The 144,179-nt window shown below is 45.0% G+C and overlaps 3 long non-coding RNA genes and 1 pseudogene across 6 annotated transcripts; 3 read left to right on the top strand and 1 right to left on the bottom strand.

The window, feature by feature from the left end:
• Nucleotides 1–11,071: 11,071 nt before the first annotated feature.
• Nucleotides 11,072–17,178, top strand: Gm41029. Its single transcript, XR_873825.2, has 2 exons — nt 11,072–11,234; nt 13,384–17,178. It is a non-coding gene; the product is annotated as a predicted gene, 41029 (long non-coding RNA).
• Nucleotides 17,179–22,498: 5,320 nt separating this feature from the next.
• Nucleotides 22,499–28,897, top strand: Gm41030. 2 transcript variants are annotated; one of them, XR_001781023.2, is made up of 3 exons: nt 22,499–22,821; nt 24,321–24,478; nt 28,814–28,897. It is a non-coding gene; the product is annotated as a predicted gene, 41030 (long non-coding RNA). The 2 variants fall into 2 exon arrangements; XR_873826.3 differs by lacking the exon at nt 28,814–28,897 and adding an exon at nt 25,837–26,552.
• A 23,185-nt stretch (nt 28,898–52,082) lies between these two features.
• Lncenc1 (long non-coding RNA, embryonic stem cells expressed 1) lies at nt 52,083–114,777 on the bottom strand. Of its 3 annotated transcripts, NR_110430.1 has the most exons (3): nt 66,970–67,046; nt 66,715–66,798; nt 52,083–55,342 (listed from the first exon to the last, which is right to left on the bottom strand). It is a non-coding gene; the product is annotated as a long non-coding RNA, embryonic stem cells expressed 1 (long non-coding RNA). The 3 variants fall into 3 exon arrangements; NR_110432.1 differs by lacking the exons at nt 66,715–66,798; nt 66,970–67,046 and adding an exon at nt 114,655–114,777; NR_110431.1 differs by lacking the exon at nt 66,715–66,798.
• Nucleotides 90,673–91,800, top strand: Gm8756 (predicted gene 8756; annotated as a pseudogene).
• Nucleotides 114,778–144,179: the final 29,402 nt, after the last annotated feature.

Below are 144,179 nucleotides of genomic sequence, written 5' to 3'. Positions count from 1 at the left end.
AAAGGGACTTTGATTTCCCCTGTACCTACGTGCTGGCTCCTGTGGAACTCACTGAAATTCCAGTCAACAGTGACAACAGGTGAGATTGCCGTCGGCCCCAAAGGTACTTTTCCAATGAGCACTGACGATACCCTGCTGACAGTATTTAGCTTTTCTGGCAGTCTTTCATTTTTCTGTCACTTAGGACTGGCACAGAGCCCTGAGAGACACCCACTTTGCCACTAAACTGCAAAAATGATCATGTCTACTAGGGAGTTTGAGAAGGGGCTACTTGGGCGTAGGGTGGGGCTGTTCATGCTGATGTTGGAAAAGAGTGCAGCCTGGGAACCGGAAGCCAAGAGCAATGGCTTCCAGTTGAGTGTGTTTTCCTTTTCCACACACGTTGTCTTCTGTGAGCAATAGTCATTAAGAGTAGCCATCTACTCTGTGAGTGCCTTAACAGTGCAACTGGGCCAGAGGAGCTTGCGAATGAGTCACCTGCCAGGGAGTGTGCTGAGGGGCCATCTTCAAAGCCACTGAGAAGGCCTCTCCTAAAAGACGGAGGGTAGACCAGGCAGCTGTGGCAGAGTTGCCAGCAACTGGCAGGACCATGGCAGCTATAGAACATTCTAGTCACGCATAGTCTTTCCACAGAAGATATGGCGGCAGTGAAGAGAGACTATGCCTCCTCCAGATTCAAAGATGGATTTATTTCCAGAAGTATCTGCCCTTGCTGGATTTGGGTAACGCGGTTTCATCACTAGGTTCCATCAATGCATTGTCCAGACTGGGGTGGGGAGTAATTCCGAGTAGAGAAAATGCTTAGCATTCTTAACACACTAGGTTATGTTCCCAGGACTGTAGAAAAATGAAATGCCAGTGGGCTGTGCCCATTGCTTAGTGAGTGTCTCTGATATTGTTAACTTGAAGAAACTTGAAGTATGGGCCTCTGCTCTGGTCTCTTCCTCCAATGTTGATGTTTTTCTCAACTAAAAATAGTAGCTTCCTGCTTCCCTGCGATCAGGCGCCTTCAACATCAATGTTGAAATATTTACTTCAGCTGCAGGAAAACGAGTCTGTTATGTCTCCACGGCTCGGCTGGCGGAAGCAAAGTTTTCTTGGCAACACCCCTGCAGCAGCCTGCAGGAAAGGGTCACCCGAATCTACAAAGGGGCAATCGGCAAAGACTGCCTTTCTTCTCTCTTCTTTTTCCCATTTAGCTCTGAGCTATGAACATGCTTAAAAGCACAAGTGAGGGGGCCAGCTCTGAATGCTCTTTGTTCTCAGAGATAAGTTCAAAGATATCAAAAGTCACCCTCTAAGGCTGCAGGGAAAATGCTTTCTTTCTACTTAGCTTTTTTTTTTTTTTTTTTTTTCAAAAAAGTTGAAAGTCTACAGGCTTCCCAGAAATTCAAAGGTAAGAACCAAGAAGGTAGCTGAAGATTGTTTCCTGACATTGGAAAAATAGTTTTCCTTTTCTTCTTCTTCTTCGTTTTTTTTTCCTTTTTTCTCCCACTGCCCCCCAACCCCCACAGGCAAATCATATTCATGCAGCTGTGCCTTCAGAACAATTAGACACACCTAGACAACCAAAAGGCCATGCCAAGAAACTGTCCCCAGGACAGAGACAGTGAGTGTTCTGACATCCTATGCACCGGTCGGCTTTTTACAATCTGAGGCCCTTCCACGTATGTTTCCCACACATAAAAAAAAAATAATAATGCAAGCATCTGACCCATATGCCAGAGTGTCTTTTTCTCTCTGTTGCTGGCCAGAGCAGCTGGGAAAACATAACCTAGGACTGAGGAACCCTCTGACACATCAGTCCACCGAGGTCCTTGGGACATGGTCAAAAAGATGTCTGGATCTTTAAAAGACACTGATTGTTTAAAGAATGAAATCATTCCTCTGAAACCTTAACTCAGCATCATAATTGGACCCAGAAAGACACTGCGAGAGTCTCACCGAAAAAGACCCGTGTGTGTGTGTGTGTGTGTGTGTGTGTGTGTGTGTGTGTGTGTGTGTGTTGGGGGGTCGTGTATGGAGGCCAAAGATCAACTTTGGATACCCTCCCTCACATGGTCTCCACTATTTGATACAGGGTTTCTCATTAGCCTGGAGTCCCCATGTCATCTAGACCTCATGGCCATTGAGCCCCTAGGAAATCTGTCTGCTCTATTGACCCCGGTACAGGAATCACAAGTATGCACTACCATGTAGCTCTTTAACATGGGTACTAAGAGTCAAACTCAGATATTCAAGCGTGTACCCTACTGACTGAGCGGCTGTCCCAGCCCACCTCCTTTTTTGTTTTGCTTTGACTCCTATTCACAGAAAAGAAAAGCCTGACGCCAGAATAGGGTGATGCTGGTGGGGTACTGGAAGAGGACCCAGATGAGGACTCATGAGTCCTGATGCATACCCAAACTTGATGTTAGCACCTATACAAAAAACAAGGCAGGAAAAGTCTATTATTAAAAGGGCTACTGGGCATGAGGCCATGGGTCAGTCTCCAAGCAAGCCTCTGCTGTTTATCATCCCAGGCCACGAATTAGAAAGTGTGATAAAACCCTTTGTTACCAGGCAGAGAGGCTAGGCAAGGACGGAAATAATCAGTTGCCATCTGGGCCTGTCATGACCTAGGGACTTTGATCCCAATCAGTGTGTTTTCTACAGCTTGTGGTGTCTCCACATAGTAAGGCTCACAAAGATTATGAACTCACCGGTGTTCGTCTCTATTTCATATAAAAGCACAACACAATTCAGTAGCTAACCCCCACTCCCCAGTCCCAGTCAGTTGCTTTGCTTTTGTCTTTTAGACAGTGTCTCGAGATCTAACGGTGGCTGGCATGGGATTCATTATCTAAACTGAAACTCAGGGAGACCGAGCTGCCTCTGCCTCCTGAGTTCTGGGATTAAAGGTGTGTTTCACCACACCCAGACCAACATCGGCCACCCCACCCCACCCTCCCTAGCACCAATCTCACAAGTGCATGGATTTCAAACACTGCCACCACACTTGGTTTTCTTCCTATTTCAAAACAGCGTTTGGGTCAAGCATAGATGAATCAAATCAAAGAAAGAATAATAGTTTCAGGCTAGTTACTCCATGTCCCCAAATGAACAACTAATATTGCTACTGTCTGCAAAAACATGATCTAAACAAATAACAACAGTTTTTTAAAATCCCCACGGTTATCCAGTATGCACACAGAACACATTAGTTTCTGGCAATATCTCCAGGAATTAATTGAGTATAAAATACCATGCAGAAATGGGGGTACTCTAGTGGAAATGAAGAAGGGTAATGGTTTTACAGAATACAGAGTCAAGCCTTACATCTCATGCCCTTCCCTTGGTTCCCTCCCTCCCATGCCTCCTCCTTCCACAGAGACAGCAGGGCACAAGGAGGAAGTTGCCAAGATTTTTAAACAGAGAGCATGATTTACAGATGAATCACGGCCATGTGGCCTACTGCTCTGTCAGAACTCAGGAGGGAGTCGCTCTCGGGTGGTAATGGCCTCATTACGAATGTTATGGAGGCGGCAGTGCGTCTTCTCTGAAAGATAAAGCAGTATTACCCACACTTCACAGGGCAAATTAAATTCCTTTGAGTTATTTACCAACTTGAAGTCGGTGTTGTTCTCTATGAGCAGAAGTTTCAAAGGAAGATTATGCTAATACCTCAACAGAGTGGCTCTCTCGTCTAGCAGGGTGTCTCCTAATAAGATGCCCATCTGCTGCCATACCTTCTGCTTGGCTGGCCGGTTGATCTGATGGCCTTTGGTTTTGTGTGCTCTCTTTGGGAAGAAGAAAGCATTATTGTCAGCTTTAGACCTACCAAACTGTACAAAATCTTGGAATTTCTGGCCCAGATCTTATTAACTGAGTACCTACTATGTGCCTGGCTCTATCTTTAGTCAATCTATATATGATAACCTCATTTGAAGCCAAAAACCATCTCATGAGGTAGAAATAGTCCACACTATATAAGCAGCTATACCACAAAATGAGAATTCCTACCCAGGTCAAGTGATAGTAAATGATAAAAAAATGTGAGCCAGATGTGGTACTGCAGACCCATAATCCCAGTACCCAAAAGGCTGAGGCAAGAGGATAGTAAGACCAATCTGAGCTATAAATCAAGAGTTCATCCAGTGGAATGGGTGAGATGCAGGGGAAAGAAAAGGGGAGACTATGAACCCAGCTTTCCTCAATAGCGTCAGAACCAGGAAGGAGCAGCCATACCGTCTGTGATCTGTAGCCACATAAACTTGTCTTCAAATATGCAAAGTGTGAAGCCAGCATCTGCTCAGGATGCTCACAGAGCCGTTGTTGTCCTTCCCATCACTGCTCCTCTCAGAAGCCTCCTTTCCTTCTCCGCACATGACAAAACCTACAACTGAACATCAGGTCATATACAATGGCCAGTAGTCAAGGTCCAGTTGGCCTTCTGTATCTGCAGATTCAACCAGCAGTGGATCAAAAATGCACAGAAAAAAAAAATGGCTTGTGCTGGCCGTGTTCAGACTCTATTATTCCCTAAGTTATGCAGCAGTTATTTACATAACCTTTATGTTGTACTTGGTTTTATATGTAATCTAGATGTGATTTACAGTGTGTGAGAGGGAATATATGGATGATATGCAAATGCTAGATCATATACTCACCTAAAGCACCTGAGCGTTTTGGTATCTGCAGGGGTCCTAGAACCAATCCTAAACCCATTACTAAAGAATGACTGCTGTCTTAGTTAGGGTTTCTATCACTGTGGTAAAACACCACGGCCAAAAGGAATTAGCGGAGTTCATTTCAGCTTACAGCTCTACATCACAGTCTATCACCTAAGGAACTCAGGGCAGGAATGAAAGGCAGGAACCTGTGGGCAGGAACTGATGCAGAGGTCACGGAGGATTGCTGCTTACTACCTTATTACACTTAGCCAGCTTTCTCACCACAACTCAGGACCACTTGCCCAGGGATGGCACCACTCATAGAGCTGGTCTACCTACATCAATCAATTAAGGAAATGCCCCACAGGCTTGCCCACAGGCCTTTTCTCAGCTGAGGTTCTCTCTTCCCAAATGACTCTATATTATATCAAGTTGACAAAAGAGGAGGAGGAGAAGGAAGAGGAGGAGGAGGAGGAGGAGGAGGAGGAGGAGGAGGAGGAGGAGGAGGAGGAGGAGGAAGAAGAGGAGGAGGAGGAAACAAAAAAATAATCCTAGCCAGAACATCTAATGTTTAACAAGCAAGTCAACTGCCCAGTGTCACCAACTGTCTAGTACACACTTCCTCTTTTCCTACTTGGTCTCTTGGTCAAGAGATAATGATCAAGAAAGTAATACGTAAATAAATAATAAAAACAAAGTGCAGAGTGATAGAAGGATCCTGCATCAACCTCTGGCTCTGTATGGGCACCACCTGCATGCATACACATACACACATATGTGCCCCCTACTCACATAAGAAGCATACAAGCTTCCATTTAAAACCCAATTGTTTATATATATTGCTTATGACTTAGAGAGGAAGTGTCAGCAAGATACAAATAAGATGTTGAATGTCCTTGGCTCTTACAAATACAGTAAGAAGTGAGGGAACGCATCGAGGCCACTGAGAGTGAAGTGATTGCCAATAAATGAAAGAGCAGGGTGCTGAGGAGGTGGCTTCAAGAGTAAAGTGCTTTCTGCACAAGCATGAGGACAGCACCCAAGTAAAGGCTGGGCATGGCCGTGTACATTAGTGACCCCAGCTCTGAGGGCCAGAGACAGGTGGATTCTGGCGGTTACAGTCCAGCCCAAATCGTCACCACCAGATTCACAAGAATCCCTGTATCAGAAAAGTAAAGTGGAGAAGTGGTTGAGGAAGACACTCTGATGATGGTTGACCTCTGACCTCTATTATGAGCCCATAAGTTCACTAGGAGAGAGAGAGAGAGACAGAGAGAGAGAGAGACAGAGAGAGACAGAGACAGAGACAGAGACAGAGACAGAGACAGAGACAGAGAGAAAGACAGAGAGAAAGACAGAGAGAGAGAGAAAGACAGAGAGAGAGAGAAAGACAGAGAGAGAGAGAAAGACAGGGAGAGAGAGAGAGACATGCACTCACACACACATATACACACATATATACACACACTTATGCACATATATACATACACACACAGACATACACACTTATATACATACATACATATACACACATATGTATATACATACATACACACACTTCAATTTAAACAAAAGTTTATGTATGTATGTATGTACATGTGTATGTAAGTAGTATGTATGTATGTACATACAAATATGTATGTCTTGTGTCTTGGCTGTGTGGACACCAGAGCCATCACAGACAGCAGCCCTTCCCACAGGACTGTGGTCTATCGAGCATAGGGTTGACTCACTGGAGTCTTTTTAGGTACTTACTTTCTCTTGTCTTTGTCTCCCCTGCAGCCCTGAACCATGGCAGATGGATTTTAACTGGATGTCTGTGAAGAATCGCCTTTAAACTGAAAACTCAACTCAAGGGGCAATGGCTCTCAGTTCTGGAGTCAAGGACAAATCAACATGTCTCAAGAACTTAGAGGAACTGTGTAAAATCAGGTTTTGCTCATAAGGGACTGTCCAAGCACAAGAATGAGAATAGTTTCCTTTAATTACATTCCTGGTACATTAGAGCCAGGTCAAAATTCTTACCATTTCACAGCCATTTATAAACTAATTGTGTCAGCCAGCTTTTTATTACTACAACAAAGAGCCACTTAAAAGGAAGAAAGGCGCACGTAGGCTCCCAGTCTCAGAGACTCCAGTTCATGACTGCTTAGCCATGTGATTCTATGAGGCAGTATATAATCCCATGCAGGGGTCTCACGGTGGAGGAAATCTCACCTCACAGTTGCTGGAAAGGGCAGAAGGACTAGGGTATTCCAGAGTCTCTTTTGAGAGTATGTCCACAGTAAACGGGCAGCTCCACTCCACCCTACTGCTTCAAGGTTCGACCATTTTCTAGGATCACAAAGCTGAGGACCAAGCTTTTAATATGCAGGCCCTGGAGAACAATTCAGATCCGAATTTGTTCCAAAGACAGACTTACAGCCAGTCAGTGAAATTGCTGGTTATCCATATACACCCAAGAGCCAACTTACACCCATTGGCTTGATGACCATGATGTCAAGTTTCTTTGTCAACTTGCCTGGATTTGGAGTGACCTAGCTGACACATGTCCTGGTTTATCTGAGACTGTTTGCAGAGATTCTTAAATGAGGATGGGAGACCCACTCTGAGTGCGAGCGGAACTATCACATGACCAGAGTGCCAGACTGAGTAAAAGGAAAAGAGCGGGGATAGTGACTGGGCCCGAGCACACATCCCTCTCTGCTTCCTGACTGCAGATGCCGTGTGATCAACTGCCTAGTTCCCACACCTTCCCTGCCAGCACGGACTGTATATATCCACAAACTATGAGCTCTTGCTTCATGTTGGGCATTTGCCACAGGGATAAGAGAGTAGTAAGGAATACAGCAACTAGTGAACAACAACAAAGCAAAACAGAAAATTACGTCAAAGCTATGGATAAACTGGAGTGCCTGCATGACACTGGTGGAAATCCAAAAATGTGTAGATGTCGTGGTAAACAGTATGGAGATTACTCACAAGAGGAAAGTATAATTACCCATGATCATGCAGTTCCATTTCTTGGAATATAACCAAAAGACTGGAAAGTGAGGTCCTGAAGAGACACTTCCACACCTGTGCTTATAAAGGGACCCAAATATCTCTATATTAAAGAAATAGTTAATACCTGGTTCCACACCAATGAGCCTTGAGCCTTGAGAATATGACGCTGAGTGAAACAAACCAGTCACAAAAACTCAACTTTCAACGAGAGTCATCACTGAGAACGTGCAGTCCATGGTGATGGAGTGATTGATGGGAGTTAGAAGGAATGGGTAGTGTTTAGTGACTACAGAATTTCAGTTTTGCAAGACGAAGACAGCTCTGGAGGTGGGTTACACAACAATGCCCATGAATGAAGCACTGTCGTGGAGACAGCGAGTACCTTTTGTGTTGTGCATATTTTATCATCATTAAGGTCCTTATGAAAGATGCTATGGGCCATGGACATAGGAGGACATGAAACCTCACCCAGAACACACATTCCGCAGAAAAACCACTTCAGGTGATGGAATATTGAGAAGCCATAGGCCATTGTGAATCCCAATTTCTCCTCCATTTCCCCTCCTGATGCGCCTCCTCTCTGCTTTTGTTCCACTCTTTCCTTACTAGTATAGTTTATTAGGCATGCTACTGATACAGGAAAGCAAGCAGGTGTTGATGTTGCTGTTTGTTTTCTTTTTAGAAATACCCATATAGAAGTAGAATATGAAAGGACTGGAGGGAGGATGAAGCTTGAGAGAGGGAGACAAGTGAGCCTGCTCCACAGATGACGTTCCATGCCTGATATGAGAAGGCAAAAACCCATGTCTAGGGAACTCATAGACTGTAGGGGAGACACAATTGATGCTATTTTTCTAAATGGTCTTGTCAAACCTCCTTCTAAATATTTATGTTTATAGCCATAGGCTTGTGCTGCTCCCAGCCTCTGTCAAAAGATCTTGCTTTGGTTTGTTTTGCAGTGGTAACAGTTATTGTGGGAATACATAATTGTTACTGTTCAAAGTGCTTAGAATAGGCAATTGTGAGTACCTGACCATACAGGGAACATCTTTATCACCTCCCCTCCACTCCCCCTCCCGTTCTATGGCTCAGGGAGTTTTGTCAGAAAGAATGTAAGAGCTAGAATAGGCAGGATTTCTGTGGCTGTAACATTGCTGTTGTACATATGAACTCATAGAAACAGTAGTTACCCACATAGTAGCTGCACGATATCAAGCCAGCTAAAAATCCTACCATGTAAGAGGGAGGAGCTGCCAACCTGTGGGCTGTTGTGGGGAGGAGAATTCACTTTTCTTTAAGAGTGTGGCCACTAGTAGGTTCTCCATGCTTCAGTGGATGGCCCTAATGCCTGTGTGCACATAAGCAGCACTAACTGTATACAGTGGGCTGAATAACCGAAGAGAGAGAGAGAGAGAGAGAGAGAGAGAGAGAGAGTTTGAAGTGAGGGCAGCAGAAGAGCAGATGATCAACATACATGTTACACACATGTGAAAATTTCGAAGAATACATAACACCTTAAGTACACACATATATAATAACTCCTCCTTAATTACTATGCTGGGTATAACATCAGTAGTCTTTCTGTGCTGGCTAGTTTTATGTCAACTTGACACAGCTTGAGTCATCTGGGAAAAGGGAATTTCAACTGAGAAAACACCCCCACGATATTGGCCTGTGGGCAAGCTCCCAGGGCATTTTCTTGATTAATGATTGGTGTCTGGTGGGCTCTGCTCACTGTGTGTGTGTGGCAGAGCTTCCCCTGGGTTGGCTGGTGGTCCTGGGAGCTATGAGGAAGCAGGCCGAGAAAACCATGAAGTGCAAACCAGCAAATAGCATTCCTCTGTGGTCTCTACTTCAGTCCCTGCCTCCAGGTTTGTGCCCCAACTCCCTGAGATGACAGATTGCAGTGCGAAATGGCAAACTGAAATAAATGCCTTCCCTCCTGAGTTCCTTTTGTCATGGCAATAAACGCCCAACAAAGATAATTTCTCAGCAAGCCTTGTCTTCTTTTCCTTTCTCCCCTGAGTTTCAGCTCGATGGGACTCTCTACCAGTCTCGCCTCTGTGCCTCAGGCCAAACCTCCCTACCCTGAAACAGAGCAGAATCCTGATTTTTATCTACCTAAGAGGAGCTGGAGGGCCCACGGGCTGTGCCTGTCTGCCATAAATCTGAGTCCTGTACCTTGGGGTAAAGGGTGAGTCACGTAGCTGAGAGGAAGCTTGACCCTGTCAGGGAGCTCTCGCTGCAGCCTGCGGTTCTTTTGTCACCACTGAAGCAAAAAAAAAAAGTGATGCTCACTGTGGTTTATGAGAGAGATGAAGTAGCATCATGGTGTTGACGAAACTCGGAGCTCACAAATGTCTGGCTGGCGCCTGGTAGACCTTTTTCTTCTCTGCAATTAAACTATTCTCAGTTCCAGAGGCTTCTCCACAGTGGCCCTGAAGCTTGATACCTTGCCTTCCCTCTCCCTAAACAAGAGAAGAAGCTCTGACCTACAAACACGGAGCGCGGCCTGGTGTGCAGCTGGATAACATTCCTGAGTGTGCTCACTGGCTCTCTCCAAGCAGGCTGAAAATTTGATGAAGGCTTAGAAACCAGACTGCCTGTATCCTCTGCCTTTGCCACATCTCTATGTAGAAAAGATGGACACAAACACTCAGGAAACGCCATGAATTCTCTACCTGGAGTCAGGACCCTACAGTTTCAAAGATAGCATGACACTAAGACACTGCCTGATATTACCCTCTAGGGCACACAGGGGACTCCAAGAAGAAATGGCCCACCCCAAGGAGCCATCTCTATTTTCCATTCACAACCATATTATTTCCCCCAAGGTTTCTCTCTCCAACTTTAAGAAATAACTGACATAAGGTCACAATCATTCTGGAACTTTCAGTACTGAAGCATTAGTGGGAAAATTGAAAGAGAAAAAATCACTCCGCTTTCTTGCTATATCTTCTTGTTCCAGAGTAGACTAAAGTGAGGTTCCCTAGCAACTGAGATCTCCATAAAGATCCTATAACGAATTCTAAGTCCCATTATCATGAGTCACATCACTTCATGCGCATAGTATCTTACATAGCTGCCCGGTTACTCTAAAACAGAAAGGTTACAGAAGTCAAGTCTAGTGAGTTCCAAACTCCATAAAAATCATGTGTTAATCTTGAGATTTGCCAGAAAGAAAAAACAAAACAAAACTTCACCATTTTGGGCAAAATTTGAACCAAGCTTTATTAAATATTAAATACTGACCAAGCGATGGACTTTGGTCAGGATCATTTCCTGAATTTCCCATCTGGAATGGCCTCAAGCCACTTTTTGCAGGGGCTTATAAGGACAAACCTATAGGCCACCATACTTTCCCATAAGGCTTTGATATTTCCCAAGAACTACATTTCCCAGCATTCCAGGAAGCTACCTAGTTCCTGGGCAGATGGGACTTACAGGTTAATTTTGAACATTACACATTACCCAGGAAGGAACTAGACACGCGTTCTCTCCTGAACGGGAAGAATCTCCCTGCTGTCCCTACATCTTGACACAAGAGAATGACTGGCTAGTCAAGAACTCATCCAGGTATGCTCACACCCTGATAGGGCTCTCCGGATGATGACTCCCGGTTGCTCATAGGCCTTACGGAACTTTACATATCTACGTCTGTTCCACAGAGGGGAACAAGAAACAGCTGAAAAGCACACTTCTTCCTCCCCTGACACAATATCCCTTTGTTTTGTATATTCTTTATGCGTGAGCATGACAATTCTTTTCTGAGCTAACATGTTTGAGCGGTAAAGAGTTGCATGGGAAAATGCAGAGATATAATTAGAATATCAAGGCCAATGAAACTAATCATTTCAAATTAAGCCCATACACAACTGTGGCTCCACAAAACCGCCTTTTCTTTTTTGCTTGTGGGGGAACATTCCAGAGGCATGGAGGAAAATCAACTGTTTTTTTCCGGGGAGTTGTGATGGTAAACTACCTCCTGCCCAGAATATACTTTACAAACCCTAAGTGAGCTAAACAACGCTTTTATTCTCTGTCAACACCCTTTCCTAAGGCAAATGACTATCCTTAACGTGAACAGGAAGTGTTGCTGGCACTCTGAACACAAGGAATATGAAACACCCTTTCCTATTCATGTTTCATTGGATCTAGCCACATGCTCCCTTTTGCAATGCCTTTGTCTCTTAAGAAACCATGGCAACAACAGGGTTCGGGAACATAGTGACTTCCTGATAGACAATGTGGCTTTAAGCCTGTTATCTAATTTTGTAAGTATGATTTGGGAAAATATCTACAATCAATCGTATTCGAAGAAACCAGGAGACGGCTGGGATAATGCGCTAGGTGGTAAATAACTATCAGTAACTACAGCACTGATTTGATAAAAAACCCCAGCAAGTCTGGACTTTGGACAAAACGAAGTATGTGATCAATGGATCACATTCCCAGATTTGAAGAAACTGGTCAGTAAGATGCAGTAGCCATCACGGATTGCCTGGCTGAGGTAGCAGAGCCTAGGATAAAGTCCTAGGTGTCTTTTTAAATGACCTTTTTTGCCTAGCATTTTGTCCTCACTTTTGTTGAACTACCACGCACAGTCTGTTGCCTTCATCTGCCTGTGGAACAATTATACCGACCACATGCTTAGACAGAAGGAACACAACGCCTTGCTTACTTTGCATCCACAAAGCTCAGCGAGGTGGAAAAAAAACAGGCATGCGCAGTGTCTTTCATGAGGATTAATGACGATGCTTCAAAGCAACGTTGGAACAAACACGAATCAATTTATTATCCGATGGCATTGAGAAAAATGAGAGATGTGGACCTGAATCTTAGGATGAATGCTTCTAGAGATGGCGCATTAGCAGTCTCTGAGCCGAAGTAGTGGCAGCCCCGGTCTCACCAGCACTCCACGTGATGGAGGGAGCAGCAGCCTTCAGCAGCTCCGCAGAAAGATGGGCTTGGTGCAGCTTCCAACCCAGCCCATATCCAGCTTCCAGTCTCTGGGAACACCTGCCACTTCCTGCGTTTCTCCGGCCTGTCTGACACTCCTGTGACCTTCTCTTAGGAATCCATTCTGCTTTAATAGACACACAGTAGTTTCTGCTGTGCAGTCTGGATATCCCTAGATATCCGCAAGTCCCCATGTCTTACCTCTCTCCAGGGAAGACTCAGAAAGCGAAGGGACACAGCCTGCTCTGTCAAGAGCATGGGTACCGAGAAATGAACGGAGTGACACACACAGTCAAATTCAACTCAAACTGAATGTGACAATCCGCAGTTAAATTGAAAAGCAACAAGAACAAAGAGTTGTGATGGCGTGTACTCATGACAGGTGTCACCGTGTGCCTTCAATAGCCATCTCTTCCAAGGAAAAGGAACTCTTACTACCCTGGTTTCTGGGATTTCCCCCAACGGCCACCCCCTATCACCCCCACTATCTCCCCATCCCTCTGTCTTCAGAATCTGAAACAAATTGACACCCCAGGAGTCACACCTCCTTCTACAAGCAGTTCACCACCTAGGGAGTGGTTGACTGACAGAAGGGTATAAAAACCCAAACTGCATCTTACCTATGAGGGGACTTGTGGCTTCTGGAGCCTTTGTTGGGTGCCCAGCACAGCTCAGCTTTGCCCTGGACCCAGGATCCCTTCTTCTCCTGAGAGTCCATTCCATGAGCAGGCCCTCACTCACATCCTTTCTGCTCTCTTCCTCATAGTTGAATGCACAAAGAACACAGTGACGGTTGATCCTATTTGACTACAGAATACCAAGAAAGCCAGCAAAACATTATTTATTCCCCACACTTTCGCTAAAAGGAAAGAAGACATGGCCGATGTGGTATCTGATGAGTGTGCAGAAGGGTCTCTCCAGTGTGGAGGTGGTGCATTAAGCAGACTGTGGAGAAAGAAGCTGCCTTCAATATGAACACCTGATCTACTTTGTCCTGTGTGGGACAAAAACTCAGAGGAAAGGCAAACTCAATGTTTTACATCAGACATAGTCTCTTCCTGCATGTCGATGTCAGACCTTCAGGCTCTCTGTTGTGGGCTCCCTAATGCACACCAATCAACACATGAATCCCAAGCTCTATGCTCTTCTGACTGTTTTCTTGTTCTGAGGCGTTAGGACTTGAACTGAGTGAGCCTCGCTGTTGTTACCTTCCACCATGAAGAAACAGAATCTGCTTAACCCTGTGAGAAACATGACAATGCTTGTCACCTCAGAAAGCAGAGCACAGATCTCATTAGATAGCCAAGTCTCCCTGGGCCTTGCTTGACTTTGAACTCCTAGCTAGACCCTGAATTCTATTCTTTATAAATTACCAAAAATTGGGTATTTTGTTGTAGAGACACAAACAGACTAAGGCAGGCCTATAGTCATTTGAAAATAGCATAGTCAGTGACTTACACAACAGAAATGTGTTTGCTAAGACTTCTAAAGGTTGGAAGTCTAAATCAAAGTATAGGCAGAGTCCAGCCCTTTCTGAAGGACTGAGGAGTGAGAAAAGATCTGCCTCTGGCTTTCTGCTTGACCTGAAGATATCTGTCTTCATGTTCTTATCCATTCTCCCTTTGTGAAAGATCTGTTTCTAAATACCCTCTTTAAATGTTTAAAAATTCATTTATTTACTTATGTGAGTGTGTGTGTGTGTGTGTGTGTGTGTGTGTGTGTGTGCGCACATCACATCACTAATACACATACTGCTACAAGCTTATAGAACTCACAGGACAATTTGCAGGAGTCTCTTCTCTCCTTCCATCATGTGGGTCCCAGGGATAGAACTTAGGTATCCAGGCTCTGCATAGAAAACTTTTACCTGCTGAGCCATCTCACCTCCCCTCAAATTCCCACTTTTTAAGACGATGCCCACTGTGTTAGATTAGGGCTCAGCTAATGGCCTCACTGTAGTCTGGTTATCTTTGTAAACAGCTTGTCACGTCCCTAGACCATCTGGGGTACCAAAAGCTAGAAAGCCAGTATATGAACTTGGGGGCAAAGCGGAAGACACAGTCTAGCCCATAACAGAGCCCACCCTGCAGCCATACTCAATTATGCTTTGAGTCTTCCCTGAGACTCAGTTCAGTCAAGATATTTTATTAAGCATGGAGAGAAGGAAGGATGCTCAGGAAGGCTTCCTTATGAGGTCCCCAACACCAGTTGACAAGATTTAAATCAGGGAAAACTCAGGTTCCCAGGCTAGGAGGGAAAACATAAAGTGGAGAGCCCATTGGGCAATCTGCATTTACAAGGAAGCTATTTATTACACATAGTTGCTTGATGAGGAATGTGGCTGATAGCCCAACCTGTCTCTGGAAGGGTGTCTGGGAATCCAACATAATTAACCTTCTATGCTTCATAGAAGTTGTAATTAATATAACTCAAAATTAATAGCAGTATGATGATGGGGAGATGCGGAAGGAAAAAGGCACAGGCAAACAGGTGCTGGCATTTTTACTAGAAATGGATGGGTTTTATTTGTGTGCGTCTGTATTCTTTGGTTGACTGGTACAGTGGCTTTCCTCTACACGCACACATACAATGCTTTAATTGGAAGCTGTAAAGGTGAGGGTGTAGCACTGTGTACACAGAACCATTGTTTGAGCAAAGCCTGACTGGTCAACATTTTGTGTCGGGGGACAGGACAACAGGACATGTGTGCTACAGAGAAACCTATACGTAAGTGCTCAACGGCCGCTCACAGCCTGCCAGCCAGCATCTGAGAACACAGGTTGGTGTTATAGTCTGTATCTTGAGTCATCAAAACCCTGTTGGGATAAAGCATTTGAAGGAGCACAAACAGGCAGGATTACAATTTGGCCCCAGGCCCTCAGTCCCAAGAACACCGCCTTGAAAACATCAGAAAGCTACAGGGGCCTGAGAATCCAGCGCAAATGTTCTCATGTGCCAAGAGAACCTAAGACAGCTATTTTCACAGCATACTGGGACTTGGCCAAGTTCCAGAAACCATCAACCAAGTAGCCTGCCCCGATACTTCAAAGGAGGAACTTGCACTGATAAATCCTGTCCCACACTTTCTACAGCGCTCACTTAATCTTGAGGTATATGATACCACAAGAGTGAGTCACCAGACTGGAGCCTCAGGCATATCCACAGGATGGGGAGAAAAAGAAAAGAAAAAAAAAAAAAAGCTCTCACATCTGTTGTCTAGGATAGTTCTCCTCTCCCCACTCCTTGAAGCTGTGCAAAAAATTAAAAAAAAAAAAAAAGTCATAGGATACATGAGTTAAGGCCTAGTTTACCTACACAGAGCCCTCAATTGTAACAAACTCGGCCCACCATTTTTAGTCACCACAGTTTGATAAAAAAAAAAATAATAATAATCACCAGAAAGTGGGTAAGTGAGGGCGTACAGAGCCTGTACATTCTCAGGTTCTGTCGAGTGACTCAGGACACCTCTCAGCCATGTGACAAGGCCAACTCTTTCTTTGACAGGTTCACACCTTTCTCAAGACATATGAAAACTTGAAAAGCCTACATACTTGAAAATCAATTAAAGTTCAAAAACTACTCGCAGAATCTCCTAAAAAGGGGGTTGTTGGGAGAGCAGTAAATTGCTTGTCGAGAATACCCAAGGCCCTCCGTTAGACAATGATAACAAAAGCAACAACAGAAAGACAAATGTATGTAAAAGGAGACTGAGGTAGCAACCGGGGAGTGCCGAGGCTAACAGTGGAAGGAAGCCTTCGCTTTCCTCGGGAGGATGTGATAATGATGGTGATGGCAATGGCTTTGCTATAAATTCTGCACAGCTAGAAGTGTTCATGGTGCTGTCTGTTCAGTCAGCAAACTTCCCTCCATCTTATCATTTCTCTGTGGAAAGATAATGAGAAAGGTCTTGACTCTCTGTTGGGTCAGACAAGCAGGTCAGCAAATTCAGAATGGGTAGGAAGTAGCCAACGTAGTGGGAGACAGTTTTTGTGGATGTGAGCGCACACGTGTGTTTTCATTTGGCTACATTCTGTGCAAACACATACCTCCCCCGACAGCACTCGCTTCTTGAAGCGCCTATGCATGCGTCCCAGAGTGTACACTGTCCAGATGAAGTGTACATCTTGTATGAAGATTCAATGTGTATGAAGATCCTTTTCCAACAACTCTGACTGGTTTTGTTTAAAAACCTTTGCTTTCACTCACAATTTCATTTATCTCTCCTTGGTCCCCAGTTCCATCCAATTAGATACTGGGGGCACCCCTCCCTCCCTCCCTCTCCCTCTCTCTGCCACTACATCTCCCAACATGAAAGAAATGAGAAGTCACCAATTACAAGTTCCAACATAGCTCTTCTCAGAGCTGATGAGTGGGATTATTTCAGAATGGATGGCCAACAGTGTGGCCTTCCACTGACCAGGGCCACCTTGATCATCATCTAAGAAATAAAACCTGTTAAGTTTTAATCCAGGTGGTCAATTAACCATAATGACTAATCTCTCAAACATTTGAAATGTAAATAAATAAAATAACCAATAAAAATGGAAAAAAGGTTTATTTAGTTCACAAGGTTTTTTGTTTTTGTTTTTTAACATTTTTATTTAATTTTATTTATATGAGTACACTGTAACTGTATTCAGACACACCAGAAGAGGGCATCAGATCCCATTACAGATGGTTGTGAGCCACCATGTAGTTGCTGGGAATTGAACTCAAGACCTTTGGAAGAGAAGTCAGTGCTCTTAACCACTGAGCCATCTCTCCAGCCCTAGTTCACAGCTTTGAAGGTTTATGATCACAAACCATACTGACCAGGAAGTGTCCTGCCTTCTGACTCGCCTTCAGAGCTGCTGGGGACTGGAGTAAGGCGGAGGTCATCAGCAGTCTGACCTAGCTGTCAACCCTGTGAACCCAATAATGGTCCCTGTGGCAAGATGTGTTCATGCTGCACACCAGTAAATGCAGGGAAGAGCACCGCAATCGGCTGTCCAGAGTCTCACGGCCATGCCAGAAAATGTGTGCGCACAGAACATTAAATGGGCTCAACTGGATAGTTTTAGGAATATGTATATACATATATGCCTGCAGTTGCAATTGATTTTTTTAAAAAAAAAGAAGCCATAATTTTGAAGGAGAGCAGGAGGGAGTGTATAAGAGAGTTTGAAGGGAAGAGAGGGAAGGGAGAAATGTAATCAAATTACAATCTCAAAGATAAAAAACAAAGAAAAAAAAGACATGAAGTTGATGGGGAAAGTAGGGAGGTGGGGTCAGATCTGAAAGGAGTTTCGATAAATGGAGGGAGGGAGGAAATGATCAAAGGACATTGTGTGAAATTCTCAAATAAAAGATTTTTAACAAGATCATGGCACCCGAATACGATGCACTTTGGTTGAGGGCTTGAAAGGTTTCAATACTCTCTCTCTCTCTCTCTCTCTCTCTCTCTCTCACACACACACACACACACACACACACACACACACACACACACACACACGAGCTTGCAAGCCAATCTGAAATGCCTATTAACATAAAACATCGGACACTGGCCACCAGGTTCTCCCAGCATCCCTCAGTCTCTACCTGTTACAGAGTCCTCCTGCTTCTCATACTCTACCCCCTACTCCAAACTTCTCCAGCCCAGGAACTAGTCTGGGCTGCCCTTCTCTGTGCAGCTCTTCCCTATACAACGCAGCCATGTGACTATGCCAGTCCTTTTTGGCCCTTTGGCCTCTTGTCCTCTTGGCCACTGTTCTTGGCACCCTTCTCTCTTCACAGTCTCGTTCAGTTGGCTGGTCATGTTCACTCTAGAACCTTCCAGATGCCTCTGCCTCTGCTATCCCTCAAATCTACAGCAGCCCTTCTCCTCCATCACATCTAGGAGCATTATGGCTTCCTTCTATATCTACTTATTCATTTATTTATTTTCTTCCAGTGAAAATGAGAAGCATATGTGAGAAGGAAAGCTAACAGGACCTGACAGGAAACAAGACTGGCCTTTGCTCTTTTGTTTGGTTTTGGTTTGTTGTTGTTCTTGTTCTTGCTGTTCTTGTTTCCAAGACAGGGTCTCCCTAGGTTGCCCAGGCTAGCCTTAACCTTGAATTCCTGTTGCCTCAGCTTCCTAATTGCTGAGAGTAGAGGAACACTCCGCCATCCCTGTCAGGGTCTTGCACTTTTGTGACAGCTTTTCTTGCAAGGACTGAGGTATCATGAGAACTACCTTATTCTCACCCAAGACAACACCTCCAATGGCCTCCCCCTGGATGTACCTCCTGAAAGTCCTACAGGGTTTAATGTTGCAACATTGGGAATCAAACTCCTCCCACATAAGCCCTTAGGGGAAGGGAGAGGACACCCAAGCCACACATATGCCGCAGCTAAGCCAGATAGCACACTGAAGTCAACATCCTAGTTGCTAAGCAACAGAGATTGCTCATGAGAACACTAAAGGGTAGAAACTAACTTCCCAGGGCACACAGGGCAGAGCTGGTATCTAAGACACGTTTTGACTATTTTATCACTGTAGAGTCAGGAAAACCTTGACTATTGCTATCTACATGACTTGTGGGGATTTTGTTGTTTGTTTATTTGTTTGTTTGCTTGTTTGTTATCTAAAGCCCTATATTAAGTGGTATTAATTCAGCACATGAACCTATTTCTATCTGGCCATTTTTCTTGAAAAAGACATGTCACAGGACCCACAACCTAAGGCAAAGTCTTGCTTACTATGAGGTTTTTTTTTTAAATAATGTTTTATTATTCTTTGATAATTTCATAGTGGTTTTGATTATATTTATTCCTGTCCCCCAACACCTTTCAGGTACCCTCATCCTCTACCTCCCTACCCACCCAGCTTCACCCCACACCCTCTTTCTCTGGAGTCCAGTTTTTATTGCCCCACAACTCCTGCTGGGGGCCTGCCCTGGAGTGTTATTGATATGCAGGTGTGTAACTGTCCCACCTTTAAAGAAAGCTGACATTAACAGAGACTTGGTTTATACTGTTTTCTTTTATTACCAAGAAGTTGATAGTTTCAGAGTTTCAGAGCTACCAAGCCTGCTATAAATACGTTATACACTTCAGCTTGTCGGACAGAATGTTAAGATCATCTTGGGTTGAGAGAGGGGAAAAAAGAAACTCAAAATATAAATTGTTCTTTTTTCCCCCCGTAATGAATATGCTTGTCTTAATGACAGCACAGGAAACTGGTTGTTTTGTTGCTTCTAAGACAAGAAGCTAACATTCGCCACCTCATCTCCCTGTCACTTCAAAACCAGAGGAGTTTAAACGTTGTTTGACCTGGTAGCTGTCCCTCCTGGGCACACAGATGGCTGCGGCAGTTTCTAATAACTCTGGTACTGGAGCAGTGTTGCTCACGAAGGGAAGTAAACAATAGGAGAAACACGATGTCTTGAATTTGGGGGTAGGGGGTGCTCCATTGTGGTGTCTGAGCAACTGCACAGAGAGCACTTTAGAAGAAGGTATGACTCTCCAGCCCCTGGACACCACATTATTTGCCACTCACTCCCAACCCTGCCACCTCCAGGTACAGTGGCTGTGTTATTTTGGTTATGCACCTCACAGAGGCAACTTAGGGTGGAAGGGTTTATTTTACCATACAGCTTCAGGTATAGCCCATCACAGTGGAGAAGTCATGACAGCGGGAATAATGAATGAGGCGGCTGGTCACGTGGCATCCACAATCAGGAAGCAGGAGTATATGCCCAGATCCCATCCTCCTGCTCATTCAGCCCAGGATCCCAGCCCATGCAACAATACTCTATGTCTCTTATGCCTCCGAATCTAACCTAGAAACTTCCTCAGAGATGCGCTCAGAGGTTTGACTCCTAGGTGAGTCTAGAGTTGGTCAGGTTGACAACATTTGCCAGCATGGTAGGCCAGTCCTTTCTGGGCTAACAAAACATTTATCCAATTCCTCTTTGTTCATTTATCAGATTCCTGTCACTACTCTTGCTGCTGTGTCTCAGTAAACCATGAGCCCCTTTAAATCAGGACAACTGTCTAATTTATCCTAGCATGCACTCAGCAAAACTCAGATATATGATAAATATGTATAGACTGATAATTATTAATAAGAAGTAGAGACAGAATAAAAGGCAAATGTGGTCCCCATGTTTAAGTCATTCAATGACAGCATTTCTAGCCCTTTAAATAATACGTTCTGTACAGGTCACTTTGGGCCACCTTTAGTGCATTAGTTAGTAGTACATTTGGCTACAAAACAAATATCTGACCAACCATCTTAACCAAGTGGGGATTTATTTCCTGACATGAGAAATGTGGGAAAAGTGGTATTGATGTTGAAGATTAAAGATGCATTATTTTCAGCCAGGCGGTGGTGGTGCACACCTTTAATCCCAGCACTCGGGAGGCAGAGGCAGGCGGATTTCTGAGTTCGAGGCCAGCCTGGTCTACAGAGTGAGTTCCAGGACAGCCAGGGCTACACAGAGAAACCCTGTCTTGAAAAACCAAAAACCAAAAACCAAAAAAAAAAAAAAAAAAAAAAAAGCATTATTTCCAGGACTTGAATACTGTGTTGAATTGTCACCCCAAAAATAGTTCCTAAACCTCCATGCCCTCGCTACCATATTGACTTGAGTGCTCTGAAACCATGAGCCAAGATAAATCCTCTGATGTTAGGTCCAGCTTCTGAGATAGTCATAAGTGTTGGGAAGACAGGTTCTAGCCACATCTGTCTCTCTTCTAGATTTCTGCTCATATCTGTGTTGCCAAAACTGTCCCACAGTCAGTAATATATCCAGTTACACAGATGGATGACACAGGGTAGGGAAGCCAGAACAAATTGTCATGGTTGGTTTAAGCCAAGCATGAGCCCTCGCTGGGGCCCCATGGATGGTTTCACAATGCCAGACTTCTGTAGGTAAAGAAGAGGGAAGGACAAGATATTTGGCAGCCAACTGAGGCATTGGCAAGATAGAAAATGGCTCTGCTCTCAAAGCAGAACGTCATACCAGAATGAGAATCAATAACAGCAGTAATGGGAATCTTACCTAGTTCATTTCAAAACCTGGTGAAATTTCAATCTAGAGGCCATCTGACCCACTGCCAGGGGAAGGCTGGGACCATGCCTATGCAGCAATGACAATGCCACTATGCAATTAGTTCAGATCTCTTCAACAGGAATTCTCCCCAGAGTCACTCAAAATCTGATTACATGATACCCTGTCCACTTAAGAACAACCTCTAGAACAGCAGTTCCCAACCTCTGGGTTGTGATCCCTTTGGGGGTCAAACAATCTTTCTACAGGGGTTGCATATCAAATGCCCTGCAAATCAGGTACTTGCATTATGATTCCTTACAGCAGCAATATTATAGTTATGAAGTAGCAATGAAATACTTTTATAGTTGGGGGTCACTATGACATGAGGAACTGTATTAAAGGATAACAACATTAGAAGGCTGAGAACCACTGCCCTAGATGGCCACAGGCACTAGTCCTGGGAGTCAAAATCGACACCATCATTTTTGAAAGGCAGTTTAACATTAATTAATTGTTCCAGAAACATACTCAATATATCATTTAGGGAGGCACTACTGGGCCAGGTAGTACTGAAGCAAGATAGCATTGTTCTGTCACATGTGAACCCATGAGAAAGCATCACAAAGGCAAAGAGCCTTCAGGACAGAAGGGAGGGCAAAGACAGTCTCCTGGGGGCATTCTGGGGAGTCCCAGGGTGTCCTGGGGAGACCTGAGGAGCCATGGGGGTCCTGGGGAGTCCTAGGGTGTCCTGGGGAGTCCTGAGGGGCCATGGGAGTCCTGGGGAGTCCTGAGGGGCCATGGGTTTCCTGGGGAGTCCTAGGGTGTCCTGGGGTTTTCTGGGGATCCTGGGGGTTCTGAGGGATCCTGGGGGGTTCTGAGGGGTCCTGGGAGTTCCTGGAGGGTCCTGGGAAAGGAACCAGCAGTCTACAATCTGCCAATGCAGAGGCACAGTGAGATGCTGGCTGGGGGTGGGTTGGAACTCAGCTCAGGGATGATTTAGGGTAAGGAGAATATTGCCTCTGTGTGGGAGAGTTTGATAAGGAGTGATTGCGGGCATGAACTCTAGAGGGGTTCATTTGTACGAGAAAAGCAGTGAAAGCAAAAAGTGAAAAGCACGCTCCCAGCTAAGCCTTTGCAATCTCAAAGAAGGAACAGCTCTGGAAAGGCTGAATCGCTATGAGCCTGTAAGTGTTCGAATGCCCAGACACCAGAAATGCAGAAAATAGGACGAGTCATAGCCCTGGGTGAGCAAAGCCTCCTATGTAAACCCTGAGGAACACAGAACCCCCTCCCGTTAAGGGTGTGCATCCTTCTGATGCAGCCATTTGATTTCAAGAGCCAGGGAGATGCTCGGCGGGTAAAAGGTGCTTGCTGCCAAGCCTGATCACCTACATTTGATTCCTAGGACCTGAACGGTGAAAGGAGAGAACCGACTTTTGCAAGTCATCATTTGACCTGCACATGTGAACTGGGGGATGTGTATGCATGGGCATGAATGCGCGTGCGTGTGTGTGTGTGTGTGTGTGTGTGTGTGTGTGTACATGCTCACGCATGCACTCATAAAATAAACACATTAATATATTTTCTAAAAATGTAAAAGCTGCAGAGAAATAAGTGTGAGCGGAAACATACCCAAATGTTTCTACCAGAGGGTAAATAAACACTCAGTTGGGGGGTGAGCAAACAAATTGTGGTCCATTCATATCCTGGGACATGAATGGGAATCAAAGCAAGCAAGCTGTGATGCGGTAAACGTTAATGAAACTCATAAACCACAACGCTTGAACGAGACAAGGATGAAAATGACTCCTGTGTTGGGATGTTCCTTAGAGAAAGCTCCCGCACTGGGAAGGGGAGTTAGAGTGTTGGGGTATGCAGGTGCTCCAGTTCTCTTGCAAAGGGAAGCTGTGCCCACTACAAGATGCAAGCAGAACCAGCCTCTCTGGGAGGAGGGTCTCTTGGGTAAGATGAGGGTTTCTTGGGCACTTGGCATAGTCTGGTCCTTCAAAGGCAGTGGTTCTCAACCTTCCCAATGCTGCAACCGTTTAATACGATTCCTTGTGTTGTGGTGACCCCCTCCCAACCATAAAATTATTGTGTTGCTACTTCCTAACTGTAATTTTGCTACTGGTGTGAATCACAGTGAAAAGTCTAATATTTGGGATATCTGATGTGTGACCCTCCAAAGGGGTCATGACCCACACAGGTCGAGAGCCACCGTTCAAAGAGATCAGTGTAAACTTGATGTTCATTTTGTTATACTGTGATTTCTGTATGCATACCATATTTGAGGACTTTTAAAGAGGAATAAGAAAGATGGAAAAGAAAAATATTCTAAACAGAATGTCTGGCCTCCACGGGCATATAGCAAGTACTTACACATAAAAGATACACACGTAGACATGAATAAAAGGAAAAACTAGATCTTAAAGCTAATAGCAGCAAAAGAATCCATTTCAGTAACCAAGAAGGTTCCTCTACATATGGAGGGGCTTAGGGCGCTACCTTTACATGACTGATGGCCACAAATCTATGGAGAGCTGTGGCTAGAGACAGGGGCCCACCATCCCTTCAGGGTTTTCCGGGTTTCAAGCCTTAGCTCAACTGGGAACTCAGCTGCCTTTCACAGTCCCACACAGCACTGACTGGCACTGTGATCCTAATTTCCTTTTTTTTTTTCAAGTGAGGAAGAATTATAGACTTCCTTGAGGATGGGAAGCAAAGAAATGCACCAGGGGTAATTACATCCTGCCTCCTTCAGCGTCGCTCAGGGTTGCAAACTGGATGCAGACTCTTTTTCTCCCAGCATGCCCCTCTGCTCCGTGCATTCAACACCTGCAGGTAGGGGGGCCCTCCACCAGCAGCATCTTTGGAGGCCCTGTGAAATGATTCCCATACCCTGCCCCCCAGCACCTCAGCTTGGAGTCTAGGGTGTGCTCTGATAACAGCGGAAAGTTATTTCCTCCGAGTTGAATATTTACTTTGTGTTGATTTTTCCTAAACACTTAAGAACAGCATCTGACAGGAAAGCCCAGGTTCTCAGAATCAGAAGGGCAGGGGCATTTCTGATCACCTCAGTAATGTGTATTCCTCTACCCCACCTCCACCCCCACCCCACCCCCAGTGACGAGACTGCTCAGAAATCTGATGGGCGGGGCTGGAAATTGGGACAATGAAGTAAACACTTGCTCTATTTGTTAATATTTCTACAAGAATTTACTTAATGTTAAATTAAGAATTTAGAGGGGGGCTGGTGAGATGGCTCAGTGGGTTAGAGCACCCGACTGCTCTTCCGAAGGTCCAGAGTTCAAATCCCAGCAACCACATGGTGGCTCACAACCATCCTTAACGAGATCTGACTCCCTCTTCTGGTGTGTCTGAAGACAGCTACAATGTACTTACATATAATAAATAAATAAATCTTTAAAAAAAAAAAAAAAAGAATTTAGAGGGATCGACAACTGACAGACTGACTGACAGACAGACAGACAGACAGACAGACAGACAAGCACAGAGTGTGGAGGAAAAGAAACATGCTGATACTAAAAGAGAAGAGAAGCGGGAAAGGCAGGAACACCCCGCCATTGTTCATCTATTCCTAGGTTAGGTTGTCTTCGCCCCCTCCAGCTCGATACTGTTCTTCCACACCTTTAATTACATGGATGGATTGCATACGAACCACCAGTGGCCTTGTTCTCACTGGCCCTAACTGCTAATGGGCTGTAAATATGGCCTTTAAAAACTAACCGGGGCTTGATGTGGATTTGTGTTCACCTATGTTAATGGCATGCCAGGGAAATAGATTAGCTGCCTGTCTGCCTGCCTGTGACTCGCTACACTGAGCATTTTAGCCCTGACCTGGTTTGGCCTCCTCCAGCATGGTAGAGAACAGTGCCATGGCTATATGCAAATCTAGGCTTTTATGATCCAAAGACAGACTGCCAAGTAAACAAAGCATTTGTGAAAGAGCTCCAGTTACCGTGTGGTAAGCAGCTACAGCCCTAAGGACTCTTTCTAGCCCTCCGTGAACAACTTCGGAGGGAAAAAAGGTAGACTTTTTTAAAGGGAAGGAAAGAACAGAAGGGGAACTCCAGGCTCCGGGCAACAAAGGCGTTACAATGTAATTAACTCCCAGACTGGGCTCAGTGATGGGGCGACATGGCTTCTGACTGCCCAAAGCTTCCTCTTGTCTTCGGCAGGAATTAAAGTCTACATCTGTGTCAGGAGGGCACTCAGACTATTCGCTGCCTGAGACAACCGGGGAAATCAACCCGCTTCAAGGAGGAAGGCTTGTGACATAGCTGCTCTCTCCAGCATGGCTTGCAGGCTGAGCGGAGTTTACAGGACGACTGTTGGATGTCTGAAGTAGACTGAAGGAAGTCTGAGTCTGGGCCATTTGGGAGGGAACGTGATGGAAATATTTGCCCTGGGCTTGGAGAACCTATTTGTTTTGACGACTGCTGCTGCTGCTGCTATTTTCCTTAAAGTGGAAGATAGCAGGACTGGAAGAATGGGAGGCCCTGTCCTTTGGGTCCCGCCTTCTTGCACATGTGCAAGAGAAGAGACGCACGTTGTATATTAGCTGTGCCTCGGACAATAGAAAAGCCATCCTCAGTGCCCTTCCTCCACTCAGCTAAAGAAAGCGTTCATCTCCATAACTCTCAATCAAATTCTTAAAAACTGTGGAGCTAGAAAAGACATTTTCCCTTATTCCACTGGATATGTTTAATATTGACAAAGAGAAAGACAAGACACTTGTGACTTAACAAAGTTCTACATAAACGTGTACAACTGTATCTACTAGATTTTCACCTTAGTTTGAATTTTGATCTTCCTCATTACAATACAGACTTTTCTGCGAAGAATTGTCTACAAAACCCTAGTAAATTCTAATAAAACAAAATGCCTATAAAATTATAAATCAGGCTATTATTAATTTACGCCACTGTGGTAATATTATATTTACTAGATTTATTTTTAGTTTTTAAACAACTATAATTGTAATGCAAGAACGTGTTCAATGTTAAAGATTCTATTTCAAATTCAGTAAAATACTTCCTATGTGGATTAGCTCACACTTAACAAATGTGTCATACTCCATAAATACACCACATAATTAACCCATAGATACACCACACTTAGCAGAAAAGGTCATCTAGTCAGCGAGAATGTAATTAACAACCTGAAAGTTGTTTCCCCATTTTTTAACTCAAACCAGCAGCTCACACAGGACAATAAAAACGGAGGCACTTCCAGTTCTGTTTCTTTGTCCTTCGGGGTCATTGTTTCAAATCTACTGCTGTAACACAGGCAAACACAGGCAAGGGGCAGTGTGAACTCCGAGGCTTCCAAACCATCATGAGCAGACTTTCCAAATGAAAGCAAGCTTATTTCGACACAAGCAGGCACCCTTTGGATTAGCATCCACGAAAAATATACTTTCCAAAAGACTTATAGTAAAACGTGCTGATTTGATACATTTATGTATAGCCACATAGGCATCATTCGATCCTAGTAGTAATGACCTCTATTATGCACTAGTTAAATTGCTAAATTTTTCTCCAAGACAATAATATTTTCTTCCTTTAAAAAATACTTATCTACATTTTGTGTGTAGGAGTGTTTTTCTTCAATGTATGTATGTGCTCCACAGGCATACCTGATGCCTAAAAAGGCCGAAAGAGCATGACTGATGCCCTGGGACTCAAAGCACGGTTATGAGCACCCACGTAGGTGCTGGGACCTAGATACAAGTCCTCCGCAAGAGCAGCAAGTGTTCTTAACCACTGAGCCATCTCTCCAGGCCCCCCAAATATTTCCTTATTACACTATTTAGAGTTGGTGATAAGCAGATCCCACGTCACATGATCTTGTCATTATTTTAACATTCGATGATTTGTTCCTCTGCTGGTATTGGGCAGCCCACTCCAGCTGCCCCGCCCTTGCTGTGAATCCGGTAAACCCAGACCCATGGTAAGCTTAGCATGAGCAGCCTAGGCAGCCTCTGGAGACCTGAGCTGGGTGAGGAGGGCAAAAAGACCTGGCCAGAAGTCACCCATGCTGGTATCAGGATCTCCCAACCCAGTGATATCACATCTAGGTGACAGGGAGACCCTCACACCTGTTGCCAAGGCAACAGTCACCATATTCCCAGAATCCACTTGGCTTACCTCCCACCTTTACCTGTGGTTATGGCACTATCCATATAAAAGGAAGATCTCTCTCTCTCTCTCTCTCTCTCTCTCTCTCTCTCTCTCTCTCTCTCCCCCCTCCCATATGTTCTCAAGTCTGGGTGGGAGGGGCTATAAAGCTTATATTTGTAAACAAGAAAAAATAGGCTTCAAGGCCAAAGTGACTTATCCAGTGGCCCACTGATTTGTCCAGTGGTAGAATCCAGATTAAAACCCAGATGTGACGGCAAATCATGATCATAAAATTGATGGCATCTAAATCAGCTAAGAGACGTATCTTTGAGGAGGTCTGTATCGTTTCCAGGAAGGACTGTCTGAGGGTAGCAGACTGTTCCCCAGAGTGAGGGGTATCAAATGCAAAGTAGCCCAAACACAAAGAAATCACAGGGCGCAGCCCTTTACTGCTTGCTTGCGCCCCTTCATTTCTGGCCGTTGTATGGATCTGTTGCTGTTGTAGCTGCCCCAGCTGCCTCCGCCATCCAGCTACACAGGGCTAGGCTACTACTGAAATTCTAGCCTCTTCAGCATTCAGGCCATTGTGGGCTACCCAACCTATACAGCTGGAAGTCATATTAACAGATCCCTCTTGATAACATCTACGTCTATTTGTTTATTCACTCCAGACCTCGGCTTATTCACTCCAGAGCGCCACTGAACTAGGTCTGAACTCTGACCTGAAGGGGGCGTAGCAGAGCCTGTGGCCGGCACGGGAGCAGGCGCCATGTTAAGGGCCCCACTGCTCTCCGATGAACAGATACATACATCCCCAGGAATCCTTCAAGTCAGCCACACCTTAGAAACCAACTCAGCCTCAACAGAGGCCTGTCATGTGACCTAGGAGCTAAACCGAGTTTCACTCTCTAGTGATTTCTGGATGGCTCCTCCCTCTTTCCCACATCTATCCTCCATATTCTGTCTTCTCAATTCTCCTGTCTTGCTTAATTTTTAAAATGTGTATTTATTCATTCCTTTATTTGTGTGTCAGGTGTGCACCTGATGGCCATGGAGTTCAGAAGAAGACATCAACTACCCTGGAACTGGAGTTAGAGAATGTTGGGAACCTACGGGTGGATGCTGGGAATTGAACTCAGGTCCTCTAGAAGAACAGCCAGTGTTTTTGTTTGTTTGTTTATTTTTTTTGTTTGTTTTTGTTTTTGTTTTTTTGGCTTTGGCTTTTTCGAGACAGGGTTTCTCTGTATAGCCCTGGCTGTCCTGAACTCACTTTGTAGACCAGGCTGGCCTCGAACTCAGAAATCTGCCTGCCTCTGCCTCCCAAGTGCTGGGATTAAAGGCGTGCACCACCACGGCCCAGCACAGTTGGTGTTCTTAACCACCGAGCCATCTCTCTAGCCTGTTACTTCCTTTTTAACCTACTTCTTTAACAAAGTATCAGTATTTTCAGTGAGCGTGTTGGAGCTATCACATTAAGTTCCAAATAATTTCTCATTTGAGACCTTGCATACAACATGCACCTCTAAAGGGCTTGAGAGTCCCTTTACATCCTCTCTTTACTGCAAGCCCGGGAACATCTTGTGTTTCTCTGACTCCTCCCTGGGACATTAAAAAATGATAATCTACCCCTCCATATGGCCAGAACTTGAGTGAGGTTATGCTTACTGATTAGTATTGATCAGTTACTCGTTTATACCTGTTTATAATGGTTTCCCTGCAGTGTGCTCATTACGGTTTCCAGCATCAGACCGCAGAAAGCTTTGGGTTGTATAATAAGTGGAAGATCTTGCAAAGAAAGCAAGTCTGTCTTCAGCCTCTTCTCTCTCCAGTGACAGGAAAAGCCATTTATTTTGTCTCTTTGTGTAGTCTGGCCTTTGCATATGGTCACGGGCTGAAAGTACAGGGCCAGCCTTATCAAAGTCTAGGAGAAGGCTTCCCACCGCTTACCAACAGGACATGAAAATCACCATGGAAGGCAAAGACAGCCCAGGGCTGTGCAAGTGCTGGTATACAGCAAAGCTTGGAGTGCTTCCCTGGAATCCACATGATCAAGACAGCACAGAGCTAAGAGGGAGCTTCCGCCCATCTCAGAGTGGGGGGACAGATGTCATCTGTACCCTTTCGTCTTTAATAGCTGATCTGTTTCAAACAGATCAGGGGACAAAGTGTCTTTACAGTAGCAAAAAAAAAAAAAAAAGTGAAGATTAAGTTCAGGTCCATATATTATTATATATTATATATTAGCTCAACCAATGGACTTCAAAATATACAAACTTTTCCCTCATTCAAAAGATGTGTTAAGGTTGTCATGGCGATTCCAGTCACCAAGAAGCCAGAAGAATTGCATCTTTTTTTGTGACTGTTCGGCACATGCCTTGTATCTTTAAGTTCACCCTGTGGCCTGAGATGACACATTTAACACCAGGTAGATAATTTAAAATTATGTTCATTTACCATTGAGAATTTCTTGTTTTAATTGCCTTTTTCTGTTCTGTTCTCTATTATCTAATATGTATTTTCTTTTCCTTTATGCATGTGGCCATATGGAGATGGTTTACTCAATATAGTCAAATGTCCGAGTCCTTTTTTTTCCCAGCATATACTTTTTGCTACTTCAAAGAAAGCCTTCTCATTCCTGAGGTAGAGGAAAGTCTAAATAATGGTGTTGAAAAAAAAATCTACATTTTGTTCTCATTGTTTTGAATTTTCTTTCTTGTGTTTATTTTCGTATATGATGTTAGGAACATTTTCCAGTTGAAAATTGCTTTAGCACTATAAATTTAATAACTTATCTTTTCTACTCTGATGTTTCTATGCGTGTATAGATGCACATATGAGAAGTGCACGTATGTTCATGTGCACGCATATGAGAAGTGCACATATGTTCATGTGCACGCATATGAGAAGTACACATATGTTCATGTGCACGCATATGAGAAGTACACATATGTTCATGTGTACGTAAAGACCAGAGACCATTGTGGCTGATGCCCCCTAGGTACCTTGTATTCTTGAGACAGTCTCTCATTGACTTGGGACTTTGAAGGGAGCTAGGATGACAGGCCAGGGAACCCCGGGATCAGCTGACCACCGTGTCTCCTCAGGACTGGAATTAGAGCACACACCACCATGCCTGGCTTTTATTAATTGGGTTCTGGACTTTGAGCTCAGGCCCCTTTGTGTGTACACAACAAGCACTTTATTGACTAAGCTATGTCCCCCAACTCTCCACCTATTTTTTTTATTTTCTAGACAGGGTTTCTCTGTGTAGCCCTGGCTGTCCTGAAACTCACTCTGTACACCAGGCTAGCCTTGAACTCACAGAGATCCATCTGCCTCTGCCTTCCTAGTGTTGGGATTAAAGGCATGCGCCACCACCACCTAGCTTCCACTGATTTTTTTTTAATAATGTATTTATATAGTAAAGAAATGGTTTGGGCTGGAGAGCTGGCTCAGCAGTTAAGAGCACTTCTAGAGGTTCCAAGTTCAATTTCCAGCAACCACGTGGTTGCTTTCAACCACCTATAATGGGATCCAATGACCTCTTGTGGTATTGTCTAAAGACAGTTATGATGTATTCCTATACATAAAATAAATAAACCTTTTTAAAATGTGTGATACATTTTTCTGTTTTTAATGCTATTTTGTTGATTTATTTTGATACTCTCAATTTTTTTTCTTTTTTAAGATTTGTTTTTTTTTAATTATGTGTATGTATGTGTGTCAATGTGTAGATTTGTGCTTGTGCATGCAAGTGTCCCAGAGGCCAGAGGCCAGATGCCATCCGATCCTCTAGAACTGTGTCTGCAAGAATAGATCACTGAAACATCTCCCAAGCCTTCTTGAAGTTGTTTCTTTTGGTTCAATTTTTTCCACATTGAGAATAATACATGTCTGAGACTGATGGGTCCTATCTATTCATATCATTTATGTTGTCCTGATGCTAAACATGAACCTAAAGTATGTCTGACAGTTCTCTAGGAAAGTAGGCTAAAAAGCATATGGTCTCTTTGGCTTCCAAGCCAGAGACTCTTGTTTGTAAGGGATCGAGCTGTTTGGCTCTAATGCATTCCTCTGTGATAGAAGGAAAAATCCTAAGCTAGGGAGCAAGATGGAATAAATATTGAACTGTGCCTGCACTCACAAGACACCCTCACCACTGGTATCCATTTTCTGATATCATCAATGACTACACATTATTCATAATCATCACCTAAGATGATTGATGACCAAATATCCCAGGGTTTGATAATACAAGGACATGAAGATGAGTCAGGGAAAAAGTCGGTTGCAGAGCTGAGGAGACAAAACAAAAGTTTGAGGTCATAGTGTGGTAAATGCCTGTTCTCCTCATTATATAATGATCTATGGCGCACGGCACTTTCACAGAGCTCGTGTTTGCTGCCTCTTCTTTGCTGTGCCAAGACATCTGAGATAAACATCTTAGAAGATGGAAAAGAATTTCTTTTGATCATGGTTTCAGAGATTTTCCTCTGTAATCTTCTGACTCCACTGTTTTAGGGCCTGTGTGTGGCAAAGCAGAAGACCATGATGGGACCAGATGAAGGAATGAAGGCTGCTTGCCTTTCTACTGCTGACAAACAGAAAGACGAAAAGCCAAGGACTTAATGTCCCCTCCAAGAACAGATTCTCAATAACTTAGTTCCTTTACAAGAGCCTGCCCACCTCTTAAGGTTTACCTCCACTCAGTAAGATCACAGACCGGTGGTCTCGAATATATCTTGTGGGGCTCTGAGAGTCAATGTAGATCCAACCTGTAGCCCAGACCTATGGTTTGCATGTTATGTACAGATTAGAGTCACATCCTTAGCATAGGGCCCCTAAACAGAGCTTCTCGTTCTATTCACAACAGTGTAAAGTTGGTCCGAGGTCTTGCACACAACACCTTCCAGCAAGCCTGAGTTGAGCGTGACAGTTTTCCCTCTCCTCGGCTGTGAGAATCTGTCTCAGCTCAGAAGAAGGTGAAGGAAAGAAGAAGGAGCTCAACACTTTGGATGCCAGTGGGCTCCCTCAGTCTGTGGCCAACACCCAGCACAATCATCAAATATGCAAAAACATTTTTTAGGCAATTCACAAAGCAACTCATAGCCAAAGTTAGTGCTCTTCAGTTTACATAACCAACTTCACTTTTCATAAGTGAATCATAAGTTTCCTATGTGTAGAATTTTAAAATTTCTATAGAAGATTCCAGCAGCTTCAAGAATGTATCCAGTATAGTCAAAAGATTGCTTTTAATATAGGAATTTTTTTTTCCTGCAGTGGAACTTTCTTTGGTGGAGAAGGAATTTCTAAAATGTGCTGAAATTCTGGTTCTGACCATGAAGATTCACAAACTAAGATTATCCATCTACTAACTAGCTGCATGTCGTCACCAGAGGAACACCCTGCCCCAACCTTATCTACACTCTCCTTCGAGTTACGTTTCCTGAATTAAACTGTAAATAAATTAAGAGAGATCTTTTTATTATGCAAAGAAATTTGAAGATATTTCTGAATGCTTGGCCTCACCTTCCACAACTAAAATTAAATATTGATCCAGTTGAATTCAAATAACAAGATAATCAACTGCATACTAAGGTCTCTTACTGTTTGTTCGTTTGGTTTTTGTTTTGTTTTGTTTCTTTGGTTTTGGGGGGGGGTTGTGTTTTTTTTGTTTTTTGTTTTTTTGTTTTTGGGGTTTTTTTGTTGTTGTTGTTGTTTTGGTTTTTCATGACAGGTTTCTCTGTGTAGTCCTGGCTGTCCTGGAACTCACTCTGTAGACCAGGCTGGCCTCAAAGTCAGAAATCCTCCTGCCTCTGCCTCCCAAGTGCCGGGATTAAAGGCGTGCACCCGGCCTCTTACTTTCTAAAATGTGTCTTTGTCCTATTGCAGAGCTGAGTGCCTCTGTGGGTGTGAGCCAAACAAAACAGTGATTTTTCAAAAGAAGAACCGTCCAGGCTACTCATCACTCACAGCGAACAGAGGGGGAAACAAGAGCCCTCTACCTTTTACTTAAAACCATATTGGAGCTTTTCTGTAATCCTAAGTCCATGGTCACGGATCACATTTTAGGTGAAACTGTCTCTGAATGAGATTCTCCCACTTCGTCCAATAATGGATCACCTTGGACAGGATCCAAGATTAAAATGCCTGCATTATAGTCTGCATAGTAATGGGTTAAGTTTATTCAAGGTCCCAGCTCAATTATTCATACACATTTGATTTTCTTCTCCTTCTTCTTCTCCTCCTTCTCCTCCTCCTCCTCCTCCTCCTCCTCCTCCTCCTCCTCCTCCTCCTTCTTCTTCTCATGCTTCTTCTCGTAGCATGCTGACTTGTCTGGCATGCTCACGTTGACGACCAGTTTCTCCTTCTACTTCATCATGGTTTTATGTTTTAATGCAAACCCTTTGCCTTGAAAGACATTCATCTCCACACTGGAACTATGTATGAACTCTATAGATTTTCTTCCTAAAATATAAAACAAAATCTTGGATTCGGTTGGCCAACAGAAACATTAGCTAAATGAGGCTTTCCTCAAATGTCACTCATTCGATCAGCAAGTCTTTGCAGAGCACCTCTTGGGCTCCAGGAATTGTGCTTGTCTGCGAATTCAATAGTGAATGAAACAGATGTATGGACCGCTGCCTATGGAGTGGTTACAAAGCAACGGGAAAGAGAGAAACATGTTAATATCTATTACACATGGTGTTAAGTGGATAGAGGCCGCCACTTAGGATAACTAATAAGGCCCTGTGGACAGAGAACATTTAAACTAAGACCTAGAGGGTAAGAGGAATGTGTGTGAGCATCCGAAGGAAAGAAGCTACCTGGTCAGTGGGACAGTGGTCCAGCCCTTCTCCCCACAAAGCCTTGCTTCCAATCAAGGCTTCCTCTTTCTTCTACAGCCTCCTCTAGCACTTCATCTGTTCCCCAGGACTTACCACTTAATCATAAGCCTGGTCGTATTGTTCTCAGATGGTTCCTGTGGTTAAACTTGTCTCGTCAACAAGTTTTGTCAACCCACTGAGGACAGAAAGCACGAACCCCCTTTTGTACGGAGTACCGTGTCTGCTGCAGCGCTGGAGCAGAACTGACCGGGCAGCATTGACGTGAACTGAAGACGGACCTTAGCCCCGGCAGGGCAGGTGAACCTCATCTGCTAAAGCGGCTTTGTTATCTCCATCTGCTCACATTAGCCGAAACGCAGATAGATAGGCCCTATCTCTCTCTGTTCTATTTAGCATTTATATGACACCTTTCAGCGCAGAGAAATGAGTAAGTGGAACCAGAAGTGGCTGCTCCGTGTGCTCATCCCCCTCCCTCAGCTGTGGCCAGGCATCTGGTCCCCACCTGCCCCTCCCACCCCCTCTCCCCCAAAGGGGAGCAGGCTGCACGCACCACTGTTTTTGCTTTCAGCACGGCCCTTCCCACGGAGCTGCACACTGTTGAAAGAATGCATTGTCCGTGTGAAAGGGAGAACGAACACGGGGAGTGCACTACAAATCTGAACTGCTAAGTGATAAATGAGCAATGAAAAGTATCCTGACATCATTAAGGTGTTCCTGAACATGCCGTCTGCTCCAGCCTCCCCCAGAAGGCAACGGGGGAAGTCAGGAGTGTTAGAAGGGGGACCCAAAGCCTGGCTTGGGAGTCACCGAATCGGACAATTCCAACCCAACGGGTCCCCCCCCCCCCGCACCCCCCCCCCGCCCGAGCCGGTTCTCCAAGTTGGGGATGTAGACATTTTATAGAAACTGCTAGGCTTACATCCCTGCAAACCTTCCCATAAGGCAAGTCTCCCTTCACCCATAGGAGAGCCAACTTCTTTTTTTAAGTGTTCCAAGTGTTCTCACAATATGAGGGAGACCCCAGCATCACCTCCACCCTAGGATCTGGAAAAGACTCCTCCAAGCCCCAGAACATCTGGAACAGACCCTCTATAGAACCCATACCAACCCTGCCCAGCTCTGCCCATACTGAGCTCTACCAGGGAGCTGGGACAGACCACCTGTGGGCTGGCAACGGCTTACCTCGCGTTGATGAAATTAGCCAGGACCCAAATCGATGGTTTTTAAAATCCTTAAACTCTTGAAGACTGGCTTGCACAGTAAGTCAACAGCCCATCCTCTCACCCACTGGTGCTGCAGCACTCCAAACCTCTAAAAACAGATCCTGAGACTGTTCTGTGGAAAGTAGTGGGACAGCACACTACTCTCCTCCACAATCCCCAGTAGTCACTGCAAATGGAAAGTGACCCATTGCTCCATTACAGCAAGCCCTCAGCCTGTAGCCTAGAGAGGTGAGCTTGTGTTGCCTACTTCACGGTGAGTGGAAGTGTGTTTCAGCTTCAGCACCAAACCATATGGATACAGAGCCTGGTTCTATCTCTTACTAGCTGTGAGGCCTTAGCAACTGTGATGGTCCATCTTTGTTGTCGGCTTGACTAGATTTGGAGATGCACCTAGAAGATGAGTCTCTGAGTGCATCTGTGGAGGTATTCCATAGAGATTTACCTGAAGAGGATCCCCCTGTATGTGTGCAGCAACATCTTTCGGGCTGGGATTCCCAGACTGAAGAAAAAGTAGGAAGCGAGTGATCTCCTAGCATGCATTTCTCTCTTCTTCCTCATGGTAGATGAGATCTGAGCAGCTGACTCACACACCTCCACTGTGAAGACTGTAGCCCCTCAAACAGTAAGCTAGAACAAACCATGGCTGCCTTAAGTTGCTTTCGTTGGGTCTTTTATTATATCAATGAGAAAAGTCATTTATAGAACAAGTCATTTGGCATGCATGTCAGAATTTGTATCCGTAAATGAGGGGACATGATGTCACCTGTCACATAATATATAAGGATCAAACAATGACATAGAAAAGGTCCCCAGCACAGTGCCTGGCACCAAGAAGGGCTGTAGTAAAGATTCATTATTTATTGCAGAGATACTTAATATGGCACACACCAAAGCCTTTCCTTTGCTCTATCCTGCCATTGAACCCCACAACTCTTCAAGGCAGGCTCTGTGTTTCTAATTCTGCCGAGCCACTTACTTTGTTTCCCTAAGAGAAATCTTTTCTTGTCGGTGGCTATTCCTGTCAGCAATTTTCCATTGAAAAATTGCTCCAGAATGGGTGCTTCCTCAGTGAGAGCTTTCTCCATTAGCTCGACAAAGGGGCAGTGTAGGGGCAGGCCTTGACCCTCCATTACCACGAAATCAACTGTAAAAGTGAGTCATCTCTCTCTCTCTCCACTGGGCCAGGCACGGTGATTAATGAGAGCCCTTGAAGATTAAAACCACTTTCTTGTTTAAGTTTTCAAAATTAAATATCTTGGAAATAGAATCCCAGAGATGGGGTGGTTGTGGGGATGGGGGTAGAAGGAGGAAGAACAAGTTCTTTTTCTAGTTACATTTGTCTTTCAAACCCCAACCCTTTCTGCCAAATTTTGGAGACTTGCCTGATCCTTGCCTCTGCCACATAGCTGTCTTTTTGTTCATTTTCTCCTCAGAAATGGCAATGCGGTTGTCATAGATCTTCAGAAGTTTCCAGGTTACCAAATGGAAGAGTGGAACAATTGGTTGTATTGGTTCAGGCCAGTGGCAGAAGAGAAGAAGTAATATGGGCCCAGGCAGTCATTATTGCTGCCCCTGGCCACAGCATGAGTGTTCAGGGTCTGCTAGCCTAAGTCCATGAACTTTGGAGAAAGCCAAGATCCCTTGGCTAGACTCTTCTTCAGATTCAGCTTCTCAGAGATCAGTGCTACCCCAACTCTTGAACAAAGTGGACAGTACCTATCCTGAAATGAATTTCAAGACCAGCTACTAAGAGTCACCACTCGCCCCAGATGCCATACCAGAGTCAAATCACCTATGTGAACATGGTGGACATTGACCAATCACTCTCTGCTATGATAGGCATGCTATGCTGGCTTCCATTTAGACCTGAGGCCAGAAGCATTTAAAAGCAGGTCTTATTTTTCTCGTTTATGAAAATGAAAAGGCTGAGCACAAGCAAACTTGAAATCTCACAAACGGCTGCACAGCTCGTGTGTGGCAGGACCCTGAAGCCAGGTCTTTGTCTTTGTCCTTACAGAGGATGAAACGAGAAAGAAAGAAATCTCCAAAGCAGGGGAGCGCCGGAAGCAGGGGAGCCCCACAAACAGGACTGCAACCTAGGATCAGGACCTAGTGCTTCCTTAACACCTGGCAAAACACTGTGATTCTCGGATGGCCTCTCCCAGCTCACTTTGACAGATGAGGTCCTCTAGACAAATAAGCCTCTTTATGTCAGGGGCCATGTGCAGTCCTTTCTAATCCCTTGGTGGTGGGTCCTGTCGGTGAGCTTCGAGCATTTGTCCGCCCATGAGATTCTTCTTCCATAAACCAGCCACATCTTCCCTGGTCAGTGAGGAGGCACTCTGTCCTCTTGAAGCTACAGTTTGTCTCCCTCTGCCTGACCATTCTCTTATCAAGCGTAAAATCCGTACAAGTAAACCTAGCTTTGCAAAGAAGAAAGCTTAGGCACAGAGAAACTCACCAGTCTAGGGAGAGAGGCCAGACGATGGCTTTCTGGGAACCCAGCTGTGTGTCTAAGGAGATGCCACTGTCAAGGACTGCTTGGCTGCTCCAGGGCACAGATTCTGCGGTCCTGAAATTCTGTAATGCCGTGCCTTGTGACCTGTTTCCTATGAAGGCTTTCTGCCTCCGAGTAGATTATTAGCTCCCAGGAGTGGAACGGCTGAACAGAAACAATGTCTCACAATAATCTGGTCACATCCTGTCGTACAGGGAACAGGGACTTCAGCATACCACTGTGGGAAGATACAGCTCAACCCAGCACAAAAGCCAAGGACCATGTGACTCATAAGTCAATAAACTCAAGCTCCACAGTGCTAGCAAGGGACAGAGCTCAAGAGCTGTAGCTGCCAGGAGCCCAGCTCAGGGGTACACAGGTGATAGCAGTTCTGCCCACCACTGAGAGTCAGGAGCCATGCTTGGGTCTCCCCTGGCACTGAGCGTAAGCAGCCACCAGCAACTTACCAGCGTTTCCTGGCAATGCCAGGATTGCACAACCATCTCATCAAAGAAAACCCATAAGCTTAGGGGGAGAAAAAAACTAAATAAAGAAAACCACATGCACACATACAAAAAAAAGTAACTGTACGTTGTCTGTGGAGAAACCTCAAAAAATGCCGGGAAGTGCTGAATCAGGAAATTCTGCCCTAATAGCTTTTGTTGGAAACATTTAACGTCTCAGCTTTATCTCCTCTTCTCTCTCAGACAGATCTTCCTCAGAGGAACCCAGGTCCAACAACGCCATCAGCCAGGGCTTTGGGTTCCCAGAAAGCTCGAAGCTGAGCCAAGGCCAACAGACACCCAGAGAGAGGGAGAGAGAGCAGAATAAACACAGAGTCCATTTCCTGCAGCCACCTTTCCTGAATTGAGAGAGAACAATGAATCTCATGTCACACACCAGCATCTTACTGTCCTCTCGTCACCAAAATGAGTACCTGATAGATCATTTCCTTTAGGTAGGGACTACTGAGAAAATACGTCACAAAGTTGATCATCAAACACTGATGGCAGCTCTCCCATCACAGGGCAAGTTCAACAAAATCCTGAACCTCTTAAGGAGAGGGGATGGCTCAGTCAGTAAAGGGCTTGCTGCACAAGCCTGAGGACACAAGTTCAATCCCAGGGAACCTATGTTTTAAGAAAACAAGCTGGGGCAGAGGCAGAGATAGGAGGATCCCTGAGGCTTGTTGGCTAACCAATTTAGCTGAACTGGCAAGCTCCAAGTTCAGTGAGAAACCCTGTTTCCAAAAAATAAGGTAAGAGAAGAAGATATCTAACATCAAATTCTGGCCTATATGCATACATGCATTTCTACTGGCACATGTGCACACAAACACATATACACACATAATAAGTAAGACTGAGCTATTTGGCTATATGTGAGTGGCATGGTAGAATACACCTATAATCACAGTGCTGGGAAGACCGAGGCAGGAAAGCTATGAGTTCAAGATCTACCTGAGCTACAGATGGAGACTCTATGTTTATTTAGAAAGGAGTCGGAGAAGGATTGTATTGTTGGGCCCTCAAATGACAAGAATCGAGTCATTTCAACTGTCCTCACACCTCAATCTTCCACTTGGGGTCTCAGGTCACACCCATGTGGCAGTCTTCCTGTGCCACTTGCTTTCCTGTGAAGGTGTGTTCCCTGTGAGTCCCCACTGTTTCCTCAGTTTGGTGTCTCACCTAAGTGGGATGCTTCCTTACCTGCCAAGTCAGCAGGGAGGAACTGGGGTGGGGAAGTCTACACAAGGAGAGAGAACTGTAGGGAGTGGTTCTGATGCTAAGGTCTTGTTCCCAATTGGTTCTTGATCAATCAATAAAAATACCAGTGACCAATGACTGAGGATGGGGGTGGGATACTTAAGAGTTGAGAAGGAGGAACCAAGGAGAATCAGGAGAACTGGGGAACTCATTGAGTTAGCAAAGACATTTAAGATTAACCAGCGTTTGTGTGTGTGTGTGTGTGTGTGTGTGTGTGTGTGTGTGTGTGTGTGTGTGTGTGCATGCATTTTATCTGGAAATCTAAGGGAATCTGGGTGGGGGCTCATAGCATAGTCCACCAGGAGTTTAAAGCAGGGTAGCAAAAAGTACACACAACAGAAAACCAAAGAAGACATAAGTAATCCAACCTGGTGTGCTCTAACTAGTTGGTGAGCTGTTTACCATGTGTTGTCCCTCAGTCAGAGATGAGAACGGTATTTTCAAGGCACAGCAACAAAAAGCCAAGAACTTAGAGGCACATTCTCTCATCACCATGCTCATGCCCAAAGATGCAACTCCAAAAAGGAGATTCACCAGCTTTCAGGTTGGCACCCAGCGAGCCTTAGTCTGGCAAAGTCCGCCCCTGATTCTTACATTTGATCAATAAGCCGATTGTTCTCAAACTTGCGATGAGAAATAATGTGTTCAGAACAAAAGCAAAGCTGGTGCCAGAGGTGATCTTTGGCCACACAATCGTCATGCTAGAACAAACAATGTATCCATCATCCATAGATGCTGATTTGGAAACAGCGTGTTAATTGACCAAACATGGTGAGGTCATTGGTCCTGGACATAAGAGGAACAGGCTGAGCCAGAAACCTTGGCTCTCTCCAACAGACAAATGTGAGCAGAACGTTTCACTGGAGAGATGACCAAAGAGGCAGGACTCACTTTCATCAAGGAGAGCTACGAACACAGGGTGGGAGCCACCAGCAAAGGGACCATAGCACAGAGGCTGTGCTGCAGGCTTTACTCAGGTGCAAAAGAGTGTCCTTGTGCCTCGTCTGGAATCATTTCTAATGGATTCATTGCCTGGGAAAGAAAGAGGGGTGGGGAGACCTTAGGTGAGCATCTTCTCATGTGCTTCTTCACTGTCTACAACCGTCCCAACTCCTCTCCCTACAGAGAGCGTTGCAAGCAGATGAACAATTCATACCCAAGGACCAGTCATCAAATCAACTCAACATTTCTTTGCAAGGGGTGTTCTGGGCTGATTTAAAGCTAAGGAAGAGGATAGTTAGTTTGGTCCTGGATTCTATTTGAGCACAGACTTTGACAGTGTAACCAACACATGAATGCATCCTATGCCATAATCCATAGATGCTGATTTGGAAACAGCATGCTAATTGACCAAACTTGGTGAGGTCATCATCCCTGGACACAAGAGTGGCAGGAACAGGCTGAGCCAGAAACCTGGACCCTTTCTAATAGACAAACGTGAACAGAAAGTTTCACTGGAGATTCAGCCAAAGAGGTGAGACTGGCCAGAAAGAAGAAAGAAAAAGGAAATCGGTTTATCCTCTTGCCACATGCACTGGGAAAATACCCCTGGATGGTCTCTCTAGTCATTCCATAGCTTTCCAGGATGCTCCAGTGAGTGTACATTTCATTTTGGAAGTCAGCAGGCTTCCTCATATTAAAAGGTATTATTCAAGGGCCGGCAAGATGGTTCAGTGTGCAGTGGGGGGCACATCCGAGATCTATACATTCCATGTATTCCAAACTGCTGCCATGGTAACCACACTCAGGTGTTTAGCTGACACAGTCTACTCTTTGTATATGGACTTCAGAACAGGTCTGAGCAGGCTCCAGAAGAAACCTGGGCATTCTGAGACACCTGAACACTTGCAACGAGATAGGGAAAAAGAGGCAAAGGCCCGGGAAGACGTGTGTTGCTGTTGCCAATTAACCTCTACTCAAATCAACTTGGCGGGGGCAGTGTGTTCCTCACTACCTGTCCCAATATTCTGGGTTCCTGAATGGAAGACAGACAGACAGACAGACAGACAGACAGACAGACAGACAGACACACACACACACACACACACACACACACAGAGCCTTATATTTTAATATGCTTTAAACAGCTCCACAGCTGGGCCACTCCTAAACCTGCATGTGGCTAACACCTCCCTCCAGATATTCCTGAGTTATTACTTACTAAAATCTATATTCCATCTTTGCTGCCCTAGACCCAGTGGGGGATCCACTTGGGGCCACTCTTGCCTGACTCTTACATGGTTGGCATGCCCTCTCTTCTGCACCTCTCAGACTGGTTCTTAACTCCTTTCCTGGCATGGCTGTTCTAACTCCTTGTTTCTCCCTCAGTCCCTTTGCCTGGGGAATCTCAAGTTTCACCTGTCTCTCTGCCCAGCTATTGGCTACCAGCCACTTCACTGACCAATCAAAACCAACTGGGGACAGGGATCCTCAGCATCTTAGTGCAAATTTTCACATAATCTGGGGGACTTAATTAACATAAGTAGCATTAGATCAAATCCACAACAGACATGTACCTTAATTCTATAGGTTCCTTGCTTCGTGGAGAAGAACATGCTAAAGGAATTCCAGAGAGGCAGAGAAGGTAGGTGGAGACAGAAGCTGAGTTCAGTTTTGATAAATTCTGGATGCCATGGGAAAGAGAGAGCAAATGCCACAGTGCTGTGTCCTACAGTCCTCAGCGCATCACTCTGTGACTTCCTCTTTCCAGGAATCTTCGTGGGATGGTAAAGGTCTGCTTAGCCTCTGCCAGATGGGAATCCATGCACTAGGACATGGAAACATGCTCTGTCTTCTGTCCTCAGCTTTAGGACTTCAACCACTATCCAGAAACACCCAGCTCTGCCATGTTTTAGAGTGTAGACACGTAGTCCTGGCAGGACGAGGGATTTCAGCTCAGCAACCATGTTTTACATGCCCACGGTTTAGCGCTGTTAGCAGGGAAAGAGAAATAGCATGCTTCATATCTGGGCTGCTTTCAACCTGGGCTCTACCACACAGCCAAACCCCTACCAGGGAAAGGAGGGGGCCTCTGAAAAAACATGCTTGTCCCACTTTGACACTCAAACAAAACTATTCTAATGTTGTGAGCATGGCCATTTATTTCAAATCAAACAGTAAGATGGTGTCTGGAGACCCACCCCTAGGAAGGCATCCTCCTTCCAGCCAGCACTGCTTCTAGGGTAGCAGTGGTGACTGGTCCCACCACAGAGGGATCTAGTTTCTGTTTGGAGTAGGGAGTGTCACCTACTGCTTCTCTAGCCTCTGTGACTCCTGCTCAGCACTTCTTGGACACCTGGCCTGACATCACTCTCAGATTTAGTTCTGCTTTGGTCTTGGTAGGGTGCAGGGGGAGATGTTGAAGTTCTCCTGTCTATCATCTTAGAGAAGATGAGTTCATAAAGAAAGCAGGATGTGTGGACTAACAGGACTAGAACTGGAAGCCCAGACTGAAGCTCTGGCCTGGATACTTTTCATTGTGTGAGGGTCAGTCTTGATTGTCAACATTTATTGAATCTGAAGTAAACCAAGAGACACACCCCTACGTGGGACTGTTGGTGCCTTTCCAAGAAGCTGAGGTTAGAAGCCCCTCCCTCAGAGTGAGTGGCATTTGCTCCAGCCCTGTCTCAGATGTAAAGACTTCTCAGGTGACAGCAGTCCTGCCTGCCTACCTTTCCTCTTTGCTAGTAGATGCACATATCCCCTGTTGTCTCTGCTGATGTCAGAACTCAACTTCTTCAGCCTTCCAACATGGACTGAAGACAAGGGGTTTCCCAGGAATCATCTAGGCCTTCCTTTAGAACCAGTCTGAAACACCCAGCTTCATGGGTTAAACAGCTACTGGGATGGTCAATGACAGACAACCCATTCCTCATTATGTAAGCCAAGTAAGTCTATACATTCACTTGGACGGCTCTGTTCCTCTGGAGAGCCACTCTGGGTTTCGTTTGGAAACTGGGAATATTAAGAATATCTCTTTGCCTGCTTTAGTTGGCCAAGGGGCATCTGTTATAGTGCTCAGCTCTGAACTGGCACTGTTAAAAGGTCAGACACTGAACAACAGAGTTTCTGATCATGCTTTAATCTCAAGTCTTCTACACCACGGCTCTGTGGCCAAATAATAATAACGCCAATAATCTCTTAAGGAAGAAGCCTATCAGACTTTATCAATGGCTACCTGGTATCTGATGGGCAGGTCCCATACACCAGGCACTGTGCGGAGTATTCAGGCTCTCCTCCTTCAATGCTGTTCATGACTCCTGAGAACCACTATGACACCCAGGGTCTGTTCCTGCATACCAGCCTGCCACACCGACAGGCCGAGCTTGCATTTCTGTATAGTAATATAGTCTAATTTCCTCTGGGTTACCTGCTGTCCAAAGTGGAACTTTCTGAATGTCAGTTAACTGTGCCCTGAGAACTGTGTCCTGACTCATCTGTGAGATGTCATACTGTGCAAACTGGGTGGGGCTTTCTCTAAGCATAAGCTCAGATCTGAGCCCAGGTCACTCATCCAGATCCAGCCCAGCTGCTCACAGTCGCTCCCTGTGATCTAAACACATTCTGATCTATGAGAACTGGGTTCCCCATGGCTCGCGTTCTGTTTCCATAACAAGCCAGGCTGGCTGGTAGTGCCTTTAAGCCACAACAACCATTTAATCATTTTTCATGCTATGTCTATACCAGGAATTTGGGAAGGACTCAACAGGGTGTTTCTGGCTTACAGATTACATTAGCTTTGTATCACTGTAACAAAATACCCACGATAAGCGACTTATCAAGAGGAAAGGTTTATTTTGGCTCCTGATTTCAGATGTTCCAGCCCATGACCAATCGGACCTTTTGCTTTGGCCCTGGGCAGCATATCATGGCTGAGTTGACGACAGAGTAAAGACATTCACCTCACAAACAAGACATGAAAAAAGACATAGAGAAAAAAAAACTGCGGTCCCACAATCCCCTTTGAGGAGATACCCCTAATCTTGTAAGGTCCCACGTATGTAAGTTTCCATCTCGCAGTACCTCCAAACTAGAGCCAGCTTTCTAACCCATGGGCCTGGGGAACACAGTTCAGTGCAAACAACAACACAGTCTCTTGTGCAGTTAGAGTCAGTGGGTGTGGGGAACTCACCCAGCTGGAGACTGGCCAGATGTGTTTCTCTTCATGCAGTCTGTGGCTGCCTGGTGGTAATTCCATGGGCTACCATGGGCCTTCTCCTGATGGGGCTTTCAGGGAAGGCTTGTGTGATGACCAGGAGCTCAGTACTGATGTTCCAGGGGACAGGGAAGGACTGAACCATTTTGTCCAGTCTTGGGAGTTACATCGTATTGGGTTTTGGCAGTTATAAGTTACCAGGATACAGAGGTCTATGTTGACCAACATTCCCAGGACTATTACAGAGATAATGTGCGGGGGGCGGGGGGGAAGACCCTGCTGGTGGGAGAGAGCCCTGCAGCCACCTTGCAGTGGGTGTTGTCTTCGGAAGAGGAGGGACCACTAGTAAATGATTCAGAATCTCCCCTACGGCTCAATGATCATCTCATCGGCATGGCAAGGGCCGAGCTTCCTGTCTTCTGAGAGGGTCTTGATTTCCTTCTCTTCCCCCAGTTCCTTACTCACCACCATGTTTGAAATTCCAGATCTTCTCCTCTAGTTCATGGTGGGCAATCACAGCTGGATAGCACTCCTTCCTAATGATTGCCATGCCACCACAAAGACACACCAAGGGCCAATCCATACCTGCCAAATACCACAGAAAGGGTCTTGTCATACCTACCCTTGCCCTTCAGGGATCCTCCTACTTTGTTCAATCTAGTCCCAGACTGAATTCTAGATCCCATTGGATTGATCACTTTGCACCAGTGGCTGCTCCCTAAAGGGTACAGACCTCGTGGCTGTCACCTCCAGAGATACTTCAGTCCTGAACAATGGTCTGGGCTCTCTTATCCCTTCTGAGTCAGCCCGGAGCTGTTTATTTTACCATCTGTGTCAGCAGTTAAGAAACCCTGTGTGAATCTCACCACCCGGCAGCCAAGTCAGCATCTAAAGCAGGCTCAGAACTATGGCTGGCGTTCAGCACAGTGCTCCAAGACCTGAGCTCTACGATTTTCCAGAAGTGTAAACTCTAGACAAGATACTGAGCCAACAGAATTCCTGTCACATGAGACTAAGTACCTTTCAGTCTTTATCCTTGGGCTCAAATAAGGTAGAGTGTATGAAAATGAATTAAAGACTGTGCCATACAACAACAATACTTGTTGTTGTTGTTGTTGTTGTTCTAGTTTGTTCTTGTTATTAGCACAGCCTTCTTTCACAGGGACTGTGTAACCTTATGCCCAAATATGCTTGCCCTGTATTAGTCACCTCCCTGAAAGCCCAGCCAATCAGCCACACCATTTTCTCCTCTGTATCCTACCTTAGGAGACTGGCTCAGGGAGTGCCATCTGGCTCTACTTCCTCAGTCCTCCCTGTGTCGGGTAAGTGGTGGGCAATTTCACCCTCTGTACAGATGCCTGTAATGCCAACCTAACACTTCAGGAAGCTCTGAGAGGTGGGGCTTGAAGCTCACACACACATACCCAAGCTGTGTTCCCTTGTAAATGACCAATATCAGGCCTTCTACTGTGGCTTGAGTGTGGTTTGTCCTTCCAAGGTCCATACAGCACGCATGGACCCAACACACAAGCATTGGGAGGCCATGGAAACATCGAGGTAGTTAGACTGATTTTTCTATTTGAGTTCTTTCTGTCTCTCTCCTTCCTTCACTCATTAACTCTTTCCCCATCTGCCTCCCTCTCTCTCCCTCTCTCTGTGATGTCTTCCTCAGGTACTCACAGTGACACTAGCCCGCACCATGAGCTGAGCACACAGTTGCCATGCTCACAAACCAGAACTACAAGCCAAATACACCTCTTCTCTGGGTAAGTCACCTGGCCTCTGATATTTTGATACATCAAATGGAAAACATACAACTACATCCTACCAGCTCCTATTCACTCCACTAGAGCCCATGTTCCTGGCAGCCAGGTAGGAAGACAGCAATGAGAACAGGCCAAGACTCCTGGATGACAGCAGCTAGCTGTGGGTCCAAGAGCAGAGCTGGGAACAGATACCTCACTCCTTTCCCAGGAGGCCACCCCAGGGACTGATGCCCCAGGATGTTGTATTTCACACTAGTCTGTGCAAAGCCTTACCAGAAGAAACGTTTTCAAGAGTTCAGGCTTGATGTTTCTAGGCTCTGCTTGTTCGTGAGGTATTTGTTTGTTGTTTTGTTTTTCACCTTACTGTGATCTTTGAAGCTGGCCCAATTTTGAAGGTCTTAGGCCATTAGTGCACGTGCACACCTGTGCGAGAAGGGGGCGGGGATTTGTGTGTGAAGGGGGAGGGGATGTGTGTGAAGGGGGAGGGAATTGTGTGAGGGGAAGGGAATCTGTGTGAAGGGGACAAGATATGTGTATGTGAAGGGAGGAGATGTATGTGAAGGGGGAGGGTGTGTGTGTATGTGATGGGGAAGGGGATGTATGTGTGAAGGGGGAGGGTTGTGTGTAAAGGGGGAGGGGATGTAACATTTCCAACAACAGAGAGCAGGCAAGCCAGAGAGAGGGAGGGACTGAGGGAATGAGAGAGGGAGGGAGAGAAAGAGTGAGGGAGTGAGGAAGTGAGAGAGAATGAGAGAGGAAGAGAGGGAAAAAGAGAAAGTGAAAGAGTGAGAGATGGAAGACTGAGGGAGAAAAGAAGGGAGGGAAGGAAGGATGGAGGGAGGGACAGAGGGAGGGACAGAGGGAGGGAAGATCTAGGCCAGAGGTAAGAGGAAATGGAACTGAAGAGGCTTCAGAGGAGATGACAATGAGGCAAGAAAGAATAAGTAGAAGCTTAGCATAAAGGTCAGCGCTCACAAGAGGGCTGGGATAAGAAGAGAAGGAGGGAATCCCCGAAGTGTGCTCCTGGGGGTCCTGCCAGCCCTGGAAACGAGCCTCTAAGAGCTCATCCCCACCAAACTGAACCCCAGCTTGACTGTGTTCCACTGTGACCCCCAAACAGGCCAACAAAGAGTATATCACCCTTAGTCTTACTCCTGGACTCTTGGTGCCCTTTCCCTGGTCCCAAGCCAGCCTCGGGGTCATAGCGCTCCCCACCCTGTCTACACCAGACAGTTTCCAAGAAAACATTTCTTTTCTTTCTTTCTTTCTTTCTTTCTTTCTTTCTTTCTTTCTTTCTTTCTTTCTTTCTTTCCTTTCTTTCCTTTCTTGCTTGCTTCCTTCCTTCCTTCCTTCCTTTCCTTTCCTTTTTTCCACATTCACCCCTCCCCAACTCCTCCCATATCTCCCCTCTCTTTCCCTCCCCACCCAACTTTGTGTCCCATTTTTTTCCCTCATCAAATCCAATTTGTGCTGTCCACATGTTCACAGATGTGTGACTGACCTTCTTCTAGAGCTGGGCTGGCCCATCAGGGGCAGCACTCACCTCTCCTGGCTGCTATCAGTTGCCAAGAGATCCGGCTATGGGTGGGATGTCATGTCTACCTCACCTCTCCATGCTGGGTTTTGGTCTGGCTTGAGCTTAACCGAGGCCTGTGGCTGCTGCCACAACCACCATGAGTTCGTAAGTGCAACTATCCTGTTGTGACCAAAGGATACTCCAGAGGGCTGCTTTTAAGCACCTGTGCTTGGGCACCTCGTTAGACCAGTGTCATCAAAATTTCTTGAGAAAGGAACCTACGAGGGCTTGAAAAGCATACTCAGCAAGGCACATGTACAGCTAGAACCCAAAGTCTGTAATGTAGTAGTGCAACAGTAGTGCTTGGCTCTGTGAGGGTGTAGTGGGCTTTCTGCCCTTCATGAATAATATTGTTTCTACAGGAAATGTGTTTAGGTTTTAGCTCCAGATGTTGGGCATACGCCTGCCCTCACACCCCATGTCCCACCCACCCACAGACTGCAATGTTTATATGGCCAGAGAGAGTAGGGGGACAAAGTCACTGGTTGAGTGTCCCTCCGGGATCCCCACAGAGGGCCCATGATCTCTCTCCAGTGTGGCGAGGACCATCGACTCAGTCATGCGTGGAAAAGTTGAGTCCTCCCAAGTCAAGGAGTTCTTGTTTGAAGCTAAAAGAAAAGGGCAAAAACTGTCAACAGTAAGTAACGGAGGAATGGGGGCGGCATAAAAAATGGCAGAACCCTCGAGTTAATAAATAAAGAAGACACATGTCTGGAAATGACGTTGAAAAGTGGCTTAACAGTTCCATACCGGGAAATCAGCTGTGCCAAGAAGCTAGGAAAACTGGCTTTTCCAACTGTGTTGACTTGTGTTCAAGCTGCCAGACACCAAGAGATCATTCCAACCGAACAAATACAGCCACTTCTAACTGGAGAAAAGGGTGGGGTGGGGCTGCGAAAAGAAAGCACATACAAACTAAGTGTGTAAGAAACTACAAGATGGGGGACCTCTCCTGATCGCAATCCACCAACAGTGGATTTTTTAACTCGATGGAGATCTGCATGTGGCAAATAGGGTACTACTTATGAATACACATTGGGGACACCTGGGGGACCAGTAGCCAAAGACACAAAGCTTCATGAATACTTAAAGCCACAAGACAGAGCAGCACAGGCCAGAGGGTACAGAGAAAGTGTCATAGAAAGGAATCAACCAAATAACTCAATTTTGCTAACAATTAGGGAATATTATGTTAGGGAAGCCGCTATCTGATGGTAGAACAGACCAAGGTTCTCTGGCCAGCAAGCAGTGGAAGCAGGGAGTCCTGGCACCAGGTACTGGGGTATTGTGCACAGGACAGAATAATATCTTGTCTTAAAAGAGCAGTTTCTTCAGCTAGCCATGAGGGTGGCCATTCCTGAGGCACAGCTCGGGTGGGCGAGAGCTGCGGGGACTGTTCTTTGTCAGCCTCCCTCTCTTACTCTAATTAGGAACAGAAGAGCTCACTGTTAGGCTGAAATGCTCTTCTTTTCTTTGAGTCAAGCTCCATAGTTACTGAGGACCAGAGAGAAGTATTTGTATGCCATTCCCTCCCAGAATGGGGCACTTACAGAGATACGGGAGGAGGAAAGAAGATGGTAGCCCAGCAGGGCATTGGGAGGATGCCCAAGACACAGGAGAAAAATAACCACTACCTAAGTATGGCAGCTCCATCCAGGATGCTCATTCCACCAATGTTCAGGTTCTACTGCCTCCTCCATAAACTTACCTGTTTACTTCATGGTATCTGACTCCTTGTCCCCTCTCTGTGTTCCTCTTAGCTTCTGGATATCTTCAGAATCTACCGTTCCAACAGTGACACTAAGGTCTGGCGTTCTCTGATAGGCCAGAAGTCCCGTGGTAGCCTCTGTAGAGTCTTGCACCCCACTCTGACACAAAGTGCAAAGAGAGGCTGAGATACCTCAAAGGCAGGGGAACCCACATAAAAGGAAGAGCCTGTCATTATGATGTGAAGGAGAGGGGGGAGCAAGCTAAGCACCTTGTCCAGGACAATCTCTGCTTTCCTTCCTCACTGTGATGGTTAGTGCTGATCGTCATTGAGACAGAACCTGTAAACACCTAGGGGACAAGCATCTGGCCGTGAGTCTGCTGGATTATGTAGACTGTGAGCTGATGTCATAGATGGAGAAAATGTAAAGAGTTGGGCAAGCACTGCTGTTCATCGCTCTCTGCTTCCCGCCTGCAGAGGTAGGATATCAGCCACTTCCTCTTCTTACCCTCATTCTCTCCCTACCAGGATGTGTAATGGACAGTATCCCTTGGACAAAACAACCAAAACAAAACAAACAAACAAACAACAACAACAACAAAACCCTAAAAATTTTCCCTTTTTACTTCTTTCCTTCCTTCTTTAAATCTCTTTTGCTGGGTATTTTGATGTAGCAGCAAAATAAGTAACTAATAATATACCCTATTACCCGCTTTTCTCTGACAGTTTAAGGTCTAAGCACTCCTAGGCCATACATTAAAGCTAGGACAAGCAAGGCTCACTTGAGAGAGCAATGTGCTACTGTTAGCCTGAAAAGACAGCCTGCCCTCAGACGTCAGTTGTTAAAGGCTCTGAACACACACACATACACATACACACACACACACACACACTCACACACACACACACACACACACACACACACACACACAAAGGTGATAACTACTGCGGTAGAGCCAAATCAGGTGTGAAGAATAGCTTCCTATAGAATAACAGCCAACAGTTATCCAGTGCTGTCTTTAAGTCTGGCGCTGACCCAGGAGTTAACTCATTAACCACCCTTCCTTGGTTACATCCTGCGAGGCCATGGCCAATAAGGAAGCCTGTTGGCTGGCTGACCCCAACTCAGTCTTTGCCCCTTCTTTCTTACACTTTATCACAGGAGCTGAAAAATGTCAACCTCCTCGTAGCCGAGGTCTATAACCTCATTCTGGCCAGTGCCATCAGAGAGCTCTTGGAAAAACATTTTTATTTTCTGAGGAGATGCGTCAGTTGCCCTGGAACACAGACAGGCCTTCCTCCTCCAACCCTGCAGTTCCCTCCTCCGCCCCTCATGCTTCTGGCTATCAGTAGGTGGAGGCCTACTAGTGAGGGATCACGGCTCTCTTGTAAGATGAAACAGCAAATGTGAAGACAGAATTACAGGTGATGGAGCTCATGTGACATATTTCCCTCCAGAAGGGAGACATTCTACAATTGATAAGTCTGCAGCCTGAGGGATCCTAGGACTCTTTTGACAAAGAGATTAAGCCCAAGGTGGTTACATAATGGACCCAACTCTATTGGCTCTCCTTTCCTGCGTCATTAGAACGGAAGCCTGAGACCTGCCCAGCATTCTGTACATGTCTGCGTGCTTTCTCTCCTGAGGACAATTAGAGACTCAACACAGTGGTTCGACATTGCCTTCAATAAGCATTTGTCATACTGAATCATTTTGGATCTCTGATGCTGCAAAAGCCAAGAGAGAAGTTAAGACGCTAGTATTGTGTTTCAGAATTATCACAGTGACCACATTACACTTTGGTGTATTTAAACATGACTCAGCCAGGATATTTTACAGCAGAAGAATGTTACCTGAGAAGGAACATAATCAGTGGTGTTTGTAATATTCTCTCTGGGAGCCACAAGCAGTCGCATAACACCCAGAGGGAGAAGAACAGAATCCCATCAGGAGAGCAATAGCAGGCACAATCCTCCAGGTCACCAGTCCAAACAAGGTAAATCTATAATACCAACCCACTGCCACACCCTCACAACACACACACACACACACACACACACACACACATGTGCCTTTCCTAGGTGTGCTAACTGTGACTCAGGCTCTGGCTTTGGAAAACCAATTCTAAGAGACTTTCTCCTTCACACTCTGGCTCCTACTCAAGCATCTCTTCACTGTCTCCCAAAGCTGCCGTCATCCTGTGATTGATGCCTTTCTGAAGAGTCTACAGAACTTGTCTTTTTCCATTAAGCTGCTCAGTGCCTGTGGTTTCCACTCACGGCCATTATAGTTGATAGCTCCCTCTTTGCCCCTAAACTTTCTGGCAACACTCAGAGACTATCTAGAATGAAATGACTATACTGAGAGTCTTGCACATTTAGAGAAGTTTAGTATAGGAAGAGGTCTTGAGTTCGCAATATTCCACATATTGATGTATTTATTCCACCAATAGATGCTCAATCCCTAGTATGAAGCCAACTCTATGCTGTCTGTACACTGTCCAGTGAAGCTTGTAGCTGATGGCCTAGGCAAGCCTTATGCAGAGACTCATTCTTTTAAATCAAGAAATCAAGAAATCAAGACCTGGACAGTGGTAGCACATGCTGTTGATCCCAGCACTTGAGAGGCAGAGGCAGGCAAATCTCTGTGAGTTCGAGGCCAGCCTGATCTACAAAAAGAGTTCCAGGACAGCTAGGAATACACAGAGAAACACCGTCATTTGCCACAATACACTAAAGAGATGATTCAGATTTCAAGGCTCAAAGAAAGGACATTGCATCCAAGACTCTTAAAAAGGTTACATTCAATAAAATTTTCAAAGATACATAAAACTGACAAAAAAAAAAGAAAGATGAGAAAAAAAAAGCAAAAAGAAAGGAGACAGAGAGAGAGAGCACACTCGTGCTCAGCACAGAATAGGGAATAATACAGTGAATGACTAAGCAAAGAGGTAGGTGGGCAGAAAATACAGATCACGTTTGGAAGTGGAGAATCATGCAGTGCCTTAAGCACTGCCTTCAGGGGTGAAGCCATGTGTTCATCCCGGAAGGCAGGTGGATTATAGGGTCCTGTGTTTCCCAGAATGGCAAGTTGAAGCTGAAACTTCTCAGAATAACAAAGGGGAGTCACTGGGGAATTTAGGGGTTCTAGGACCTCTCTCAGGCCCTGAAGGAGCTGGAAAGATAGCTCGACCATTAAAATCACTGGGATCCAAAAGACCTGGGTTCAATTCCCAGAACCCACATGAAGGCTCACAAGCATCTGTAACTAACTCCACTTCCAGAGGATCCAATACCCTCTTCTGGGATTCATGGGCACCAAGCACATACCAGCTACACAGACAAAACATTCATTCACATAAAATAAACTAGTACTTTTTTAGAAAGAGATACTTGTCAGGCCAACAGAAACATGAAATACAGAGGGAAAGTTTGGGAGTTCCCAAAGCCAGCAACCACACAGTACACAGTAGCAGGTGGGAAGGCTTAAGCCAGAGTGGAGTGGTAAAGTGGGAGAAAATACACACAGACAAGACACTTTTGGACCGATCTGGCGATTGACGTATGGAGATTGAGCTGTGCACAGTGATACTGATGCTGGTGCACAGTGATGCTGATGCTGGTACACAGTGATACTGATGCTGGTGCACAGTGATGCTGATGCTGGTACACAGTCATGCTGATGCTGGTGCACAGTGATGCTGATGCTGGTGCACAGTGATGCTGATGCTGATACACAGTGATGCTGATGCTGGTGCACAGTGATGCTGATGCTGGTGCACAGTGATGCTGATGCTGATACACAGTGATGCTGATGCTGGTACACAGTGATGCTGATGCTGGTACACAGTGATGCTGATGCTGGTGCACAGTGATGCTGATGCTGGTACACAGTGATGCTGATGCTGGTGCACAGTGATGCTGATGCTGATACACAGTGATGCTGATGCTGGTGCACAGTGATGCTGATGCTGGTGCACAGTGATGCTGATGCTGATACACAGTGATGCTGATGCTGGTGCACAGTGATGCTGATGCTGGTGCACAGTGATACTGATGTTGGTGGTGACACTAGCACGCATGCAGGCAAGGTTCAGTGTCTAGAGTGAACTGTTGATCTAACCAGTGGCAGCATGAAGAGGTTGCAGATTGGCAGGCCTTTGTGTAGAGGTTCCCTCTGTCACACCACACAGATTTAGGACTGAAACTCAAAACCCATACAAAAACAATATTGAAATCACCAAAATGTAAAAAGGAGTCCCACTCGATGATGGCTAAAGGTGGTTTCAGCATGGAACCCTGAAGCAGAGCAGGAAAGGTCACACCCAGCAAAGAACAGGATGGCCCTGGCCCTTCCCCATTGTCCTCCCAGGTAAGAGCCAACAAAAAAGCTCTACTGTAGAAAAACACCAGTCACTTGGAATCCACACTTCCCTAGGCCCTAGGATCCAGAGAGAACTGGTACACAGCAAACCACAGGGGGAGAGATCACCGTACTCAAGAGAAATACTTTGATATGCAAATGATCAAGGAGAAAGACAGCTTTGAAGTGATTTACAGCTCCTAGTAATGAGAAAATACTATGAGATGATTTTATATCTTCAATAGAAGCTAAAAATGAGGTTCCTTTATGAAAGGACAGCAGAAAGCCAAAATACTAAAAGATCACCATGACCTAAGAGGCCAATGTCTGATAATTGTTGCAATCATGTCCTTAAGTTCTATGGATCCTGCTTCTGACAGTAGCTTAGAATGGTCCATCAGGGGAGCCTCTTTTCTTCATCTCAGATTCTCATCCCCTGCCTATAAAGATGTTCTTCATGTCATTTACCTATACCGACGAAACAGTGATCTAAAGACACCCTTTACCACAGGACGCTGGCCTGGTTATAACATCTACATTATCTTCTGTCCATAATCTCCAGATCCATGAGCCCAGCGCTGCTCTAGAAGGTCTGTGAGCGAGCTCAGCAAGTCTTTCTTTTGTCCTTAAGGTGCTTCAGTTCCAAGTCTGGTCAGGCTTCTGGAAGGTTCGAATGTTAAAAAAAAAGGGATCAGAGCAGTGGTTCTCAACCTTCCTAACACCACAGCCCTTTAATACAGTCCCTCATGTCGTGGTGACCCACCCCACACCCAACCACAAGATGATTTCATTGCTCCTTCATAACTAATGTTGCTACAGTTTTTTAATTATAATGAAAATATCTGATATACAAGATATCTGACACATCAAGGGTCGTGACCCACAGGTTATGAACTGCCGAGTTAAAATAACATATATGTGTTTTTGGGGGCAGGTCACAGATAAACCAAAAGAGACAGGGAAGTGCTTTTGTGTTATCCCGGTGGAAGGGACCACAGTGGAAGAGTGAACTAGGGGAAGGAAGTCCCTGATGCACAACCATGAAATCCTGCGCAGTTCCTTGAAAAGTCATGAGCTGGTGATATTAAACGGTAAACAGATGGCCACTCGTCCAGAAGGAGACAAAACCAGAAAGCTATTTTTGTTCTTTAAGCCTGAACTAAAGTGAAAGACCAACTGGATAGCCTTTAAGGCAAAGCGCTTATGTAACTTTTGGTCCACACTGAGCACTTTTAAGAGAAAGCCTCCCGATTTAACTATGAGGACGTGTTCACCCCACACTAGGGACCCTTCTAACACTTAGGCAACTAATGTAAAAGGTACTATCCACAAACCTTTAAGTATTAAATCACGGCTCAAAGGCTGACCTCTTCCAACACCTGTGCTTAGATGGCTTCATGACTGACTGAAATAGTCGGGCTTCCTGGCACATGGCAACCTTTCCATGAATGGTTGGGGAGCGAGAGGAGGAAAGGCTGAATTTCCCAATAATCGGTCCTTGGAAAAAATGCTCGCTGGCAGCCTTCGCGGCACGTGGCACTGGCACCACAGCACCACTTTAGCTGTAGTGAGCATACCTAGATGATTGCAGCTTGCATATTTCCGTGCTACCCAAGCAGAGCTGGAATGTGTGGCTCCGATTCATCTTCCAGCTGGAAGTGTCACAGAAGCGCGGCGGGGGGGGGGGGGGGGAAGGGGGGCTTCCAGCTTTTATGTATTGCATACTGCCTCTGCTTGGCCGAAGCTCCAGCCTCACGGTTTTATACATCACTTCGATTGTGTTGGGAGCTCATTGTAAGTAAGTCAGAGGGAGCCGAATCAATACCCACAGAATATCTCCGGCAACAGAAAGGCTGCTCTTGCTGCCCTGTGTGGCTTTACTGTCCCAGGAGGATCACAGGACCAGCAACTGGTAAAAGATGAGGAGAGGTTAAGAGGTAAGGTTTTAGAGACACTGGCATGATGACGCACAATGACATTAAGGGCCCTTGCCTGTTCCAGATAATCCCTCACCTATCTACTGAAAGGACCCTGGATGAAGAACTTATGAACCTGAAACTTTCCCCAAAGCAATGTGCATTTTATTCCGGAAGGCAGGAATCTGTCAGTTATCCAAATAGACATTAATTCCATTCATGAGGGTTGAGTCCTCCAGACCTGACACTCATACCAGGTAGTTCCCCTTCTCGTCTGAGCTCTCCATTCTGACAGGCCGCCTCACCTGGGACTAACTACCCTCTCAGATGTTTAAACGAAAGGTTCTATAAATAAGTAGTTCTCAAGTTTTAAGATATGTATCATTTTGAGTAGCATCACAGAATGTCACACCATCCTACTCCGCCCCGTCGGCCGCATGAGTCACATCTCATCCGAAGTCGAGAAACAGAGAGGTGAGTGCTCGTGTTCCGCTTCCCCGTGGATGGCGCTGCCCACATTGGAAGTGGGTGTTTCCACCTCCATTAATGCAGACTAGAAAAATGCCTCACAGATATGCCAAAGGTTTGTCTCCTAAGCGATCCGAGAGCTTGGAAAGTAGGAAATCAGTATTACCCATTACAATTGAAGAAGGAGTGTCAGTTCTAGGGCATTCTATTAAACTCTGGCAATTGACCAGGAAGGCACAACAAAATCATGAATATGTCAAGCTCAAGTAAGGATAGCGTTGACCCTACACATTCAAGGAGTGTCACCTTTCCTAAGAGGCTGGAGAAGCAGCAACCCCACATTGAGCTCCACACTGTAGTCAAACACAGGGAAAGTGACATCCCTACACAGACACCAAACCTGAGGTTCTTTATGTTTTCCATGGCTCATCAAACCTGTCTGTCTCTGACTCTTTCAGAATGTCAGCCGGTAATATAGAAATACTGAAAGTCCCCAAAATAGAGCCAAGCTGCTATTTGGAAGTAATATCTATCTTTGAGCCCTTCCCTAGGCTAAGCTGGCAAAGAGACGATAGTAATGACTGGATGGTCTTTCCGTAGAGCCCAGCCAGGGCGTGTGCATGGCACTTTGCCGACACCTTAGGCATGGCTTCAAGCAGCTTTGAAGCAGTAGAGCATTTCTGGGACAAGTGCTGCTTCTAGAAGATGAGACTTCTCCAACAAAACACATGCAGGCTCCTTTCTAGGAGGTTTGTCCAGAAAATCTCCTAGGCAAGTCAGGAGTATCTTAAACTGACAGGTGCTATTTATAGCCACAAGCCTTTTACCTGGCCCTAGGTCCTCCATCTTGACGTGTTTCCCATATAAATTGCTTTTCTCTTCATTCCTACACCTGCACCAATAACATAAAGATGCTCTTCAACAGAGAAATAACGCCCATGAAATTCAGCTAGAAAGTAGCATGCAAATGTAAGACATCATCGTGTTCATAGAAGACAGTTTTGCAGGGTAAAGTGTAAACTAAATAAATAGTGCTGTGTTCCAAGAGGCAAGACAGGAATTCTTTCTCATGTCTTAAGACGAAGAACTTTCAGTTGTCTTCTAAACAATGTTTATTACCATAAAAAGGGCCTGTAAATTAGCCTTCCAAACAGTCCTATTTATCCCGTGAAAATCCAGGCAGTGAAGCTGGAATCGATGAGCCCCCTTCCTGCCTCTGTGGCATTCTTCCCTTCTTTTCCCAATACTGTCAACAAAAGCGAACTGTCCAGCTGCTGGCAAGAAAACAAGCAGACTGAGAGAGCCAAGTCCTCTGAGAGAGCCTCCACTTTCTCACCTCCACCACCCCCAGTCCCACCTCCACAACCACCCCCTGAAGTGCCATGTCCTCAGACAGAACCCCCACCTTCACCCCTACATCCACTCTCTACATCCATTCCCCTCGCCTCCGGGAATCCCAGAGACTTCCGTTGCTTGCATGACATTTTCCTGTAATCATCAATTTTCATCCATTCCTACGCCATCCTTTTGTAACCCAAGTAAGGAAGAAAAAAAAGTTTATAAACATCCATGCTTCTATGGCTCCAAAGCAATTAGCAGTTCCATGAAGGCATGTAGGCAGCTTGCATTAAAGCATAACCAGGGGTCGGTGGTAGAAAGACAGAGGCGCAGGAGGAATTTTCTGGATAATAACGTGAGCGCTGCTGCAAAGCTCAGCGGCTCTAAGCTCCTGGCTTTTGGGGTAGAATTTGCACTGAGTCCACAACACAGACATCTCAGTCCTCAAAGTCCCCCTCGATGATCTTGTTAGGCTCTACCTATAAGATCAAGAACCAAATCACAGACTAGCCAGTATCAGTTTTCAAAAGCTCTCTTTAAAAAGAAAGAAAGAAAGAAAGAAAGAAAGAAAGAAAGAAAGAAAGAAAGAAAGAAAGAAAGAAAGAAAGAAAGAGCGGGGGGGGGGCGCTGATGGGTGATGCAGGACATTTTTGTAAATGGAAAATATTACATATACAGAGTCTGAGGCAATCCAAGACGTTTTAAACCAGAAAGCAGATGGAATACAAGCAATATAAATTAGTGTAACTGTATTTTGCTAACTGCACAGAGATTCTCACTCCAAACCAAACTTCTTCTCTCCAGCCTGTTGATTGCGTTATCTAATTGTTTTCCATTGACACTGCGTAGAATTTGGAGAAATGTTTGGAGTTAAAAATCAGAATCGAAAGGTCTAGGGAACACCAAACCCGGGGCCAAACCACCCACAGAGTACGGAACTAGGGAAAGAAGCACAGGAAATGCACAGAGTTGCTTCCATTGAAAAGCAATAATCATGCATGTGTTACATAAGCCAATTAGCAGAAATTACGTGTGTGGCGATGCCTAAGGAATGTCCTGCAATTAGGAGGCATATTAAGTACCAGATAGAAAGGTAAAATACTTTACCCTCAGTCCTTCCTGTCTTTGACCCAAACATGACCTCAGGCCTGTTCCTCAGCTTTTTAAAGCTTCCCATGCTGTAAGAGGCTGGCAGGTTCTTGGCCTTCAGTTGTCAAAAGTCAGAACCATTTTTAATCTTAACCCTGTCTACCCTCGGCTTCGGGAAAATTTGTCTAAATTAGCCTGATCGAGAAAATCAACTCAGCCACATGAGAAACTAAGCAGCCAGCTTAGGAAGGAGGACAGGAGGCTAGCACACTTCTTTTCAGCTCTGAGAGACAGAATCTGACGGTGACTTGTGAATCTGCCCCTTCTCTGTGCAAATGCTGAATGTGAGTTTGAGTGTGAGTGTGGTAGGGTCAGCAGGCTGTTGGTGGCTACATAGCCTGGAAACCACCCTCAGGGACATACCATACTCAACTCACACAGCTTACTCCCTGTCCTCTGGGACAGATAGACTTTGATTGCACAAGGAATCCATTCAGTGTCCCAAATTAGCCCTAGCTTGGGGCTTCTGGGATATGCCGGTTAGAGTCTGGGTGGGGATAATGGGATATAGATTCCCCCTCTGGATGCTGTCTCTCCTCCTGACCACATAAACACACATCAGCACAAGACTGCATATTTAGAACAACGCATAACACAGGTGTTTGCTGGATCCTTATGTTTTTCAGACAAAATATCCCTTCTCTCTTCCTCAAAGATGTCTTCATGCCCCCGGCCCGGGTTCAGATCTTCTGCCATATGCCACTAACAGGTAGAGAGGCTCGGGAAGGAATTTGCATCTGGAAGAACATTAATTTTGCGGGAAAGCAGAGGATGACAGCAGATATGGCAGAGACTTCTTCAAACGACAGGCGTCTGTTCCCTATAGCACTTGCACACATACTTACTGAACAGCATGAAGCAGAGTTGATGAGGCTGAGGCTGCAAAGATTACCGGAGTGGCCAGGAAAGATGCTTTGCATACCGGACACAGGAGGGCAGGCCCCTTCAGTATGAGTGACAGCTCAGTAAAATGAAGCTGACCTTGCTGACTCTGGGGTAGTTTAGCACCTGTGCCCTGATGTCATGGGAGAGGAAGAGAAGGATTAAAATTCCCCATCCCCAAGCTGGTGTGATGGCTCACCCTTTTAATCCCAGCACAGGCAGAAGCAGGGCTGTCTTTGAATTCAAAGCCAGCCTGGTCTACAACGCAAGTTCCAAGACTGCCAGGGCTACATAGAGAAAAACCTGTCTCAATAATAATAATAATAATAATAAAATAAATAATATAAGTGTCTTTGTGAAGTAAAGCTGTTATCCTTATCCATCCCCACAGAGCACTGAGAAAGAATATAAAGACTGTTCTCTCAGAATTCTACGGAAAAAAAAAAGCCAGCACACACCCAGCATGCTATCCACATGCAAGCACTCAGTCTGTACCAGGCAAGTGCAGAGATGTGGGCTGATCTCCACTCATAAGCCCCAATAATAACATGCTGCAGCAATTTATGAATCTCATTGAGGATTTATACTCATGCCCCCTGGGCATCTGCGCTCCCAGACTCAACTCATTTCTGAGCAGATTTTTTTTCAGGATGGAAGAAAGGGACCACAAGCTCTTCCAGGGTGACTGGAAGGCTTCAGACACCTCAGATGGCTGCGATCACCCTCACCATGACAAACTGCGTGTGTAGCTAAGGAAGTGAAGCTGAGGGGGAGGATCTCCTCGAGCCCACCAGGTCAAGAGCAGCCTAAGCAACATAGGGACACGCAGTCCTACGAAAGGAGGGGAGTGACCGTCACTCCAGAGAAAGCGATGTAGGAAATTTAGACTAAGCCCATTAGGGAAGATTTGTAAACTGCACTTCCTATAAAGTTTATGGGGTGAGGGGGCAGAAGAATAGTGGGGTGAGAAAGAGAGTAAGCCATATAACATTTACACACCTCAGAGGGACAGCCTAAGGAAATGGCTAACAATACTGATCGCTAGTCACTTAACACACCTAGAGCGCATTGGAAGGAGCACAGATTCGTTAACCTCACACAGCCTGCTTCTTAAACTATACGATTAAGAGCTGTGCTAAAGGGGTCAGAAGAAAACGTCATGCTTTGTCATTTTATAGTGTTAAGCAAAGACAGGAAAGACAGAGAAGGAGTGAGGGAGGGAAGGAGGAAGGGAGGGAGAAAAACTGGAAGACCCAATAAGTCCATATTTAAATTGCCGCTTATGTAACAGGAGCCTGTGAACTGCACAGAGTTTAATTGAAGGAAGAGTAACTGTAGGGGAATTTCTTGGAGAGCCTCCAGAAGGGTTTTAACAGCTGGAAGTTGAAAAGTGATTAATTTTGACAGCAATAAAAGCCTCATGTTCATACATAATTATGCTTAGATTTGTAGGCTGCTGGGATATTTTTTCTATGCACCATTAACCTTTTGCTGTCCAAATTGGAATTTAGATTCTTTAAATGAGTCCCTACTTACAAAGTGAACCGTAATTTGCCTCCAATGACTTTGACTCATGTCATGACAAGAAATAGTTTGGGGGAGAAGTTTTAAACTGGTGGGTGTGGGGGGTCCATTCATACACTCTGAGTATCTGAGAAACTTAATGCAAATTAAGTCATTTCATTTTGTCTCATGAGGAAGTGAGAACTGCAAAGGGTATCAGAAGAAACAGAAAAAGATATCAAACCGTTAGATGAACTGTATCCTACATAGCTCAGCTGAATTCCTAGTAATGTGAAGTGGCATAAACTCAGAGAGCATTAGCATGATGAAGAACTGAACAGAGTTCGTCAACAGAGCACTTACCCAGCATGCACAAGCCCACTGCTTCAGTTCACAGCATCAAGGAAAAGGTTTGAAAATATTAAGGAAGCAATGAATTCAACTGAGTTCTAGAACTGGTGGTGTGGCTAGTCAGCCATTACAGCTTGGACACCTGGGATAACCCTTCCATGGCTTCTCCACTCCTTTGCGTAAAAGGTTGGAAGAGATAATTTAGAAAATCTCCCCTCCTTTTAAAGCTACTTGCTTCTGTCGCTATATGATTAGCCACGTTCTGAAATGGTTCTCGCTGGGTTACTGAGATTATTCTGGTATCAACCAGTTTGACAAACAGGATAAAGTTTTATGAATACAAAATGTCAATGAAACAGTTTGAAATAATATTTAATAATAATAGCATGCTATAAAGTACAATTTAAAAACTTTACACGTATATGGCATATACCCATATATTTATAGTACTTATATGGAAATCCTTATAACCAATCTGTGAGGTAGGATTGGTTTATATCATCATCAACATCACCACTATCACCATCACCATCATCACCACCACCACCACCACCATCACACACAAGTCCACAGCATCAAGAAAAAGAAAGGTTTGGATATTGAGAATATTAAGGAAGCATTGAATTCAACCAAGTTTTAGAACCATCATCATCATCATTTTGCTGAAGCTGAAGCAAGAAAAGTCACATGACTCCTCAATGTCAATAGCCTCCAAGCAAGAAGTCAAAGTTTGGTGGGTGGAGGGGTTGGCGTCTCTTTGTTCTCAAGTAAATGAATTAGCGTGGGTGCACTCAGTCTTTTGTTAGGAGTAATAATAGAGTCACAGTTTGAATGGAAAGAATATTGGCTTTAAATTCAATCACAGGGCTTCCATTTTTCTCACTGCTGCCTTAGGCAACACTCCCATTTCTGCATTCTGCTTTCCTTACTTGTAAAGGATCAGAGTGAGTATTTAAGTCAGCAGATCTCAGGATATGGTACCCACACCAGTATCATCAGCATCACCTGGGAACATGTTGGCAGTGCCAACTCTTGGTCTCAGTCCAATTCAGTTGTTAGCTCCTGGGCGAGGCCCAGACTGAATTATTATCACTCTAAGTGAAGGGGTCTAGGTTTTGGCAACCAAGCCCTTCTAGGGATACCAGCCCATGTTCAAGTTGGGAAGTGGCTTCCCAAGTCAAAGTTACCACTGAACTAGCCTGAGTGTCACACTCTGGGATTCTGTTTATGTCCATCTGGTCTCAGGCTTCTGAATTTCAAACTGATGTATCTCTCTATATTGCAATCATTCTTCTGTAATTCATCTCTCTGGAAGTTAGAATGTCTAATATTAGCTCACCGGAATGAATCATCCTTAGACATCATCAGAGCTTCAGGGAATGAGGAAGCAGAAAAGACCGTGCGTGGATCTAAAGAGAAGGTTGTTACTGTGTGTGTTTTATAACTTAGAGCGAGAGTATAATGTTGAATTCCACAGTTGGGGCCTAAACATAATCCGAGTTCTTAATCCTGTGTCATGCTCCCTGTTGGGGGGTTAATAAATCCTTGTTGCTCCCTAAGGCAAACAACATCCACACTGTGATCAGCAGCCTAGAGGAGCTGGTCTCTGCATACCCCCACATTCTTACCTCCTGCTCCTCTGAGTCAAGAGGGGGGCAGCCCTAGGTAGAACACTGAATGTACCTCTTTCTGTAAAACTCCCAGTGCCGTAGAGCTACTGGGCAATAAACACATCACCTTTGAAGTCAGATTGCATAGGTCCTAGCAAATCAATTGCAAATGCTCCTTAGCCTCCTTGTCTCCAGTACCTGCCCATCAGCAGTGTCAGAAGTCCTCTGAGTTTCCAGCTCAATTATGACCCAGATTACCTGTTGTCTCCCATACCTTAAAGCACCCTGTAAGGTAGAAAGCAATGAACTGCAAGGGACGGAAGGCATTTGCCTGCCATGCTCCTAAACACCAGGCTCCTGATACAAGGCCTCAGCTCTCCATAATTCCATGGCCATCAGTCACCTAGGGCAACTCCCCAAGCCCCTCCACAGGTAGAGAATGTGACTACAGGTCACCAGCCTCAGGACAGATCTCCGTTTTAATGAGATACTAAAGGCCTAAAGGTCTTAGCCAATTAAGCTCCCTCTCCCAGACATTCCTCCCTGCAATAGGTATTTAATCTCAGCTCCGCCCTGAGAAAGGGGGATAAGGTTTCACTCATCACAACTTTCCACCATGACAATAAATGATTTAAATCCATGGACAGCCTCTTCTCATCGGGACCCACCATGCTGGAGCAATGGAGCAGGGTTCTCTGAAGAACCGTGTCTAATCTCACACAGGAGGCCTCTCTGCGCTCTCAGCCACGGTCTCCACCAAGCCAAGCCGCCAGCCCAACCAAGCCTAGGACACTCTCCTCCCCGAGGGAACCAGCCAGAGCGTCTCCTCCTGCCCTTTTCCCTTTGGCCCCAGGCCAGAGCCAGCCCCTCGGGCCCCATACACAAGTACTCTGTTCTCGGCTCTTCCTCGGCATCCGGTGGTGTCGAAAGTGTCCGAGAGCGTGAGAACCTGCCGTTCTTGGCCTCCTTGTGGGCCGGGACCCCCAAGCCAACTCCAGCAGGTCCACGGGGACCTCAGACTGTGCCTCCCCACCCCTGGAGCAGGTTTCTGCGGCTTCTCACAGCCCAACGCCCCCGCCAGGCAGCGTAGGATATGCACAGTCAAACTTCCCTTGTCCTGCCTCGCCTACTGACCCAAGCCCTGGGACGGACTCAAGCCACCATTTTAACCCACACGATGTAAGAGCTAGAACTATTTATTTGAGAGGTAGGAGTAAATGTAACAGATACACTCTATATATCAGCAATTACTTCAAGGCAACATTTGAGAAAGCTAACTACATAGCTGACTTTAAATAAAAGAGGTGGAAGGATTTTAAATCTGCATCATATATGGTAGAGTTAGCAAATGGATGTCAAGAGAACTCAAGAGCATACTCTTGACTGTGTGTATACAGAAGGAAAACACCATCCCTAGACTATAAAACAGACCCGCAATATAGTCCTTGGAGTATGAAACCATTGAAGGGCAAGACTGCTGTATGTGCTTAAAAGCACAGTGCAAAATTAGGATTTTTTTTTTTTTAGGCATTAGGCGTACAGAGTTCTTTATCCCCATACACAATTATCTGAATTTCTCCAGCCCTCACCTGCCACTGGCTAGAGATAGGATCACAGAAGAGCAGTGACTCAGGCTCCCTTGACGCATCTCTGCCAGCCACCTGAAAATCCCCCTGCCCCTTGCTTCTGGGACTCCCCATGGAATTCTCAAAGGTACAGTCAAACATGTCCATACGTACCAGGGCTACAACTGCCCTGGATTGTCACCATCCTCCGAGGTTTGGCTCAGAGCAGGAAGGAACAGCATCTATCCTCTGCAAACCCACAGTTGGAGGGTCTGGAAACCCTGCCACTTAAACCTTCTCATTTCTGCAGGCGCCCACTGGGCTGACCTGGCGACAGGCTTGGGTGATAGTGACTGTGATAACTTGGTATCTCTTCTCCGAATGTTACAGCTGCTATTGCATCACCCCCTTTCGTCTGGCTCTTTCTTCCCTTAGGACAACTGACTAATCATCTCGGTTCTAGGAACTTATTCTTAGGAAACAACCAGATGCCTAGCCAAAGCTAGGCATGCGGAATCAATTACAGAGCTCTTTATAATGGTAAAAGAAAAATTCTAAGTTTCGATCAGTAGGAGGCTGGTTAAATTAATAACAATTCATTCACTTTAAGAAAATATGTAACCATTTAAATGGTGACGTAGACCTGCATTTATTTACATGGAAAGACAACCATGATGCACTGTTACAATGGGGAAAGTGTATGAACTCACTTTTGTAACAATATAAGTTAATATGTGAGCTCACAAGAGTGTATGTATGTTAATGTGTGCCCATTCTCACACAAAGAAAATAGAAGTTATCTCTGAAGGACCAGATCAAGGTATTTTTCATGTAGTTTTTTATATCTTTACAAACACTGTGAATGTTCATATAAGAAGTGTTGTGGGAAATATTAAAAAGGGAACCAGCTGGAGCCCGGCATGGTGGCACACACCTTTAATCCCAGCACACGGGAGGCAGAGGCAGGAAGATTTCTGAGTTCGAGGCCAGCCTGGTCTACAGAGTGAGTTCCAGGACATTCAAGTCTACACAGAGAAACTCTGTCTCGAAAAAAACAAAAAAACAAACAAACAAAAAAAAAGCGAACCAGCACATTCCCACACTTGTGCCTGTGTCCTGGCAGCCTAGCTGGCTATGCACTAGTGGCAATGGCCTACCTGTTTTTATCTCATGGAGAGTCTGACTCTGAACTCCACAATCTCTCCACCCAGCTCGCTAGGTTCCCACTGGGGAGTCACTACCACACCAACCTCGTGCTTCAAATCCCCCACGGCCTTTGTGGAGCACCTCATGCTTGGCCACCATATCTTTCCCTCTTGAACTCAGACGAGCTGCTGCATGAAGGAAAACACAACACAAACTTAGTTCGGAAACAATGTTAACTCCATCTCTGGGTACAACAACTAAAATCTAATCTTGTAAGCCTTATAAAAATCTGATTCCTCCAGTGGCGAATCCTTGCGGGTCCCCCATGATACTGGGAAACTCTAGCAGCTACATCTTACCTCTCTGCTGTCTCCATTCCAAAAAGGGCCTAACTCTCTCCTGCTTCCTATCTTCTTCCATCCAACCAGGAAGTCCCACCTACTTGCCTAGAGATTGGCTCCTTTATTCATTAGGGGATTGGTTCAAAAGAAGCCACCTGAGCATGTGACTCATTCTTCATTCCAGACAGCCTCTCCTGGGAGAGCAAGCAGCCCAGAGCCAACCACAACAAAGAAGCACCAGTTACCTTCCTTAAAAGGTAAAAGCCACCTGGCAATGGTGGCACATGCCTTTAATCCCAGATGGATTTCTGAGTTCCAGGTCAACCTGGTCTACAGAGTGAGTTTCAGGACAGCCAGGGCTACACAGAGAAAGATTGGGGGGGGGGGGGAGGAAATGGAAATAATGAAAGGAAAGATAAAGCCATAGCCATCTGAATATATAATTATTAATTAACATTCTTTAGAGTAAACATGTAGAGAAGTGTAAAATCTCCATTTAGTAATATTGCTTAATATAAAAAGATCTGCTCATTTTACTAGAAATTCCTGGATAATGTGGATGAGAACGGAGGCTAACAGAAAGATGTTTGGTGTGATAAATCTCCTGAAAAGAACCTGATGCTGGCCAGCACCCCAGCATCACTCTTCCTGGAAGCCCAAGAAATCACAGTTTCTGGAATCAAAAAGTACAAAGAGTACCGAGGGTGAGACAAAATCTGGGTGATGTATTTTGTGGCTGCCTTGCTCTTGAATTACTTCATTTGTTTGTTTGTTTGTTTGTTTATTGCATTTTTTAATTGATTTGCAAAACCCCTCAGACTAACAACGCCTAGTGATTCACATTACATGTCCTTTTCTCGGTTCATTTTTTTCAAACTGTTTGTGTAATTGGTACTGCACCGAAGTTCACATTGTTGTGTAACCAACTCTAACAATCCTGTACACTTCATGAGTCTTTGCTTTGGTTTCTTACTGCTTCAGTAGTGTGCATCATAAAGGGTCCCAAAGACCATGTGCTGTAAGATGGTCATCCTCCTATGGCACTGTGTTTCAATCTTTAGGAGGTAGAGCCTAAAGATTTCTTGGAAGAAATCAAGTTGGGGAAAGGTGTGCACACCTTGGAGAGGATGTTGGGACCCCCAATCTTTCCTCCCTGATCTCTTTGCTTCCAGGCCACCATCAAGTGAGCAGCCCAACCTATTCTCCCTGACATGATGAGTGCAGAACCAGTGGTCGTAGATTAAACTCTCTGAAACTGTGAGTCAAAATAAGTCCCTCTTTCTGAAGGCTGGTTTGTCTGGCATTTTGTCATAACAATGGGATGCTGGCTAGTGCATTAGAAAATGCTTTCCCTAGAGGGCTGGGTGTGGTGACCCGGGTCTCTAATCCCAGCACCCCAGGCACTGACAGGCAGATTTCTGTAAGTTCAAAGCTAGCTAGTCTGGTCTACATAGAGAGTTCCAGGTCAAGGGGACAAAAAGAGAGTGAGAAAAAGAAATGTCACATTTTACCCCCAGACAGCAAAATTACTCCTCCACAATTTATATGACCAGAATTTTTCATCTTTTATAATTAAATACTAAATTAGTTAAAATACTGTGTGCATGGCAGGCTAAGGGGTTTCCCCAGTGGATTGATCACTTTGTCCAATATAAGCTTATAGACTATTCTGTTTGGGATTTTTTTTTCTCACTAGCTGGACTAAAATCCTTTTCAAATTCCAAAATAAATACACAAGGATGCACATATCTAGAGTTTTGGCTGCGTTCTGGACTCCTGTTGTGGCATTCACTTGTCTGCCCACCCATTCCTGATATAATACTATCAGAATTACAACTATTATGTTTTTACAACATGTTAAATTTGCTGATAAGGCAACATTCCCTTTATTACTGTTCTTTTTCAAAAATATCCTGGCTTTTCTTACATCGTTCTTCTCCATTGTTCAGATGTGGTTAAAGTTGGGACAAATCTATGCTAAGACTTTTAATGGTATTACATTATTTGCACACTACTCTATAGAGCAGAGATGCTCAGGGTTTGTTGTGTTAGTTGTTCATAGATGGGTGTTTCCTGGGAAACGCTGGCCTCCTGCGGCCCTCTCTTCTCTGTCTCACATGGAGATGCTGATACTCAGCAGATTTGCAGTCATCTCAGGGTTCCCACTTCTCTAGCTCTTAGACAGGTCTGCTTCCCACAGTCTTTACACCTTGTCTCCTTGGAGCTGACCTCCACTATCTGGTTTCTCATCTCAAAGAACCAAATCTGGGTGTGTTCTGCTGCCAGACTCTCACTCACATCACAGCCTTCACATCCCAGAGACTCAAACCCACCACATTCATTTTGCTTTACTGCCCCGAAAATCATCTCCAACATAATCACTCCCAAGTAACACACCTCTGTTTCTTCATGGTTACTCTGAAGCCAGGACAGCTGAGCTTGTCTCTCTGCTCAGTGCACTACAGTCTACAGGTCAACACCAGCAGGGCTCCCATGCAGCTTTTGGCAGTATTCAGCCCCTTGGAGCTGAGGAACTGAGGTCCTTGCCTTCTTATTAACAGCACCCCTCGATTATGTAGGGACTCCTGTCCTGGGTTCTTTGGACACAGCCACTCAAAACACATCACACTTCAAGACCAGCAGAGAATCCCCCATTGCAGTCCCTGTGATAAGTATCTAAGGTAACATAACATACATAACGTGGTTGTTACCATCACCATCTTCAATGGTCCACCGAGACCATTTGGGAATAACTCAAAGATGCCCACAGGTTGTTCACCATTACTAGCACCCCATGACTTTCTCGTCACTTCCCTGAGTGGTGGGGTCTTGGCTTAAATAACAAGAGAGCAGCCAGAGTTGGGGCTTAGGCAGAAGCACAAATGGTGGAGGAGAAACAGAGATGCAGCCTTCTTCCCCACCACATTCAGAAGTTCTGTTTGACACAGGTACAGGCTTTCAGAATCAGGGAAGAAAGCCGGGTGTACTTTAATCCCAGCACTTGGAAGCAGAGGCAGTTGGATCTCTGTGAGTTTGAGGCTATCACAGTTTACATAACAACCTTAAGGACAACCAGGACTACCTAGAGAGACCCTGTCTCAAAGAAAGAAAGAAAGAAAGAAAGAAAGAAAGAAAGAAAGAAAGAAAGAAAGAAAGAAAGAAAGAAAGAAAGAAAGAAAGGGAAGAAGGGAAGGAAGGAAAGAAGGGAGGAAGGAAGGAAGGAGGAGGGAGGGAGGGAATGAGGGAAACAAGAAAGAAAAGAAAGAAATTACATGGAAAGTGAAGGTATGACGTAAACTGAAAGCTACTCTCCTTATTCTTAGTTCTCGCCATCTGTCTTAGAAGTGCTGTCAGTGCCTTCATAAGTCTGGAATTTGGGAGTCATTTGTCAGAGTCGTCCTATCTCCTATTCTGTAATGTCGTCCATGTATGGGAGTAAGAACTTAGGGAAAGTACAAGCTTCCCACTACGATGACCTAGGCTCCAGCAAGGCTGAACCTGGCAGGCTGCCCTTTCTGTCCTCCTAAGAGGAGACTCCTGTCTGGTTTCTGGATCTTCTGGAGCAAAGGCAAGATTGAGAACAACACATTCCATAGGAGTTTCTCAAGACCATCGTGACACACCACGCAGCTAGTCTGCACAGTGGGGCACGTGAGTATCTGAAACACTTCAGCCTTACTAGTGTAACGCGTCCTCCCTAGGACCTGGGGAAGTAAGAAATATGGAAGACAAAACCGAGGTTCGGGCTGTAAGACCGTTTCCAGTGTCACACAATCCATGATAAAGCTTGGATACAACCCAAGCTTCACCTGGTTCCAAAGCTCACAGTCAGGATGGGGAAATATTAGAATTATTTAGAAGTGTTAGTTGTTAGGCTTCTTCCACCATTAATTCTGTTTACGATCCCACAACTCTAATGCTGTTAAACAGTCCTCAAACAAACGCTTTTTTTTTCATGATGAAAATGGGCAATGTTCTTGTTTGTATTGTGCCCCATCTCCAGTGCACCACACTAAAGTCTGAAAATAACTACTGGGGTGTCTGATATCTGTACAAGATCAGTACTCAGCCTGCTGCTCTATTTAGCCACAACTGTGATACCTTCATCTCATGTGCCCCCGAAGCAAGCCACAGAAAGCCAGAGTATGAACAAGTCACAGGTGAACTCCTAGCTTGCTGCTTCTCACACAGTCTTTGGGGATGCTGCAGCTACTTGTAGTGACATCTTAGTCCATCCAAGCTGCCATAACAAAATACCAGACACTGGGTGGTTTATACACAACAAATGTTCATCTCCCACAGCTCTACAGGCTGAGAAGTGCAAGACCAAGACCCCGGCAGACTTAGCAGCTGGTGATGGCTACTTTGTGGCTCAGAAATAGCCCTTACTTATGTATGTCCTTAGATGATGTAAAGGGAAAATGGGCTTCCTTGGCCCTATTCTATAAGGTTAATAACTGCATTCAGGGGAACTCTATCCTCATGACCTAATAACATTCCCAAAGTTACCACAGTTTATTGCCACCTTAGGGACTAGGCTAGGCTGTTGTTTTCTTTTTTCTTTGCTTTTTTTCTCTTTCTCTTTTCTTTTTGTTGTTGTTTGTTTGTTTGTTTGTTTGTTTGTTTGTTTGTTTCTAGACAGGGTTTCATCTGTGTATGCCTGGCTTTCCTGAAACTCACTCTGTAGACTAGACTCTGTGTGTGTGTGTGTGTGTGTGTGTGTGTGTGTGTGTGTGTGTGTGTGTGTAAATATGTACATATGCATGTGGAGGTCAGAGGTCAGCACCAGATGTTGTTCCTCAGGACACCATCCATTCATTTTTTAAAAACAAAACAAATGAGCAATAGTTATTAAAAAAAAAAAAAGCCCAAGATAACGAGCACGCACAACCACCTTGGTTTTCCTACCTGAGCCTGGGGGAGCTTACATGCTACTGCTTGACTCACCTTCCAATCATGGGAGGTTTCTGAAACAGTGGGGACATAATCACAAGCTTCCGTGGCAGGGAAAGGGCTCAGGGGTTCTTCCTACAGTAGCAGCAGCAAGAACTTTACAGTCAAGCTGCACCAGCAGCCAAGGCAACTCCTTCAGACAGGCTCACTCCTCACCTCGTGGCTTTGCAGCTGTGAGGAGGCGCTAGCCAGCTTCCTCTGCTCACCTTGACAACAGCCCTGCCACCTACAGCTCCACTTCCATTGCCCCATCAAGCCCCTGCCAGGGCCTAATTAAGGACTCACCAGCTTTTCATCTCTGTTGCTCTTGTGTATTTTAATACCTCCGTGGCAGATTCTTAGCAACTTTGCTGCTGCCAAGCTGGTCCAAGCAATCCCGCAGGTAGCCATGATTGTTTTGGTTAATCAGAATTACATGGCTTTGAATATTCTACCTTGGTTCCATTTTTTCCTCCCCTAGGTCCTGTTATATGTTTTTGGTGTTTTTTTTTGTTTGTTTGTTTGTTTGTTTGTTTGTTTGTTTTTAACACTGAGTTTTGCAAACTATGAAATTTTCTGGAATGTGCTATTCTCTGTTACAGCAAGAATGACTGACTGTATGTGTAAAGCATCTGGTACATAGTAAGGGCTTGGTAATTACTAGCAGTAGTCCATGTCTATTATGGAGTTCCACTGTCCTGGACATTCTGACAAAGGGGCCTAGAAACCCAACAGCAAAAACAACCCCCATGCAAGAGCAAAGCAGTGTGCATCTTAACGTAGGAAGAGCTGCTAAGGAAAAGTAGTTTCTACCCTCTCCTGCCAATATTTTGGATGATGTGGTGGTTTGAATATGCTTGGCCCAGGGAGTGGCACTCATAGGAGGTGTGGCTTTGTTGGAGGAAGTGTGTCACTGTGGGGGTGGGCAATGAGACCCTCATCCTAAGCATGTGAGAGCCAGTCTTCTCCTGTTGGCCTTCACAACAAGGTGTAAAAAGCTAAAATCTTCCTGCACCATGCCTGCCTAGATGCTGCCATCCTCCCGCCTTGATGATGAGCTGAACCTCTGAACCTGTAAGCCAGCCTCAATTAAATGTTGTCCTTATAAGAGTTGCCTTAGCCATGGTGTCTGTGCACAGCAGTAAAACCCTAAGACAGATGATATCAATTTTGATGTGTCTCCTGTTTTCTTTTCTTTCCTGTTTGGACAGCTTTTCTAAGACATAGGGATATTCTACCCACTTCTTTTTTTGTTTTGTTTTGGTTTTTTTGTTTGTTTGTTTGTTTGTTTGTTTTTTGAGACAGGGTTTCTCTGTATAGCTCTGGCTGTCCTGGAACTTTGTAGACCAGGCTGGCCTCGAACTCAGAAATCCGCCTGCCTCTGCCTCCCGAGTGCTGGGATTAAAGGCGTGCGCCACCACGCCTGGCTACCCACTTCTTTATACTTAAATCATTAATTACATTCAATTTCTTTATTTGTAACTTTAGAAAGATTATACAGTTAACAGTGGCAAGAAATACTCAGGTAGAAAGTAGTTGTAGCGTCTAGTGTCAGGGGAGATGGCACTCCAACTTGAAGTCTCTAGTCTCCCATGTTGGAAGGCACCAATTAGACCCTAGCATGGTGGGAATTGAGATCTGGCTCAAAACTGAACAGCAGGATGGGCCCCAAAAGCTGACCAGGTGTCCTGGCTCCTGTCTTTGTTTATGTCTCTCAAAGTGTCCTCTCTAGTTTTAGCCGACATTATGAGGTTACTTCTAAACTGTTGCCTTCATGTTGGGGTCACAAAGTTGTGGTCTGCAAGTCAAACTCCACCCTCCAATTTAGTTGTCCATGTTAAATCACAGAAACAGAGATTTCACATTATAAAAGCAAAATGACCTGGCCTCACTTTAAAATTCAGAACATCTGGCAAACCCTGAGGCAGAAGTCTCATGCAGAAACTGAGACTGGCTGACTAGAGAGCAACTCCCCTTCTTAGCCAAGCTGTGCTTACCCTGCTGTGTCACATTCTCTCCCAACACACACACACACACACACACACACACACACAAAACCTCCTCAATTCATTCCCTAAGATGGAGATGACAAAATATGACAGGCTGGGTGTTGTGAACAACAGAAATCCATCCACTCATGATTCTGGAGGCTGAAAGTCCAAGACTCAGATATTGGCAGGATGGGTCCCATCTGAGGGTCTCTCTCCTTTGCTTGTAGAGGGCCGTCGTCTCACTTTATCTTCCTGTGGTCTTCACACCATGTACTTCTGCACTCATACTCCTTCTTCTCACCAGAATATCAGTTATGTTGGACCAGGATCCATTCGACAAGCATCTGTTCACATAGTTACCTCCTTAAGGACCTTGTCTCTGACTGACACACTCTGACATGCTATGGATTGGCACTGTGATGACTCCTCGCACTTGTCAATTTAATGGAATAGAGAGACGTGGAGGAAGAGAGTAAAGCACACTCTGGTTGTGTTTGTGGGTGTTTCCAGAGACAGCTAACTGCAGGATTAAGCTCCATCCAAGAGGTTAGAGACCCATACAGAATAAGCAGAGAATGCCTGCTACCACACTCTAACCTCTGCCTCCTGGTTCTCCTGAGGCTGGCAAAGGCACTCTGCCACACCCTTCCCTCATGATGCTCTGGTTCACCAGAAGCTGAAACCATGAGCCAAAACAGAGCTCTCTCCTTTGAAGTTGCTCTCTCAGGTGTTAGTTACAGCAACAAAATCTTGACTCACACAGTCCCTACCAATCCTCCTTCTTTTACATTGCTGCTTAACTTTAGCAGCACTTGAACCCACTGCCAGGTGATGGCAATCTTTGGCTTGGGATGTGATTTTTTTTTCATAGTTTTGTGTCTTCTCTCATTGGCCCCTATATGAAGTTCAAGAATGAAATCCATAGAGCACATTTCAGTAGGACACAAACATTTAAAGACAGAAAGAGATTCGGAGGTTTGAGAGGACTTCCCTGGTGGTTTTAGAGCCATTTTGATATTGGGGACTCAGGGCTGGGGTTGAATGTGACTCACTCGCCAGCCAGTGTCACCAACTAAGCAGTCTCCAGGTTCACTGAGGGATCCTGCCTCAAAATTAAAATGACAAGGCGGCAGCAAGGGAAGTGGTTGGGAAGAAGTGTTCTGAGAAAAAAAAAAACAGGAAGAGTGAGAGAGGGTACTAGGGGCTAAAGCTACGTACATTCCTTTTATACATTATAATTATAGAGTGTGAAGCTGTTAAGGAATAGAAAGAAAAATAGGGAAATAAGGTGAGAAGTGATTGGGGAAAACACCCACTATCAGACTCTGACCTCTATTACACACACACACACACACACACACACACACACACACACACACACACACTCAGGAATCCATGTAAAACATAGCTGAGCTGAACACCATTCCTGGTCTCTACAGTTCCTAGAGGACCTCCGGAAAGGGCTGGGCCTCCCTCTCAGGACCAAGAAAACTGCTTATCTAATGCAAATTCCTCAGTTTCAATGTGGAAAAACCTAAGACCCATCCACAGACCCCAAACCACACAGAGCCAAGAGCAGAACCTGATCCTCCGTCTCCTGCCTCACACTGCTCCTCATCTGGAAGATTCCAACAAGGCATGTTGTTCATAGATCTGGATGAGGCCATTTGAGTGGCTGAAGCAAGACAGGAATTCTGGCATTTCTGGCTGGTGGCCAGAGTAGCCTGGAGCAAGGATCAGGCCCAGGTTTGCCCGATAAGATGCCAGTACTGGTTGGGTTGTGTTAAGAACAAAGTCTTTGCATCACTTGCCTGCTCCTCTTCATATACAAAACAAATGTCCTCTCCGTGGACTCCAATGGCTCCTGGAATGTCACAAGATTAGGATTCTCAACTATTACTATGATTACAGGAATCATAGTAATACTGATTACTATGATTGTGTAATTGTGTCCTTCTTACTGTTACTGAACTAGTACAAATGACGCCATGAGAGCCTCTTGGCCTCAGAGTGATGTCTACCAGCAATGGGCCACACATTCATCCTCCCAAACACAAAACTCCCTCCAGAGAGGTTCTTCCTTAGACCCTGGCTGCAGGCCACCAAGGGCACCTCGCCATCTGTACCCCAGCTTGCTATCACTGAGAGAGAAGGGATGAATGGACTGAAAGAGAGACAGAAAGACAAAGATAGAGACAGAGAGAGACATAGACAAAGATAAAGAGGGACAGAGAAACAGGGGGGGGGGGACAGAGGAGCGAGAGAAATAAGACCATTCACGGAAGGGGTAACAGTAATATGAGCCAAGCATTCTGTACCACAGAGAAACTGCAAGCACAACAGCTATACTTTTGGGGAATTGTAATTATAGAACTGCAAAGCAGAAATGGCAAGAATCTGTTCTCCAACCGACATTCCAGTGACAAGCAGCTCATTACCTCATGAGGTTGCCTGCTAATTCTCATGAGTAATTAGTACTGCATTTGGAACCAAAACATCCAAACCCTGCTCACCACCAACACCCATCCTCATCCTCTCCTTCCCAAGCACCCATCTGGACCACATTTGCCATCCTCCCTCACCATCCCCTGGAGTACTTGTAACCCACCGAACGTGTTCCCGGTGTTACGAGTCTCTTCCAGACCTGATCCAAAATGTCCCACTCAAGACCCTTTCTGTTTATCTGCCAGTTAAATAGAAAGGACTCTGTGGGCCAGAAGGGAGCAAACCCCAAACAAGGGAACCATGGTCTCTAAATGACAGCATGGAACAGAGACACGCCTCTTCCCCCACCCTCAGCATTTCCCGCCCCCACCCTACCATCCTCACTGGCCTGCAATGTGGCAAGAAAAAAAATGTGTGTTGCATCCACTCCCTGAGACCTGAGGCTTACCTGTTTCCACAAGTAACAGTATTTACTTTACCAGTGTATTTCTTGACGCAACAGACCTACCTACCATTCCTCGGCTCATTTCCTAGACTTTTACGTGCTTAAGACAACTCCCGTGTGAAGATGGCAGATCAAATGGCCAATTCTGACTCTCTCTTTTTGTATCTTCCTCCTCTACCCTTCCTCTATGAAAGGAAGTCACCCACACACATTGTGTCAGGGCCCTCATCGCTGACAGATGTCCAGCTAAAGTTTCTGAAAACCTAAGTACTAGATAGATCAAAGTAGATTCCCAACATAATTAGAATATTTGGGGCAAAAGCCCTCAATGACAGAAGTGAATTAAGAAGAGTGGGGTTTCTCCACCCTGGTCCTGTGAGGACTAGCGCTCTGGGCAGTCCTTCCCAATTTGTAGCCATTGAGTCAAATGTGCTGAGGGGTGGGGTTGAAGAGTCATAGCCCCTCCCACCCCTTCCTTCTTCTGGGTCTCCAGATTGGTTGGTTACCCACCAGATAGTCAACTTTCTGTCAGTATAACAAAAATACTTGAGATAATCAGCCTAGAAAAGTTCTTGATCTCTGACAACGGAGCTCGTAAATACACCATTGCAAGGGACTGCTGAGTGGGCAGACAAATATTCATGAGTTTTAAATTTTACTGTATTTCTCGGGAAAAGAAGGGATTTAATAACTATAAAGTATCAAAAGTGGGAATTAAAGTAATCTTTAATAAAGTGTGCCCGGCGCACATAAAATATATAATTACAAGTATTACTTGAGAAAGACACATGGTTTGTTTTTAGCCTGGGGCTTTGCATTTTAAGAGGATGTGAGGAAACAGAAGGGAATGTAGAGAAATCATTATGGAAAGCTCTTGCAGGAAGAATCAAAGATACTGAAAGTGTTTTATGCTACTGATGAGGAAGCCAAAGGAGAGCAACAGAGGTATCTTCACGTACCTTAAAGGTTAGTCAGGCCTGCTGAGCTTAGCCTCTAGTCCTGTCCAGTTCAGAGCCACAGAATCAAATACTGGCTAAGAACCATTGTGCTGAGGGGTGGGGCTGAGAGTCACATCCCCTACCACCCTCCCTCCTTCTGGGTCCCTAGATTGGTTGGTTCTCCATGGCATTAGTCAGCTTCCTGTCAGTATAACAAAAGACTTGAGTTAATCAACTTTGGTAAAGGGAAGGTCTCATCTGGATTCCTACACCCATGCAAAAAGCTGGTTGTACCCCCACCACTTTTAATACCAACATGCAGAGACAGACACAAGAGGATCCCAGAGCCATGCTGGCCAGCCAGTCCAGCCTAATCAGCAAACTCTAGGTTCAGTGAGAGACCTTGTCTCAGAAAGTAAGATGGAGGGCAGCAGAGAAAGATCCTCAACATGGACCCTTGACCTCTGCCCGGGTACACATGCAGTGCATGTCTACCCTCACACAGAGAGAGCACACATACAAAAGGAGAAAAGAGAGGGAGGGGGAAAATCTGGTTTTGCCTCACCATTTTGAAGGTGGCTGTGTAGCATTTTTAAAAATCATGCAGCCGGGCAGTGGTGGCGCACGCCTTTAATCCCAGCACTCGGGAGGCAGAGGCAGGCAGATTTCTGAGTTCGAGGCCAGCCTAGTCTACAAAGTGAGTTCCATGACAGCCAGAGCTACACAGAGAAACCCTGTCTTGAAAAACATACACAAATAGATAAATAAATAAATAAATAAATAAATAAATAAAGTGTCATGCTTTTAAAAAAAATCATGCTACCTCCTTGCCCAGTGCCTTGGCCAGTGAGCCAACCTTTCCTGGTTCCCTTTTCTTCATATAGCTTAGTCCAGGATGGAACACAACCAACTCCCAACTCGAGATGTCTGTGATTCACCAGCTATCTTCCTTCCGGCTAGCTTAGCCAAGTCTCCATCAACTGTCCCATCTTCTTTCTCCTCTTTCTGAGGAAGAAAAACACTAGACAGCTTTATTACTTTAAAACTAGTCAGATAACACAAGTGCTGGGTGAATTTTATCAGCTAACAGCTAGCTCCCACCAACCTCCTTGACCCCCACCCTCGGTGGAGGCTGCATGCCCTAGGTGCCCCAAGGCCTTTCATGGTTGTTCAAGCTACTCCTCCCAAGCCTGTTGAAAAGGCCCCATCTCCCCCTCCTGGAACCAGGAAATCCCACCTTCACCCAACAACTTGCTCTTTCCTTCTTTACTGACATAGGGAAGCTGCACCTCCTCCGATAGAAGGTTTAGGCTATGGTAGGTTGCAATGTTCCGTTGCTTTGGACTGTAACAAGGCACTGGGACATTATGGCTTGGATGAATGGCAGATCTAAGTCACTCAGTTTATTGCCAAGAAGCAAAACATAATGAAGGAAGGATTGTAATCCCACGGGATTCTTCAGTGGTGTGTTCCCAATGACCTGAAGATGTCCTACTCTGAAAAAGTGTCACCACTTCTCAATAGTGTCATCCTTGGGACCAAACCAATACAGGAACCTTTGGGAACAGTCGAGATCCGAATCACAGCACCCACTCCCAATACCTCCTTGTCTGTCAGGTGAGCAGCACTGCCCATTCCAGCAGCATTCTGTCCATCCTGCATATGGGCTGTGATCCAGCTCCATGTTCACCAAGCTGCTCATTAGTCCGCTGTCCCCACCAACGTTATCTCCTCAAGCTGGTTTGCAGCTTTTCAACCTCCGTCGAATGGGCCTCCCAGCTTCCCTTACTCCGCTCGTCCTCACTCATCAGCCTACGCCCCAGAGCACCCATTCCAACCACAGACCTGACAGCATAAATCACCAGCATAGCCCGGTGAGATGGACTTCCTGCAGGCTTGTGGTTTCCACTGTAAGCTGTTTTAAATTCAGCCGTGATTCCTTTGAGCCTGCAGTTCCCTTGCATTGTTCTCAGGTCTCTCTAAGATCCGGCCCATCCCAGCCTCTTCACCCTGACTTTCCAGCAGACAGTCTCATGCCCTTCACCTCCTCATGTTTCCCTACTTTCTTCTTGCCAGTGCCTCTACCTGGATTCCCATCTGATCTTCTCCAGGCAGAGGAATCTGAAGCATCTTGTACAAAACTGATCAAAGACCCCTTTTACACTCTGCTGAACCTTCAAATCGGATTGATCACACATTGTAATTTTTATCTATGTGTCTTTCCTACCACACTATTAACTTACTGAAAGTAGGAATTGTGTCTCATTTGCCTGGGTGTTTCTTTAGGGCTTAGCAGAGTAGCTGGTATGTAGTACCTGTTTGTCAAAGGGGAAAAAAAATAGCTCCCATTTCAAGGATTTGCTTTCTAGTTTGCCTAATGTATCCAGCCTGCCTGGGAGCTGGCACATGGGGCAGGATTCTTGGAGCTGGTTAAAAAAAAGTCAGGGAGCGACCCCAGTGGCTTCTGTTGGGCATCCTTCTACACTCCAGTGTCTGGATGAAAGCTGACAGCTCCTGCCTTGTCTGTTTCTAAGTGTCATAACTGGAACAAAATACCTTCATTAGCCAGTCTGGCCACATCGCAAACACATGGCTTTGAAAGCAGACTGCTCGGATCTTTTCTGGTTCCTATGGATACGATGCCTCTTTTGACCCACTGGGATCCATCTATGTGGGCAGCTGCCATATCTGAACATAAAATACAGCAGTGAACATTGGGTAGGAAGAAGTCGGGGTAGGGGTGGGGCGGGGTAGCATTGAGAGAGAGCATGTGGGTGTTCATCCTTGCAGAAGATAGGATCTTTGTGAAAGCTTCTAGAAAAATCAAACGTAATTCTGGGGGGGGGGACACCCCCTCCTTTTGCTAAGTATAAGATGTGAAAAATCACCATTGAAGATTGCTTTCCCTTCTGCAGCCAGAGCAGAACTCTTGGCTCTGTTTGATCTGTTAGTTCTAGGCATTCCCTCCCCAGCCATCATCAGGCAGCCAAGCACTCTGACATGTGCGTAACTAGGAAGCAAACTAGGCAGGCAATCTGTAGAAATGCAATATGGTGTCGTCTCTTCTCTTTGCTCATTTCACTAACAAACACATACATCTAGGAATCCGATGATTAAAAACAGTACCTTCTACGGCTGAGTCCTTCAGACTTACCAGGAGCTCTTGCTTAAAGCTGTACTGCCTTCCTAATGAAGACTCTGAGGCACTAAATGAGAAGACAGCCCATTGTCCCAGAGTCACTTATGTGAAGCCAGGAGTCGGGACTCAAACCCAGCACTTCAGCTTCCAATACCCGTTCCCTTATCCCCACACCGATCATCGCCTTCCTTCCTGCCTGGCTGCCAGCTAGGCCTCAGCCACTTCTCAATAGAAGTGTGGGAAGCCAAGAAAGAGGAGATGGGGAATTTAGGTTCTGGTAGGTATGTCAACAAAGTAACCTCCTGGGTTGTTTTTTAACCAGTGTCTGAATAAAGCAAATAAATCCATCACTTTCAAACATGGGTACCTCCTTCTAGTAAACAAAGTAAATAATCAAACTGCTGGCTTATAGGGTTTTTTTGTTTTGGTTTGGTTTTTTTATGACTATCTCTGAATTTATAAATTCGCCTCTTGCCAATACATTGAAGATTTTTGAAGAGGTTTCTGATGCTGGATTCATCTCCAAAACTGACATCACAGATGGATGCCATGGGATTCTTTTGTTCTGACTATAGTTGCCCTCTCACCTTCCAGGAACCACATGATGTTCTAGACACAATTGGAGGCCTACTTTTAATCACATTTGTCAGTTTCAGAAATATCTGTCATGTAGCAGATATAGTAATGGCAATGCATTGTAATTCTAGAACACTGTGGCTTGTGAAAATCTTTATTATTTTGTAACACTACCCCTTTTCCTTCCAGCATAAGGTTCCCTCCCTGGCCATGAGGTTGATATAACAGATACAACATTTTCCCAGTTCCTCTTCTTTGGTACTGGGAACAGAACCCAGGGTCTTATTCATGCCACATCTCCACTGAGCTACATGCCCAGGGTTCGGGTATCAGCATTTTGACTTTATAGATTAAGACACATGGAACCCGAAAAGGTTTGAGACAGGATATGTGATCATGCTGTGAACCCTAAGATTGTGTTGTTTACTAGAAAAACCTGTTTCTAAAACTTTTAATCCCTCTGGCTGGAATACAGACATGCCCTTAGTACACACCTGTAATCCCAAACAATGAAGGTAAAGTTAGTTTGTAGAAAGAGGCACCCACACTTGAAAGTGATGTCTAATTGAGTAGCAGGAAAAGTGATGAATCAAGGAAAGATTTGGCAGAATAGGACATGCTGAACTCAAGAGAGATGAAGGAGAGGTGACTTAAGAGAGAACAGTGCAGAAAGGAGAGAGAGAGGCCAGGACAGTTGGACACAAACAGGTTGTAGAGACAGAACAAGCTAGACACAGGTGAAGACAGACAAGCTGGAGAATGAGTAGGAACCAGAAGATTAGAACATATTGCCAACGTTAGTATGGAGCCAAACAGAGCAATTCAAGAGAAACCAAGAGAATCCAGATTGAATCAGTCAGCTTGGAGAGGAGTTTGAGCTAGAACAGCTGAGTTGAACCAGCCAGCCAGAGATCAGAAAGAACTAAGAAGGGTAAACTTAGTACTAAGTCTCAGAGGCTGAAAACATTCCAGGTCTAGATTAGATTGTACAGAGGCTAGAAGTTTCCAGGACTAGGCCCACGTTAGCAGACAAAGGCAGTAAGCCTCCAATACGACAATTACGAAGGGTAACAAATGTCCAGCTTACTAAAACTGACGAACCGGGAACTACAAAATCCTAAAGTCCTAACCCCAAATCAAATGGTTTTTTCTTGCCAACTAGAATGTTCCTTTTTCTGCCTTCCCCTACCTGCCCCCATAAAACCACTGCCAAGACAGCAAACATTTATTGCAAGTTTTAAGGAACAACAATTAGATTGTTGGTAAAAGAGTGGGACCCTCTCCTGAATGGAAAATGGGGCCTCTCCTCTTGTAGGCACAGAGACAGAGAGAGAGAGAGAGAGAGAGAGAGAGAGAGAGAGAGAGAGAGACAGAGAGACAGAGAGAGAGACAGAGAGAGACAGAGAGAGACAGAGAGAGACAGAGACAGAGAAAGAGAGACAGAGACAGAGACAGAGAGACAGAGAGAGACAGAGACAGAGAGAGAGAGAGCACAATATACTACCATAACTGTACACTCCCTTATCTATGTCTCCCACATGTTAATTCTTAATCTTAAATCCATGAACCCCTCACAATTGAACAGCATTCATTGTTTTCAAGGAGACTGTCCTAGTCTTCACAAATTCTCAGAGTTTCACAAAAGGAACTGAAGAGTATTGTCCGACTATATAAAGCTACCAAGCCCCTGCTCTTCCACTCTGACCATTGGGCCCTACATGTAACAAGAGTTTTTACATGCATTCCTGTGCACTTGAACAAAATGTGTGGCTACATAGTTCTTTGCTTCTCCGCTTGTTTGTTTTGTCAAACTTTGATTCCACAATGGCCTGAGTATTTTATAAACTGAAGGATGTGCTAGACAGGACCCCAGCACCATAGCCAAATGTTAAGGAGGAAGAGTTGAAATTTAGAAAAACATTTTGACTCTCAAGAGTGCTCAAATGCGGTGTGGCTGACTCGCACTTGACATTGTTCCTCCAGTTTTCCCATTTACAGATCATTATGCAAAGAAGGGGATTTACATATGACCAATTTCAGCAGAGCAAGTGATCCAGCATGTGTTCCAGCCCTGGCTGGTTACACATCTTACATTTTATAGCTATTTCCCTGTCAGAAGTTTAAATCTACCACACACACAAAGAAATAATTTTAAATGGCGTGTATCAGAGAATCACAACTCAGCAAAATATGGCAGTTTCCTGACAAATACTGAACAACTAGGTTATATACACACTTTGTGGTTCTGCGGTTGTCCAAGACACAGGGTGATCTGGGACAACAGACTCTCATCCCTGAGTGTGAGGTCAATTCCAAGAAGATAATCAAAGTGAATTGTACCTGGTATATGAAATCAAACACCACACTCTGCTCTTCAGCCTTTGAAGATCAAATATAATAAACCTGTCATGAACCAAGACAAAGAGCCACCAAGGAATGACAAATTTCTATCAGGTTCACATTTCATCAAACTACTGAGGGTGGAAATAAAAAAAATGCCCTTCCTCTTCTCACAGAGACCGAAAGAAACTATGCTGAATGAAAACTGGTCAGGTTTTTCAATCTGTTGACCAAAGCCAGCCTTCCACAGCCTGGAAAGGAACAGAGAGCAAAGAATGATGCAGAGGAGCAACACCCACCGGCAATGTCAGCATAGCACAGGCCACAATTGGTCACCAGCTATGGCCATGTACTGTCAGAAAGCTGTACCACAAAACTGCTGGGAGACTTATTCTGTTAAACACCAGAGAGTTTCAAACATTCAGCCAAGGACAAACTTTTACAGCCTTATATTCTTCTACTCCCAGTCTGAATTATTTTCCCTGTCAGATTAGAAAGCAGTGGTAGAGTACAATCAATTATGGGTTGAGCATCAAATCAAAAGTGCTAAGGTCTTTAATCTGTCACTCAACTGAAGAACAAAAATACAGTGAAGCATTCAGGCGGACAAGTGACTTCATGGGGAGGAAAAGGAAGAAGAAGGGGAAAGGGGGAAGAGGAAGAAGAAGAAGAGGAAGAAGAAGGGAATAAAGGGGAGGAGGAGAAAGAAGAAGGAGAAGGGGGAAGAGGAGAAGGAGGAAAAAGAAGAAAACGAAGGAAGAGGAGGGGAGGAGGGGAAGGAGAAGATTTCTTTGCAGTCCGCTGTCTCACATCTACACCGCCATGTTGATCCTCACAGCTCTGCAAGGCAAGCCAGATGAGTGCAATGGTTTTTCAGGATGCAGATAAGAAACCTAAGATCAGAGCTTTCCCAGGGACATGTAGCCACTTTTAAGGTGAGGCTGCATGCTCTCTGGTTCCAAATTCAGGATTCTTTCCAATATAATCTTTGTATAAGCCACATATAAGGGTTCTAACTATGCTTGTGCTATTACTAAAAATGCCTTATGCTGACAAGTCACCAGACACAGCTCCTTCATAAAGAAGTTCTTTTACCTTCCATTCAGGTACATTCAACAACAACAACAACAACAAAAACACTAACTCAATTGGTACTTTATTGTGTTCTTTTTGTAATAGCAACTATAAATATTAATTATAAAATGCTCATTTGCTTGGTGCCTTTAGAGCAGTTATCTAAGCTATTCTGAGGCCTTTGAAGATAATCAGAATATTTGAAGACATCATTTTAGGCAATGGTTCTTAACCTTCCTACTGTTGTGACCCTTTAATACAGTTCCTCAAGTTATGGTGATCCACAACAATAAAAACAATCCTGTTGCTACCTCATAACTGCAGTTTTGCTACTGTTATGAATCATAACGTAAGTAGCTGATATAGAGAAGGTCTTAGGAGAGCTCTCTGATAGATTGTTCAAACCCCAAATTGGTCATGAACTACAGGTTGGGAACTGTTGATTTAAGAGAAAGGGTTTTTGAATGTCTGTCAACCACTATCCAGAAGAACACACATGTGGTCAAGTCAAAGTCTTCCCTATATGGAGCTTAATACAGCGGACGGGTACCAATAAGAACATAATTCCATGTTCTGCTACCTTGGGTCAAGAACAGAACATTCTGGAAGTGTAGAGAAACAGCAATCAGTCTAGTGTTGCACATCAAAGATGGCTTTCCAGAGAAAGCCACACTCATGCCTACAACTTGTGGAATTTTTCTAGCTTCCTCTGTACTTCTGGGCAAGGCCATGTCATCAACTCCAACTGCCCAGTTTTGCCCACACCATTCTTTTAGCCCCTTGAATCTTAGTCCAGGATCATCTTCGCCTTCCTTCAAGGCTCAGACTTCAGTGCAGCCTTCTCTTGGAAGCTGTAGTCTCCCCTCCCCCAGACTGAAACCTGCTTGCTCAGGGGTGGAGCTTTTCACTCAATCTTTTTGTCACGCCTACTGCTGGAACCTGCCGCTTTGCTGTTTCGAAGCCATCACGTGATCACCCTACTACTGGACTTCAAGATTATTTGGCGGAAATTGGGCCCCTCCCCCTTCCTTTATAATTGAGTGCCGAAATAGTAAAAATTAAACCTTGAGCAGAGAGCTTTGTCTTGGTTCCTTCCTTATCTCGCACAGCCCAGCCCCTCTTCTCTTCCAGGTTTCCAAAATGCCTTTCCAGGCTAAAACCCAGGTTGTGATCTACTGGCCAGACACAACAGGAAGCCATCATGACCTATCTGAAGAAACAGAACTGAAACGAATCTGAGCGAATTACAAAGAAAAGATCCAAATTGCCTTACAAGTCTCTCCATCCTTCAAAAACTTTAAACCCCTCGACTTTATTAGTCATCAAATGATCCTTATGTCCATAATTTAAAATCAACTCACCCATGCCACCTGAGTGTTAATAGAAAGAGAGAAAGGAGCAATGGGAATCCTGGCTTCCAAAAGTTTCATTGCTATTCTGCCTGGTCTTCAGCTAAGATGGAGGCATGAGAGAGGAGTTCCTCTCTGCTCTGCTAGATCCAGTTGGAATTGTGGCAGCAGCCCGAAGGCTAACCACTGTCAGGGTCCCTGGTCAAGTGGTGGCAAATTTGGGCGAAAACATGTCAACACTGCCCTGGGGAAGACCTCATCTTTTCAGCTGTAAAATTACAGAGTGGTTCTTTCGGCCATCAGCAACTCTTTATAGACAGGACCAAGGCAATTTTCTTCAGAGATGCTATAAGACAAAACTGAAAGATATATTCATATTGCAGAGTTTTGCAAACCCTCCGGATGTCCTAACAATAAGTTACAGATGTCTAATCCTAAATTAAGAAGTTAAATGCTGTGTGGACTCTACAAATGGCAATTTTCTATAATTTGAGAAAAATATTTGGTAGCTCAATTCCCACTGGAAATGGCTGGCAATGGTTCTGCTCTCTGTTAAACATCTCTGTCAGCCTCTCCTAAGGCTGCGATCACAACCAGAGAACAATAGCTTTCCAAAAACAACAGAGAATTGCTCAGGAAACTATAATTATGATTTTCCTCTGGGCATCTCAGCAGTTTATAACCAGGGCAAGTATTGGAATAACCGAGCGCATACATTCACGTTCCTTTAATGGCACCAAGCAGGATCTTGGCTTTCTGTCGTTTGTGTTGTTACCCTATTCGCTTTTGTTTGAAAGGAGACTTTATCAGTGTTCCTGGGCCTTGCCATTTTATCTCTTCATTCCGCTTGCAATAAGATATCAGGCTAATATTGGCAGAGCAACTTCCCACAATGATTCTTTGTTCCAGAAAAAAAAAAAGTATGAATAGTACATTATTAAAATGGAGACGGAAGTGTGTTTCATTCGGCTTATTATTTACTCAGTGAATATTGTTGTGGTACCAGGCACTTGACAAAAGATGAATAAGAGGAAGCAAGAACCCAGCGTACTCGGATCTTGCATTTCACATGAGGATCTCTGAGTACTTTACAAACTCGAACTCATAAACTGACTCACTTTGAGGCAGGACTCAACAGTTAACTGCAAGGAACCTGCTATGAACACCTCCTGCCACCATTGGAGACAGCATCACAGGATCTCTGAGATGTCTGAAGACTCAGAGAAATGCAATCAAGATGGGATGAAATTGGGAGAAGCAGAGTTAGGAAAAAATACAGTAACAAAGAGGCTCATAGTTACAGCACCGAGTTCTGTGGATAACTGATAACGCTGCATTCAAAGCCAAACACTTAGCAGCTGACAAAGTAAATGTTTTACTTCCTGCAAATTTGGTTCTTATCTTTGTCTAACACACTCATGACATCTGCAGTTTGGTTTTCCTTTTTCTCTACAGAGATGTTTTTTCCAAAGTGCATTATACTTTTATAGGTACAGAAAAATAAAAATCTGCTCTATTCTGAATAATAGTCCCATTAAGATTTACCATATACCGACTTAATGTGAAAATTAAAAGTGAGGAAATTCATCTAAAATTCATTTAGATCCCACTAAATTCTGAATTTATATATGACTACCTAGTAATTGATAAATTGTTCTGTTAAACTATGGGGGAAATGCCCTGCAGTCATGTCTGCATTGTGACAAGGGCCATAGGCAACCCATCCAAGGGTCTCTAGTACTAGACGTATGTGACTCCTATGATAGGCCTTCACAGACAGTCAAGACACAAAACCTCAGTCATATTATTTCTGATGCAGAAAGAGGGTTTGGTGAGCCCCATGCTTAGCAACCAAATGAAAAGCAAAGAACCAGTGGGACGATTTCACTGTTTCACAGCCAGGAGCCAGCGAGGGTGGCTGAGCCAGGAGATCGGATTCAGCCTGACTCTCCACCTTCCCCTTTGGGGATCTGCTCTCTCGGAGACTGAATTGCCATGTTGAGCTTGCTGCAAGTTCTCTTGAGAGTCAAGCATCTTCCTAGGAACAAGCCCACATTTTACCTACTCCCAGAGGCTGTGTAGTCTGGTCACACTCAGCAGAGAACTGATGAGCCTCTGGGAAGGAGCTCCTTAGAAGGGAGGAAAGCACATTGGCTATCCTGAATACCAATGCACAGTCACTCCAAGATAGCTGCAAGTGTGTACACCCAGCAACATGGCAACTTGTCCATTTCAGGTCATGGGGCTTTGCGTTCCAGTCCCCGGAGAAAGACACAAGCATAGCAAGATTCTATACTAGGTATTTCTTTTTGTTTCTTTATTTACGGGAACCTACACATGTCTATGTATGAGGAGAACATGGGGTATCAAACCTCCTGAAACCAGAGCTACAGACAGCTATGAGCATCCTGATAAGCGTGTTGGGCGCAGAACTCGGTCCTCTGCCAGGACAATGTGTGCCATTAACCACTGAGCTCTCTGTCCAACTGTTGGAGGTGGTTCTGATGCTAAGGTCTTGCTCCCCAATTGGTTCTTGATCTATCAAGAAAGATGCAAGAGGCCATTGAGCTGGGTGGAATAGGCATGACTTCCGGGTCCCTGCAGGCAAGCTAGCAAATGCAGGGGAGAGAGGATTTTCACCATGATTCTGAGGGAGAAAGAAAGGGTAACCAGCCATGTGAGATCTCTGGCTGAGTGGCCATAGGCCATTTCCCTAGGCAGATTAGAAACATCCAGCAATTGGGCCATAAGGCAGGTTAAAAATTAAATTTGTGATTTGTGTGTGTGTGTGTGTGTGTGTGTGTGTGTGTGTGTCTGTGTGTGTGTGTCTGTGTGTGTGTGTGTGTGTCTGTGTGTGTGTGTGTGTGTGTGTGTGTGTGTGTGTGTGTGTGTGTGTGTGCGCGTGTGTGTTTCATCCACGGATCCGAGGGAATCTGGGTGGGGGTTGGTAGCTCAGCTCATTCCTAGAGCTTAAGGCAGGGAAGCAGAAGCTACTGCTACATCCAACTCCTACACTAAGTGTTTCAACAAGTGCTTCTGTGTACTGGGACCTGTGTCCCACACTCAACCCATGTGAACATGATCATAGCTCCAGCTTTGGCAGACATTGGTCACTACTTTGCCTGATTTGCCTATGTGCCGAGGTTCTGTAGAAAGAGGCAGGAAAGCTCAAGGGACAGGCTGAGATCACGGGGAAGGGGACACTTAGAGACACAAGAGAGCCTACCCACAAAACTACTGCATGGAGAACAGAAAGGAACTCATGAAAAAGTACAAAATGACACATTTCATTTTTCCACAGTTATTAATTCTGTTGCCATCTGTTTCAAAGCCAGTAAAGGACAAAGGATAAATGTTTACCTTTCAAGGAACAAAAGAGACAGGTAAGGCCAAGGCCCATTCCACAAACCCTGGGAGGGGGGATTAAAAAAAAGGAGGGCTGATTTTCACAAAAAAGTAAACAAGTTATGATCTTATGGTCCATGGAGAGAGAGGGGAGGGGGAGGGGGAGGGTGACAGGGAGGGGGAGGGGGAGAGAGAGAGAGAGAGAGAGAGAGAGAGAGAGAGAGAGAGAGAGAGAATAAGGTCCCAGACTCTGAAGATCCTCCAAAGGGCTTAATAAAAAACGATAGCTATGTCTTGAAGATTACAGGGGTGGGTCAGGCTTTACCTAGGACTTGCCAGAAGACAGCTAAGTAGCAGTCTGACTCAGTCCTAGTACTGGCATGCTCATGGCAATCTAATTATCTGTATAGAATTTGGCCATGTAGCAGATTCTTCTTCCAGACTTCCGAATGTAAGCATCCAATGGTGACTTTCGACCAATGATCATTCCAGCTCCCTACAGACCTTCTGTTGCCCACGTCTTATCACTGTTGGTTGAGTTGCTGCATAGACATGAAGGCAGGATACAATCCAACTTGCTCTGCTGTTCAGGTTCTTTGGGGATTTAATCCAGATTCTTTTTAATCATCTGGACTAATCAGAGACACTACGCTAACAGTGTTAGATGGGAATAACTTCACAAGCTGCAAGAGGTTTCTCTGGCCAGTCAGAGAATGAGTAGATTTCAAACAAAATGGAACACCCTCTAGAAGCAAGAGAGCACACACAATTGTGTCTGTGTTAAGCAATGCATTTAGACAAAGCCAAGGGGCTTTTAAAAACAGCTTAATTTTGCTCTACATGGGTTTTCTCTGTACACGATGATGTTGGTAACGAGGAGCCCACACTCACTGGGGGCGGACCTTCCTCTTGCATCTTTGCAGTGGTGGTGGTTGCTATTCTTTGAAATGTCGGTCCCTGGAAAGCAGGAATCACAGGAACACTAGCTCAAAAGACACAGACTTCATACAGATGGTTTATTTTACAAACAAGATTTTTTCTCCTTTTCTTCTGTGTCCTACCAAGATCTATCTGCACAACTTCGACCTGACTTGGACAACGAGGCACAGCGAGATGAAAGACACACATACAGAAAAGCTGGGTTCAGGTGGACCATGTAGCCATCAAGGACCCCTTCATTGACCTCAACTACATGGTCTACGTGTTCCAGGATGACTTCACCCACGGCAAATTCAACAGCACAGTCAAGGCCGAGAATGGGAAGCTTGTCATCAACGGGAAGTCCATCACCATCTTCCAGGAGCAAGATCCCGATAACATCAAATGGGGTGAGGCCGGTGCTGAGTATGTGGTGGAGTCTACTGGTGTCTTCACCATCATGGAGAAGGCCAGGGCCCACTTGAAGGGTGGGGCCAAAAGGGTCATCATTTCTGCCCCTTCTGCCGATGCCCCCATGTTTGTGATGGGTGTGAACTACGAGAAATATGACAACTCACTCAAGATTGTCAGCAATGCATCCTGCACCACCAATGCTTAGCCCCCCTGGCCAAGGTCATCCATGACAACTTTGGCATCGTGGAAGGGCTCATGACCATGGTCCATGCCATCACTGCCACTCAGAAGACTGTGGATGGCCCCTCTGGAAAGCTGTGGCGTGATGGTCGTGGGACTGCCCAGAACATCATCCCTGCATCCACTGGTGCTGCCAAGGCTGTGGGCAAGGTCATCCCAGAGCTGAACGGGAAGCTCACTGGCATGGCCTTCCGTGTTCCTACCCCCAATGTGTCCTTCGTGGATCTGACATGCCGCCTGGAGAAACCTGCCAAGTATGATGACATCAAGAAGGTGGTGAAGAAGGCATCTGAGGACCCACTGAAGGGCATCTTGGGCTACACTGAGGACCAGGTTGTCTCCTGCGACTTCAGCAGCAACTCCCACTCTTCCACCTTCGATGCCGGGGCTGGCATTGCTCTCAATGACAACTTTGTCAAGCTCATTTCCTGGTATGACAATGAATACGACTACAACAACAGGGTGGTGGACCTCATGGCCTACATGGCCTCCATGGAGTAAGAAACCCTGGACCACCTACCCTAGCAAGGACACTGAGACCAAGAGAGAGGCCCTAAGTTGCTGAGGAGACCCTATCCCAACTCGGGCCCCCAACACTGAGCATCTCCCTCACAATTTCCACCCCAGACACCCATAACAGGAAGGGCCTAAGGAGCCCTCCCTACTCTCTTGAATACCATCAATAAAGTTTTCTGCTCCCACACACACAAAAAAATAATAACAATACAGGGCTCTGGTCTTCACCTGCTCCTGATAGCTTCCCACTGCCTTCTGTCTGTCTGGTCCTTGCTTCTGTTTGAATTATGCCCTTCTTTCTAGCCAGGCAGCCAGGTGACCTGACACCCCAAGAACAGGATGGAGTAAGAAAAGCCCTCTACCTGCCGTCCCTGCCTTAACCTGCATTGCTTTCTCTCTTTTACAAGTCTCTTCTCTCCTCCCAGGAAACAGACTATTAAGCTGTATCTCTCTTCAGTGATTTGGTCTCTAATGCCAAGAGATCACAGTTAAAAATTAATGTGATCACATGTCAAAGTTTCCGGTTTTTTATGGCATCTGATCCCGTTCAGGTAAGGAAAGATAGGCAGACATGCACACAAGCATGACAGGCATCGCAACATCCTTCATCCTTTTGTTGGAAAAGCTCACTCAGTTCTCTCAAAGCTGGGCGACATAGAACCTCCCTCGACTCATCTCCCTGAATGGCTTTTCTGGCTTTAGCACAGAATTGTAACAATACGGGACAAGAAAGATAAAGTAGGGGTGACAAGGGACGGTCACAGTCTAAAGGTCCTTGCTATAGAATATATAAAAAGTGGAGGAGTTCCAGTTTTCACAGTATAGTTTTTCCATCTCTGTGTCAACATATGTCTGTTTTTGAACACGTGTGATGGATGCTGCTTCGTTACGTTGCCCTCCAGTTCATGTTGCCTTGCAAACTCGTCCCATCCTCCTGATCACCGTCGCTCTGCAGTGGAATTGTAGCTCAGTAGCTGTCTACCCTGCAAAAAACTTGAAAGGCCAATGGCAGGCAGATCCTCTCACATTCAACCCCCCCTACACCCCATTTCCTCTTCTCCCTTTGCAACCTGTAAGGACACCTTGAGGACCAGACAGCCCACCTGACTTCCACAAAAGGGGAGCCAGCTTTCGAGGGCTGGCAACCGAGGGAAAGAAAAGCAGTCAACAGTATAAGATTCGGGAGAGTGGCTTCAGTCTGACGCAAGCGTGAGAATTCTAAAGTCTATACAAGGATGATTTCCAGAAGATTCTTACAGCCGCTCTACCTGGTCTACTGTTCACATTGATATCAAACAATCATGTAAATAATGACTGACAAAAAACAGTCTTAAAGTGACAAACATAAGATGGGATGACTATGCCTCTTTTCTCTGTTTTTTTTTTTTTTCCTTTCTTTTGTTGTTGTTGTCAAGGGCAAACCTTGACACTGCTCAGATTAATGAAGTAGGCTGTCTGACTATTAATAAAGCCTTACGGGCCCTGGGACGGCTTGATCTTCCTTATATGAAATACAATCTTCCATAAAACAAAGGCGACTATATTTTACTGGCAACCTCAAAGACAGGCTCATCACATTTGTTTGAATTTAATATACATTTTTAATTATTCATCTGCAAGACATAAAATAGCTCATTTTGAGAAGTCTCATTTAGATGTTAATTTGCAAATAAGAGCCCGGGACAAGTCTGTATAAATTATTCTTGTAAATATATGTACATAAAATATCTCCTAAAAACCGGTTAAAAAACTTTAACAAACCGGTGACTAAAATCTTGTTGGAAAGCCTGATCCAAAGATAATCAGCCCGAGTTGGGATAATTTTATCTCAGTCCATCTTCCGAGAGCTTCTTTAGTAATCTGAGGAGTGAGATTAGACTCTCATTATGAACTACTTATAAACATCATTTGAGATGATGGGAAAGTAATTTGAAGAATTCGGGGCCTAGTAATGAGTTGCCTTTGAAGTTGGGGCGGGATGGCAGTGGGAACAGAATCTGAGATAATTGCTGCTTGTCTCCAAGGAGTCCAAATGTTGATGAAGCCCTGTGTTTAATAATTAAATATACTAACCTCAGAGAAGGAGGGAGCCCTGTCGCAGGAACCCCGGGACATTTAAAAAGCCTGCCTTGTTTTACCAGAGCACTTTCCTCTCCTTCATCTGCCTCTCCCATCTCTGCTCTCAGATGTGTCTCTGTTTTAGGCATGCCAGCAACTGAAAGCTCTGGAGGGGAAGCAACCCCAGTGCGGAACCTTGACTTTGGCCTGTGTTGTGCTGCAGTTGTAAATTGCCCACCTTACTGCCTGAGGTGCCATTCCAGAGAACAAGCAAAGGTTCGTCCCCCAAACACGTTCAGGAAATCAACAAATGTTTGCCTCGATCTTTGAAGTTTACAAGCTCTTGCATCTGGGTGAAGTCCAATTAGTAAAACTCTAGGCGTGGCCCTCCTGTTCATTTAAATCTCCATGAGGCGCATGAGAATTTCATTCTGGTTAATCATGCCGTGGTCTAGAATATTCTCCCATGACCTACAACCAAGGGAACACTCATCATCCATTTCTAAGGTTCTCCCTCTGGCCTGGGTAACCCCAGCCCAATCAGAAGGACCCCCTTGACACAGCTGCATGACTTAGGGAACTTCTAGTAGAAAGCACCAAGAGATGCGTGTGATTTCATACCAATGGCCCCTGGTCCAGGGCAGCATCTATAAAGAAAGGGAGCAAAGAATATGGCTGTGCTCATCGAGAAGCCAGTGTGAAAGGCATCAAAACTCATCTCAACTAACGGTATCTGCAGTTGCATTCTGAGTACCGCAGTGTAGGGAACGGAAGGGGACATAACAACATCTAAGTAGTAAGGTTCAGATCTCTGGTTCGTAGCTGAAGCAGACAGAAGCCACAACGCAACATCTGTCTCCAGTTGACCTCCCCTAGATAACATCTGCTCTGCCCTGATGTGGGTCATCCCTGGCGGTTGCACAAGGCTCCCTGATCTCCTTTGCATCCCTCCCACCAGACAGACACTCTCCCTCAACCCAGGGAGAGGGAGCAGACAAGCTGGTTTAAGAAATGCTTCTATTTCTTGGCACGCTATTAAGGGTCGGCAGAAACGTTATTCCTGGGTGCCAGGTGGGGATAGCACAGGAGTACTTGAGTCACGGAAGACAGAACAATGTAAAGAAAACTGTATTTACCAGGTTGAATGGAACCCAGCAGGCTCCTGAGAGCGTCTTCAAATAACAACAGATGTCTCCCGCTTGTCTCAACAGGAGAAGAGATTTCACTAAGGAAAGGGATCCTGGGTTTGTGAAGCAGGGTTCTCAAGATCACAGGCAGCATCAAGTTGTTCTAATGGGTCCAAGCAAGGCTGAGATCTGCCACCACCGCCATTCTCTGCCTTTCCTCCACTCCGTGACTAGCACCCACCCAGATTCCCAAGGTACAGTCTAGCTGTAATCAGTGGGAAAATGGTTCCAAATTATTTTGTAGCCATGGGCACCAAGTATCACTCCACCCAGCCTATTCCACATTGGATGAATTCCCACCAGCGATGACATCTCCATTTGCATGCCATGACAGAAGAGATCTGGAGCATTGGACATGTTTTTTTCTTCTTGATTTTTCAAGACAGGGTTTCTCTATATAGCCCTGGCTATCCTGGAACTTACTCTGTAGACCAGGCTGGCCTCAAACTCAGAAATCCACCTGCCTCTGCCTTCCAAGTGCTGGTATTCAAGGCATGGGCCACCACTACCCGGCTGAACACGATTTTTAAAAAGGTCCCAGAAGCAGGATACCAGGGCTTCCCTTCACCTTGTAGTCTCCTGAAAACTCTTCCAACGAAAACAAGTGTCTGGAGGGCTGTGATGAGCTAATACTGTGCTCGATCATTTTCTTACGTTCTTACGTTGTAAACCAGTCTTTGTGAAGTGTGTGTGGGGGCTCAAGTCATTGAGGCATCGCCTCTGAGGAAGGATGCTGCTGCCTGCTGCTACCTCCCACTCCAAGGGGTCCCTTCCTGCAAAACCATGAGAGAAAATGAGAGTTGTTTTACCCAACAGTTTGATGCAGCAAAAGTAAGATCTGTCAGCCCAAGAGTGATCTGGCGTCTCTCGTTGTATACAAGTATGGAGTTATCTTTCTGTTAGCCTTACTTTCTTTCCTTTAGTAGTTTGTGGTATACAGAAGTGTAGAGCCAACAGCCAAAACTGAAGAGGAACAGAAGATAGAAAAGAAGGAAGTTAGAAAGGATGGAAGGACAGAAGGAAGGGGGAAGGAGGGAGGAAGGGAAGGAAGAAAAGATTTTATTTTATTTTGTTTTTTATTTAGTTGTTCAAGAGAGGGTTTCTCTGTGTAACAGCCCTAGTTGTCCTGAAACTCACTCTGTAGACCAGGCTGACCTCGAACTCACAGAGATCCATCTACCTCTGCCTCCCAGTGCTGGGATTAAGGGTGTGCATCGCTACCACCCTGCTTAGGAAAAGCCATTCTTAAGGCGTGGCCCCAATAATAAAACCTACTGTAAATAACACTAATAAGTATCTCAGGAAAGGAATACGACATAAACGGCTCCCCTGGTGTTAGTCATGCCCCCAGTAGCCTTCCCTCTGCAAAGAGGATGCAGCTCTCTGCACGACTCCCCAGAACTCTGCTTCTCCATCTCTCCTAGCACTGAGGCTAGGACGCTAGTCTATTACTGCTTGAAGTCGACCTGCCTCAAGTGGTCTTGGTGTACGCTACAATATTTCTGTGCTGCTGTCAGCAAGAACTGCTGATGAGCAGGCTGCCTCCGACTGCAGGGAGGAGGTGGAAGAGAATACAAAGAGCAGCTCTGGGGTCAAAGCATCAGACAGAGCAGGAGGGCAGAAATAAACAGAGGTTGACCGGCCTCTCACCTTTCATCCCTGGCTCTGTGAGATAAGGCCTAACAGCAAGGCCATCTGGGTGCAGTTTCAGACTTTCCCAGCCTCTGCTTCACAGGGCTTCTTTCCCTTTGAAAATCCTGTCCCCTGCACTTTGTTAAGAGGTTAACTCGGGGAGGCTCTCAGTGGGCAGCACTCACTCCAAACGCTGCAGTTGTTATCACCCGAGGGATGTATAGCATGTGGTCCTTGGAAAGGGTCTTTCATACAAATGCTACACGTAGATTTATATACACAGGAACGTAGTTGGATGCTATCTATGCTGAGTCAAAGCATCAGGCCCAGGAAGGACTTAAGCCATTAGAAACTACACCTTTACCCCCTCTCCTTTCCTTTACGATTCTCCACTGTTCTCCTGTCTTCCCTTTCCTGTTATCAAAGTCAGTGGAAGGAAAGCTCCTATACTCTATCATGTATACCTTTAGTAAACCCAGAGTCAATGCACTGTCTCTAAGTGTAAGTCACTAGTCACGTTGGAAACATTTTATGACTAAAGCCAACTCTGCTGGTTTTTCTCACTGAGAAGAGCTTCCTAAAAACAGCCTATTCTCCTGTGACAAGTCTTCAACATTCCCACCCCACCCCACCCCAGGATCAAAAGGGTTGTTTGGCGATTGCTATAAACATCGGTTAACAGCCTGCAGCTGGATTGCCCTGGTTTAGACCCTGACTTCCTCACAGATTAGTGTATGACCTTCTTATTGTATTACCCGACTGACTTTCACCCTCTACAAAATGAAGACAGCCCTCATTCACAGGTATCTAGCAACGCAAAGCTGTTGAAAGCACAACTGACACACGGGACTTGGTTAGGCCATTACCAACTGAGCATATTGTCTTTGATGTAAAAAATGAAAGTTTGGGGAGGGGGAGGAAATGGCTCCTCCAGAAGAAACAGTTAAAGGAAACATTTACTTGTCAAGGTTAACGTCTTTTAATAAAATTCTGTCTCCGAGGTTGTTTTGTGTCACGTTTTAGCTGCACTGAGAGAAAAACAATAAAGTAGAGCCAGGTATGGTGGTCCTGGTCCTATAGTCCCAGCACTTGGTGGGCTGAGGCAGGAAGGCTGACAGTTGGAAGCCAGTCTAAATGACACAGTGAGACCCATTCTTGAAAGTGGAGCTGGGGATGTGGCTCAGGGGTAAGCACTTGCTTGGCATGCCTAAGACTCTGCGTTCCATCCATAGCAGCTGCACACGCACATAGGTGAGTGCGTGTGCGTGTGCACGCGTGTGTGTGTGTGTGTGTGTGTGTGTGTGTGTGTGTGTGTGCGCGCGCGTATGTGTGTGTTAGTACTGTGAGAAATCTTCAAGTAAAACTAGAAACAAGAAAAAGTCTGTTTTTACCTTTTCTCCAAAGTTGAAATTTTTTCACTTGTTACTAATCTAAAGCCCTCTTCATATACTTACCACGTATTATCTCGATATAGACCCCCAACATAATCTCTTGGCTCGCCCTACATTATCAATATAAAGTACTACTAGATAAGATTTGAGAGGGAGCTCAAAGAAGGGCTTTAAGTGAGTTTACAAAAGGAAGAAGTCGTTCATTGCACCTTAAAGAATGTCTCATGATAATGTTTGTAATACTTCCTCTCTGTACCACGGTACAGCACAGCGTTTCCAAAATGGCACTGTTGCTGTAGGCGCTGGAACAAGGAGTCCTTCTCTAGCACTGTCAGATCCCCAGCAAATACACTCAGCTGTCCTAAGAATCCTCAGAACGCACAAGCTGAGGGGGCCGAAGTTCCTGTACCTCGGAGCTCACCAGTGAGTGGGTAGCATCCTACTTACCCTCTACAAATAAGCCTGGCAGCAGCCATGGAATCATTTTTATGGAAATTCACTGCATTTCTATTGAACCAAATATGAGTTTGCTAAAGGAAAAGTAAGTTTTCTCCTTGACTGGGTTTTCGTCGTGACTCTGAAAGGTCACGCTGAAGAACAGCGTGGACAGCCATGTCTCTGAGGAGCTGAGGAACGTGCAGTTATTGATTGCCTACTCCAACAGCGGCTTCCTGTCTTATCCTTCCGGTCAAGTCTCACGGATGCTTGGTGTGTCTGCTCCTGCAAGTTCAGATCAGAATATTTAATTATCTGCCAAGGATGTTCTATGGATTACCTGTCAAGTGTTTTGAGACCATTAACTACTTGATAAATGCTAATGAGATTTTTCAAGGAGGCAGATATTATTGGTTATCTAACATGGATTCTTTCATGTGCCTGTACAACCCCCTTAGGTTTTATTATTATTTATACAGACCTGTTTCTAATCTGCATGATAATCCTCCACTGTCCTGCAAATAACCATCATGCCTTAATTATAAAGTCTCGAATCTGAAAGTGCTGTTGTTGTGTTAGGATCTGAGAGGAGGTAATCTCTGGAAAGCCTCGGTGCGGTGCGGCTGGCAATCATCAGGGCAAAACAAGCCTGTGAGTTCTAGTACAGGCAGTTGTTACCTTAAGGAAGTAAGACCAGCCAGGCGGAGAGGGAAAAGCAGAGATCGTGAATATATTCTAAGCTTCAAGTTAAGCCCAGCTCTTAGACCAAAGGCTTTAGAAGTACTTTGAAAAGACTTTAGAAAAGTTAGACTTTGTAATTTGATTTCCACTTCTGACTTTTAATATACTTGGAATGAGCTAGAATCCTTGCACATATTTCTTTCCTACAGGGAGTTGGGGGTGGGGGTGAGGGTGACACACTGCCTTTGAATTGAAAAAAAGAGAGAGAGAATAAAGAAATTTTCTACATAGGGCTACAAAATATCCATCTCTGTTCCTACCTCAGCCTTGACTCCTGCAGGGACCCCAAACAGACCCTTGAACCTGGATGTCTGCCACAAGTCCACACCTCTACCTCAAATCAAAACAATCCCCCAGTTGCTACCTCACCAAGAAGTCATAAAGATTACAGTTAGAACATTGAACTTCAAAGATGAAAGGCCCAATATACATTCCAAGCATTATTGTCCAGTCACAGTGTAAACTTGCAGAGGTCTGCAGCTTCAGCATGATTGCTACTGTCAGCAGATCCAAACTAGGGTGACCTTGCTGGAACCGTCGGAAGGACAGGAGAGCCTACAACCAAGACCTGGAAGCAACTGTCTCCCAGCCAGCATAACTGTGTTCTCACAGTGGTTCGTTGTTCTCTGAATATAGGCGTTAATGCAAGCCTGACACAACAGCTTAGCTCCCATCCCACTAAACAACGTGCATGCTCTTGCTCTTCCTGTATCTACAACAGGGCAAGGCTATGCTAAGCACTAGTGAAATTGATACACTGATACAGTTCAGAGCTCACAGTTAAAATTCAGTGCATTTTCTATTTGATCTGCGGACAGGTGTTCAGGATGCTTTAGTCTGCAGACAACTTGCAAAGATGCTTGTAACATCTGAGAGTGTTATGATCTTGAACGTCTCAAGGCTTCAGAAGGACCTCACCAGGACAAACAGTTCCACATGAGGTTTATTGGGAGAGAGAGGTTTATTGGGAGAGAGAGGGGCAAGGTGGAAGCAGAAAGAGAAAGGGGGGGAAGAGGCGGGGGGGGGGGGACGACTTTCTTTATATATGGCTGATGACGTAATCCAGGTAAAGGTGCGAGGTGAGCCAAGTTGATTCAGGGAATGTGGTGGCAGTTGCCTTGGCAATTGGTCTACGTGTCCCGCCTATGTGATGTAACGGGTTTCGGAGGTCCTGATACCAACAGTAAGAAAAAAAACCTTCCACCAAGAAACGTCCAACAATTTTGAAGCTGACTTCCATTAGGAGTGACTGAGTGACAATGACATGCAACTGTGACAAATCGATATTTTGCACATTTTTCCCTTGAATCCACAAGTGCTAGAAATTATTGCTGAAGATGTTCCTTAAAGTCTAAAGTAATAGCTCCACACTGCTTTCAGAGCCACTAAATGCCAAAGGGTCCTTCATCCCATATACTTCCATCCGTGTTTGACAGGCAGCTCACGAGCCGAGCCTCCAAATGATTTTGAGTGTAGCCAAGGCTACATAAGAGGCTATACTAAGTATGTAGTTTTCTGTGGGTGCCCATGTTCCCCTATAGTACCTGTACCTGACTCCCAACTGTTTGGTAGGGAATAATGACAGGTTGGGGTGCTGTCTGGGAAAGAGCGGCCAGCCTTACTTAGCGTATTTCATTTGGAGCAGCTGTTTGTAAGCTGTTGTAAAGATCTCCAGGCCCAAACGGCCCTTGGAAATCTGATTCTGACTTATGAACCATTCAAATTGGGGGGTAAGGATGACGACAAAGAAACAACTGTTCATATGTAGAAATAGAAAATATTAACAGTCTGTTGACTCTGAATAGCCCAGAGCCCAATGTCACAACAGCACATGTTAGCTTTCCAACCTCTATCTTGAAGGCTGGCTCTCCTTAAAGGGCATGTAATAACTGTTGATTTCCTTCAAATTACATTGAGTTGTCCCAGCTTCTTCTTTTTTTTTTTTTAAAGATTTATTTATTTATTATATGTAAGTACACTGTAGCTGTCTTCAGACACACCAGAAGAGGGAGTCAGATCTCATTAGGGATGGTTGTGAGCCACCATGTGGTTGCTGGGATTTGAACTCAGGACCTTCGGAAGAGCAGTCGGGTGCTCTTACCTGCTGAGCCATCTCACCAGCCCCCCAGCTTCTTTTAAAACCCAGTATTTCTGGGGCAATAGAAGGATCCTTGTCTGTAAAAAGAGACAAGATGGTCCCTGTAGTTGCGTTTTGCCCAAAGATTTTAGTTTTTGAGAGACCCCTTGTAATAGTCAGAGGCAGAGTTCCACATTATCTTCCTGTAAAAGTCAGGTTAGTAAATAGTCCATGCTTAAAGCCATCTGGTTCCTGCTGTAAGCATTCAAACTGCCACTGAGAGGCAAATAGACTTAGACAATGCACAAGCAAATGAGCACAGCTGGGTGCCAATAAAACTTTATTTACAAATACTTATGATGCTAGATCTACAGTTGCTGCTCTAAGGAGGTAAATTTCTAAAATCAAATTCTGTATCTCTCTGCTAACCTTCACTGTCCATAGTTCAGAATAAGTTTCCCTGGAACAACTCACAATAAGTCAGCAACTTGTGGACCTAGCATTTCTTCAGTTGCTTTTGTAGAGAACACACAAAACACACACACACACACACACACACACACACACACACACACACGCGTGTGAGCAGAAAGCGATTTTTTTTTCGGTTTTTCGAGACAGGGTTTCTCTGTGTAGCCCTGACTGTCCTGGCAGAACTCACTTTGTAGACCAGGCTGACCTCGAACTCAGAAATCCACCTGCCTCTGCCTCCTTCAGCAAATCCTACAGGCGTGTGCCACCACAACCAGCGGTAATTTTCAAAAGATGTCTAGGAATAGATTTCCAGCTGTGATCATACAGTGAATGGTGTTCCAGAGACCAGTAGCCTCCACATCACCTGGCACCTGTTAAGGTGTGGACTCTTGGACCCTAACCCAGGCTTTCTGAATCTGTCCTTGAACTGGATCCCTAAGGTATGTGCGTACATCCAACTTAAGAATCACCAAAGTGGGGGCTGGAGAGATGGCTCAGCGATTAGGAGCACTGACTGCTCTTCCAGAGGTCCTGAGTTCAATTCCCAGCAACCACATGGTGGCTCACAGCCATCTGTAATGGGGTCTGGTGCCCTCTTCTGGTGTGTCTGATGGGAGCAATGGTGGTGTACTCATATGCATAAAATAAATAAATAAATCTTAAAAAACAAAAAGAATTACCAAGGTGTTTCTGTCTTGGTAAATAAGCATCCACCACAGGTGGGATAAAGGGTATGTAACTCTGAGGGAACTGCTTAGTGAGGCCATGCACTCTGGGCGGAGCCTTTGAATGAGAGTCACTGCTAGCATCCGGGACTGAAGGCACAGGAAAGAGGTATCGTTATCCTGGGGTCCATTTTGTAGTGAAACCCTGAAGGAGGAGCGGCCTGCTGGAGCTGTCTTCAAGAGGAAACTAATTTTTAGAAGCACAACACAGAACAGAGAAGCAATCCCCCACCTCCCCCTCATCTTACTCTCTAGGCTCTGCTACACCTCCCACTCTGAAACAGAGGCAGGGGCATGGAAGACAAAGTCCTCCAGTGCCAAGTGCCCAGCGCACACAGCAGGGAAAGTGGAAAGGGCAGGAATCGCCAAGTCACTGACTGGATGACACCTATGAAGGGCCGGGGCTCTCCATATGGAGGCAGCCACCAATTGTCTGTCTCTCCCTGGCAGCGTGAGTCCTCACCCTACACTGTAATGTTGACTCTCCCTAATCGAAACACAAAATTACTCAAGCTCTGTAATTGCCCCACTAAAACACCATTTTAAAAAAACGCCTTTACGTATCTGCACACCACCTCAAGAAAAACCACACCTCAAAATTGTCCGTTCTTACCTCCTCAAAGCTAATTAAATTAAAGCATGCCTGCTGCATGCTGTCAGAACAACCGGCCTATGGGAAGGAAGGCTTGCCACCTTAGCTGGCCACCAGATGACTACAGACAACTGCCTGTCTCCCTCTTCTACCACAGGGAGATTTTTTTTTTCCAAAAACACTTCACTTTGTTTCCTGATGGTTATGGTGGATCGGGAGGCATCGTCGTCGTCAAATACAGGAACCACCAATCTTAAAGAAGTAAAAGGAGGAGGCGAAACACGGACAAATAATGAAGCGTCTGCCTCTTAGTCATCCAGTCCTTAGGTAAATAGCTTCTTGTAGCCTCAATATGTAAAATGGAGTGTTATGATGATTAAATGGGAGGTCATTACACTGAGGCAGCTGTGGCGTCCTCGGACGCTCCATCCACAAACTAGAATGTCAACTCAGCAGGAAGAATCACAGCTGGCAACTGAGACTTGTTTTACCTGGCAGAACATGCCAACCTAACCTCTAACCTGCGACTTGAAGGCTACTACCCCACTCTAGTCAGTCACCTCTCTACTGGGATTCAATACTTACCATATGACCCCCTCCCCTGCCCCCACTCCCACCCTTGGCTGGAACTCCAAACACCTGCAGTTCGGAGCTGTCCAACTCATGAATCATGGATATCTGCTCAAATGGTCACTCCAAGGCTTCAATATGCATATACCTTATCTCTCCACAGGGGATACCCTGTGTATTGCTTTTAACAATAGTAGCTGTCTCCAGAGTTTGAAGCAAAGAAAACAGCACTGTGTCACAGGATTCAAAACATGCCACATAAAAATACCTAGCTGGTCTCTTAGCTATAATAATATCATCATTACTACAGTTATTACTGCTGATATTTAACATTTCAAATGCTACAATAAATTTTTTCCAGTTGTTGATCAATCTGTGCTCCAGATTGTTAAGTTGACCTCTCAGATCATCCTGCCAACCTGAGTCTAGTCATGGAGATAGAAAGAAGTCAGCAAGTCAGGCAGTGGTGGTACACACCTTAATCCCAGTACTTGGGAGGCAGAGGCAGGTAGATTTCTAAGTTTGAGGCCAGCCTGGTCTAGAGTGAGTTCCAGGATAGCCTGGGCTATACAGAGACCTCCCTACAAAAGAGAGACAGAGAGAGACAGAGAGAGAGACAGAGAGAGAGAAAGAGAGAGGAAGAGAGAAAGGAAGAGAAAGGAAGAGAGAGAGAGAGAGAGAGAGAGAGAGAGAGAGAGGAAGAGAGAGAGAGAAGCCAGCAAACAGCCTTTGCTTTCTCACAGCCCCAGGAAGGTTCACCCTGCAGCCTCCCATGCTGTCTATCAGCTAGCTCCTCAGTAGCACAGCATCTCCCAAGCAGAATTATAGCCCCTGCTTCAAAAAGGACATAGCATGCTTGGTTGTTCCCACTTTGGGCTCTCCAGTACCCCTGGTATCTGGAAAGGCCTGGCTTTTGTGTGCAGTGGTTGAAGAGAACCGCAGAAGGGAAAATTCTAAGGAAGGGCTATGCCCACGTCTTCTCTATATTTTCTATTCTATCCGCCAGCTCCCTTCGGTTTCGATTTTATATCATAGCTACCTATAATTCTATTCTGAAGACATGAAAGAAAAAAAAGCAGAGATTAATTTGGTGCTCATACATATGTATGCATGTGTAGTGTGTGTATGGTGAGGTATGTGATATGTGTAGTATGTGTATGTAGGGTGTGATGTGTGTGATATGTGTAGTGTGTGTATGTGGAGGGGTGATGTATGTGGGGGTGTGTAGGATGTGGGTTGTATGTGTATAGGGTATGGTGTGTGTGTAGTGTGTGGTATATGTGTGTGTGCATAGGATGTGGTATGTGTTTAGGATGTATGGTGTGTGTGCATGTGTGTATGATGTGGTGTGTGTGGTTGTATGGTGTGTGTATGGTGTAGGATGTGGTGTGTGTATAGGGTGTGTATACGGTGTGGTATGTGTGGTATGTATGCTGTGTGTGTGTAAAGTGTGGTGTATGTGTGTGTGCATAAAAAGTGGTGTGTGTGCAGGTTGTGTGGTGTGAGTATGTGTGTAGGATGTGGTGTGCGTGCGTCTGTGTGTAGGGTGTGGTGTGAGTATGAGGTGTGTATGATGTGTGTATGTATATGCATGTGTATGGTGTGTGTATAGGGTGTGGTGTGTGTGGGTACATGTGCACATGCACATAAGTGTATCAGCAGGCATGTGTAGTTCTGGATGATATAAAGGGTAAGAAGCATGAGCCGCAAAAAAAACAGGTAGAAAATAAAAGAAAGAAAGCAAAAAGAAAGAAAGGAAGGAAGAAGAGAGCGGGAGTGAAGCAGGGAAGAAGAAGGAGCTAACTTTCAATGTGATATTTTAAATAGTACTGAATGACCGGTCAGGACAAAGGCGGGAGTCTCCCAGGTTTGTGATCTCCTATGGTCTGTCTTTTATGCTCCCCTGGAGGTGGCACATTTGCTTCCACTAGGCCTGCGCCCCAAACTGTAGACAGGCATTTACCCTGGGCCGGCCTATGAAGACTGATGGGCGCGAGGTGGGTCACCGAATGTCAAAATGACTCACTAAAAAAATCACCCTGTTAGCCTGCCAAGCACCCCGGGCCTCTGGCCATCAAATCTGCGTCCTTCCACTGGAACTCTTGTTCCCAGATTCAGCGGTGAGCAGGTGGTATTTGTTTTTCAAAACTTGATCACAACTATCAGCCGCAAAAATTACCTGAACCAAGAGGAATCCCCCTGCTCGCTTTGTCTTTATCAAAGCTCCCTTTCAGAGAGCCTGAGGACCCGGAGGTCACATATTTCCTGTATGAAGTCAGGGAACCCAGGACAAGTAGTATCATTCAGTGTGTGCGCAAGCATTGCAAAATGCAGGTTCCTCTGCCCAGTTCCAAGGGTTGCCACAGTCACCAAGTTTATTTTGGTGACCTTTGAAAGCATGTATTTGTCTCAATAGATATGTTTTCTTTCCTAGATTGGTGTACAAAAGTCACAGGGAAAAAAATTACTTAGGAGGAAAATGTATTCTCATTGGTGTTTGAATAAGTGTTATTCACATCACAGCATAGATGATACACAAACAGCAGCGATGTTGGTTGGTAAATCTCCAACTATTTGTACATCGTTTGAACCTTCTACTTGCAGCCTTGGCCAAAAAAGAAAAATAAATAATGAAGAAACAGCAAAATTATAATGCCCATATTCCTCGTTGTTCCCATTTTCTATTGTGGTAAAAGGACGGCCAAGGTAAGCTCTACCAGTGTCACCACACCAAGTGTCACCACACCAAGTGTCACCACACCAAGTGTCACCACACCAAGTGCACTGGTCAGTTTCATTGAGACTGGATGACGCCGGGTAGTGGTGGTGCACGCCTTGAATTCCAGCACTTGGGAGGCAGAGGCAGGTAGATTTCTGAGTTCGAGGTCAGCCTGGTCTACAGAGTGTGTGAGTTCCAGGACAGCCAGGGCTATACAGAGAAACCCTGTCTCGAAAAAACAAAACAAAAACAAAACAAAACAAAACAAAACAAAACAAAACAAAAACAAAAAGACTTGATGATGAGTACCTAGTGATTAAACCGATGCATGTTAGTGTGCATCCACCTCCTTGAACAGCTGACCCCTTAGACTGTAACTCCATGGCCCCTCTCCCCAGGCCTCTGGTGACCACAGTTCTGTGAGTTTTCAGTTCTCCCACAGAGGCGGAACAGCACAGTACTTATCTTTCTGTATCTGGCTTACTTCACTCTGCAAAATGTATTCAAGGGTGACTCATGTTGTAGCCTGCATCAGATATCAGAATATCACCCTTTTCTAAGGTTAATGTCCCATTGTATGCAAATGCCACATTTGTTTATGCATTCAAACATTATCTACTCTGCTGGTGGACACTTGGGTTGTTCTTACCTTAGTCACTAATGCCCCTGTGTATGTGGTGTAGGAAAATCTGCCAAGTCCCTGGTTTCAGGTGTGTGGGCCATATATGCCTTTCACATTATTTTAATTATCTTTATGGAAATTCCTTCATCTGTCAGGGAAAACCAGTCTTTCAGCCCAACATGTGTTTTAGAGAGAGCTGTCGCTAACCTGGTAGAGGAGGTGAGCATCTCACACAGGAAGCTAGCACAATGCGGGGATCTGTGCAGCGACAAAGGCAGAGCCGGCGCACATCCTCCTCCTCTTCCTAGCTTCCTGTGCTAGATGCCCACTTCCTCCTCTATTCGGTTAACGACAATGTGGGGGATCTGTGCAGTGACAGAGGCAGAGCCGGCGGGCGGCACAGCCTCCTCCTCTTCCTCTAGGGCTTCATTTTAGAAATGCCCAGGGACCTCTTTGAAAAGGAAGTTGTCTTCACCATGAGAATGTGTGCTGTGAACTCCTGAACTGCTTGTCACCAGCAGCAGACAAAGACCCGGCAAGCTGGGTTAGAGGGAAACAGAAGCAGGGGGTGGAAGCTGGGTGGGGGAGGGGCATGTTATGCCCCAATGCTGGGGAAAGGAAAGTTCCATATATAGAGAAGGGGGGAGAAGAGAAACAAAGAAATCAGTTCTCAGGTAGAGGGAGGTAGTATTGTGACAGGTGACAAAGAGACTTTCTTCAGCACCCTGAGGCAGAGGACCCCCCACCCCAAGAACTGCTGACATAGAAAAGCCGTAATTCTAAGTTCACACTACACTCTCTAGATTCCACAGGAACTCTAGCAAGAACGAAAAAAGAAAAAAAAAAGAAGCAGTTCTCTCAAGAACCCAGCTTCTGTTGGTATGGAATCCAGCAGAGACAACAAATCTCACAGGAACTCAGCCCACAGCTCCCAGGGCAGACTGCATCCAAAAAGAAGAGTCATTCCAGAGGCACACACAGTGTGAAGGCTGGGGCAAGGCTGGGCCTTTCTTCTAAGGTTGTTATCTTCAAATTGAAGAGTGACACCCCCCCCCCCATCTAACCAAACCAGAGAGGACAGTCACAATGAATCCACTTGAAACCTGTCTCCCAGGCACTTTTCTTGAGTCGCTTACTCAGCAAATGTGCAAGGCCCCCACACGGAGCACGGCGCCCACGCAGAGACACGGAGCTAGAATAAGGCTGTTCTTCCCCTGGGGGCTCTCCGCTAATAGAGATGGGCGTGTAAAAGCAAGAGTGGGACAGGGTGGAGCTTTCAAGACCCTGGGTTCCATCTTCAGGACCTCCTAGCACTACCACACAGACAGACAGACACACACACACATAGAGCACACATAGAGAGGTACGGCTTACAAAAGAAGAACATGTGAAGTGAATTATCACATAGGACACTTAAGAGCAGGTCTAGAATGCAGAAACAATATAAACTCCAAGCGATCCAACCACTCACTAGGTTTATTATTAGTTTCCTCTTGCTGATGTAACAAGGAACTCAGACCGTAATAGCTTGAAACAATGTAACTTTAACAAAGTGGAAGTCAGATGGCCAGAGTGGGTACTAAGGGCTAAAGTTGGGTGTCAGTACAGCACTGCATTTCTTCTAGAGGCTTCTGCAGAGACTCTCCAGTTCCTGCCCTCTCCGGTTGCTGGATGCCTGGCTCCTTTGGTTTCTTTTGCTCCCAGCTTGCTTCCAGGATTGGCATCACGCTGATTTCTGCTTCTGTATGCACATGCCCTGACCCAGCTTTCTGCCTCCCTCCTGACCTAACACTCCTACCTTCCTCTTCTGAGAGTGCATTGGCCCATCCAGAAAACAAACTCTGTCTTCAAGATTCTTGTACTAGTCACAGCTATGCAGTCTCTGTGCGCTGTAACGTGACAGGGCCTGGAGATCTTTGGGGTGGTAGTGAGAGACAGAGGTGTCAGGGACAGTACTCTATCGTGTCAACTCCTTGCAAGACTAAACATTCTCTAAGTGAATAACTCATGCTGTTCTTCTGAAAACACTGTTGCTTTTTCCTTCAGTGTGTGTGTGTGTGTGTGTGTGTGTGTGTGTGTGTGTGTAAAGAAAAAAAATGGAATAAATTGCACTCCATTCAAACCCTTGCCAAAAATCATCTAGTTTACATGGTAAAACTATCATGAATAAAGTCAAATGTGTCAGCCATCTTCTGCAAAACCTATTCTCTTTGCAATGTCTGCATCCTCCCCCCCCCCTCGGACTTCCTGTGTATAGATTTTTCTCATATTCTGGCCCCTCTTGCCTCTCAGTAGATACTAGTGGGTCCCTTGGCTGACACAGATTTTCACGAACTTATGAAATTCACATTAGCCAACTTCACTATGCAAGCTACATACAGGAAAGAACTGAGAATTACTGTTGGAAAGTGCTTATTTGGATCTAAAAGGAGATGTGATGAGGGAGATAGCTCAGTGGGTAGGAGTGGCAGCGTCACAAGTGTGAGGGACCTGGGTAGGATGCCCGCACCCTAACAAAAAGCTGAGCTTGACCCCACACCACGGTAACCTCAGTGCTGAGGGGTGTGGAGACAGAGGGATGAAAGAGACTTGCAGGATGCAAGTCTGTCTCAAGGTTCCATGAGAGACCTCAAGGGAGATCAACAGGACTGAGCATCCATCCAACATCTTCCTCAGGCCTCTGCGCGTACACACATAAGCACACTCAGAAGTCAATATCTAACACATATATACCACACTCACATGCATATCTACACAAAATTTAAACCTAAAACATTCATATGTCAAAAGTCTAGGTTCTTCTCTGGGGTTCACCACCCTAGTTGGAACCTAGAAGGTCCTTTACCCCAAGGTACAGTGGCCTCCGGAGTTCAGATCAGAGTTCTTTGTGTCAGAAGATGTTACGTGGCATCTCCTATATGACTCTTCTCTTTGAAGTTTAAAAAGAGGCCAGAGACTCCCTTTTAAATACACATGAATGAATGCAAAACCAACTTCTGATTTTGTTTCCTGGAAAACTCCCACAAAGAATCCTTCCTGTTGGGTGATGTTTGACTCTGGAACATAAACAAGTTTCGACTAGAGGACAGACAGTATGTAATCAATACTCCTTGGCTCCTGTCCAGGCCTGTCACGCCTGGCACTTACATCGCTGCAGATACCGGGGAGGGAAGATCGCACCACATTTAAAAGCAGATCAACAGATGTAGGGCTGGGGTGTCAGTGAGAGTCGGTTACAGGGCTGCTGAAAGTCTTTGTGAATCTCAAATAATGACAATATGGCAATCCTCGGGTGTGCTGGCAGATGGCCTCAGCCCCCACCCTGCCAGGAAAGCCAAGGCCAACCTTTCTCCCTCCCTCGGAACCTCATTTTCCAGTCTTGGTCAAGCCTCTGCTGCTCTTTGCCGCCCTCGGCTACCCACTCTGTGGTTCAGAAACTCCCTATGAGCCATACTGGAGGTTTCCCCTGAGCCTGCTGACCCACTGCTGCCTCCTGCCTCAACACTATTCTGCAACTGAGCTTTCCAGCTCCGTCCCTCTGAGCCCCTTGTTCTCCCTTCGCGATTTGCCTGGTGAATGCCTAATTAGCCCTCCAGGAAGCCTCAATACTCTCCCTCTTGTGTGACAAGAGCTGTGGCCTCCCCTCCCACGGGGCTCTTGACACACACGGTATTAGGCTCGCTGTTCACCTCTCCTCTCCCTTTGCAAGCTCCGGGACGGAGAGCTCTTTCGGAGCACCGGGAGCTCCTTTTATCTCCAACTCCTCTGCATTTAGCTCTTAGTAGACACCAATAAATATTTGCTGAGTGATTGAGAGAATCTTCAAGTCCTCCTTCTGGGAAAGAAAGAAAAACAGCCCGCCACTCTGCTGCCTTCTGAACTGTGCGCAGTCGCCACCCGCTTCACTTTCTCACCAACCTTCTCGTGGCCTGGCTGCCCACCTAACCCTGGCCCCAATCTAGCCACAGCAGAGCTGGCTTGTTTCCAGCCCACGTAGCCTCCCGTGCAGCAGCCGCTGATAGTTCCGCCATTGCAGCCCTCCGTGCTGCCTGCTGCCATCTCTGGTTTTATTGAGATGACTTCTCTGCCTCTTCCAGCTTTTTGCTCACCCTTTCCATCTCCTCAGTGTTCTCCATTCCCAGGCAGTTGGCTTTAGTAAGATAAAAGCTCAGGCCTCTCCCCCAGATGCCCACTGCAGGAGCCACACCGCGCTTCCAGCAACCTCCCAAGGCCAGTGTCTAAAACAAGACAAATGAGCAGATGTGTGCAGGACATCCAGCACTCAGACAGTTGTCATATGCTGGGGAAATTGTCATATGCTGGGGAAGCTGTCTCTCAGCTGGTCACCTCTGCACCCTCCCCTTAGATTCACTCTGGATTCCGATGCTACAGTAATATTCCAAAGAGAATGCTAATGCCAGAATTGTAGTCTTCAGCATGCCTTAGCTGGGTGTGGCGCACACCTTTAATCCCAGCATTCTGGAGGCAGAGGCAGGCACATCTCTGAGTTCCAGGCCAGCCTGGTCTACAGAGAAAGTTCCAGGACAGCCAGGACTGCACAGCGAAAGCCTGTGTCCAAAGAAAACACCCAAATTACTAACCAACCAATAAAAAAATTCCTCATCCTTGTGAAGTAAAATTTCTATCTTCATCCATCTCCACAGAGGGCCACACAGAGAAACCCTGTCTTAGAAAACCAAAACCAAAACCAAAACAAACAAAACCCCCACTGTTGTCCAGTTCTTCAGCTTAAAGCTCCATTTCTCTGGGAATAGGTTTTGGTCTTCATAAAACTGTGTTCATTTTATAAGGAAGCAATGCTACCTTTTGTGCTGTTTGTTTCAATATCTCACTGATAAAAATGACTGTAAATTGCTCACATTTTGTTTTGTGGGGAACTGTATTATCCAGTTGTCTGTTGTTCTGGGCTTTAATAAGAGACCAATAGGACTCTGCCTTGTTAAGACATTGAATACAGAGCTGACCACCATTCACAGCTTTAGAAGGCTGGAACAGAGCAGAAAAACAAATAATTGTTGTAAAGATCTTCTGTTTGAGATCTAGCACTGTTTGTTTATTTTGTTTGTATTTGTTTTGTTGTTTGTTTGCTGTGGGTTTTTGTTTGTTTTGTTGTTGTTGCTGTTGCAGTTGTTTATTAGTTGGTGGGTTGGTTGGTTGGTTTGGTTTGGTTTGGTTGGCGTCTTTGTTTTGTGTTTTGAGGTAAGCTCTCCTTAGAGCACTCAAGCCAGCCTTGAACTTGCCTTAGCCAACAGAAGGCTGGCAGGCAAGCACATGCCACTGTACTAAGCAGCCCTGTTTCTTTTAAATAAAATGTGTGTCCCTATAATTCCAAGAGCTCCAAGAACACTTTTCTGCCTGTTCTATATCTGAAAATGCTGCATTTCAGAAGTAAGATCTCCCTGGCTCCGAGGTCCATGAAGAGAATGGAAGTCCAGATAACTCCAAGTTTTCCTGTTCATTCACACTTCCGATGTCTTAATAATTGCTTGCCATTAGTTTGTCTTTAGTTTTATAGACACATGCGCACTGATAATGCCTGTCATCAAAGGCACATATACATACACACACAGTAAGGCAGGCAATTAATCATGATCTCCCCCAAGACCTTATTTTACAGTCAGGAGCCAATTGTCAGCACACATGTTCCTAAATAAACTGACACACATACCAGCTAACAGATTAATTCACATGGAGAAGGCACCGTGGGAAGAAAACCAGTGTTCCCAGATTGCTCAAGCAGGTGCTCTCCCTATTAACATAAAGACCAGTGCTCCCAGCTCTAACCCCCTGGGAACCCTGCCTAAAATCACTATTTCTAATGCACTTGATGCCAGAATCGTTCTGCAAACCGAGAATTTGATTTATACAACCAGAATAGCACTGCTCAGGAAAAAACAGATAGGCTATTGAATCTGGGGGAGGGGGGAGTTCATTTTGGTCTCACACTTGACTCCTTATTTGTTTGATATTCACTATCTATCCCAGACATGCCTTAAACTAGAGATCAGCTCCCCTCCCAGCAGCCCCTCCCCCCACTGCCTCCCAAGTGCTGGGACTGCAGGTGTGTGCTCCCTGACTTTTCAATAGAAGGTAACCCTAAAGGAATACTTCATGTTTCCATATTTTTTTTTTGCAGATGTTGTTCTCAGTCGGGGCTCACAAGCTCTAACGTGATGAATCCCTTGGACACCGACATCTCCTGTGATGAATCTGCTCAGGAGAGAAGCTTGTGCCCTGCTCACTGCCTGGCATGCGCCTTTAGTGGAGAGAATTTTGTTAGCCTTCTTGTCTCTTTTAAGCTAGCTAGTCCTAACGTGGCCAGTCCTCCAAAGCTCAGGCGCTCCATACCTTATGGGCAGAAGAGATTGTTATTGCTTGCACTGAGCTTCACAAAGGAAATCTTTTAGTACATACTTCACCAGTCGGCCTTCCTCAGAACTGAAATGCAAAGACAGAATGGAGGAGTTGGACAGAAGGTTGCAAACATTTACATGACAAACTAGCCTCTCAGAATCCACCAGGGGAACCAGTCACCAGTATTCTAGTACTTTCCTGTCATCTACAAAAATCACTCACAGTCTTTACTAAATACGATTTATAAAAAATGGCCCCTGCAGCTGCCGCAGATATCTCCTAGGCCGGCAGAGATGGGAGGGCGGGACTCGGCTAGAGCTAGAATCCTTGCGGTCTCCGGGCTACGACCAGGCAACAGCTTTCCCAGGACGATCCTAGGAAGAAGGCAGGATGCTCCCCTGGGGAGTTCCGGGGGGCAGGGGAGCTCTGCCTGGACCTAGAGATGGCTGCATCCCAGCAGGGTGGTGACCTTTTGTTTCTACTGGTTTTCAAAGACACCAAGGTTTTGTTCTTAATTCACACGCGCGTGCGCGCGCACACGGGAGAGAGGGAAGGGGGCGGGGAAGAAGGAGTGAGAGAGAAGAGAGAATTAGGACCCAACTAATCCAGCAACAAGCTTGTCCTGGCACCTTGAGAGGTTAACCAATTTCACTCTCCTGTAACTGGAGCGAAGCCTTTCTTTTCTCCCTGAGGGGGACAGAACAGGGTCCCCTCTCTGCAGCCCCCACCCCACCCCCCAGAGACTCAGCTTTCCTGAACAATAACCCAACTGTCTGGACAGGATGGGAAACTGTCTCAGTGAGTTGGGAGCCCACCCTTGTACAAACCCAGACATGCACAAAAAGTTCCGCGTTTCACCGCAGGAAGTGAGGACGGTGGCTTCAGGCATCATTAATCATTTTGAAGCGATTATTCTTAAAAGGGAGTGAAAAAAAAATACAAAGATGCAGCTTGAGTTAGTCATGCCCAATAAAAATCAGCACTTCTCCAAATCGTATTTCCCTGAATCCATGTGGAACGTTTAAGAGCACTCTCCACTGACAAGAGTCCAGACCAGATAGGGAGTCTGTTTCCTCTGTAATTAGAACTCCCTCAAATACTTGGGACCTGACAGGGCTAGATAGGGAAGGGCGCGTGGGGTAGCGGCGAAGCTTTATTTCCTCTGCCTTCCAGCCCAGGAATGCACAACACATTTTAACAAGAAGATAAAGCAAGAACAATTTAGGGTTTTGCGTCCTCGGGGAATCTTTTTTACACCCCCCCCCCAATTGAAATTCCGTAAAACAAAGCTAAGAACAATCCTGCTTTGTCTCCTAATTGAGCTAGGGAACTGTGAAATCCCCTACCCCACCCCCATCACCTCACCAGGCCCCGAGCCCAGCAGGCAGGGGCCGGGAAAGCAGTAATTCCCAAGATTGCCTGCCCCATGGGGTGGGTGCTTACAGAGCAGGTCCATCCTGAGCGGTCATTCAAATCTGCTCACCCTTACAGGAAACACGCCCCGGTCCAGGCCTTTGAAGTAACAGTGTGTCACCAGCAGAAGGAAAGTGATCGCTAGAAAATGAAATCTACTCCATCCTTTCAAAGACATTGCATTTCCTGTGATTCCTGGGTCCAGAGGAAATGCACTCGATGAAATTGAATTAATTTTTTTTTTCCTCCTGAAGTCACCTGGTCTGCCAGAAGCCTCTCTCATCAGTTCCCTCTCACTGAGCCATTGGCCGAGTCCCCAATTTATTCATTTATTTCTTAATCGAGATATCTAGAGCAGAAATCACAGGATATATGTAGAAAACTGCCCCCCTCTTACCATGGCTCCCTCCTCACTCCTGCAGACACTTCACAGGTAAGTGAGCCTAGGGGCTGATGCCACAACCTTCCTCTCCATCCCCCGGGACCATGTTTGTCTATTTTGTTGGTCAGATTTGATTATTATTTGTCATTTTTCTCCTAGCTTAGCCCCCCCCCCCACACACAGAGTTTTTGTACAGTCCCAGGAAGACCCTTAAAAATGTGCTGAGTCACACTGACTTCTAGGAGTTTCAGGGAGGAGCAGGTATCTATCTGTAACCCTGTAGACTGATATTAAAGAGCCTAAGCCGGGTAACCCGAGTGTCCACAGGGGCATGCGGGGCAGCCTGGGGTATTCAGTCAGAGCCAAAACAGGGCAAAGACGTTTGGAAGATGGGATGTAAATGTTCATTTAGGCCGAAAGATGGTGTCCTGCAGTGCAATTAGGACCCAGCCTGGGAAGTCAATGCCCCAGCGGCTAGAGGAGAGAGCTGAAAAAGGAAACCCGCAGCAGAGATGGCAGATGGGTAAAGAGTTACATCATCCAGAGAGGGCAGTCAGGTAAGGAAGAATTTTAAGGATATCAGAAAGACTAGATTGGAAATGGATGTTAATATGAATAGTGTTCAATGGATAAAGATAAATACAAAACTAAGCATTACTCTGTGTTGGTTTTCAGACCGTGGACAAAGCGTTGAGGTGCATATTTAACATACCAAAGTGGATCTGGCCTTCAGGTTCTCCCAGCATCCTTCAGTCTCAACCTGGGTCTCTACCTACCCTCTACATATCCTCTACACATTCCGCTGGCATATCTCCCTCCCTTCTGTCTCCCTCCCCACGGTGACTTTCCTGGCCTCTATCCTTGGGATCGGTGAACTCACTAACCCAGGAAAGGTTTTCCAATAACCTGCCTTTAGATATACTCTAATCTGGCTTAATTTGGCTCGTTTCATGAAATAACTTTTGCTTGTTTGTTTGTTTGTTTGTTTGTTTGTTTTTCGAGACAGGGTTTCTCTGTGTAGCCCTGGTTGTCCTGGAACTCACTCTGTAGAGCAGGCTGGCCTCAAACTCAGAAATCCACCTGCCTATGCCTCCTAAGTGCTGGGGAAATAACTTATTGCTCTGTAATGAAGTATTTAGGAAAAAGGGATGCTAAAGGGTGATATTTTCAAAGTTTCATGTATCCCAGGCTGGCCTCATACCCACTGTGTTGGATCTTGGGACATCTTTGAAGTTCTGACCCTCTTTCTCCTGCTTCTTGGGTGCTGGGATTGCAGGCACATCCTAGTATACCATACATTTGTGATGGATCTAAGTGGAGGTCTTCATCTGTGCTGGCAAGGACTCTCCCAGTGGAGCCGCATCCCTGGCCCCCAGACACTGACTTTTCAGTACCATCCTCTATTCCAGGAAACCAGAGCCTCCTGAACAAACAACTGAATCCAAAACAGAAACTTAGAAAAAGTCAGATGAAGATACTATCTTGCTATGCCAAAAAGGATGCGCTCAAGAAGAAAGATAGAGATGTTAAAGGAACAAACATCAGCCTGACTGAACTCCCACTGGCCACTGAAGGACAATATGAGCATCAAAAAATCATACTATTAGTAGATGAAAATTCGTTGGATGAAATGGGCAACTATGAATTCATTCTGAAGCCAGAAACCGATTGGAAGCTTGATGCAGGGCAAGATCGGGGTAGGGGGATGGGAGTGGGAGAGCAAGAGCCTTCCCTGCTAAATGCTTAACAGATTCAGGAGAGAAAAGAATGGCTTTTAGCTAAGGAAGCCTAGCAGACAGGAAGCTAAAGGAGTGGTCACCAGGAATGTCATCAGCTTTGTGATCTGTGCCACCTGCTAAGACACTAAAGAGAACCCCAGTCACTTCTAGACGGTCTCTCTCCAGAAGGCTCAACCCAGATCTGATTACAAAAGCACAGAGGCACAACCTCAAGAGCAGGTGGATGGTAAGGCCATTGTCGGTCACAAAGCAAGGGGAGGTGCCTAAAGAGATGGCTCAGCAGGTAAGAGAGCTCGCTGCTCCTCCTGAGGTTCCCAGTTGCCATGCCGAGTGGTTCACCACTGCCTGGAACACCAACTCCAAGAGTAGCCCACCAAAGATCCCAGACACCATTTATAGACAACGGAAAGTCTGTTCCACCCGGCCGGTACTATACTCCACAACTCCGGTACTATACTCCAGTACTCCAGAATTCCAGCCAACTAGTACTATATTCCAGTACTCCGGAACTAAGTGTAGCCCTGAGCACTTAGACCAAGGGGCTTTTAAAAGCAAAAAACTGCATCCTGGCTTCTGGCTGGGCAGCTACAGGGGTGTTCCACAAAAGCAAGCAGTTTATCCCAAGCTTAGATACCTGGAGGGGATTCTGCTGAAGGAAGCAGTTTAACAGAAACTAAGTTAGCCAGGGCATCTTGACCTCAGGTTCCTAGAATAGAGTTCTGTCAATTTCCCATGGGAGTCTCCATCAAAGAGATTAAATTCTGCAAGAATACAAGATGCAGGATCCTCTGCAGTGCCTTGCCCTGTCACATGAGGAATTCCTTTTCTGGCCTGTAAGAGTAACTTTGTACAAAGCATGTATATAGACTCACATAACACACATAAATAATAAAATTAATTTATAAAAGGGACGAGGAGGAACCATTTACACTGTACTTCACCCTTGATGTGAGTTTACTATTGCTTCAAATTAGTTTGCTTGTTTGTTTGTTATTTTATTTTTTTTTGAGACACAGTCTCTGTGTAGCTCTGGCTGCCCTGGAACTTGCTCTATAGACCAAGTTGGCATCAAACTCAAAAATCTTCCTGCTTCTGCTTCCCAGGTACTGGGATTAAAGTCATGCATCACCACCACCTCTGTAAATTATTTTACATTTTTAAATAAAAAATATAAATGTATGAGCAACAGAATAGGCAAAGAGTGTGGGAATTCATTCTTACCTGTACCTAGTACATGCCTAGTTCACGTGAGCGCTTAGTAAATGTTTACTAAATTAAATGTTTGAAACATTCTTGGCAGCATGGAAAGTGTTAAACCTGGGGGTTAAAAGAAAAAGACCAGTTCCACAATTTTTGAACCAAATTTTATAGCAAGCTTTAATTAAATACTGGCTAGGATGATGAAATCTGGCCAAGTCCATTCTGGGGTTCCCAGGAAATGAGACTAATTACATTTTGCAGAGGCTTAAAAAGGCAAAACCTTAAGGCCACCATATTCCCCATCAGGTCCAAGCAGGGGTAAATGTATATTTTAATTCAATCAGGGGCAAGCATATATTCAACGTATTTCCTGCCTACTTACCTCCCTCCTACATCCAATCAGGGCCAAGTACATATCCTGATGCATTTCCTGCCCCTCCTGCGACATGTGATCAAGTACACCCAGTGCAACTGAGTCAAACACGTTTATTTAGAGGAGTGAAAAATGTGTGCTTTGTTATATCCCATAACCAATAACCCCAGCATTCCAGGAAGTATCTGTCCTTGGGCAAGTGGGGCTTACAGGTTAACTTTGGCCCTTACAAAGGAATCAGACTGTCATGGGATTTATATTCATATATTTTATTTCTTACGCAGCTGCAGCATTTAATATGTGCCCAGCATTGGTCTAAACGTTTTCTAAGGGAATGGAAAGCTGACTCAGCAGTTAAGAACAGGCATTGTTCTTGCAGAGGGCTAGAGTTTTGTTCTCCAGTAAGTCTGTAAGCCTCTAGTTCTAGTGGAATCTGATAGCTCTGATATACCTGCACCCAATGCACATACTCACACACAGATATACATGTGCATGCCAACACACATACAACTTAAAAAGCAAATCTTTATGTATTTTGTTAGAAGCTATGCAATAAGGAAGGACTATAATGTTCTCACCTTACAGAAAGAGGAAATAAAGAACAGAAAGGTGATGTGACCTGCCCAAAGTCACACAGACATGAAGAAAATAAACACCAGCCCAAAAGAGGACAGGAGTCCACAAAGGCCACACTTAGCCACTTGTCAGGCTGTCTCTGCAGTGTCCCATCCATCACCAGGAAATTTACAACTTCAAAATCTTTCCCATTCAGGTTCCATTCTAAAGACCTGCCTCTCATCTGTACACTTATATATGTTCTAAGTTTACAAAAATAGTCTCATGTTCTTTATGTCATAAGAGTCAGGGCCAACCCAAAAGAAACCATCCCAGAGCCAGGCACGCGTCTTTGTGAGGGCTGCTTGTCACCAGCTTTGTCCTATGAACACATCTTAGTTACCCAAGTACATGTTTAGATCTTAATTATCACGACTTCAGCTTCCGTTGCCCATTATTTTATTTTATATGCCATGCATTTCTCTTTCCTTTATTTTCATCAGGGTCTTAACAAGGAGAGAATGTGTCCTGGGCCTGGAAGTCCCGTTGACCTCTCTCCAAGGTGCTAAACTATGATACCTTATGCATGCGGTTTCTCTCCCTCAAAGGAGGGAGATGAAGTTTCAAAGCCATGTGCCACCAAGAAGAATGGACATTCTTTTGTTTGTTTCTTTGTTTTATACTCTTATATATACCAGTACCAGGGAACATGTGCCTTGCCCGTCTCTCTCTCCCCTATAAACAGTAAGATTATATTGCTTTTTGCTCCTTTGTGATTCTAAGGAAAAAGTCTATGTCAACATCAAGGTGCAGCATTCCTTAGACGCCCCCCTTTTTAGCAAAAGGGCTCATAAAGCCAATGAAACACCTAAATATCCTCCTTTTTAACTCAGTGCAACCCGCTGCCTCATAAAGCCGTAGCAGGCATGATGGATGCAGTGGGCCCTGAATCGTGGGAATGGTCTCATTCCTCCTATAGCCATAGTGGCACCGCAGAGGTGTGGCACAGATTCCAGTTAGCCATAGTGACACTGCAATGTGCCCCTTCCCCCCCGCCCCCACTCTTGAGCGGCTGAGTCAGACCTTGTTTGTCACCACAGTCCTCTAGCTCACCTAAAATGGAGTCTTCCCACCTAGGTAAAGTCTATTGTCCTGCCTTGTCTGCAGCTTCCTGCAAGAAGCCACTGCCTGCTGAGCAGCTGAACTTGTTTTCCTAATGAGATCCTGGACCGAAGAGATCCTGGCAAAGTGGGGGATAGGTTTCCCCCCTTTAAAAATTCAGACCTTAGGAGTAAAGTTGAGCCTTGATCAGAGAACTTTGTCTTGGCGAGGAGTTATTTCTCTCGCCGCCCTTCCCATCCATCCCCAGCTTTCCTTTCAGGAACCCAGGAACCTGTGGCCGCTGGCAGCTACCCTGCAGAGGCGCACCATGGGTTTCAGATAGACTCCAAGCAAGTTTCACATGCTCAATCCCTCTGTGAGTCTTCGTCTATAAATACCATTTAGTCCCTGTGCTAGGCTCCATTTCCTAAGGGGTGACCAAAGCAGAGAAGAGGAAAGGTGGACTTTTATTTGGTCAGAGAAGTATTGCTTCTTTTTCTGCACTTCTCCGTGCCATTTTCCTGATATCACACACACAGTGCCTTATTTTTCTTCAATAAATGAAAATATTTCATTTCAAATGTGTAAATATGTGTGTCTTGTTATCAAATTCCCACGGAGAAATTATAGTGGCTGATGTCCTCGGTGCCTTGTTGGTGTCCTCTCACAGTGCATACTGCCCGACTGACAAAAGCAGGTCCAGCCTCTCTGTCCCTCCCAGTGTTCTCCTGTTGCTTGGGGCTCATGGTGCTGCTGTGCAGGCATGCTAAGGATTGTGGGATTAAAATCTCCAGGAGTCCTCCTGCACTCACCACTAAGTGGAGTTGGCAGTTTGGGAGTGGGGTGACTTTGGCAGGGGGAGGTTTGAGGGGGCTGATTTCACATTTCGGGTGGAGCTTCCCCAGTGAGACAGTCCATGTGGCTCACCTTGGTGGCTGGCTTCATGCATGGCACACACGCTATCGTTTTCTCTCCCTCTTCCAGCTCATCTCCACAGTGTTCCCTCAGTTACACCTGTACTTCCCACTTGGTCTTAGTGTGGCCTTCTGGGAACCCGGGTTAAGGCAGTCACTCCACAGAGCATGTGTGTTTGTCAAAACTACGCACAAAAACTGGTGCTGTGCAGTTATTGACAATTTGGCCATAGGGAACATCAAAGTGCGGTAGAGACTCAGCCCTAATCTCTCCTTCCCTCCCCCATCATCCATCTCCTTTCTCCCTATCTTATGCCAAAGTTCAGCATCCCTGTAAGAGATTCCCCCCCCCCCCCCCCGTTTCTCAGAGTTTTGTTTTCCTGTTCAGCTGTGCTCAGAGAGCCCACTGTCTGTGGCACTGACTCTTGTTTAATTGGCTCTCATGAGCCATACATCTACTCTTGCTCTGTGAGTGACAGATAGAGCCTACCATATGTTTCTTCCACCGGGGTCATCCTGCCATCTGGACTATGGACGCGTATGCCCCAGGGAGACATCCTATGAGCCACTTTACATTGAGACGTAGATTCTAAGTTTGGACACAAGACGATTCCATCTGGCAATGCCACTGGACTCTGACTGATTTTTACCAACAATATGTGGTGTACCTACTGGTCAGCATTTTCTTCTGGCATGTCTGACATTTCTACAATCAATCATATTTTTTTAAGATCAAAGGGCTGCCTACAATAATCAAAATCAAAGTGACTTAAAATTAGTTGAGGCCTTGATTTAAAAGGCCTATTTCCTGTGTTTTGCCTAAGGAAAAAGTTTGCTTTCTCATTTTTTAAAATGACATTTCTTACATAAAGAATCTGTTGGTGTTTTGCTTTTTTTTTTTTTTTTTTTTTTTTTTGGCAATTGTCTCTTTTTACCTCCCTAGTGCTTCACACAATGTTATCAAAAAATGTCGCTTTGGAGCCCAGAAGCCAGAGGGAGTGGGCTACCTATAAACGACTACGTTTGCTGGTTGGACTTTAAGAATCCTCCCCGTGGTCTGAATAAGCAGAGTCCTGTGTGAAGCATGCTACTGCTGCCAGTGCCCTGAGCTGATAAGACTCATGCCCTTGCAAGCACATTGTCCTCACTGTCCCATGGCCCTCTGCAGAAGCATCACAAGCTATTTTGTTGATGGTTTCATACATATACACACTTGGGTGCACTTATATGAGCACCCACACAATTTAATTGTTTTTTAATGAACCTGACCTTTTTCTAAATCTTATCTTAGCAGGAACCAACTGGAGACTTTATTAGGGGTGCTAAGTACACTCCTAGTCTAGCACAGTAGTTGCTATACAATAAGGGCTCAATAGATACCAGTTACCATACAATAGGTACCAGTCACTTTATCAATAGATACCAGTTACCATACAATAGATAGCAGTCACTTTATCAATAGATACCAGTCACTTTATCAATAGATACCAGTTACCATACAATAGATACCAGTCACTTTATCAATAGATACCAGTTATTTTACTATAGATACCAGTTACTTTATCAGTCATCGACCTATTTTCTCATTTCCACAAATCATCAGTCCACAAAATGGCATTCTTTTCTTTCATGGATTGATGCAAGCTTCTTTTAAATTTTTCTTTTCTTTTAAGATTTCATACATGATTATAGTGTGTTTTCATTAAATCTACCCTTCTTTCTCCCTTTCTCCAATTCCTCTACTGTCCCTCCCACATCTTCCTCTACAGTAGTTATATCATTATCCATATAATAATATGGATATAATATTGTTTATTATGATTATTATATGGATAGATAGTCTATTATGATTATTTATACATAGGATATTCATAGCAATATTTAGATCTATATAGATAGATATCTACTGAGTTGAATTAGACTGGTCCATACAAACTAGGGTGTAGGGCTAATCACTTAGAGATGAGCAATTTATCAGGCAGCTTACTCCTGAAGAAAACTGACTGTCTCTCAACAGGCCTGGATTGTCTCTAGCTCTTTGACTAGAGGTTGGGCCTTGTAAGTCCTTCTCCCACCAATGAGGGCGTGTTGACCGTCATGGTCTTGTTCATGCAGCCATACTGCTGAGAGTTTCCAGGGGCGCCACATTTCTGTCTTGTTCAGGAAATGCTACTTCAAGCAGTCTTCCCTCCAAGGATTAACTTGCTTGCCTGCAGAGTTCCTTGGGAGAACCTACGGGAGCTAACATTGCCTGCTTCTCTGCTTCCTCTCCCTGCTCACGATTCTCCCAGGATGGACAAAGCACCAATTTGACTACAGGACAGACCCTATTTTCAGAGATTCACAGATATACCATGCCAGGTCAGGGAGTCCCCCGCTCAGCTGGTCCTCTTCTCTCTCAGTGAACACCAGTTCTGCAGAACCTCCTCTTCTTCCTCCTCCTCTCCTCTCTCTCCTCCTCTTCTTCCTCCCCCTCTTCCTCCTCCTCATCCTCTTCTTCTTCCTCTTCTTCCTCCTATTCTTCCTCCCCCTCTTCCTCCTCCTCATCCTCTTCTTCTTCCTCTTCTTCCTCCTCTTCTTCCTCCCCCTCTTCCTCCTCCTCATCCTCTTCTTTTTCCTCTTCTTCCTCCTCTTCTCCTCTTCCTTCTCCTCCTCTCTTCTTCTTCCTCCTCTTCTTCCTCCTCCTCTTCTCCTCTTCTTCTTCCTCTTCTCCTCTTTCTCCTCCTCCTCGTCTCCTCTTCCTCCTTCTCCTCTTCCTTCTCCTTCCCCTCTCCTTCTCATCCCGAATTTACTCTCTCCCTTTCTTCTGACTCTCCCAGCACACCCCACTGGCTGTCGCTCATGTGCACATTGTCCCGTCTTTGACCTCTGACATCTCTTCCAGCCTCACAACACCTCTCCTTCCTCCATGTAGCTTCTGTGCCTCCGAGATGGACAGACCTGACCGTGCTGTGTCTCCTGAGAAAGGTAAGGAAATGAAAGTTACCTCTTGGGTAGTGCAGTAGCCTATACGGACAGACAGACAGACAGACAGACAGACAGACAAATAGGGACACCCATGAATAACAGGCAGAGGAATTCCTGTCTTGTCAACCGTACAATTAGCACTCAGAACGGCAGAAAAAAACAGATGGGAAAGAAGGCAAGGATGGAGAGGCTGGTATGCTAAAATGGGAGTTTGTGATGAGACTGCTTGTACTGTTATTGAGAGGACAAAACCACTTTAACTGCTGCATTATAAATGACTTTCTCAGATCTTTCACAGTACCTTTCTCTATGTGGAGATTTCCCTGGTCATTTTGTGGAAGGCTGGTGTCCTATTGCAAGCACCACTCTAGCTTCTATTTAGTCATTTGAGCACAGCAATGAGCTTCCCGAGGGTCTTCGGGAACTCTGTAGCCACGCTGAGCTAGTACACAGAAGGATTGGATTTGCTCAGCTGTATGGGTCTCTGCAAAGTCAATATAGAAGGAGACAGGCTCTACAGTCATGCTTCCTGAGGTCATCTGGTGCAGCTGTGCAGATCTTTCCAGATCCTCTTGGTCTGGTCTGACCCCAGTGGTAGACAGAAAAGTTATATGGGACCCTGTACTTCTTTTCAAATGAGATTTAGTGTACATTTTACTGACTTTATATTTTCAGCTCTGATATGTACAGGGCAGTGTGTCTAAGGGGCTTGTTAGACAGCTTGCTTGTCATATCGTGTCTCTTGACAATATAACCATCCCGTCCCCCTCAATTGCACAGCAAGCCCCAAGCCACTTGGCCCAAGCCACGTAAACATGAAGAATGGACATTCAAGTTAAGATAGGCCCAGGTCAGGAAACTGATCTCAGAAACACAGAGCACAGAGGTCCCTTAGTCTCTGTTGGATGCCTGTGCTAGAGAATGATACAAAGTTGAGCTTAGGGCAGTCACATCATACAAAAGACAATAAGGGGCACTGTGCAAGCAAGGAGGAAATCAAGCCAACAAGAAGGATAAAGAGTAGGAGCCCTCTTATTCCCCAACCCCCATACCTGGGTGTTCCAGGACCAAAAGCAATTCCCTGCTTTATTAAACTGGGTCTGGAATTAGGTCCCTAATTCTAGAAAATTATTCCTAAGACAAGAGCAGGAAAGCACTGGCCTGACAGAGCCCCAAAACAGCCTGGAAGACCATGTGACCTTCAAGTGGCAGTGATTTCAGGTTTCCCACCCTTACGCTATGACCTTTTTCACAGATCAGAAAAGGGATCACCCACAGTCAGTTAACGCCAACCATGTAACATCTTGTCATTGTAGGAGATGGCCTTAGACTAGATAATCAAGTTCCTGGATTTCCAGACGACTCAACAGTGTCTCAGAGACTCAAACCAATGCATCTCTTCATCAGTACCATTCAAGAATGCGGGGTGATTATACCACAGAGCCCCCAGCACACTGCGGAAGAGACAGGGGTGGGGGTGGGAGGAGAAATGTGCCTTTCTTCCTTGGAGTTAGCCTCAATTTCAGGACAAATAGCCTTGCCAAGAATAACTGATTATCCTCCCTGTGATAAAGCATACACACCATTCCCACCCACACTAGGTTACCATGTCAACCTGGGTTAGCAATTCTTATGCCAACATTAAGGTTGGCCTAATTACTCAGGTGCCAACGCCGGGAGATGGGGCCCTGGTTTTTCTTCCAGAAGTGTTAGCATGGTCCCGCAGATAAACAAGATACCCCCTACTGCCAAATATCCCTCTGTAGGCGTCTGCTAACCAGTGCCATGTGAGCTGGAAGGCTTGCTCTTCCGGAATCTGATGTAACATTTCACACATACATTTGAGCTCCTTGCCAGCCTTCGGCAATTTCCAAGTTTCCCACAGATTAATGAAAAAATCCAGCTGTTTCCAACTATTCAGAACAGAGCAATGTGTAATAAAAAGAGGAGAGAGAGGGGGGAATCTTTCCCCCAATGTTTCCAGCAGTCAGAGAGATTTGTAACATATTGGGAAGAAAAATTACAAGTCTGATTGTTCAAAGATTAGAGAGGAAAAAAATAAGAAGAAAAGAAGAAAACTAGCCTTGTATCAGATTTCTAAGGATGCCTTTTTTTGTACCAAATAGAAAGAGCTAAGGAGCTGTTCTTTGATTAATCAGAGATGAGGTCCTAGTTCTGCTTTGTTAATCCAGTCTTTGGGCAGCACTAGAGAAAGGTGAGCAGCCCTGGCTCACATGGAGCACATTTGAGCATCTCAGCAGTGAGCTGCCATCAGAACACAGGCAGCAGTTAATGAAGTTGTTGTGACTGTAGGCACTCCTCAGACTGTCCTTGCTGAAGGACTGTTTGGTTTGTCTGCTGATTTTAAATCACTCTTGGAGTCCCTCGGCGAATAGTGCTCAGACAACCACAAACATTACCACGACACAGATCATAGATCTGAATGCAAAAATCTAAGCCAAAACATTCTGGAAGCCCCACTATGATATGCAAAGTATGATGCCAAGTAAGTTCTTCTCCCCTTAAAGAATGAGAAGATGAGACAGGTTTGGAGACAATAGATGCAAAGCACATATCGGATAACGGGCTCCTATCCAGAATCCACGAAGATGCTCACAGTTTAATGATAGGAAACAAGCTAGTTATTGTTTTTGTTTTTGTTTTTGTTTTTTTTACAATTGGCAAAAGACTGAACAGAGACTTCACCAATAGAGATGTACAGATGGCAAATGATCGCATGGAAAGCTGTTCCTCATGCTAATACAGAATCAGCTACAAGTCAAACGGGAGTTAACAGCAGAATGAGATGCCACCACATACCTATGGCCATACCTAGCGCTGTCAAGGATACGGAGCAACTGGAGGTCTGGTGCATCGCCAGTTGGAATGAATGTGAGATTGTACAGCCACTTCACAAACAGCTTTGCAGTTTCTCTTACATTTAAAAACAGAGATTTGTCTTGTGATCCATCAATCCGATTCTAGAGTAATTACTCGAATGAAATAAAACTTACATTCGTGTACACTCACAGACACACACACACACACACACACACACACACACACAGTAAACACAAATCCGATTCTAGAGTAATTACTCGAATGAAATAAAACTTACATTCGTGTACACTCACAGACACACACACACACACACACACACACAGAGTAAACACAAATGTTTGAAAACAGCTTTAAACTGCCCCAAACTGGAAATCAAACAAATGTGCCTCAGTGAGGGAACTAATGAGAACAAAGCATGATACATCCATGGACTACCACCCAATAATAATCAGGAACACACTAGTAACACACACACACACTTCCTCAGTCTCCAGTAGGATGCAACCCAATCTATTCCTATATACCCACCACAAGCAATTTAAACGTTGGTCAGACAGGACCCAGTGTCCACTTTCCCATGCCAGCAATAAGCACAGCCCAAATGGGTTTCTGTACCTGGGGTTGTTTCTATTCCCTGGCCTTTGGCTCCTTTGATTCCCCCTATCTCTACGCCTGGGGCATCTCTTGGGATGGAACTGCATCTTTCTCTATCAAGGGAAAGAACAGCCCCACTCCCTTGGTGACCCACAACCTATGGGAACAACTTCTATTCTCTCCTCCATCTTACTGAGTGTTGTCCCTAGTTGGGGCAAGAAGACATTGAAACCTCATATCCATCTTTTTCTCAAAGAAGGTCTAGTTCTCAAGATTCTCACCTCACTAGGGACTCAGAAGAGTGGAAGTTGAGATCCAGGATGCACCTGGAGATGTTGGAATGCAGTTAGCAGTAATAACAATTCACCACAGGCTTGAACCCTGGCTAAGATGTGCAAAAGCCGATGACTGTTCTGTGGCTTAGCAGTAACGAGGGGTGGGAGTGGGAACACTGAGTCTCCCCTAATCCCATGAAGCCATTCTCGGGGGGTTCCATGCCTCCTCTGGTGACAGTCAGATGGTTTCTGCTGCAAAGGTCTACTTGTCACCTCAAAAGGAAAAGAAGACAAGAGTTTCTATTCATGAGACCCCCCTAGAAAAAAAATTACTTCTTCCAAAGCTCTTGTCAATGTCTCCTTGGGCCACTTTGCTATAAATTTACTCTTCTGATGCCAAGGGAACTAGGATAGAAAATGGCTGGCACTATTCACCAGGTAAATAAACCTGGGTACAGACCAGAGCCCTGTATTCCAAGCCATTCCTATTTTCTCTTAAGCCAACAAAACTCGAGATCAGCTTTAATAGTAGATGAGTAATAGGAAAGGAAACTCCAGAATGCCAACAGGGAAGATGTCAGGGAGTCTTTTAAAATGCCACCTCTGTCCGAGCACAGGCACACACACTGGCTCTCTGGGCTGCAAAAGGAAAAGTGGGCATGCCAGAGCGTACAGTGTAAGGGTCTCTTGGAAATTACACAAGACAGCATGTGCTAAGGGCTTGCTTTCTACCTGGGGCATAGTGCATTTCTCTTAATGGTGGCTATTGTTAGAGATTCAAAACACAGAAGTGTATGCAAACGTGTAAATATTAATGACATAGATTTTAAGTAGGCTGGAATTTGAAAAGTGGGAAATTCATTTTCTATTGGAATCATCTGGAAAAGCTGCACTGTACACATGGGATATGAGTTGGCCTGTGTAGGGTGGCTAGAATTTGAATAGCAGAGAAGGGGGGAAGCCACTGAACTGGGAGGACATGGTTCAGTCTACAACATGAGCTACTTCTGCTATGAGAAAGACTGAGGCTCTGATGCCCAGCAAGTGCCTACTGTGTGCCAGGCACACTGTGTTTGTCTTGGTTTAGGTTCCCCAGTGACCTTTATTACAGTGAGATACTAGCCAAGGTTTTCCAGGGAAACAGAACCAATAGAATAATATTTGTCAGCTGGGGGTAGTGTAACAAAACCCCATGTCAAAGCAGCCTGATCCACAGGAATATACCCTCCCACACTGCTGGAGGCTGGAGCTCAGAAATCGGATGCTGAGTTCCGGTGAGGAGCCCTCTTCCTGACTCGCAGATGGCAATCTATTTGAAGTTGCCTGGTTACTTATAGAGCCACTAATCCCAATATGAGAGTGTCCCTTCTCCCCAACCAACCTAACCAGATTCTCTTCCAAAGACATCCAAAGACCATCACACTGGGGAATGGGCTTCACCATATGACTCTTGTGAGAACGCAGAAATGTAGTCCAAAGCAGATGTGACAGTATATAAGTGAGCTTTATCTTAAGGCCCCATTTCGCCAGTGAGCACAGGCTCAGAAAGTTCAGACTCTTTGTGGGTGGGGTGGGGGGAAGCCTCAGGCTAAATACTCAGGAAACAGGAACAACTTGAACCCCAAAACGGTGATGCACTATGGGACCAGAAAGAGCAGGTCTGGTACATGAAGCCTGAAAGCTGTCTACTAGGGAATTCTCTAGCTTACCCTTCAGTTCCAGCTAAGCTTTCCACACATTAGGGACTGTAATCATTTATACTATTCTTCTCTGCTCAAAGCGCAGTAACTTAAATGTAAGCCTCACCTAAAACTCACAGAATATTGGATTGAGCACCTGAAAGCTGACTCCCAGTTAAACAGGCATAAAAAACAAAATAAAACAAAAAAACAACTATCACAGGTGAATTTTATTTTATACTGCTTCTTTATTCCAGTTTCGATGTTCTTTTGCTAATAGAAATCTCCCTAACATAGTATTAGAAGTCTATAAAGACCATCTTGAAATTATTCTTCTTGCTAGCTTAATTTTTTGTTTTATTGGGAGTGTTTAGCACACGATTTTCAATCCTGTGCCATTGTAAACCATTTTATTTAGCTTGTTGTGGGGCAGATCACATAATTTTAAGACATTTCAAAGGCTCCTGTATGTATTCTATTATCACTACAAATACACTCAGTCCTTGGAACATCCAACTTCTTCACATTCAGAGGTGATGCAGGGGCATGGTCACTAGGAAAGGCTTCCAGGAGCCTGGATTTTGAGCAAGAATTTTGTAGAGACCAGTGGCTTGTCTGAAGGATGACAGCTTTCAAGTGAGATTCGAAATACGTGTTCCTCTTGATCATTTAAGAGCACGTGTATATAAAGAGATCAATGGTTGGGCAGATACATGCCTTTAGTGCCAGCACAAGGGAGGCAGCGTCAGGAAGATCTCTGTGAGTTCGAGGCCAGTCTGATCTACAGGTCTGAGTTCTAGGATAGCCAGGGCTACACAGAGGAACTTTGTCTCAAAGGAGAGGTGGGAGGAATCCATCAATGGCGTTATTCATACGCATGGATTTTAATTCCACTTTCTATAGGGAGAAATTGAGACTCAGGAAGGTGAAGTATCTCATCACAGCCAGGATGGTATTGAAGCCAAGGACTGACAGAATCAATAGTTTGGGGGGTTTATTGAGACAAAAAATGAATTTTAATAGGTCATTTTGACCTGGGAGAAAGACTTGGAGTGCTGTGGTCCTGAGCATTACATAGTTATCGCAAGGCTCTACCAGACCAATGCTTCACTTATTGTTCAGGAGTAAGTGGTGAGGAGATAGCAGGATGGAGTAAAATGTCGTTGCTCTGGGGAGTTATGGGTGGAAAGGGGAACCAATTCTTGATATTTCTTCACATCTCACTCAGTCTTATCACCAGGCTATTATCAACAGTGAGTAATACCCACATGTGCTTACACAAATGGAATGTCCTAACTAATACTACATTTTTTTTAAAAAGTCAATATTTTCATTGCACTGGCCTTATTTTAAATGTTTAGCAGCCACACATGCATGGCTGGCGGCTGCATACTGAGCAGCAGAGATCCATCATCACAGAAATTCTATTGGCCTGTGCTCTCCTCCAGGGAATCTGCTGATATGCCCATCACAGAACATTTTACGCCTTTGTGAGCGTATCACTCGTGTTATGGGGATGAATTATGAGAAAACATGCAAGTATCAACCCAAGCAACCTCTCCATCCATGGCCTTTCTCACATAGATCAAATCGGTGGAAGCCTGGTCCTCGGGGGCATGTTCTTGCCTCCTGGAAGCAAGCAGATGAGTGCACCGTTCTTCTGGATCCCTCTACAGACCAGAGGTGCCACTGACATGTGGCTCTATGCAAACTATAAACATCTAACAAGCTCCAGGTGCACAAGAAGTAGATTTAAAGTCCTGTCCATATGGACACTAAGGTCTGAAATGAAACACTTGGCGTTCGATTTGGCTAACATGTTAAATTCACAATTTATTGGCTCAATAAAACATGGATGCTAAGAGCCAATTTTCAGGTTGGAGCCTCTGCACGTGTGTCTTGTGTGGGAAAACACAAGCTCGGGGTTTTCAAGGCAAAGTTAACATCATTTAAAAAGAAGAAGGAAGATCAGTGTTTAAAATAGAACTTTGGTGGGCAGAACCATTTTTTAACAAACCCCAAATCTTATTCATGGTACACACGCACTGATACAAAACTTTCTGCTCTTCTGGAGGATAAAACAAGATCGCTGATGAGCTGTAATATCTGCAAAGAGTAAGGGGAAACAGTGGAAGAAACTGGAGCTGTCAGAAATACGAGCATTCCCAGGGGCTGTGACATTGCCTTCCAGGGTTTTCTTCTGGAAGAGCAGGATGAAACTCACTGCTACAGGACCAGCCTTGGTGGGAAGTGAAACGTGGGATGCCCTGAAGCTGTGGAAGGACTTGAGAAGGCAGGAAGAGTCGCAGTGAATGTTTGGCTCAAGGCGAAAATCATGCTTAAGAACAAAACAAAAATTTGCCTTTCTTGGTGCATAGAAATCACAAAAATGACTTTCTCCTCTGACACCAGTTTCAGCTCTCCTGTCCCAGGTTTGATGTGAAAATGGGAAGGGGGAGTAGACAGCCGGTGCCCTCTTCCTCCAACAAAGCTTAAAGGAATCTTGATCTCACAGACAGAAGAAACAGAGCTTGAAGAAGTCATGGGGAGCCGTAGTGGGTGGGTGGGTGGATGGGGGGAGTGGAAGAACAAAGAGTGACTGACTTCCTTGGTTGTTTTTTTTTTTTCTTCTTCAAACATCCTTGACATGAAGTGGGGGAAGCTGGACAAGTATAATACCAGCCAGCATTCAACAAGGAAGGGAAAATGAGTTCCAAAAAACACCCAATCCCTTTAAACCAAAGACCAGGAAAAGGACAGAGCAGTATTATAGTAAACTGCTAGACAGCAGCCTCTCCTTTGGAGCCAACCACAGAAAAGTTATGACCCTACGTCACTGGGTCAGGCATGGGAGATGGAGCCATGATATTTACCTTTCTAGAGGATGTACCCAGGCACCAAGGAGGGAGCCTGCACTGCTGTTCCTACTGAGGTATATTAAGCCCCACACCCACATCCAGATAGAGAGATGGAGTTAGAAGCGTGAACTTCCATCTCTCCCCAGTTGGATGATGTCATGTTGTTCTGGAAGATCTGGGGGTGTTTATCATGACCACTGTCAACAGTGATAGCCAGCTATTTCTCTTCTCTTGCTAAGAACTCTTGGGTTCTCAGGAAGAACAAAGCACCGCTATCTCCCCACCCAGCAGTAGGTCTCAGGGAAGCCAAACAGAGTGGGAGTCTCACACCAGCATCCTAGCTGTGACCCCATGGAGTGTGGAGGGCTGAGGGTGGGACGACATGGGTGTGGTGATAGAAAGGAACCACAAGGAATGCTTGTGGGAGAGGAAGGGCACATCTTTGACTGTGTTCTTATCTTGGCCATGATATTGTGCTACACTTTTTACTGTTAAAAAAAGGAGAGAGAGAGAGAGAGAGAGACAGAGAGAGACAGACAGAGAGAGAGAGAGAGAGAGAGAGAGAGAGAGAGAGAGAGAGAGAGAGAAAAGCATGGGTTACCATACCATTTCTTCGAATTGGATGTACAGATGTAACTATCTCAAAGTAAAGTATTTAGTTAAAAATGATAAGCCATAGACCTTCTAAGATAAAGAACTTTGCACATTATAATCAGATATCTGTTTTGTTTTTTTTTTAGTAACTTTCTACCACCAAGACAAAACTCATTAAAATGCAATGTTTTCTGTTAGAAAATTACTTTGAACAATGAAGGGCAATTTAAATTTTTTTAAGATTTATTTATTTTATATATGTGAGTACACTGTAGATGTCTTCAGACACCAGGAGAGGGCAATGGATCCCATTACAGATGGATGTAAGCCACCATATGGTTGCTGGGAATTGAACTCAGGACCTCTGGAACAGCAGCCAGTGCTCTTAACCTCAGAGCCATCTCTCCAGCCCAGGAAAATTTAATTCTAAAGCACTTACTTGTTTGTATCTGTTTCATTTAACATTTCAGACCCTTTGGAAACAACTGCATTGCACTAATCATCACTAAGACTTCTCCTTTCCCACCCCAACCTTGGCATTCGTAAGTCTAGTGTATACCCCAGCTGTCAGGACAAACCATTACGCATACTATTGCATTTTGTGACTATCCCAAAATAACACCATTATTTTGTCATTAACGAAATAACACCTGTTCCTTTAAATCAGTGTTTCTCGTGTCGTTAGAACCATGTCTGCCTAAAAGAGACAGAGATTTGTTAGCTGGTAATGAGAAGGTAAGAATAATTTATTTGGAAATGAACATTTTTTTCTTTACCCCGTCTCCTGCTGCCTGGAACCAATCTGTGTGCTCTGCTTGGAAAGACAATGATGGGCCATAGCAATTGTTTTTCCATGGTTCTGGCAACTGCATGTGAGACCTGGAGGCGGAGAGTGATGGTTGCTGAAAGAGCATCTGCTTTATTGAAAATGCAGTTGAAGGCTTTACCGACAGGACTGCCTTGGAGACAGTGCAATTAAGACAGCGAGGTCTCACTTTGTAGTGCTCAGAGTCTGCTACAAGCATCATGGCTTTGGAATTGGGATGCTATCCTCACCGTGCTCAAAGCCAAATGCCTTTGAGGGCAGAGAAGGGGTAAAATTAGTGTGACATCTTGTGAAGAGGAGCTTTTATAAACTATCTTCAAAGGCACTTACAAGATACAACAGCCCTTTCTCCACACAGCTAAGGGATGCATTGATGTAAATAAATATAAAAATGGCTATTAAATTTCCATTCTGCTTCAGGCACATGGGTTTAATATTAATAATTAAGGAAGGAAAGCTGGCAAAACACATGTAAAACTTAGCCAAACCCCAAAATGCTTGAAAAATAAGTCAAGATTTTTCTGAAAACATAGACCACTACTGGGTTTGCCCATCCCTGGTGACAAGAAACTGAGAAACTGAAACTAACTCCATTTAACTCTTCCCCTCTGCCCCAGCAGATGCTGTAGTTCCCCCTGCCAAGGAACCAATGCATTGGCCTTCCGTGCCAAGAACAAAGCGTGGGTCTCCACATGGCCACCATTCTAGGGAGAGAGCATGATCAGATTCCACAGGGTAGAATGGTTTGCCCTCCACCCCCAAACCAGATGGTAGATTCTTAACCTTGTTCTTAAAGGGCAGATCATCCCACACTATTGAGCTGAAATAATTACTGTTGATCCCAAAGGATCCTAGGTTTGTGTCTGTCCTATCTTGGAGTCTGTTTGATGCCATTACAAGACCTGATGTAATTGTGGTATAAGATCGATATCCATTGCTGTCATGAAATCAACATAAGAAGGCTGGAAAGGGGACCAAGGTCACGGCTGGTTGGTTGAGAACGTAGAGGATAGGATGTATGCTGTGAGTCCCTGCCAATTCTTAGCCATATCGGCTTGACAGGATTGTACAGCTGAAGTTTAGTGGTTATGATGGTGAATAGGAACACAGAATTTATAAAATATCTTCAGCCTCAGCTCACATTATGGTTTGAATCTGCAATGTCCTCCTGCTTGGATGCTGGACCCATAGCTGTTTTTGAGAAGCTGTAGTAGACCTTTAGGAGTTGAAATGTAGCTGACAGGTATAGTTCCCTGAGGAAAGGGGACTTCAAAAGTTATACCCAGCCTCTACTTCCTTCAGCTATGTCTCTTTCCTAGTCCACCATGATGAATAGCCTCTACTTTTACTGCAAGAAAAGCCGTGTCTTCACCACCATAATAGACTGAAACCCTTTAAAACTGTAGCCAAAATAAATATGTCATCCCTTAGGTTGCTTCTGTCAGGTATTCTGGTGACATGTGGCTACATACAAAAGGAATTATGATGTCATCTAATTTTCTTTTTTTTTTTTAAGATTCATTTATTCACTTAATGTATATGAATACACAGTTGCTGTGTTCAGACACACCAGAAGAGGGCATTAGATCCCATTACAGATGGTTGTGAGTCACCATGTGGTTGCTGGGAATTGAACTCAGGACCTCTGGAAGAGCAGTCAGTGCTCTTAACCACTGAGCCATTTCTCCAGCCCCCTAACTTTCTTGATAACTGAGTAAATACTGCCATTCTTCAGATGAGGAAACTAACTCAGTGTGGTGTTGGGGAAATGAGGTGCCCGAGTCAGTAGTGGGTAAGGGGCAGCCAGGACTTAAACCTACTGTTCAGGACTCTGCCCACACTGCTGTTGCTCAGATAAGATGGAATGATTCAGAGGGAGGACTCAGCAGTTGGTAAGATGCTGTGATGGACATTCAGTGTTTAAACCTGTACTGACATGACCATATGACCATGGCAGCACTCTCAGAGCTTCACTGCTAAGCCATGGCTCAGCGTCGCCTTCCACACAGTTGAATTTTCACTTTTTCACGGCACAGACCATGAGATCCATGTGGAGATCTTGGATTCTCCTAATATATGGAGCCATTAGTCCTTCAGAGCTATCAAAAGCCATCTCTGGTAAAATGTCCCAAAATATCTTTTTGAGAACCATAGCATCTGACTAACATGAGGATCTTGACTGACAAACAGAAATAAACACCGGAAGGCTTAACAAGTATGTACAGTGCTTGCTTTTATTAATTAAAAGATAGCCTGCCCTCGAGTTCAAACTGGTATGGATAAGCTAAGTTGTCAGTATACACGAGTGTGTATACTGTGCAAATGAGTATGTGTTCCATCGTGGTTCAAAATACAAGTTTACCGTTTCTTAAAGCACTTTGTTTTATATTAACTAAAAAAAGCTAATTCCTTGCTACTCCTTTGAGTAAGAAACATTTTTCCTAAGCCTTCCTAGAAGCCAAACCAACTGGTTCTGCTGATATCAGACACAGCAATTTTATATAATCTGTAAGAAAGGGTTTTGCCCTTCACTCTTACATACTGTGGAAATATTTTATTGAAAACCAACCAGACCTATGGTTACTATAAATTCTAGTCCAAATAAAAGTATTAAAATCAGAAAGCCTCACAAGAAAGCAAGCTCAGTGAAGTTTTCAGCTCATTAGTCCTTTTCTATGAAAGAGGAATACACTCGATAGATTTATAGAGACAGAGGACATAGTGTACCTCTGTTACAGAAAGGGTAGAGGGTGTGGTTATTTGTTCTTTTTTTTTTTTTAATGATTTACTTGTTGTTGGGTTTTGCCTTGTTGCTGTAGCTTTGTAAGAGGGTTGGCAGCCCTAGAACTGGAGTTGTAGACAGTTGTGAGAGGCTCTGTAGGTGCTGGGACTCTTCCGCTGGGAGAGCAGCCAGAGCTCTTAAGTGATGAGCTTTCTGTCCAACTGGTTTCGTTTTATTTTCTGATTTCCTATAGCAAGAGTGACTAATTGGAAAAGCACTGAGGGCCCGAAGACTGTTCAGCAAGTGAAGCATTCGACACGGATGTAAGAAGACATCCGTGGTTCAGATCTCCATGTGAAAGTGGGTGAGAATGATGGTTTACCTGTATCCCCAGGGACTGCCCTCAGGTCATAAGACTTGGCAGCAAGTGTCTTTACTCACTCGGCTGCCTCGATGGCCCCAAACAGATACCATTATGTTATTTAACATATGGTTAAAGATTTTGCATAAACGAGCACTCACTAATATGTCGGGAGCACCAATCCAGCAGTGAGCACAAATCATTTGGGGGGGCCTAGCGGTTGCCTTTCTGCTGTTCTGAGACTTTCTGGAAACTGACAAGTGCGAGAGGAAACTAAAGGTAGAGAGGGGAGGAGGCAGGAGAGGGAGAGAAGAAAAGGAGTCGACAGGGCAAGAGTCATAAGACAAAAAAACAAACCAAGAAGAAAAACGCCTTTGGGTCAAGGTAGAGTCCAACCTGAAACTAAGTCAGTTATCCATCTAGAAGGACCTTTAAGAGGTATTTTGACTCAGTAGTCACCATATTGTGTTTCTTCATGGAATTTTAAGATTAAGCACACACACACACACTGCTCAGTATGCTCCCAGGGGGCTGACATTTGGGACTTTTTTACAATACTACATGGAAAACAACCTTGATAATCCTATGTTGGTCTCCAAAATCATTCTAGAAATCCCATTGTTTTGTGAAACCCAGAAGTCTAGAGCCACTGGCCCAGTCCTTCTCTGGTCCTTTCCATCTTACTAAAGTAGCCTGTGATGTGTCCAAGGCTACTCAATTGGAAAATTCCCTAGCAACTGAGACAGAAAACCCAGTCTCCAAATGTCTGGCTATGTCCAGTGTTGACTCATTGCCAGACGACCCATTTGCCTGACATTTTCAAGAGACTTGGACAGGAAGGTGTCGTGCCATGACCACAGGCCAAGGCAAATCTGAAGACCAGGCCTCACATGACTGCGAGTAGAAAATCGCTAGCTCACTTCTCTGTATCATAAACTGACAAATTCAAATAAGGAGAGGGTTGGCTCAGAGAGGAAACATCAGGAAATGATTATTTAAGATTAAGAGTCTTGTTTCTAGACATATGTGGTAAAATATTGTCTGGATTAATTTTATTTGTTTCCTTTGATGAAGCCAAATTAACTTAAACCAACTGTTAGAAGAACTGCTGGTTATTAACACTACTGTCACATAGTCTAAAATATTCACCCTAGAGGCTTCTTATTTAAAAATTCCAAAGTGCCTTTAATAATTAAAAATCACCTAATGACTGCATTCATTAGGATTACATCCCGGTAGGTTCTAAAACATAAGAGAAATTTTTGAACAGAAAAATTGCTACCCAGTTCCTCTCCTCTCTTCCATTTTCTCAAGGAAGAAGGGAGCATTTCAAAGTCATGGATTCCAACTGGACAGCAAAAAAATTTATGAAAATAGGCTAGGGATGCTCTCAAGGACAGCTTCCATAAGCTCTAGAAAGTAGCATTTCCCCAGAACTACAGAAGCCGAGAGCTGCCATCTCAGGAGAAGGAGCACTAAGACTTTGGCCAGGTTACGTTCCATGGCCATTGCTGATAGCACACTATTTCCGAGTGTGATGTGATCCTGTTTCTGGCTGACATTAGCAGTTAAATCTGTACATGGTGGAAAGACAGCTGCTGTCACTAATGTCAAGGAGTGTCATCTAATTTGTGGAGGCAAATTTGCCTCCATTGTGACATCTACCTTCTCTGCCCCCGACACCAGAACTCTTATTTTTAGGTCTTTGGACTTAAACCAGCAGTGGCACCAGCAGCTCCCTGGTCCTCAAGCATTCAGGCTTGTTCTAGACCTACAACAGCCGCTCCAGGCTTGTTCTAGACCTACAACAGCCGCTCCTTCAGCTCTCCAACCTCCAGACAGCAGAGCCTCGAAGCCTCCACCAGCTAATCCCTCATAAGAAATTTATTATTATACCTTTCTGGTCCCTACTCCTTCTGTGTCTCTAAATTAGTCCAACCTAGCCCTCTAATCCAATGACTTATGTGAGTCACGTTCAGGCAGCAATCACCCTGCTAACACCCTTAACAGGCGGATTGTGTGTGGACACATACACATGCTTTTCATTATATCCTCTTTCGTACCCTCATTTCCCTTATAAAAACTCTTGGCCCCCAAGTCACATTGGACAACGTGTGCACATAACAGCTGTCAATCACACACAGAGGGATTAGCTGGTGTGCGCAATATGTTGCAATAGCATGTCATCTGGAAACAAGGTACCACTTAAGAAGTAAAGGACCCTGCTTGGGCAAAGGGAATCTTTTTACCTCTCAGTAGCTTTGTGACCCCGGCTGGAATTCACCACTCCTAGCCTCTGTTTTCTCATCTATAAACAAGCAGATGCAGCACACAAGCTCGGTAAGTTCCCCTGCAGCCTTAACAGTCAAGCTCTATACAAGTACAAATGACTTCATAACCACCACCAACAAAAACTAAGCATGTGTGCCCCAGCCGGAGGGTTAGCAGAATCTGTGGCCGACTGTAGCCAAACTTAGACTTTAATGTGGGGTTCCTTTTACAGTTGGTTTTGGAATATAATCAAAACCCAAAAGGAAGTGAGATTCCAATCCCTAAGTAGGTCCAGCCATCATTTTTTTTTTAAAGTACAAAAGATAAATTTGCAAGCCTCAAGGGTAGAGGGAGATATGATGGCTGTACCAGCAAAAAGGCTACATGGGACTGGTTAAAGAGGCAAAACCCTAATGCCAGGCTCTGAGATGCCAGCCAATTACACAGCCAGACCTCCGGGGGACATCCAGACCAAGCTCCAGCTTCCTCGTGGACACTAGTGGCTGCCATGCTACATAGAGCCATTCAGAGCCAGGGCACACAGGCCCTGGGCTACGCAGCCTCTGCCTTATGCTATAAAAAGCAAGCTGGCCCCAGACCAACCAGAAGCATCAGCATTTATCAGAGCATTGATGGGCTTTCAGACGCAGAAAAGTCTTGTTCTCTGAATGGGGGCCAGGAGGATCAGGTCTTTAAACAATATGGCACAGCTTGAGGACCTGCCTGGGGTGTCTGGGAGTTAAAATAATCAAAACCAATGGTAATAATGCGCCCAGGAAGCAGCTCTACAATGCAGATCCCCCACTCAGTAGTTAGCCCACTAATGACATTAGCTGGTATGAAATACAAATAGGAGAAAAACAATCTAAGCCAATTATACTGATTATGCCGCTGACATCAAAAGGTACAGCAGATGAAGCTGAATTTCCATATATTAATATTTAAGCCAGTATCCACTGCAAAGTAACACACATAATGAAGGCCCACTAGATTTCAGTACACACTGCTAAAAATCTCTAATCAAGCAAAAAAAAACAATTTTCTAAATGATAATTAGCAGTAATCATGTTCTTTAAGTGCAGAGTATTATAAAGTACAAACTGATTTTTTTTTTTAATGTGAATAGCAAAATTCCTTGTACTGGCAGTAGCATGACAGATGTAAGGGCAGAGGCTCCCAGCTCTGATTTAAGTGCCTCTCCAGTCACGAGAACAGTTGCATCTGTGATTGGGATGATCAAAAAGTGCATTGCCGATTATCAAAGACAGTCTTGACTAGGTGGAGTGCTCTACTTGAGGCAGAGGAGGGAGGAGTCAAGAGAAGGAGGAGGCAATAGAAGTAGAAGGAGGGCTTAACCCCTTACTTCCTAAGGTATTTTGCTGAAACAAAGTACAGGTCTAGCCAAGCCTTGAGCTGGCGTTGTTTTTTATCGCTCGGTGGGTATAGCAGCTGTGCAAATGCCGTCCACATGGGGCAAGACGAAATTCCTGCCAAGTGAGCGAGGAGAAATGTGAGCTCCATTTGCTTTACTGCCCATGCTCCTGTGAGGAGTTGCATAAAGGGAGAAAGTAGCTAATTAAAGCAACAATATAGACCCCACTCCGGGCGAGTATGCACCCATTCACATGATGTTTGAGACTCCTGGTACTGAGATACTGGGTAAGAACAAAGCCAGGCGTGTACACGCCACGAAATCACGGACGCCACTGTAATTGTCTTGTGCTGTCCACAGATGTGCTCATCAGCTGTTCCCCCATCGTGACCAACGCCTTGGTGATCAGCTTCCGAAGAGAAGAGGCCTCTTTTGGCTCTCAGTTTCTGAGGTTTCAGCCCGAGAGCCACTTGGAGATATGGCTTTTAAGCCTTGGTAATGAGGCAGCATGTGGGAGAGTGGAACAAAAGAGCTTCAACGTCCAGAAGGAGAGAGGACGAGGCAGGAGCTCTACCAAGGCCTCTGAGGACCAATGACCTGAAGCGCTCCTGCTAGGCTCCGCCTCCTAAGGTTCTATCACCTCCCAGTAGTCCCATGCTGCCCTCAGACAAAGCATGGACCTTTGAGGACATTTCAGACCTAAATGCTGTCAGCACAGAGCTCATTATGTCTTTTAATTCTTTGAAATGTGAAGAAAAAAATGCTTCTACTGTCTGGGAGGAAGGATGGTACAGAATAAGTGAGTGACGTTCTTAGAATCCTGTGGCCAACCCCAAAGTGGATATACAAGAGCAAAGTGATTCCTGTCGCAGTGATGGTGTGACATTTCAGATAAGCTAGAAGTGGCACGCAGCCAAGGCTTGAGCGCCCTGGCAGAGAAGCAGTTCCTGTGTAATTCTCAGTGTTTCGATCTGAATTATCATCACACCAGCAAAGTGCCCTTAATAACCTGTGAGAATACAGCTGTGTCTCATGGTTGGTTGCACCATCACCACCAACGTCCTTTTAAAAACTCGAAATTCAATTAATCTAAAAGCTTTAGATACGATAAGGTTTGGATTCATTCATACAATACCAAGCATCGAATCGACTCTTTGTCCTTCAGCAGTCCTGGGAATCTGGCAGAAATCTTAAGAAAAACCCTAGTGCCTAAAACCTGCAAGACTAGAAACTCACCATCACTAAATCTAAAGTACGTAGCTACAAATGGGTCAAATGTATGTTCTATGTATTTTATCACAATAAAACATGGAGACATAATTTGCAAAAAGTTATACTTCAGGCTGAAAATGTTAATGATAGTAATAACAGTAGTTAAAAGAAGTAACTACAACATAGAATGTAGAAAGTGTTTCAGAGTTTTATCAATTTTTTTAATATTGTTTACTTTGGGGGGGGGCACACAAGTGCCATGGTGCAGACGTGGAGGTCAGAGGACAACTTGCAATAATCCATTCTCTACTTCCACCATAAGGGACAAAAATCGAACTCTGGTTGCTAGGTTTGGCAGCAAACACAGCCAGCATCTTTACCCTCACTGGCCCACAATGCACCTTTACCCTGATTGGCCCACAAAAGGGAATTTCAAATAGCATTTTGCTCTTGGATTTTCTTTCCCTTTATTTTCTTTTCTAAATGAGCCAATAAAGCCAGTTGTTGATGGCACAGTTAAAACTCCCTTTCACACAGCTACTATGTTGCTAGCAGCTCCTTCTAACCTGTGGGACGCTGAGTCTTTTAGCATTGCAAATTGCTTTGCTTGCTACCTAGTTTTCACCAGTCCTTAGCTGATGTCCTGCTGTCTGCCTCTAGCAGACACTGAGAAAGAGCAAGAAGCAGGAGCAACAAATGACTTTATAGAGTTCAGGGAGAAGCAGCTGCTTTAGATGAGAGGAATCTTCCCGACATTGGGATTGGGAGGTAAAATTGCAAGGGAACTGTGGGCTAAAACGAGAATTCAAAACGAGGTACTAATAACAACCTGTCTAGTCTATGGAAATCTGGTATTCTATACAGATTTACTCTCAATCTGAATATTTTTTAAGCATTAGCTTAAAAATGAAAATGGACCAAAGGTCTTCAAAAGCCTTATTTTGCACAAAATTGCTCAGAATAACAATTCGCAAAAGAAAAGGCCATTTACAATCCCTGACTATTCACCGAGCATCTCTGATTCGTTCAGCAATTTTCTGGCCATTGTAGGTAATAAGATGAAATTGACATGTCCTAGTTCCTCGAGGAATATACCTTCCTTTCAGAAGTCAGAACCCACCTCCATTCCCCCCCAACCCCTCCCGCACACAAGCCTTTACTGAGATAAGACTGTGTGTGCATCAGGGAGCTGAAGAAACGGCTCAGTGCATAAAGCATTTACTGTACAAGTGTGAGAACTAAGTTTAGATTCCTCAGAAACCACATAAAGCTTGGGTGTGGTAGCACGTGTCTGTAACCCAAGCAAACCTATGACCAGATGGGAGGTGGAGACAGAATCCCTGGGAACGCATAGGCCAGCTGCTCTGGAGTGCACAGCAAACAACAACGAGAGGAAAAGGGAAGGCAAACAACAACGAGAGGGAAAGGGAAGGCAAGGACCAATACTGATTATCCTTTGATCTCTACATTCATCCTGTGCTTCACACCATTGGCCGTATGTGCTCGTGTGTGTGTGTGCTCGTGTGTGTGTGTGTGTGTGTGTGCTCATGTGTGTGTCATGCCCTCACATCAGCTTCTCCTCTTACATAAAAGCACACATGCCATTTAAGCCACAGAAATGAGACACTTGAGGGGAGGGGCAGGGGCAGGGGCATCCTCGCAGTACTGCCTCTAGTACTGATCAGTTCAGTAGCTACTGTGAAATCTGTGTGGAGAGTTTCTCGTTTCTGAGCCGTCACCCACAGCCTCAGGACGCAGGTGTAGTACGAATGCTTACACATCCCTCTATGGTCTCTCCATTCGCAGAGGTTGATCTTGTCCTTTAGTCAACAAAGGTGGAAGGAGATTTGCTGTGCATTGAGGACTGACAGATATGAGTCTAGACTGCAGTAGAGTAGGGAAACAGACATGTTGATTGTAGTTACACGGAGAGTTTACATAGCCCCATAGGAATCAGAGCAAGGGAGAAGGGCGTTTCTTTGTGAACTAATACCAGGAGTGGAATAGCTTCTTACATATGAGTGAAGCCCACAAGGTCTTATTGGCATATGACTTTCAATTCATTTTATTTACATAAAAACTGCATAACAAGAGCCCACATTTGACAGTTTAATAAATATACATTTGTGTTGTTTGACCATATAAATCTTTTTTTTCTAACTTCTTCAGACAGTGTCTTGCTATGTTGAATAACAACTTAGCTTCAAATTCAGAATTCTCTTGTCTCAGTCTGCCAAGTATTGGTATTAGAGGCATCACAATATTCAGCTCACATAAAACATTAAACATTACTCTGTTAAAAAAATGTACTAACAGTGCACGCCTTTAATCCCAGCGCTTGGGAGGCAGAGGCAGGCAGATTTCTGAGTTCAAGGCCAGCCTGGTCTACAGAGTGAGTTCCAGGACAGCCAGGGCTACACAGAGAAACCCTGTCTCGAAAACAACAACAAAAAAAGTACTAACAAAAATAAAAACCAAAAGATAATGTGTATTTTCAGATATAAGAAAGTTTAAATTATTTTAATTGTACAGATTTACAGTATATAATGTACAAGCTCAGTATATATATATATACACACACACACACATATAATATATATTACATATATTATATGTGTGTGTGTGTGTGTAATGTAATGATCCAAGCAACCAATAAACATTTCCATCTCCTTAGACATTTTTAAGACTTTTGATTGACTTGTGGTACTTATAGACACAG

The sequence above is a fragment of the Mus musculus genome, chromosome 13, assembly GCF_000001635.26.
Source record: "Mus musculus strain C57BL/6J chromosome 13, GRCm38.p6 C57BL/6J".
NCBI lineage: Eukaryota > Metazoa > Chordata > Mammalia > Rodentia > Muridae > Mus > Mus musculus.
Note: the sequence above shows the minus strand (reverse complement) of the source record. Positions and strands in the feature narration are given on the sequence as shown.